At 47.0% G+C, this 115353-nt stretch overlaps 4 protein-coding genes, 1 long non-coding RNA gene and 1 pseudogene across 23 annotated transcripts; 3 read left to right on the forward strand and 3 right to left on the reverse strand.

The window, feature by feature from the left end:
• The first annotated feature begins 7752 nt into the window (after positions 1-7752).
• Positions 7753-8818, forward strand: LOC100615463 (developmental pluripotency-associated protein 2-like; annotated as a pseudogene).
• Positions 8819-49622: 40804 nt separating this feature from the next.
• Positions 49623-54173, reverse strand: HMGN2 (high mobility group nucleosomal binding domain 2). The gene is made up of 6 exons (XM_003949332.6): positions 52972-54173; positions 52067-52111; positions 51863-51892; positions 51460-51510; positions 50929-51024; positions 49623-50483 (listed from the first exon to the last, which is right to left on the reverse strand). Exons 1-6 carry the CDS (start codon positions 52984-52986, stop codon positions 50448-50450), a joined length of 273 nt encoding a protein of 90 aa, XP_003949381.1. The 5' UTR covers positions 52987-54173; the 3' UTR covers positions 49623-50447.
• Positions 54174-54294: 121 nt separating this feature from the next.
• DHDDS (dehydrodolichyl diphosphate synthase subunit) lies at positions 54295-93407 on the reverse strand. 19 transcript variants are annotated; one of them, XM_063784196.1, is made up of 10 exons: positions 93252-93339; positions 92623-92740; positions 87329-87445; positions 82735-82877; positions 79177-79293; positions 77944-78045; positions 67720-67834; positions 65482-65589; positions 64089-64211; positions 61480-62061 (listed from the first exon to the last, which is right to left on the reverse strand). In XM_063784196.1, exons 2-9 carry the CDS (start codon positions 92683-92685, stop codon positions 64101-64103), a joined length of 876 nt encoding a protein of 291 aa, XP_063640266.1. In that variant the 5' UTR covers positions 92686-92740; positions 93252-93339; the 3' UTR covers positions 61480-62061; positions 64089-64100. The 19 variants fall into 19 exon arrangements, with proteins under 19 accessions (XP_016812397.1, XP_009449609.1, XP_063640218.1 ...); XM_016956908.4 differs by lacking the exons at positions 61480-62061; positions 64089-64211 and adding an exon at positions 54295-56719 and having other exon boundaries at positions 93252-93407; XM_009451334.5 differs by lacking the exons at positions 61480-62061; positions 64089-64211 and adding an exon at positions 54295-56716 and having other exon boundaries at positions 93252-93344.
• LOC104006847 (uncharacterized) lies at positions 58440-64771 on the forward strand. The gene is made up of 3 exons (XR_001719027.4): positions 58440-58565; positions 62180-62237; positions 64426-64771. It is a non-coding gene; the product is annotated as an uncharacterized LOC104006847 (long non-coding RNA).
• Positions 70338-73377, forward strand: LOC134806937 (large ribosomal subunit protein uL22-like). Its single transcript, XM_063784202.1, has one exon. It carries the CDS (start codon positions 70442-70444, stop codon positions 70964-70966), a length of 525 nt encoding a protein of 174 aa, XP_063640272.1. The 5' UTR covers positions 70338-70441; the 3' UTR covers positions 70967-73377.
• Positions 93408-95917: 2510 nt separating the features above from the next.
• On the reverse strand, positions 95918-114976 carry LIN28A (lin-28 homolog A). Its single transcript, XM_016956893.4, has 4 exons — positions 114692-114976; positions 114032-114228; positions 100167-100351; positions 95918-99409 (listed from the first exon to the last, which is right to left on the reverse strand). Exons 1-4 carry the CDS (start codon positions 114720-114722, stop codon positions 99193-99195), a joined length of 630 nt encoding a protein of 209 aa, XP_016812382.1. The 5' UTR covers positions 114723-114976; the 3' UTR covers positions 95918-99192.
• Positions 114977-115353: the final 377 nt, after the last annotated feature.

Here is a 115353-nt window from a genome sequence, read left to right on the forward strand (position 1 = left end):
AGACTAGGGCTTAAAAAAATCAAAGTGTCACACCTGTAATCCCAGCACTTTGGGAGGCCGAGCCGGGCGGATCACGAGGTCAGGAGATCGAAACCATCCTGGCTAACATGATGAAACCCTGTCTCTACTAAAAATACAAAAAATTAGTAGGGCGTGGTGGCAGGCGCCTGTAGTCCCAGCTACTCGGGAAGCTTAGGCAGGAGAATGGTGTGAACCCGGGAGGCGGAGCTTGCAGTAAGCCGAGATAGCCCCCACTGCACTCCAGCCTGGGCGACAGAGCGAGACTCCATTTCAAAAAAAAAAAAAAAAAAAAAAAAAAAAAAAAAAAAATCAAAGTGGATAAGGATTTCTCCAGAATCCACGTGCTCCCCCTTTTCCATGGCTTTCCAGGGTAGGACCTCAGCTGTTGAACTGAATTTTGAGTGAAAGGACTTTGGAACCCAACAATTCTGGGTTTGAATTCCAGCTCTGCTACCTTCTTAACACAGGGAAACTCATTTTATGCCTCTAAACCTCAATTTCTCCATCTGTAAAATGGGAATTATAATCTCAATCTTTCAGGTATATAGGACAAGATTCATTTTAATTCAATAAATTTACAGCTATATATTTTTTATTTGTTTTTTAGAGACGGAGTCTTGCTCTGTTGCCTAGGCTGCAGTGCAGTGGTAAAATCATAGTTCACTGCAGCCTTGAACTTCTGGGCTCAGGCGATCCTCCCACCTCCCACAAGTAGCTGGCACTTCAGGTGTGTGCCACCATGCCCAGCTAATTTTTTTTCTTTTCTTTTGAGACAGAGTCTTGCTCTGTCAACAGGCTGGAGTGCAGTGGCTCAATCTCAGCTCGCTGCAACCTCCACCTCCCAGGTTCAAGCAATTCTCCTGCCTCAGCCTCCCGAGTAGCTGGGACTACAGGTGCGTGCCACCACGCTTGGCTAACGTTTTGTATTTTCAGTAGAGACGGGGTTTCACTGTATTAGCCGGGATGGTCTCAATCTCCTGACCTCATGGTCTGCCCATCTTGGCCTCCCAAAGTGCTGGGATTATAGGCGTGAGCCACTGTGCCAGGTCCCCAGCTAATTTTTTATATGTTTTGTTTTTGTAGAGATGGGGTCTCACTATCTTGCCCAGGCTGGTCTTAAACTCCTGGCCTCAAGCAATCCTCCAGCCTCCCAAAATGCTGGAATTACAGCCACCACACCTGGCTTATTTATGGCTATATATTACACACTAGACCCTCTTTCTGAGCATGTATTGTAAGCCAAGCCTTCTTTTTATTATTATTATTATTTTGAGATGGAGTCTCACTGTGTCGCCCAGGCTGGAGTGCAGTTCAGTAGCCTGATCTCGGCTCACTGCAACCTCCGCCTCCCAGGTTCAAACGATTCTCCTGCCTCAGCCTCCCAAGTAGCTGTGACTATAGGCATGTGCCACCACACCTGGCTAATTTTTGTATAAGCGTGTGCCACCACACCTGGCTAATTTTATATTTATATTTTTTAGTAGAGACGAGGTTTCACCATGTTGGCCAGTATGCTCTCAATCTCCTAACCACATGATCTGCTCGTCTTGGCCTCCTAAAGTGCTGGGATTACAGGCATAAGCCACTGCGCCTGGCCTATTATTATTATTTGTAAAGATGGGGTCTCGCTATGTTGCCCAGGCTGGAGTGCAGTGGCTATTCATAGACGCAACCATAGCACACTACAGCCTTGAACTCGTGGCCTCAAGCAATCCTCTTGCCTCAGCACACCAGGGGATGTGGCTCAGGCTTTCTACTAGATGCTGAGAATATAGCAATGAATAAATTAAAGTCCTTAGCTGGGTACCTGTAATCCTAGCTACTCAGGAGGCTGAGGTAGAATGATCCACTGAGCTCAGGAATTCGAGACTCTAGTGAGCTATGATCACACTATTGCATTCCAGTTTGGGCGACAGAGTGAGACCCCATTGCTAAAAAATAAATAATAAAATACATAATAAATAAAGTATTTGCCTTTACGGAGTTTACATTCATTGTGGTGTAACTAAATAAATAATGACAGCTAACACTAACATAGCACTTACTATGGACCAGGCACTGTTCTATGCATTTTTTACCTGCATAAACTAAGGTAGTCCTTGTAATCTTATATGTTATGTGCTGTTATTCTCTCCAGTGTACAGATGAGGAAACTGAGGGCAGAGAAAGTAAGCATCCCATTACTTGGGTCCCTCCAAGGCCACAGGACTGCAGCCAGGCGCGGTGGCTCACGCCTGTAATCCCAGCACTTTGGGAGGCCAAGGCGGGTGGATCAACTGAGGTCAGGAGTTCGAGACCAGCCTGGCCAACATGGTGAAATCCCGTCTCCCCAAAAATACAAAAAAAAAAAAAAAAAAAAAAGAGAGAAAAAAAGTAGCTGGGCGTGGTGGCAGGTGCCTGTAATCTCAGCAACTCGGGAGGCTGATGCAGGAGAATCACTTGAACCTGGGAGGTGGAGGTTTTAGTGAGCTGAGACTGTGCCATTGCACTCCAGCCTGGGCAACAAGAGGGAAACTCCAACTCAAAAAAAAAAAAAAAAAGCCACAGGACGGAAAAATGGCAGAGCTGAGAGACAACCTGACAGTCTGGCTCCAGAGTGTGTTATTTATTTATTTTTTAGACAGAGTTTCACTCTTGTTGCCCAGGCTGGAGTGCAATGGTACCATCTCAGCCCACTGGAACCTCTACCTCCCGGGTTCAAGCCATTCTCCTTCTGCCTCAGCCTCTCGAGTAGCTGAGATTACAGGTGCCCACCACCATGTCCAGCTAATTTTTTGTATTTTCAGTAGAGACGGGGTTTCACCATGTTGACCAGGCTGGTCTTGAACTTCTGACCTCAGGTGATCTGCCACCATCGACCTCCCAAAGTGCTAGGATTACAGGCGTGAGCCACTGTGCCCAGCGCAGAGTGTGTTCTTTTGTTCACATAGTCTCCACCTCCCTGATGAGAAAAGGTGAGGACAAAACAGACAGCAGCCTGGACCAGAGTTGGCAGCCATTATCCACATCAGTGTGGGGATCGTCCAGTTCAGTTACCTGGAAGCAGGTTGTGATGCCCCAGCTCTTGCTGCTCCCAGTTTGAGCTGTTAAACTTGAACATATTTTGACTAAAAGTGTATGTGTTGTTTATCTGAAATTCAAATTGGGTATCATGTATTTTGGTTTGCTAGATCTAGTAATTGTACTCAGGAATTGGAACAGATCGCACATAGCTGCCAGATACCTGGCTTGCAGTCAGCCACATTTAAGTTAGGAAGAGAGACAGTGAGACCCACAGGATGAGGGTCAGGGGCTGGGCCAGAGAGGTGGGGTGGATGGCAGGAGTAGAGGAGGTGAGGGAAAGCAGGAGTGGTTCTACCTTCAGCTTTCTCCCTTCCTGGGTCCCTGACCCTCTTTCTTCTCCCTCTCAAAGTAATCTCCCTATCAAGAGCATCCTCTCACTTAAGGACTGATTGATTGGTTGTGCTTTCAACCTTTTATGAATAAGCTTCACTTCCTGTGTCCCCTCTCCCATGAGTGGGTCATGCTGGTAAGAGGGGAGCCCAGAGGACATCTGGGCTCTACCTGGAGAGCTTCTCTAGGGGTCAGCTTGCCCATCTCTGGAGTAGGCATAGCAGTCACTCATCAGAGAGCTGTGCAGAACAAACTGTAGCCCACAGGTGCAGATGCTGCTGCAGTTTCAGTGCACAAAAGTGTGCTCCACCTCTCTCGTGGCTCCAGCCACACTGGCTTTCCTTCAGTTCTGCCACAGGGCTTTTGCACATGCCACTCCTTGTACTTGAAACAGTCTTCTTTGTTCTTCAAGCCAGCTCAGCTCTACATCACTTCCTCCAGGACATTTTCCCTCACCTCCGTAGTACTCATACCCATAGCAATCAATACTTGACAGTGCTTCTCAAAGTTGTACTTTTTTACATTTGTTTATGTGACTGTTTAATTAACATCTGGCTTTTTTTTTTTTTTTTTGAGACAGAGTTTCACCCTCGTTGCCCAGACTGGAGTGCAATGGCACAATCTTGGCTCCCTGCAACCTCTGCCTCCTGGGTTCAAGCGATTCTCCTGCCTCAGCCTCCCGAGTAGCTGGGATTACAGGCACCCGCCACACACCAGCTAATTTTTCGTATTTTTAGTAGAGACTGGGTCTCTCCATGTTGGTCAGGCTGGTCTCGAACTCCTGACCTCAGGTGATTTGCCCACCGCAGCCTCCCAAAGTGCTGGGATTACAGACGTGAGCCACTGCCCCCGGCCTACATCTGGCTTTTAAATTAGACTGTAAACTGTGAGAGGGCAGCTGTTGGGTCTTGTTGGCTCTTCATTGTCTTCCTGACACCTGACACACTGCCTGGCACACAGGTACTCAAAAAGACTAAATGAATGATATGTCCAACATCACCCAGCTATGCAATGGTAAATTTGCAACTCAGACCCAGGCAATCTAATCTCATGCTCTGAAATGCTACACTCTGAGTGATGGATAAATTCTAGCTTTTTTTTTTTTGAGACAGGATCTTGTTTTGTTGCCCAAGCTAGAGTCCAATGGTGCAATCATGGCTCACTGCAGCCTCAACATCCTGGGCTCCAGCAATTCTCCCACCTCAGCCTCCCAAGTAGCTGGGACTATAGGCATGCACCACTACTCAGCTATTTTTTTTTATTTTTTATTTTTAGAAGATTTTTGTAGAGACGGGGTTTCGCCTGGCCTTGAGATGTTTGTTAAATGAGTGACTTGTGAGTGTGAAAGGGCTTTGCTAGACACAAGTGAGGTTACCACTCTGCGCCCTGTCAAAGAGGCAGTTCTGGCAAGGAGCAGGGGGCTGAACTGACAGGGGCTGAGGGCCGGGTTTTGGGTCCCTCTGCTGAAGCCTGGGAGGTTTTTCTTTTTCTTTTTTTTTTCTTTGTTTGAGACGGAGTCTCTCCCTGTCACCAGGCTGGAGGGCAGTGGCGCGATCTTGGCTCACTGCAACCTCCGCCTCCCAGGTTCAAGCTATTCTCCTGCCTCAGCCTCCCAAGTAGCTGGGAATACAGGCACCTGCCACCACACCCAGCTAATTTTTTGTATTTTTAGTAGAGACAGGGTTTCACCATGTTAGCCAGGATGGTCTCGATCTCCTGACCTCATGATCTGCCCGCTTCAGCCTCCCAAAGTGCTGGGATTACAGGTGTGAGCCACCGCGCCCGGCCGAGGTTTTTCTATGATGTTCAAGAGCAGAGGTTCTGGAAAGGACCTGCCCTGGGGAGAGGGTCTGTCATCATTATTCTTTCTTGGCCTCTCAGTAAAGGGGATTCCTGGCTAATGTGTCTTTAACAGGTGGAACAGGATGAGGAGAATAATCACAATGATAGTTACCTTTAATGAGCGATTACAAAGTGCCAGAACAGAGCTGAAACTTTAAATAATAATAATCACAAGTGGGGTGCGGTGGCTCATGCCTGTAATCTCAGCACTTTGGGAGGCTGAGCCAAGAGGATTGCCTGAGCCCAGGAGTTTGAGGCCAGCCTGGGCAGCATAGCAAGATACCATTTCTACTAAAAATAAAAACATTAGCCAGGCATGGTGGCGCGCACTCATAGTCCTAGCTACTTGGAGGCTGAGGCCAGAGCATAGCTTGAGCCCAGGAGTTTGAGGTTGCAGTGAGCTATGATTGAGCCATTGCCCTCCAGCCTGGGCAAAAGAGCAAGCTCCTGTCTCAAAAAAATTTAAAAAATAATAGTAACAAACTATGAGTGCTTATTGAGACAGCCCTATGTAGCCTGCCTGGAGCTGAGTGTTTTACAAGTAAGAGCTCATCAAATCACCCCAATGATACAATGCCATGAGACAAAAATTATTGTCCCATTTTCCAGATGAGAAAACTGAGGCTTAGAGAGGGACAGGATTGCCCATGGTCAGACAGCCAGTAAGTATTGCAGCTGGGCTGGGAACCCACTTCTCTCAGACCTGAAAGCCAGTGCTCTTGATCACTTCACTATGCTAAGTTCAGAAAGGGGTCCAGGAGAGCTCAGTGTGCACACAGTGGGTGGCAGTGATGGAGCAGTGATGGAGTGATGGAGGGGGCAGAGTCTCTTGTCTGTCTCATCCCTCATCTGAGGGATGGGAATGGTATCATCCTTCTGCTTGAAATCCTCCTGCGCCTCCCCCATCACACTTCAAACAAATCCGAAGTCTTGGCCAAGTCTGTGAACCCCCCAGGCCCTGGCCCACTCCGTCGGGCACTCTCTCCTATCACTCTGCCCCTCGTTCGCCGCTCTCCTGCCACCGGGTATCTTTGCGGATCACTGGACATGCCTGGTATGCTCCTGTCAGGCTCTGCTCCTGCTATGCCCTCCACCTGGAACATTCTTTCTCCATTTCTCAGGGTTCACTCTCTTACTTCATTCACACCTCTGCTCAAATGTCACCTCCCAGAGAGGACTTTCCTTTTCTTATCTTACCTAAAATAGTTCCCCTTGGCCGGGCGCGGTGGCTCACACCTATAATCCCAGCACTTTGGGAGGCTGAGGCGGGCGGATCACTTGAGATCAGGAGTTTGAGACCAGCCTGGCCAACATGGTGAATCCCTGTCTCTACTAAAACTACAAAAATCAGCCAGGCATGGTGGCGCGCACGCCTGTTATCCCAGCTTCCTGGGAGGCAGAGGCAGGAGAATCACTTGAACCCAGGAGGCGGAGGTTGCAATGAGCCAAGATTGCACTATTGCACTCCAGCCTGGGTGACAGAGCGAGACTGTCTGAAGAAAAAGAAAAAAAAAGCTCTCCATCAGCTATATAACCTACGTTATCTTTTTATTTTTCATGGCATGCTCTTTACTAGCAATCCTGTTGTTTATTTACCTGTTTGTTTCTCCCACTAGAACAAAGCTCCATGAGGCAGGACTTGTCTGTTTACTGCTGTTTCTCTGGATACATTTGATATATTGTAGGCCCTCAAAATGTACTTGTGAATGGAGCCACACCAACCTGGGCTCTAATCCCGGTCTGGCTACCTCCTAGCTGTGTGACTTTGAGTATTTCAGTTAACCCCTCTGAGCCTCAGTTTGTGCCTTAGAAAACTAGAGGTGGCTATGAGTATTAAGTGAGATCAGGCAATAAAATACCTGTGTGGCACCTGGCACACGATAGCTGCTCCATAGAAATGGTAGGTGACAGCCGGGCGTGGTGGCTCACGCCTGTAATCCCAGCACTTTGGGAGGCCAAGGCAGACAGATCACGAGGTCAGGAGATCGAGACCATCCTGGCTAACATGGTGAAACCCTGTCTCTACTAAAAATACAAAAAATTAGCTGGGCGTGGTGGCAGGCTCCTATAGTCCCAGCTACTTGGGAGGCTGAGGCAGGAGAATGGTGTGAACCCAGGAGGTGGAGCTTGCAGTGAGCCGAGATTGCACCACTGCACTCCAGCCTGGGCAACAGAGTGAGACTCTGTCTCAAAAAAAAAAAAAAGAAGAAGAAAAGAAATGGTAGGTGACAATCACAGACTTCCTTCCTTCCCTCCAAATTCTTCCCCCTGCAAAGAAGGGAGAGAGCCAGAGATTGGGGCCTGGGGTTCACTGAGTGGGTTCTGCACTTGTGTGCAGCGAAGACATGAGGCCTCAGCCTGGAGGGACTCCCCTGACTGTGGTCAGGGGCTGGTAGAGAATGAAGCCAAAGAGGGAGTGGTCAAGCCTGGTGAAACCCATCTCTACTAAAAATACAAAATTAGCCAGGTGTGGTGGTGCACGCCTGTAGTCCCAGAGACTGGGGTCTCACCATGTTTCCCAGGCTGATCTTGAACTCCTGGACTCAAGTGATCTGCCTGCCTGGGCCTCCCAGAGCGCTGGGATTACAGGCATGAGCCATCGTGCCAGGCCTAATTTAAAAAAAAAACGTATCACCGAATGGACAAGACAGGGGTGTTGCTGAAAATGTCAGACTCAAATTTGGATAGCAGCAAGAAGAATTTCTTTGAGGGGGAAGTAGTTGATGAGGAAAGTGTGATTTTGACATTGCTGCCAGTTAAAGATGACCCAAATATGGAACAAATGGAACCAAGTGTTTCTTCAACTTCTGATGTCAAACTGGAGAAACCTATGAAATACAATCAAGGTCATCTACTTCAAACAAATTAACAATTTACAGCTCCACAAAAAGCTAGATGCAAAATACCAGCTCTTCCCTTGCCGACCATTTTGCCTCCCATTAATAAGGAGTGTTGGGACACTTTGCGGGACTGGTGCCAACAACTCAGTTTGAGTACTAATGGCAAGAAAATCGAAGTTTATCTGAGGGTCCATAGGCATGCTTACCCTGAACAACAGCAAGATATGCCTGAAATGTCACAAGAGACCAGATTACAGCGGTGTTCAAGGAAACACAAGGCAGTGACCAAGAGAGCAAGGCTTCAGAAAACTTATGAGATGAATGAGAGAGCAGAAGAGACTAATACAGTCGAAGTGATAACTTCAGCGCAGGGAGCCATGTTGGCATCAAGGGCAAGAATTGCTGCAAGAGCTGTTGAGCCTGAGGCTGTGAATTCAAGTTCCATTCCTGTTTCTCTTGAGGCCTTTTTGATGCAAGGCTCTGGTGTCAGGTGGTGTGTGGTCCATGGCAGACTTCTCTCGGCAGACACAAAGGGTTGAGTATGCCTGCAGTTTCATGCAGGTCAGGTCTGAGTGCCTACCACTCACAGGAGGATGATTTCTCTCTTCTTGTTACCTGCCTGCATTTTCCCATCCCCAGGCACAGAAGATAATATGTTATGCCCCAACTGTGCTAAGAGGAATAAGAAGATGATGAAAAGATTAATGACAATAGAGAAGTAGCAGCCATCTGTTTGAATGAAATGTACTAGAGAAGGAGGGATGTACTTTCGGACCATGTAAACCTATTATGAAGGAATAGAAGAGGAGACAATTTGAATGAATCTTTGTGATATACAAAACAAAAATCATAGTGACTAGGACTCCACAGTGAAGATGGTTGATAGTGACACAGCCCCATCTAAAAAGCCCCTTTCTGTAAGTCTGAAAACCCTTTAAAATAAAGTCACTGCAATCGGCAAAAAAAAAAAAAAGAGAGGGAGTGGTCAGAGAGGAAGAGGAGGAACAGAAGCATGCAGGTGGGATGGTCCAGGACTGCAGAGGGTCAAGGAGAGCAAGGCAGAGAATTAGGCAGTGAGCTCCTCCACAGAGTGGTACCACTGACCTGGAGCCTGGGGGTGAGGCCAACTTTGGTTGCTGACATTAGAGAGGACAGCAGAGGTGACACAGTAGCAGGAAGAGTTGGGAAGGGAATTGGAGTTAAAAGGGGCAGAAGAGGGAGCCGCTGATCACCAACAAATAGTTACTGAGCACCAGCTACATGCCAGGCACTGTTCTAGGCACTAGGAATACAGCAGAGGAGAAGACAGTCTCTGCCCTCTAGGATAGAGGCACACAAACTGGCCCACATGATAAATCTGGCCTACTATGTTTGTATGCTTGCAAGCTAAGAATGGGTTTTAGATTTTTAAATCATTTTAAAAGTCAAAAGAAGAATATTTCATGACATGTGAAAGTTATATGAAATTCATATTGTAGTATCCATAAATAAAGTTTTATTGGAACACAGCCATGCTCCGTTTACGTATCGTCTATGGCTGCTTTCTCACTACAACAGCAGAGTTGAGTAGTTGCAACAGAGACCATATGGCCTGAAAAGCCTAAAATATTTACTAGCTGGCTCTTTCGAAAAAAAGTTTGTTCAGGGGGTGAGGGGTTAGGAGAGGGACAGCATTAGGAGAAATACCTAATGTAGATGACGGGTTGATGGGCGCAGCAAACCACCATGGCATGTGTATACCTATGTAACAAACCTGCATGTTCTGCACATGTAGCGCAGAATTTAAAGTATAATTTTAAAAAAATTAAAAAAAAAAAAAAAGAGGCACCAGAGCGGTGGCTCATGCCTGTAATCCTAGCACTTTGGGAGGCTAAGGCAGGCGGATCACCTGGGCAAAAAGAGGGAAACTCTGTCTTAAAAAAAAAAAAAAAAAAAAAAAAGAGGCACCAGAGAGCTGCCTTGCCTTTCTGCCATGTGAGGACACATAGAAAGTGCTCTGTATGAGGAACTGGCCATCACTAGACACCAAATCTCCCGGAGCTCTGATCCTGGACTTCCTAGCCTCCAGAACTCGGAGAGATTTCTGTCTTTGATAAATTGCCCACTGTAAAGTATTTTGCTGTAGTAGCCTAGATGGACTAAGACAGTGCCCTAATAAGAAGAGACACCAGATAGCTTACTCCCTCTCTCTCAAGCTCACAAAGAAGAGGTCATGTGGTCATGTGAGCACACAGCAAGATGGTGGCTGATGACAAGTCAAGGGAAGAGTCCTCAGAATGAAACCAACCTTGGCAGCACCTTGATTTTGGATTTCCCAACCTCCAGAACTGTCAGAAATAAATTTCTGCTGTTTGAGCCCCTCCTCCCACAAAAAGTTTGTTGACTCCTGCTCTAGAAAGTTACATTATCTGGCTAGACACAGTGGCTAATGCCTGTAATTCCAGCAATTTGGGAGATTGAAGCAGGCTTGCTTGAGCCCAGGAGTTTGAGACCAGCCTGGGCAACATAGTGAGACCCCATCTCTACAAACAATACAAAAATGCCTGGTGCCTTGTGCCTGTAGTACCGGCTAATCAGGAGGCTGAGGCAGGAGGATAGCTTGAATCTGAGATGTTAAGGATGCACTGAGCAATGATTATGGCACTGTACTGCAGCCTGGGAGACAGAATGAGGCCCTGTCTCAAAAAAAAAAAAAGAAAAAGAAAAAGAAAAAAAAAGAAAAAGAAAAGAAAAGAAAGAAAAAAAGTTACATTTTCTTTGGGGAAGACAGTTAAATAAGTAGGTGAGCTCTTTTCCGGGTGCTTCCCAGGACAAGAACCAGCGGGTTTCAGTGTTTCTTTGTACCCTGCTCCTTGGCCGCCTTCCCCTGGAAGAGAAGTTCTCTATCCAGCCAGGCTCTGATACAGCAGCAGAGCAGCCTAGGTCATGGTGATCAGTTCCCTGCCTCTTGGCCAAGAGGATCTAGCCTTTTCCTGGAAGGAAAAAAATCTCTCAGTGATTGCAGTCTAGCACCCACCAGATCCCCTTCCCCTCTCCCAGATCCTGGATCCAGGAACAGCTTGTGAGCTCAGAAGAACATAATCACCTTTGTTGTCAAGGCCTGCCATCTGTGTACACCTGCCACCTGGGTGGTGCCCCCCTCTTTCTAAACACTCTTCTCCCCCACTGCTTCATGGAACCCTCACAGGGGTAAGGCATGGGTAGGGATTGTTACTTCCATTTCCAGATGAGAAAACAGACTTAAAGAGATGAACTGACTTACCCAGGTTCATTGGCTGGAAATAGCTTGTGGAGCCAAAATTAGAAAGAGTGGATTTAGAGGCAGTCTTTGTCTCTTTTTAAAAAAAGAAAGAATTAATAAAAGAAAGTTGGCCAGGCGCAGTGGCTCATGCCTGTAATCCCAGCACTTTGGAAGACCGAGGCAGATGGATCACTTGAGGTCAGGAGTTTGAGACCAGCCTGGCCAACATGGTGAAACCCTGTCTCCACTAAAACTCCCACCAAAAATTAGCTGGGCATCATGGTGCATGCCTATAATCCCAGCTACTCAGGAGGCTGAGGCAGGAGAATCGCTTGAAACCGGGAGACAAAAATTCATGCCACTGCACTCCAGCCTGAGTGACAGAGCAACACTCCATCTCAAAAAAAAAAAAAAAAAAAAAAAAAAAGAAGAAGAAGGGCTGGGCGCAGTGGCTCACGCCTGTAATCCCAGCACTTTGGGAGGCGGAGGTGGGCGGATCACAAGGTCAGGAGTTCGAGACCAGCCTGGCCAACATGGTGAAACCCTGTCTCTACTAAAGATACAAAAAATTTGCGGGGCATGGTGGCATGCGCCTGCAATCCCAGCTACTCGGGAGGCTGGGGCAGGAAAATGGCTTGAACCCAGGAGGCAGAGGTTGCAGTGAGCTGAGATTGCGCCATTGCACTCCAGCCTAGGTGACAGGGCGAGACTCCATCTCAAAAAAAAAAAAAGTAGTGGAATGTTGTCAGCTTTGGAAGGGGCCTTTGTCTTGGCCAAAGATGGGAAACTGGTAGCCTGAGGCAGAGGTGAATCAGGTAAGGGTGGTAGTGAGTCTGCCATGTGCAAGAAATAAGGCATGCTTTGTCTGTAGAGAATTTAAAAACATTAGTGAGGCCAGTTGCCATGGCTCACGCCTGTACTCCCAGCACTTTGGGAGGCTGAGATAGGTGGATTGCTTGAGCCCAGGAGTTCAAGACCAGCCTGGGCAACATGGTGAAACCTCACCTCTACAAAAAAAGTAAAAAAAATGATAAAATAAAAACATCAATGAAACTGGGTAGGTCTGCTTTTTACTATCACCATGGCTTGGCAATTCTAAATAATGTCAGTGATAAAATCATCCTTCCCAAAGAGATCCCTCTGTTGGTCAAAGTACTAATTGTTGTGATTGCTGTGAGGTTTTTGTTTTTTGTTCTTTTTGTTTTTTTTTTTAAGAGACAGAGTTTCCCTCTGTCAGCCAGGCCGAAGGGCAATGGCACAATCACAGCTCACTGCAGCCTCGAATTCCTGGGCTCAAGGGATCCTCCCACCTCGGCCTCCCAAAGCACTGGGACTGCTATAAGTTTTAGGAATATATGTAAGCTGCAGATTCATATGTTTTTATTACCTAACCTTTAATAAATAATATATTCTACATGGAAGCTAATTTGGATAACTCTTGAGTTATACGCTTGGCCCCCAGCACACAGGGAGTCAGCTACACACCTTTAGTTTGAGAGTTCCCAGTGGGTCGAAATCATGGGAGCTCACTTTGGGAGTAGTTCATGTCTCCACATCCTTGCATTTAAACAACAAATTTGAAATAAACAGTGATAGCACAGTAACTATAAAAACAAGGGAAAAGCTGGGCACGGTGGCTCACGCCTGTAATCCTAGCACTTTGGGAGGCTGAGGCAGGTGGATCACGAGGCCAGGAGATCGAGACCATCCTGGCTAACATGGTGAAACCCCGTCTCTACTAAAAATTTAAAAAAAAATTGCCAGGCGTGGTGGCACGCACATGTAGTCCCAGCTACTTGGGAGGCTGAGATAGGAGAACTGCTTGAACCCGGGAGGTGGAGGTTGCGGTGAGCTGAGATCGGGCCACTGCACTCCAGCCTGGGCGACAGAGCGAAACTCTGTCTCAAAAAAAGAAAAAGAAAAGTAAGGCACAGAGAGGCCAAGTGATTTGGCCAAGGACATACACTTTGTTTTTTGTTTTGTTTTGAGACAGGGTTTCATCATATTGGTCAGGCTGGTCTCGAACTCCTGACCTCAGGTAATCCACCTGCCTCGGCCTTTCAAAGTGCTGGGATTACAGGTGTGAGCCGCTGCACCCAGCCTTAAAATGTATCTCTTTCTTTTTTTTTTTTTTTTTGAGACGGAGTTTCACTCTTCTTGCCCAGGCTGGAGTGCAATGGCATGATCTCGGCTCACTGCAACCTCCACCTCCCAGGTTCAAGCGATTCTCCTGCCTCAGCCTCCCGAGTAGCTGGGATTACAGGCACGTGCCACCACGCCCAGCTAATTTTGTACTTTTAATAGAGATGGGGTTTCTCCATGTTGGTCAGACTGGTCTTGAACTCCCAACCTCAGGTGATCCACCCGCCTCAGCCTCCCAAAGTGCTTGGATTACAGGTGTGAGCCACTGCACCCAGCCTAAAATGTATTTCTTAAAATAATAAGACTTGAAAGTCAAAATTACTCCCTGATCCATGGGCTGCAGAATGGATGTTGTGTTAGTAGGCATGAAAATCATATTAATCTTGTACATCTCCATCAGAGCTCTTGGGTGATCATGTGCATTGTCAATGAGCAGTAATATTTTAAAAGAAATCTTTTTCCTAAGAAGTAGGTCTCAACAGTGGGCCTAAAGTATTCCATAAACCATGCTGTAAACAGATGTGTTGTCATCCAGGCTGTGTTGTCCCATTTATAGAGGACAGCAAGAGTGGATTCGGCATAAGTTTTAAAGTCCTTGAGATTTTCCCCAGAATGGTCAATGCACTGGCTTCAAATTCAAGTTGCCAACTGCATTAGCCCCTAACAAGAAAGTCAGCCTGTCCTTTGAAGCACTGAAGCCAGGCATTGACTTCTCTCTAGCTATGAAAGTTCTAGATGGCATCTTCTTCCTATAGAAGGCTCTTTTGTGTGTGTGTGTGTGTGTGTGTGTGTGTGTGTGTGTTTGTGTGTGTGTGCGTATGAGAGAGAGAGAGAGACAGACAGAGTTTCGTTCTTGTTACCCAGGCTGGAGTGCAATGGTGCAATCTCAGCTCCCTCCAAGGCTCAGCTCCAACCTCTGCCTCCTGGGTTCAAGTGATTCTCCGGCCTCACCCTCCCGAGTAGCTGGGATTACAGGTGCCTGCCATCATGCTCAGCCAATTTTTGTATTTTTAGTAGAGATGGGGTTTCACTATATTGGCCAGGCTGGTCTTGAACTCCTGACCTCAAGTGATCCACCCGCCTCAGCCTCCCAAAGTGCTGGGATTACAGGCATGAACCACTGTGCTCGGACTGAAGTCTGTTTCATCTACACTGAAAATATGTTGGGTGGGCATGGTGGCTCACTCCTGTAATCCCAGCACTTTGAGAGGCTGAAGCAGGTAGATCACTTGAGGGCAGGAGTTTGAGACCAACCTGGCCAACATGGTGAAACCTCATCTCTATTAAAAATACAAAAATTAGGCTGGGCGTGGTGGCTCATGCCTGTAATCCCAGCACTTTGGGAGGCCGATGAGGGTGGATCACCTGAGGTCAGGAGTTCAAAACCAGCCTGGTCAACATGGTGAAACCCCGTCTCTACTAAAAATACAAAACTAGCCTGGTGTGGTGGCACGTGCCTGTAATCCCAGCTACTTGGGAGGCTGAGGCAGGAGAATCACTTGAACCCGGGAGGCGGAGGTTGCAGTGAGCCAAGATCAAGCCATTGCACTCCAACCTGGGTAACAAGAGCGAAACTCCGTCTCAAAAAAAAAAAAAAATTAGCCAGGCGTTGTGGTGGGTGCCTGTATTCCTGGCAACATGGGAGGCTGAGGCAGAGAATCACTTGAACTCGGGAGGCGGAGGTTGCAGTGCAAGATCCTGCCACTACACTGCAGCCTGGGTGACAGAAGGAGATTCTGTCTTCAAAAAAAAAATTTTTTTTCTGGATTATTTGCTAAAGCTTCTCCATTAGCACTTGCTGCTTCACCTTGCACTTTTTTTTTTAGATGAATTTTTGGTCTGCCGCCCAGGCTGGAGTGCAATGGCATGATCTCTGCTCACTGCAACCTCCACATTGTGAGTTCAAGCAATTCTCCTGCCTCAGCCTCCCAAGTAGCTGGGATTACAAGCATGCACCACCACACTCAGCTAATTTTTTTTGTATTTTAGTAGATACAGGGTTTCACCATGTCACTCAGGCTGGTCTCAAATTCCTGACCTCAAGTGATCTGCCTGCCTCGGCTTCCCAAAGTTCTGGGATTACAGGTGTGAGCCACTGCACCCAGCCCTGGCTAACTTTTTATTTTTGTAGAGACAGGGTCTCACTATGTTGCCCAAGCTGACTTCCAATTCCTGGACTCAAGTGATCCGCCTGCCTTGGCCTCCCAGAGAGCTGGGATTACAGGCATGAGCCACAGTGCCCAGCCTGTTCCACATTCTTGTCATTCATGTGTTCACTGGAGTAGCACTTTTAATTTCCTTTAAGAACTTTTCTTTTGCATTCACAACTTGGCTGACACAAGAGACCTAGCTTTTGGCCTTCCTCACTAAGTTTAATTAATTCTAGCTTTTGATTAAAAATGAGAGACATTCGAGTCTTCCTTTCACTTGAACACTTAGAGGCCACTGTAGGATTTTATTATTATTATTTTTTATTATACTTTAAGTTCTGGGGCACTGTAGGGTTTTTATTGGCCTAATTTCAATATTGTTTTATCTCAGGGAATAGGGAGGCCAGAGGGGAGGGAGAGAGATGAGGGAAGGGCACCGGTGGGTGGAACAGTCAGAAAACACACACCACTGAGATGGAGTCTCGCTCTGTCACCCAGGCTGGAGTGCAGTGGTGCGATCTCAGCTCACTGCAACCTCTGCCTCCTGGGTTCAAGCGATTCTTCTGCCTCAACCTCCCAAGTAGCTGGGACTACAGGTGCGAGCCACCACGCTTGGCTAATTTTTGTATTTTTAGTACAGACAGGGTGTCACCATATTGGACAGGCTGGTCTCAAACTCCTAGACCTTGTGATCCACCCGCCTTGGCCTCCCAAAGTGCTGGGGTTACAGGCATGAGCCACTGCGCCCAGCTTAAGTTTGCCATCTTATATGGGCACAGTTTGTGGTGCCCCAAAACAATCACAATAGTAACATCAAAACTCACTGATCACAGATCACCATCACAGATACCATAACAATGAAACAATCTGAAATATTGTGAGAATTACCAAAATATGACACAGGCACGAAATGAACACATGCTGTAGGAAAAATGGTGCCTGTAGTTGCTCCACACGGGGTTGCCACAAACCTTCAATTTGTTAAAAACAAAATATCGATTGGGTGTGGTGGTTCACGCCCAGAATCCCAGCACTTTGGGAGGCCAAGATGGGAGGACTGCTTGAGTGCAGGAGTTCAAGATCAGCCTGGGCAACATACGGAGACCTCATCTCTACATAAAAAATAAAAAATAGGCCGGGTGCAGTGGCTCATGCCTGTAATCCTAACACTTTGGGAGGCCCAAGTGGGCGGATCACCTGAGGTCAGGAGTTCGAGACCAGCCTGACAAAATGGAGAAACCCCATCTCTACTAAAAATACAAAATTAGCTGGGCATGGTGGTGCATGCCTGTAATCCCAGCTACTCCGGAGCCTGAGGCACGAGAATCGCTTGAACCCAGGAAGCGGATGTTGCGGTGAGCCGAGGTCGTGCCATTGCACTCCAGCCTGGGCAATAACAGCAAACCTCCATCTCAAATAATAATAATAATAATAAATTAATTAAATAAAATAAAAAATAAAATCAGCTGGGCCTGGTGCCTCGCACCTGTGATCGTAGTTACCGAGGAGCCTGAGGTTAGAGGATCACTTGAGCCTGGGCAATTGGGGCTGCAGTGAGCGGTGATCATGCCACTGCACTTGCCTGGGTGACAGAGCAAGATCCCATCTAAAAAAAAAATTTGATGAAGCACAAGTAAAGTGCAATAAAATGAGGTATGCCTACACTCGTTTGCTGTGCACAGGTTGTTAAATATCTCAAATTACTTGCCATCATTCCAATTTAAAATTAAATTAACAACAAAATAAATAAATAAGATTTTAAAAATACAACTTTCTAGCTTCTTTAAAAATACCGGCATCCGGACCCACATTCCTGCTTTATAACCATCAGCAGGAATGGAGTAGCCACCTCTTTTAGATGAGGCTAGTTTGTCAAACTGCCATAGTCCCCATTGTCTGAACTCCTCACTCATTTAACTTCCTTATGTTACCCACCTGCTCCTATGGGCATTTGAATTTGGACCTCTAATTTCACCGTTTCACAAATGGAGGGATCCATGCCCCAGAGCAGGAGAGGCTTCCCAATTCACACAGCAGTTTTGTGAGAAGCTGGGTTCCAAACCTCACCTCACACAGTCCTCATAGACTTTTTTTTTCTTTTTTGAGACGAAGTCTCGCTCTGTCACCCAGGCTGGAGTGCAGTGGCGTGATCTCGGCTCACTGCAAGCTCCGCCTCCCGAGTTCACGCCGTTTTCCTGCCTCAGCCTCCTGAGTAGCTGGGACTACAGGCGCCCTCCACCAAGCCTGGCTAATTTTTTATATTTTTAGTACAGACGGGGTTTCACTGTGTTAGCCAGGATGGTCTCGATCTCCTGACCTTGTGATCCGCCCGCCTTGGCCTCCCAAAGTGCTGGGATTACAGGCGTGAGCCACTGCACCCAGCCGACTTTTTTTTTTTTGAGATGAAGTCTGTCGCCCAGGCTGGAGTGCAGTGGAGCTCGCTGCAACCTCCGCCTCCCGGATTCGAGATTCTCCTGCCTCAGCCTCCCAAGTAGCTGGGATTACAGGCACATGCCACCACACCTGGCTAATTTTTTTTTTTTTTTTTTGAAACGGAGTCTCGCTCTGTCGCCCAGGCTGGAGTGCAGTGGCGCGATCTCGGCTCACTGCAAGCTCCGCCTCCTAGGTTCACGCCATTCTCCTGCCTCAGCCTCTCGAGTAGCTGGGACTACAGGCGCCCGCCACCATGCCCAGCTAATTTTTTGTGTTTTTTTTTAGTAGAGACAGGGTTTCACCATGTTAGCCAGGATGGTCTCGATCTCCTGACCTCGTGATCCACCCGCCTCAGCCTCCCAAAGTGCTGGGATTACAGGCGTGAGCCACCGTGCCCGGCCTAATTTTTGTATTTTTAGTAGAGATGGGGTTTCGCCATGTTGGCCAGGCTGGTCTCAAACTCCTGACCTCAGGTGATCTGCCCATTTCAGCCTCTCAAAGTGCTGGGATTATAGGCGTGAGCCACCATGCCCGGCCCCTCATAGACTATTATGAGTGAACTTGAATGTGGTGGGAGCTCAGAAAGGGAGGTCCCCAACTCAGAACCGAGCTAACCCCTATTTTCTGAGCACCTCCCAATAGCCAGCACTGTGGTGGGCACATGCACATTCACACCCCATGTGGTCCTCCAACAACCCCGACAGATCAGCATGGACAACCTCTATCTCTCAGGTGAGTAACTCTGGTTCAGGGAGTTATGGGACTTTCCCAGGATCTCACAGCAAGTTTGTGGCAGGTCTAAGTTCAAATCACTAGCTCTTAACATAAGACTAGAGGAATCCACTGCCTGCTCCCTTCCTGGGACACCCCCTCTCACTCCTGCTTGGATTTTCTTGGGATGGGGCTGGAGTCATCCCAAGAAATTCCTGGCTAAATTTCCTCTCTTCCAGGTGGATGCTGAGGTAGGGCAGCATGAAAGCCAACAGAGGATTGTAAAAAATATTTCCTATATGCTAGGCATGTGCTAGACTTTTTTCACAAGACTTATATCATCTTCTTTGTTCTATCTGCCTTCTCTAAATTTTCCACAATTAACGCTTTTTACATCTTGCACAAGGAATTGTTTGTTCTAGGCCTGGATATGATTCTATGGAAGGTAGGGAGATGCTGGGGTCAGTAACTCCATTTTGCAGTTAAGGAAACAGGCTCACAAGGATTGCCCAAGGTCAGACAGCTAGTAAGTATGACTCCAAGGCCTGTACTCTCTCAATTCCACTACTAGGCCTGCCTTTTTGTTTTTAACACACTGTTCCACAAAGGAGTTCAGGCAAGTCATAAAAATACGTAAGAAAAATTAAGCATTTATATTGTCTGTCTTGTATAAACTATATTTCAAAAGAATCAAATAATGAATGAGAAAATGTTCTTTACATTGAGCTAATGAATGCAAAAAGAATGAGAGAATTAGAAAATTATTTTGCAATAGCTAATAAAATTGAATCATTAGTGGATAATAAAACCAGTAGGTGAAAGGTTGATGGGAAATTTTATACTGAAGAGGGCATTAAACCCACTGATCAATCAGTAAAAATGTCAACTAGACATATGTGTCTCCAGATGTGATGTAATAATAAGTACACAGCACTGTTACCAATAAGGTATTCTTTAAACACTCAGGGGGCCAGGTGTAGTGGCTCACACCTGTAATATCAGTACTTTGGGAGGCCAAGGTGGGAGGATCACTCAAGCTCAGGAGTTCAAGACCAGCCTGGGCCACAGTGAGACCTCATTTCTACAAAAATATTAAAAAGTAGCCAGGTGTGGCTGGGTGCGGTGGCTCACGCCTGTAATCCCAGCACTTTGGGAGGCCAAGGTGGGTGGATCACAAAGTCAGGCCTTCGAGACCAGCCTGGCCAATATGGTGAAACCCCATCTCTACTACAAATACAAAAATTAGCCAGGCTTGGTGGCGGGCGCCTGTAGTCCCAGCTACTCGGGAGGCTAAGGCAGAAGAATTGCTTGAACCTGGGAGGCGGAGTTTGCAATGAGCCAAGATCACGCCACTGCACTCCAACCTCGGCGACAGAGTAAGACTCCATCTCAAAAAAAAAGTAGCCAGGTGTGATGGCGTGCCTGTAGTCACAGCTACTTGGGAGGCTGAGGCAGGAGGTCAAGGCTGTAGTGAGCCATGATTGTGCCACTGCACTCCAGCCTGGGCGACAGAGTGAGACCTTGTCTCAAAAAAAAAAAAAAAAAGAAAGAAATAAAAAGAAACATTCAGGCATTCTTAAATGTAATTAAGCCTCTGGATCTAACTTTCAGTTTGCTGGAAACACAAGGGGCAGAAAAACAAGGTAAAATACACTACTGAGTCTGGGTGCGGTGGCTCACGCCTGTAATCCCAGTACTTTGGGAGGCCAAGGCAGGTACATCACTTGAGGTCAGGAGTTTGAGACTAGCCTGGCCAACATGGTGAAACCACATCTCTACTAAAATTACCCAGGCGTAGTGGCAGGTGGCTGTAATCCCAGTCACTCGGAAGGCTGAGGCAAGAGAATTGCTTGAACCTGGAGGCGGAGGTTGCAGTGAGCCAAGATCGTGTCACTGCACTCCAGCCTGGGCAACAGAGCAAGACTCTGTCTCAAAAAAAAAATTCTCAAAAAGTTCTTTATACTGAGCTAATGAATGCAAAAAGAATGAGAGAATTAGAAAGTTAGAGACAAATACACTACTGGGGCCAGGCACAGTGGCTCACGCCTGTAATCCCAGCACTTTGGGAGGCTGAGGCAGGTGGATCATGAGGTCAGGAGTTCGAGACCAGCCTGGCCAAGATGGTGAAATCCCGTCTCTACTAAAAAAAATAGAAAAATTAGCCGGGCATGGTGGCGGGTGCCTGTAATCCCAACTACTCATGAGGCTGAGGCAGGAGAATTGCTTGAAGCCGGGAGGCAGAGGTTGCAGTGAGCCGAGATTGCACCACTGCACTCTAGCCTGGGTGACAGAGCAAGACTCTGTCTCAAAAAAGAAAAAAATACACTACTGGAAAGCAATCAGCCAAATCTGGAATGTAGGAACTTTTACAGGACAAATATTCTGGTTTCTTCTACAACTCAATAGCATTAAAAAAAATGGAAAGAAAAGTGGAACTGATCAAAAGTTACCTAAGAGACACATCAACCAAGTGAAGTGTGTGGATCTTGTTGAATCCTGATTGGAACAAACCAACTATTGAAGAAATTTGAGGCCGGGTGCGGTGGCTCATGCCTGTAATCCCAGCACTTTGGGAGGCCTAGATGGGCGGATCACGAGGTCAGGAGTTCGAGACCAGCCTGGCCAACACAGTGAAACCCCGTCTCTACTAAAAATACAAAAAATTAGTCTGGTGTGGTGGCAGGTACCTGTAATCTCAGCTACTAGGGAGGCTGAGGTAGGAGAATCGCTTGAACCCAGGAGGCGGAGGTTGCAGTGAGCTGAGATCGTACCACTGCACTCCAGCCTGGGTGACAGAGTGAGACTCTGTCTCAAAAAAAAAGAAAAAAGAAATTTGAACATGGACTAGGTATTAAATAATTTTAAGGAATTTGCATAAATTTTGTCAATTAGGTGTGACAGTAGCATTGGAGTTGTTTGAAAAAATCTTTTTTTTTTCTTTTTTTTTTTTGAGACAGTCTCGCTCTGTTGCCCAGGCTGGAGTGTAGTGGCAAGATCTTGGCTCATTGCAACCTCTGCCTCCCAGGTTCACGCCATTCTCCTGCCTCAGCCTCCCATGAAAAAATCTTATTTGAGATTGATAATGAAATAATTCAGGTGAATTGATATGATGTCTGGAATTTGCTTTATAATACTTTAGAGAGAGGAAAAAGTGGGGAGGTTGATGAAACAAGATTGGAAAAAGGTTGATAATTACTGAAGGTGTGTGGTAGGTACATAATAATTTATTATTATTATTTTTTGAGACGAAGTCTCACTCTGTTACCCAAGCTGGAGTGCAGTGGCGAGATCTCGGCTCACTGCAACCTCCACCTCCTGGGTTCAAGCGATTCTCCTGCCTCAGCCTCTCAAGTAGCTGGGACTACAGGCACGTGCCACCATGCCCGGCTAATTCTTGTATTTTTAGTAGAGACAGGGTTTCACTATTTTGGCCAGGCTGGTCTTGAACTCCTGACCTCATGATCTGCCCACCTTGGCCTCCCAAAGTCCTGGAATTACAGGCATGAGCCACCGTGCCCAGCCTGGTAATTTATTATATTCTCTCTACTTTTATGTATGCTTGAAAATTTCCAAAATAAAAAGTTTTTTTTTTAATTTTTATTTTTTGAGACACAGTGTCTTGCTATGTTTCCTAGGATATAATCGGACTCCTGGCATGCACCACTGCATTGAGCTTATTCTTTACTTTTAGCCTTAAAAAATATTTTTATTATACCAAGCCAGGTGTGTATCTATAGTCTCAGCTACTTGGGAGCTTGAGTTGGGAGTACTGCTTGAGCCCAGGAGTCTGAGTCTAGCCTGGGCAACATAGCAAGACCTCCTCTGTTTAAACAAAAAAAAAAGTAAATAAGAGAATTGGGGCCAGGCATGGTGGCTCACGCCTGTAATCCCAACACTTTGGGAGGCCAAGGCAGGTGGATCACTTGAGGTCAGGAGTTCGAGACCAGCCTGGCCAAAATGGTGAAACCCTGTTTCTACTAAAAATATAAAATTTAGCCAGACATGGCAGCATGCACCTGTAACCCCAGCTACTCAGAAGGCTAAGGCCAGAGAATTGCTTGAACCTGGGAGGTGGAGGTTGCAGTGAGCCCAGATTGCACCACTGCACTCCAGCCTGAGTGACAGAGCAAGACTCCATCTCAAAAAAAAAAGAAAGAAAGAAAATTGGGACAAAAAATAATAAAGATATAGAAAAGTTCTGAGCTTCTTACCAACCAAAACAAAGAGGGAAACAAGAATCATGCTAACCAAGAGGTTTATAAAACCAACAAACCAGCAGTTTCTTGTAATCATAAGGATTCTGAGGCCTGGTGCGGTGGCTCACGCCTGTAATCCCAGCACTTTGGGAGGCCAAGGTGGGTGCATCACCTGAGGTCGGGAGTTGGAGACCAGCCTGGCCAACATGGTGAAACCCTGTCTCTACTACAAATGCAAAAATTAGCCGGGTGTGGTGGTGCATGCCTGTAGTTCCAGCTACTCGGGAGGCTGAGGCAGAAGAATCGCTTGAACCCAGGAGGCGGAGATTGGGGTGAGCCAAGATTGCGCCTGGGCACTCCAGCCTGGGCAACAAGAGCGAGACTCCGTCTCAAAAAAAAAAAAAAATTATTCTGGTGGTAGCAAAATTCCCATTCATTATGGCCTACCAGTTCACTAGTAGAAAGGCCAGTCACCTGTTCTTATATGACTATAATGAGGGACTGGAAAAGAGCTGGTGGCAACAGGAGAATGAGATGGAGAAAGGTAACCCTTACAGGATAGGGAGGAGGAAACGCAGTGCATTCGGGGTAGAGGGCACAGAATGAGCAAGGCTAGGGAGGCTATTCTATTCTCATAAAAGGAAAAATAAACAAAATGTATAAAACCAATCCCTTTCTCCCTACTTGCACACGCGCGCGCACACACACACACACACCCAATCCAACTCCAAAAAGCACTGCAAAAAAGCAAAAGCCTTTACCAAAGTTCTCGGGAGGACATTGCAAAGGGGTTACACAGCACATCTCACAGCAAGATGTTCATTCATTCATTTCTTAGAGACAGGGTCTCTGTCACCCAGGATAGAGTGGCTGCTCACTGCAGCCTCGACCTCCTGGGCTCAAGTGATCCTCCCACCCCAGCCTCCGGAGTAGCTGGGACTACAGGCGGATGACAGCACCTGGCAAATTTTGTTTATATTTTGTAGAGACAGGGTCTCTCAGTGTTGCCCAGACTGGACTCAAACTCCTGGCCTCAAGCAATCCCTCTGCCTCAGGCTTCCAAAATGTTGCTATTGCAGGCATGAGCCACACACAGAGCCCGGCAGAGATGTCTTTTCTTTCTTTCTTTTTTTTTCCTTTTCTGTTTTCTCTGTCGCCCAGGCTGGAGTGCAGTGGCACGATCTTGATCTTGGTGGCTCACTGTAACCTCTGCCTCCCAGGTTCAAGCGAGTCTCCTGCCTCAGCCTCCCCAGCAGTTAGGATTACAGGCGCGCGTTTCCACGCCTGGCTAATTTGTTGTATTTTTGGCAGAGATGGGGTCTTGCTATGTTGCCCAGGCTGGTCTCGAACCCCTGGCCTCAAGCAATCCGCCCACCTCGGCCTCCCAAAGTGCTGGGATTACAGTTGTGCCTGGCCACTTTTACATAAAAAAACTTTTCTGAGGGAAAAACAGGCAGGAAGAATTTCCAGGTATTTCCAGGCCGAATGGCAAAACAAGATATGACAGAAAAAAAAAGGGCCCCAAGGACTCTGCACCTCGGTCCTATCCCTGTGCAGTTTCAGCTCTTCAGCCCTCAAAGTGCCCTTCTGGCCACCACCTGGTCCTCTTTTGCAAAGACTGCACGAGAAAGGAGCCAGCCGAGGTGCCCTCAGGTCCAAGCCCTTGTGACCTGGAGCTCTTTCTCCATGTTGCTTGAGGTCCCAAGGTTTCCCCAATGCCAAATCCTTTTGAAACTGAATATGAAGGAGGGGCTCTGAGGGACCCCCATCGCTTTGCCAGGTTTTCAGAGTGCGGCCCACCCTGCAGTTGTGGAGAGAGGGAGTCGTCGCGGAGTTCCCAAACCCCTGAAGGGCAGACCTGGACCGTTCCTGGAATGTGGGAAATGAGTGCGACGGCATACTGGGGCTGCATCAGCCCGTCTCTAGAAAAACCATCGCCTCCAGATCTGGCCCCCAGATTGAGTCCCAGGATTTCCGGGCTGGTTCCAAGAACCTGATCCGGAAAATGGGCGCGGTTCCTGTCTCCTCCCCCTTCCCCTCGGGCCGGTTGGGCACAGTACTTAGGACCCAAATCTGGACCTAATGCCAAGGCCGCCCATCCAGCGCCCAGACTCAGCTGGCCTTGCGCTCCCTGAAGCCACTCGCGGGTACTGGGGACGCCCCTCCCCGTCCCGCGGCCCCTACCCCCATTTCCGCGTAGTCCCGGCTCCCGTCACCCCGCGCGCGCCCCGCGGGAACCCGAGCCCGCCGACCCCGCCCTTCCAGGCCCCGCCCCCGGTGACGCCCCGCCCCGGCACGTGCGCGCGCGTGGTCTGCCAGCTTCTCTGGCCCTGCAAGGCGACCCCTAAGCGCAATCTCCGGGACCCGCGGTCGGAGGGCCGGAGTGAGGGTGGCAGCGCTCAGGGAAGGAGGCGGAGGCAGAGGCCTCTTTCTTCCCCCGAGGTGGAGAGGGCCCCGGGTCGGAGGAGCGAGGGCCGCACCGCTGGAGCCCACTCCCGCCTCCTTCCCCACGGGCCGGCGCACTTGGGAGCTGGACAGGACGCTCTTCCTGGGCTCGGAGCAGGCGCGGGCCCGGGTTGAGCCGAGCCTGAGCAGGGGCAGGCTCTAGCTGGCGGCTGGCCAGATGCCCTCCAGGTGCGCAGCGCGTGACCTGCGGCAGGGCGGGGCGGCCCCACGAGAGTTCTTCGAGGGTGGCGGGCGAGTCACGTGAGCAGGGGTTGGGGTCCGCCGGATAATGGGGGATGCGGGAGCCCGCTGGAGGAGTGGAGGGGCGCCTTGGGGAACGGCGGTTAAGCCCCAGCGACGCTCCTGGCCTGGATGTCGGGCCGTATCCTTGTCGAGGCTGGGGAGCTGGGCCGAGGAGCCCCATCCCGCGGGCGCCGCCTCCCAGGTGGGCGCGGAGCTCGGCTCTGCGCCGCCACCGTGTGGCCGAAGGGGGCAGCGCCTGCTTGGTGCCAGGAGGCTCCTCGGGGCTGACGGCGGGGACTCGCACGAGGCACCGAGGAGCCTCTGGCGATCGGCTTTCGATACCCTGCCCCCTTCCGAGCTAGGGTCCAGGAGTGGGGTTGAGGTTGCCATGGCGACGGGTGCGCGGGCTGGTATCTTCCTCTGGCTGCTGTGGGGCCGGGGCGTGGACACCCAGCATCTGCCCTCACCCTGCTCACTGAATCACCTGGTGTGGACGAGGATTATCCTTCCCAAAAGCAGCCAGGCCTCCCAACAACCAACCAGCTTTTTTTGTTTTGCTATTTTTTAAAAAAAAATAGAGATAGGGTCTCGCTCTGTTGGCCAGGCTGTCCTCCCAAAGTGCTGGGGTTACAGGCATAAGCCCCCGCGCGCAGCCCCAGCTTTCTTTTCTTTTTGCTGGAGTTAAGCAGTATGATCTCGGCTCACTGCAACCTCCGCCTCCAAGGTTCAAGCCGTTCTCCTGCCTCAGCCTCCCAAGTAGCTGGGACTACAGGCACGAGACACCACGCCTGGCTAATTTTTGTATTTTTAGTAGAGACCGGGTTTTGCCAAGGCGAGGCCAAGGCAGGTGGATCACGAGGTCAGGAGTTCAAGACCAGCCTGGCCAACATGGTGAAACCCCATCTCTACTAAAAATACAACAATTAGCCAGGCGTGGTGGTGCGCACCTGTAGTCTCAGTTACTTGGGAGGCTGAGGCAGGAGAATTGCTTGAACCCGGGAGGCAGAGGTTGCAGTGAGTCTATATCATGCCACTGCACTCCAGTCTGGGCGACAGAGCAAGACTGTCTCAAAAAAAAAAAAAAAAAAAAAAATACCTAGGGCCCCCAGCTGTAGTCATGTCCCATTCTGGAAAACACTACCATAGGGAATTACTGGAAGTACCCTGGGGAGGTAGGATGAAGCCACTGTTGGTTGAGCAAGGTTGTCTGGGGTAGGATGAAGCCACTGTTGGTTGAGCAAGGTTGTCTGTGTATCAAGTAAGGAGGCTTGCTCCTTTTCATAATTCTTTCTGAGCCCCAGATCTATCAGCATATCTGATCTTAACCTTCCCTGCTGGCAACACTTCGGTGACTCCCAGTTCTCTTCCAGACAAAGAGCAAATGTCTTAACATGGCCCGCAAGGCCCTTTGGGATCTTGAGATAGGTCCACCATGGCTCCACTGGGCTGGTGAATGAGGGAATGAGATAGGAGAACCAAGAAACAGGGAGGACTTCCTGGAGGAAGTGACATTTGAGCTGAAATCTCACCAATTTATGTGCGAGAACCAGGTGATGGTGGTGAAGCGCTTTCTAGGGAGAAGAAACAGCGTGTAAACAGTTCCTGAGACAGGAGGAAACCTTGTGCATGTGACCACCTGAAAGAGGCCTGAAGAAGAAACCGGAGGAGTCTGCAGAGGCCAGATCCTGAGTGCCTGGCGCATCACAGACTGTGATTTTTTTTTTTTTTTTTTTTTTGAGACAGTCTCGCTCTGTCACCCAGGCTGGAGTGCAGTTGTGCCATCCATGGCTTACTGCAGCATCGACCTCCTAGGCTCAAGCAATCCTTCCACCTCAGCCTCCCTAGCAGCTGGGACTACAGGTGTGTGCCACTATGCCTGGCTAATTTTTGTATTTTTTGTAGAGCCAGGGTTTCCCTGTGTTGCCCAGGCTTAGACTGTGATCTTAATACTGTGCTGTCAGAAGCCATTCAGAGTTCCAAGCTGGGGGATGACTTTTATTCAATGACGTGAACAACAATACTTCTTGAGCACCTACTACATGTAGAATGTTGGGGATTTTATAGTAACCAGACTCTTGCAATCTCTGTCATTGGGAAGCTTATACTCTTTTCTTTTCCTAATCAAAGTTATATATGCACAAAGTTTAAACAGATAAGTTTTTATAAAAACAGCAGGCTGGGCATGATTATCACACCTATAATCCCAGCACTTTGGGAGGCCAAGGTGGGAGGATTGCTTGAGCCCAGGAGTTCAAGACCAGCCTGGGCAACATAGTGAGACCTCCATCTCTACTAAGAAAACAAAAAGACATCCCCCATTCCACTGAACCAGAGGCACCCATTTTCAACTCCTTTAACTGACTATATTTTATATTTATCTCCATATCTCGAAATAAATGTGCTTGTTTTGCTCTTTCTTGATATTTCAGTTATAGGCACTATCTCTTGTTTTTCTACCATGGAAAATAGTTTTATTTTTTGGGTTTTTGTGAAACAGGGTCTCACTCTGTCACCCAGGCTGGAGTGCAGTGGTGCCATCCATGGCTCACTGCAGCCTCGACCTTCCTGGTTCAAGTGATCCTCAGCTCAGCCTCTTGAGTAGCTGGGACAATAGGTGCGCACCACCATGCCAGGCTAATATTTTTTTCTGTTTTTTGTAGAGATGGGGTCTCACTTTTGTTGCCCAGGCTGGAGGACGATAGTTTTAACACTTCCCATCACCAGCCATACGCATAATCCCCATCTCTTTAAACTGCCATCATAATTTTGTTTTGTTCAATTCTCATTGTCTACATTATTCGACGGCGCTATGATTCCTTTCCTCTACAACTTTTTGTTTTCCTGCAGCTCTTAATTGTCCTGTTTTACCACTTGCTTAGTGTATTCCACTCCCTACCAGGTATCTAAATCTCCTCTCAAGATGTTCAGACAGGCCGGGCGTGGTGGCTCACGCCTGTAATCCCAGCACTCTGGGAGGCCGAGGCAGGCGGATCAGAGGGTCAGGAGATTGAGACCATTCTGGTTAACACGGTGAAACCCCGTCTCTACTAAAAAATATAAAAAATTAGCTGGGCGTGGTGGTGGGCGCCTGTAGTCCCAGCTACTAGGGAGGCTGAGGCAGGAGAATGGCGTGAACCCTGGAGACGGAGCTTGCACTGAGCCGAGATTGCGCCACTGCACTCCAGCCTGGGAGACAGAGCAAGACTCTGTCTCAAAAAAAAAAAAAAAAGATATTCAGACAAATCAGATACCTCAGGTTGGTCTCTCTGGAAGGTACACAGAAGAAGAGGTTTGTTAGGGATCGACACCTATGAAAGGAAGTGGGAGGAAGCAGGATTGGGCAGAAGTCAAACTACAGTGCAGGCCTGGCAAAGCCTAGGCCAACCTGGCAAGGAGCTCTGGAGTGAGTTTTGCCCATCAGAGTGTGCCAAGCCTAGCTGGAATGGCCAGGCCTTTATACCGCTGCCTGGCTCAGTCACCTGATGGGGGCCGCCCTGGGGAAGGATGGGGAAGGATGTGGAAGGATGTGATCTTGGGCGAGGCGGCTGTCTGCATCTGAGGCCAGCCCTGGAGCTGACAGCTGGAGGCTGTCTGCTGTCCAAACTCCCTGCAGCTGGGCAGCAGGCCCTTCCTTGAACAGCGGGCGGGGTGGGGGGTGTTGGGAGGCTCATCTCCATGACTACCACATCAATCTTCTATCACTTTCATGTTCTTGAAGAAGTTTTCTTGGAGTCCTCTGTTCTGCTCCAGTCTGGAGTGTTTGCCCTTTATACCTGGTGAGCAGGTATCACTCTGGGCAGGGAAAGATCCAGATTGTTTAGGGTCTAAAACTTATGCAGGCGTGGTGTGGTGGCTCAGAACTTTGGGAGGCCAAAGTGAGAGAATCTAGGCCAGGAGTTCAAGACCAGCCTGGGCAACGTAACAAGCCCCAGTTTCTACCATCAGTCATTCAGTCCAAAATTATCTGGGTGTGGTGGAAGTTGAGGCAGGAGGATTGCTTGAGCCCAGGAGGTCAAGGCTGCATTGAGGCGTGTTTGCACCACTGTATTCCAGCCTGGGCAAAAGAGTGAGGCCTTGTCTCAAAAAAAAAAAAAAAAAAAAAAAAAAAAAAGCTTATACATTCTGAGTCCTTTTATTTATTTAGAGACAGTCTGGCTCTGTCATCCAGGCTGGAGTGCAGTGGCGCCATCTTGGCTCACTGCAACCTCCACCTCCAGGGTTCAAACGATTCTTGTGCCTCAGCCTCCCGAGTAGCTGGGATTACAGGCGTGTGCCACCACACCTGGCTAATTCTTTTATATTTTTAGTAGAGACAGGGTTTCACCATGTTGGCCAGGCTGGTCTCTAACTCCAGGCCTCAGGTGATCCACCTGCCTCAGCCTCCCAAAGTGCTGGGATTACAGGCATGAGCCACTGCTGGCCTTTTCTTTGTTTTTGTTTTTGTTTTTTTGAGACGGAGTCTCAGTCTGTCACCCAGGCTGGAGTACAGTGGCACGATCTCTGCTCACTGCAGCCTCCGCCTCCAGGGTTCAAGCGATTCTTCTGCCTCGGCCTCCTGAGTCTCAGTGGTGTGATCTCTGCTCACTGCAGCCTCAAACTCCTGAGCTCAAGCAATCCTCCCACCTCAGCCTCCTTAGTAGTAGCTGGGACCACAGGTGCTTACTACCATGCCCAGCTAGTATTTTGCATTTTTAGTAAAGATGGGGTTTCACCATGTTGGCCAGGCTGGTCTTGAACTCTCTACTTCAGGTGATCCGCCCACCTCGACCTCCCGAAGTGCTGGGATTACAGGTGTGAGCCACCGTGCCCGGCCTATTATTTTTTATTGAGACAGGGTCTTGCTCTGTCGCCCAGGCTGGAGTGCAGTGGCACCATCTCTGCTCACTGAAACCTGGACCTCCTGGGCTCAATTGATGTGCTCTCCTCAGCCTTCTGAGTAGCTGAGATAAAGGTGCATACCATAGTGCTGGGCTAATTTTTGTGTTTTTTCTTTTTCTTTTTTTTTTGAGACGGAGTTTCACTCTGTCACCCAGGCTGGAGTGTGGTGGTGTGATCTCGGCTCACTGCAACCTCTGCCTCTTGGGTTCAAACGATTCTCCTGCCTCAGCCTCCCGAGTAGCTGGGACTACAGACAGGCGCGCGCCACCACACCCGGCTAATTTTTTGTATTTTTAGTAGAGACGGGGTTTCACCGTGTTAGCCAGGATGGTCTCAATTTCCTGACCTTGTGATCCGCCCGCCTCAGCTTCCCAAAGTGCTGGGATTACAGGCGTGAGCCACTGTGCCCAGCAATTTTTGTATTTTTTGTAGAGACAAGGTTTCACCATGTTGCTCAGGCTGGTTTCGAACTCCTGAGCTCAAGCAATCCATCTGCCCGCCTTGGCCTCCCAAAGTGCTGGGATTACAGTCATGAGCCACTGCGCCTGGCCTTTCAGTTTTTAATTGATTCCTCCCCTCTGTTGTCTCTTTCTTTCTTTCTCAGGCTAGAGTGCCATGGCTCTATCTCCTTGTTGCAGCCTCTGCCTCCAGGAGGATCAAGCCATCCTCCCACCTCAGCCTCCTGAGTAGCTGGGACTACAGGCTCGAGCCACCACTCCCGGCTAATTTTTGTATTTTTTTCTAGAGATGGGGTTTCACCATGTTGTCCAAGCTGCTCTTGGACTCCTGGGTTCAAGCCATCCGCCAGCCTCAGCCTCCCAAAGTGCTGGGATTACAGGTGTGAGCCACTATGCCCAGCCCTAGTCCCCTCTCTTTTCTATGCTTTCTCTTTCTGTAATTTCTTTAATTCAAATGTTGGGTGTCCTGGACCAGGCCCCTAATTATCTTTTTCCTTCCCCCTTTTTATCCCTTTTTCTCTTTGTTCTACTATCTGGAAGATTTCTCCAAATTTATCTTCCAGCCCTTTCATTGAATTTTTAGATCCCAAGGACTTTTTGTTGTTGGTGGTGGTTGACTGTTTCTTTTGTTTGCTTGTTTGTTTGTTTGTTTGTTTGTTTTTGAGACAGAGTCTTGCTCTGTCACCCAGGCTGGAGTGCAGTGGCGCGATTTTGGCTCACTGCAAACTTTGCCTCCCCAGTTCAAGTGATTCTCCTGTCTCAGTCTCCCGAGTAGCTGGGATTACAGGTGTGCACCACCATGCCCGGCTAATTTTTTTATTTTTAGTAGAGACGGGGTTTCACCATCTTGGCCAGGCTGGTCTTGAACTTCTGACCTTGTGATCTGCCTGCCTCAGCCTCCCAAAGTACGGGGATTACAGGCGTGAGTCACCGTGCCCGGCCTTGACTGTTTCTTTTTAAAATAACATCCTCTTCAGCCGGGCACGGTGTATTTTTGTATTAAAAAATACAAAAATTAGCCGGGCATTGTGGTGTGCACCTGTAATCCCAGCTACTTGGGAGGCTGGGACAGAACAATTGCTTGAACCCAGGAGGCGGATGTTGCAGTGAGCCAAGATCACACCAGTATACTCCAGCCTGGGTGACAGAGCAAGATTCTGTCTCCCAAAAAAGTAAATAAATAAAATAACATCCTCTTCTTGCATCATAGATGTAATCTCTTCTCTTCTCTCTCTGAAGATGTTAACAGTAGGTCTTTCTTCTTGGCTTGGTCAGATTTCCTTTAGACAACACTTTTCCTGCTCTCTTGCCTAGGGAGCAAAGCCATGGCAGCCAGCTTTCTGGGAGCCAATTTGGGAAATAGGGTTGGTGTGGGGTCTCAGCATTCACAGTGTGTGTGTTCACTTCGTCTCCTGATTTGGGGAGGATACCCCCGCCCTCAACCATGCCTGTGATCTCTCATTCCAGTGATCCTGTTTTCTCCTCTCAGAGAGTAAACCTCCAGTGTTCCGCCAGGATTAGGGAAGCCACCCAGGGACCTAATAATTTTCATCCTTAAACAGCAGGGTCCAACTCCTCCTTATTTTATTCCTCCTCACCCCCATAAACAGGTGCCTGAGCCTTTGGGGGAGTCTGTGATCTGGACTGGGTGGGTTCTCCTCTTTCCCCACATCCAGTTTAGGGTACAGTTTTCATGGGTTTGCTGTGTAGTGACCACCTGACCATCTGCTTCCCAGCCTCCAAATGCTGTGCATTTGTCTCCTCCCTCATTCTCCCCATCTTAGTGGGTTTATGCCTTAAAAAGAATCTCTTTACTGTAGTTTCAGTGAAGTTTTGGGAGGAAGTGAAATTGGATGTGTATGTTCAATTTGCAGAGCCTCTATTCTCGCCTAAACCAATACACAGATTAATAATTACAGACTGTGAGAGCTACAAAGGAAACAAATAGGGGGCCAAGATGAGAACAGGCAGGAATACTTAGGCTTGAAAAATGCAGATTTGTGTCTTTAAATATGTGTCTTACTGCACTCCCGTCTGGGCGACAGAGCCAGACCCTGTCTCAAAAAAATAAAAATAAAAATAAAATATGCGTCTTGCTGCTGTGCAGAGAAGGGATTGTCCAGGAACAAGCAGGGAGTGTGGGAGACAGTGAGGAAGCCACTGAGATCAAGGTGAGGGATGGGGTTGATTGGAAAGGTCATGGCTATAAAGCTAGAAGGAGCCATTTAGGATTCAGAGAGACTGTGACCTCCAGGAGGACAGGCACCATGTCCATTTTATTCCCTGATGTTTACATACCCAGAGCCTAACATGGTCCCTGGCCATCACAGACATTGTATAAAATACTTATGGAATGGACATGGTAGATGAGGAAGAGAGAGGAGTCCAGGATGACCTTCAGGTCCTCTGAGGGCTATGAGTGTGTAGCCAAAGGGAGCCACAGGTGGTGTGGGAGCAGGGTAATGACCAGGTGAGAGTCTTACCTGCGTCATTGGGCCCCTCCACTTCCTGGCCTGTCTCCCACCACACCCCCCACTCTGGCCTCCTCACTCAAGCACTTCCCTCTGCCTAACATTCCCTTTCCCTAGCCCCACTCTTTCAACCTGGCCACTCCACTGTCCGTCCTGACCTCAGGAGGCCTCAGTCAAATTCTGATACCCGTTCTTTTTCTGCAGAACTCTTTTTTTTTTGAGACAGAGTTTCGTTCTTGTTGCCCAGGCTGGAGTGCAATGGCACTATCTCAGCTCACAGCAACCTCAGCCTCCCAGGTTCAAGCGATTCTTCTGCCTCAGCCTCCCCAGTAGCTGGGATTGCAGGCATGCGCCACCACGCCCAGCTAATTTTGTATTTTTAGTAAAGATGGGGTTTCTCCATGTTGATCAGTCTGGTCTGGAACTCCTGACCTAAGGTGATCTGCCCGCCTCAGCCTCCCAAAATGCTGGGGTTACAGGTGTGAGCCGCCACGCCTGGTCTTCTGCAGAACTCTTACCTCAGTCTGCAGTTGTTGGGGTTCTGTGCTGAATGTCAGACTCCCTCATAGAATGTAGGCTTCATGAGCGAAGGAACCTGCCTGTTTTGCTTGTCATTGTGTCCCCAGCACCTAGGACTGGACCTGGCACACAAAAGAGGGCGCAATAAATAGTTGTTCAATGAACTAAAGTGTCATCTTGCAAAAGTGGTGGGACAGGAAAGAGGCTGAGGGGACCACAGAGGAGGCATGGTCGCACCTGGGAGGGAGAGGCACAGTCCGGGCACAAGAGGAGCAGAAGCTCTGAGAGAGGGTCATTGTGGGGATTAAATGAGCATGTGGAGACCACTATATGAGTGCTATTTCTTCCCGTCCTGAAGCCTCTCTGCTCAGTCCGGGTCCACTGTTTCTCTGACTGTGGTCAAGCCTCTCTGCTCAGTCCGGGTCCACTGTTTCTCTGACTGTGGTCAGTGGTGGGCACAAAGGAGTAGAGGGTCTTCTTTGGTCTGGCCTGGGACTGAAGACAAGAGGAAATATAATTTCCTATGATATTCATTCAATAGATGAAGCCAGGCCTCAGAGAGGAGAGGTGACTTGCCCAAGGTCACACAGTCAGGGACAGAGCCAGGATTAGAACCTAAGCCTACTCAGACCCTGAGCCTAGGGTCTTCCCACTGTGCCTCCCAGCATGCTGTCGACCCCTTTGTGGACAGGTTGAGAAAATTTCCTTCACCAGGAGATCCACAATGCTCTTCTTCCAGATCTAAGACATGCACACAACTCCCTTAGAAACTCCAGAATGAGGCTGGGCATCCAGCTCATGCCTGTAATCCCAGAACTTTGGGAGGCCGAGGTGGGCAGATCATTTGAGATCAGGAGTTTGAGACCAGCCTGGCCAACATGGTGAAACCCCATCTCTACTAAAAATACAAAAATTAGCCAGTCATGGTGGCGCATGCCTCTAATCCCAGCTACTGGAGAGGCTGAAGCAGGAGAATCGCTTGAACCAGGGAGATGGAGGTTGCAGTGGGCCAAGATCACAACACTGCACTCCGGTCTGGGTGACAGAAAGAGACCCCGTCTCAAAACGAACAAGCAGATGGGCGCAGTGGCTCACGCCTGTAATCTCAACATTTTGGGAGGCCAAAGCGGCTGGATCACCTGAGGTCAGGAGTTTGAGACCAGCCTGGCTAACCTGGCTAACGTGGTAAAACCCTGTCTCTACTAAAAGTATAAAAATTAACTGGGTGTGGTGGCGGGTGCTTGTAATCCCAGCTACTTGGGAGACTGAGGCAAGAGAATTGCTTGAACCTGGGAGGCAGAGGTTGCAGTGAGCTGAGATCACGCCACTGCACTCCAGCCTGGGCAACAGAATGAGACTGTGTCTCAAAACAGACAAACAACCAGAAATCCAGGAATGAGGGTCACCCCCTCTCCTCCCATCTCCTGTGCTGGGCCAGAGCCCACCTGCAACTGCGGCTTAGGAGCTAGTTATAGACCCCAACCTCCACCCCAGTCTCCAGTGTACTCGGGATGGTCAGAGAGGGGAAGTTGGGGCACAAAGGCAGGCTCGGGGTGGTAAGGGTCCTGGAATCAGGTGGCTTCAGGTTTGCATTCAGCTCTCCACTACCTTACTAATTTACCTTGGCTAAGTCACTTCACCTCCCTGAGCCCCATGTTATTCAGCTGTAAAATGGTTGGGGAAAAACCCTCTTCTTAGAGCTCTTCTGAGGTTGTTGACTTGAGATTGGTGGCCCATAGACACCCAGTCCATATTTATTGAGTGACTGGCTGGCTGATCAAATGCATGTTAGAGGTTTGTTAGCACAAGGCCTGGCTCGCGGGGGTTCTTGCTGTGCTTCTCCTTGGTGCCTGGCCCTACCATGTGCTGCACCTTTAATGCAGTCTCCTCTCCAAGCCTCAGTCCTATCCCACATAGGTCCTTCAGCCTGTTGGGCTACCACGACCAGGCGCTGCTGCTGTGACAAACCAGCCCTCCCCTTCCCCCTACTTAGGGTCTCTTCAATGCTTTCCAGCCAAGCCCCACCCCCAGCTTATGTCCCTCATTGTCCCACCTGTGGCCCTGCTTATGACCTCAGACTTGAAGCTTGTCTCTTTTCAGCCTCTTGTATTTGCCCTCAATCACAGGTGACTTGGTCTCATAACATTGTTTGGTTCCTGTATAGCATCCAATAGTCAAGGCCTGGTTTGACAAATTATAATACTGCATATTATGGGTATCCATGGCACACAGCAGTTAATAACTTAATTGATGAACTCAAGATGCCCGAATTCAAGTCCCAGCTCGACCACTAGTTGGCTCTGTGACTTTGGGGAAATTATTTAACTTTTCTGCATTTCGGTTTCCTCATTTATAAAAGGGAATAACAAACAGCCTGGGCAACATAGCAAGACCCAGTCTCTATAAGAAATAATAAAACTAGCCAGGCATAGTGGTGCATGCCTGTGGTCCTAGCTACTCGGGAGGCTGAGGTGGAGGATCACTTGAGTCCAGGAGTTGGAGGCTGCAGTGAGCTATGATCCAGTCTGGGTGACAGAGCAAGGCTCTGTCTCTTTAAACATTTTTTTTAAATTAAAAAAAGTTTTTTTTTATTTATTTTTTTTATTTTTTTAGAGATGGGGTCTCATCATCTTGGCCAGGCTGGTCTTGAACTCCTGGGCTCAAGTGATCCTCCTGCCTCAGTCCTCCCTAAGTGCTGGGATTACAGGCGTGAACCACCATGCCCAGCCAAGACTCTGTCTCAAGAAAATAATTAAAATATAAAAATAAAATAAAATGGGTTTGGGCATGGTGGCTCACACCTGTAATCCTAGCACTTTTTGAGACTGAAGTTGGAGGACTGCTTGAGCCCAGGAGTTGGAGACTAGCCTGAGCAACATAGGAAGACCCCGTCTCTACAAAAAAAATTTTTTTTAATTAGCTGGATGTGATGGTGCTCATCTGTAGTCAGGAGGCAGAGGTGGGGGGATTGCTTGAGCCCAGGTCAACTTGCAGTGAGCTATGATCCCACCATTGCACTCCAGCCTGGGTGGCAGACTGAGGCCCTGTCTCAAAAAAAATTAATTAAATTAAATTAAATGGGATAACAATAGTTTTTACCTGGTAAGGTTGTTGCTAAAAAATTAAATTACTTAGAATGGAAGCTCTATAAGGGCAAGGATTTTGTTCACTGGTGCATCCCCCATGCCTAGCCTAGTGCCTGGCACAGATAAGCTATTCAATAAATGTTACAAGTGTGTGAAGTAGCAATGCACATAAAGCAGCACTGTCAAATAGAAATATAATGCAAGCACACATGCAGTCTTCAGATTTCTAGTAGCCAAGTGAAACTAAAAAGAAATGGGAAATTGGCCAGGCACGGTGGCTCACGCCTGTAATCCCAGCACTTTGGGAGGCCGAGGTGGGGGGATCACCTGAGGTCGGGAGTTCAAGACCAGCCTGACCAACATGGAGAAACTCTGTCTCTACTAAAAATACAAAATTAGCCAGGCGTGGTGACACATGCCTGTAATCCCAGCTACTCGGGAGGCTGAGGCAGGAGAATTGCTTGAACCCGGGAGGTGAAGGTTGTGGTGAGCCTAGATCGTGCCACTGCACTCCAGCCTGGGCAACAAAAGCGAAACTCCCTCTCAAAAAAAAAAAGAATCATTCTTACTGTAATCTTAGCAACCCTCAGTGTATATATATATATAAAATATGTATTATATATATTATATATTATATATGTATTATATATATGTATTATCTATAATATATTATAGATAATATATATTATATATGTATTATCTATAATATATTATATATATAATATATATTATAATATATATTTTATATATAGATATATATTTTTTTCTTTTTAGACCGAGTCTCACTCTGTCACCCAGGCTGGAGTGTAATGGCACAATCTCAGCTCACTGCAACCTCTGCCTCCCGGATTCAAGCCATTCTCCTGCCTCAGCCTCCCAAGTAGCTGAGATTACAAGCACGCATCTGCTAATTTTTGTATTCTTTTTAGTAGATACAGGGTTTCACCATGTTGGCCAGACTGGTCTTGATCTCCCAACCTCGTGATCTACCCTCCTCGGTCTCCCAAAGTGCTGGAATTACAGGCTTGAGCCACCGTGCCGGGCCTGATTTTTTTTTTTTCTTCCTGAAGTAGAGAACTTTCCGCCTTTTCACTTAAAGAAAGCACTTTGCGGCGGCTTCTCTTTGGCATATCCACATTATGAGTATCACTCCTCCTGTGCTTTGAGGCCATTTTTTTCTTTTTTCTTTTTTTTTTTTTTTAAGATGGAGTCTTGCTCTGTCCCCCACACTGGAGTGCAGTGGCACAATCTCGGCTCACTGCAAGCTCCGCCTCCAGGGTTCACGCCATTCTCCTGCCTCAGCCTCCTGAGTAGCTGGGACTACAGGCACCTGCCACCACACCCAGCTAATTTTTTGTATTTTTAGTAGAGACGGGGTTTCACCGTGTTAGCCAGGATGGTCTCGATCTCCTGACCTCGTGATCCGCCCGCCTCGGCCTCCCAGAGTGCTGGGATTCCAGGCGTGAGCCCCCGTGACCAGCCTGAGGCCATTATTAAAATAAGGGCTACCTGAACACAAGCACCGCAGTACCTCAACCAGCGATCTGATAACCGAGATGGCTCTGAAGTGACCAACGGGCAGGAAGCACAGACAGTATGGACATGCTGGACAAAGGAATGATTAATGTCTTAGGCAAGAGGGACAGAGATGGTGCAAGATTTCATCATGCTACTCAGAATGGCACATAATTTAAAATTATTATTTCTGGAACTTTCCAATTAAAATTTTCAGACCTTGGGCAACTGAAACCACGGAAAGGCAAACAGCAGATTAGGGGGGACTACTGTACCTGACAAAAAGAAAGGCATTTGACTTCACTGAGTATCTGGAGGATGGGAGCTCTGAAGTTGGCTTGACAGCTCCGTGCTGTCTCAGGCTTTCCTCTGCTCTGCCATCCTCAGTGTGTTGGCATTTGGCCTCAGGGTCACAAGGTGGTTGTTGCAGCTCCAAGCTTCAGATCCTCATAAATATCTCAAGGAGGAAGCAAGCAGGGAGGCAGCAATAAATCCTTTTCCTCTAGAAACTTTTTCCCCCCAAGAAAATCTTTCTCATACTTCAGCGGGCACAACAATCACCTAAACAGTTTTTTTTTTTTTTTTTTTTGAGATAGGGTCTCACTCTGTTGCCTAGGCTGGAGTGCAGTGGTGTGATCATGGCTCACTGCAGCCTCCACCTCCTGGGCTCAATCAATCCACTCACCTAAGTCTCCCAAGTAGCTGGGATTACAGGTGCATGCCACCACGGGCAGCTAATTTTTAAAAATTTTGTAGAGACAAGGTCCCATTATGTTGCCCAGGCTGGTCTCAAACTCCTGAGCTCAAGTGATCCTCCTGCCTTGGCCTCCCAAAGAGCTGGGATTACAGGCATGAGCCACCATGACCAGCCACCTAAACAGTTTTTGTTTGTTTTTTGTTTTTCTGAGATAGAGTCTCACTCTGTCGCCCAGGCTGGAGTGCAGTAGTGCAATCTTGGCTCACTGCAACATCTGCTCCTGGGTTCAAGCAATTCTCCTGCCTCAGCCTCCCAAGTAGCTGGGATTACAGGCGTGTGCCACCATGCCCAGCTAGTTTTTGTATTTTTAGTAGAGATGGGGTTTCACAATGTTGGCCAGGCTGGTCTCGAACTGGCTGGGCTCAAACTCCTGACCTTGTGATCCACCTGCCTCAGCCTCCAAAGTGCTAGGATTACAGGCGTGAGCCACCGTGCCCGGCCCTAAACATTTTTTAAAGCCATGGTCCTAGGCCCCATCTCCAGGGATTCTGACTCTGTGAGTCTGAAGCAGGGCCCAAGAACTCCATTGCTAAGTTCACAGGTATGCTGATGCACTGGTCCCCAAGAGATAATGGTGGCATGGACTAGGTTGTGTCTCATCCTGGTGTTACCCTTAGCCCTTCAGAAAGAGGTGGCTGAGGAAAGGATTAAAATGCTGATACTAGACTTGGAAAGGTGGGCGGGTGGTGAGGGATGAGAAATTACCTGATGGAGGGTGGGCGTAGCGGCTCACGCCTCTAATCCCAGCACTTTGAGAGGCTGAGGTGCGCGGATCACCTGATGTCGGGAGTTTGAGACCAGCCTGAGCAACATGGAGAAACCCCGTCTCTACTAAAATTACAAAATTAGCCAGGTGTGGTGGTGCATGCCTGTAATCCCAGCTACTCGGGAGGCTGAGGCAGGAGAATCGCTTGAACCTGGGAGGCAGAGGTTGCAGTGAGCCGAGATTGTGCCTGGGCACTCTAGCCTGGGCAACAGGAGTGAAACTCCGTCTCAGAAAGAAAAAAAAAAAAGAGAGAGAAATTACCTGATGAATACAGTGCACACGTGCACACTCTTCAGGTGATGGTTGCACTAAAAGCCCAGACTTCAACACTACCCAAAGTATCCATGTAATGCAACTTCATGTATGCCCCCTAAAAATATGTTTTAAAAATTTAGGCCGGGCCCAGTGGCTCATGCCTGTAATCCCAGCACTTTGGGAGGTCAAGGTGGGCGGATCACGAGGTCAGGAGATCGAGACTATCCTGACGAACACGGTGAAACCCCGTCTCTACTAAAAATACAAAAATATTAGCCAGGCGTGGTGGCGGGCACCTGTAGTCCCAGCTACTTGGGAGGCTGAGGCAGGAGAATGGCATGAACCCGGGAGGCGGAGCTTGCAGTGAGCCGAGATCGCGCCACTGCACTCCAGCCTGGGCGACAGAGTGAAACTCTGTCTCAAAAAAAAAAAAAAAAAAAAAAAAAAAAAAAAATTTAAAGCTGACACTTTATTTGGGAGATGCAAGAATGATCCAATAGAAGAAATGGATAAGGCAAGCAAGGAGGTACCTGTGTGGGCTTAGCCTCAGAGGAGCAGAGGGATAGGTCCCGATCACAAGTTGAAAGTTTGGCTTTAGAGATTACCCCCATAATAGTAGGGGACCCAAGCGGCCTGTACACTGTGCTGCAGGTAGGTAGTAGAGGAGGTGGTGGGAAGACGAGGTAGCTCTTTTCTCACCACATCTTCTATCACCATGAAGTATGAAGGGAAATTGCTGATGTGGGTGAAGAAAGCAGGAGGTTAGCGATGGGAGATAAGGTGAAGGTGTCAAATAGTTTATCCAAGACACGAAAGGTGCCTATATTAGGGAAAGTAATTGGAGAGTTTGGCAGTGTTGAGGGCCCATTTGAAATCTGCCGTTGTAACTATAAGGGGCGTCTAGTTAGCACGATGGTGTAGTACTCTTATGCAACGTCCAGCTGTTTGGGTACAGGTGCCAGCTGAGTGCTGGGTTAAGTGTGATAGAGAAGGGAGTTCAGTGTCTAACTCTCTTGGTGCTGGACCATAGAATCTAGGCTGACAAAGAAGGTATGTGAAGACAGGAGGGGACTGGTGGAGAAAAGGTGAGTTAGGTTAATGGGCTGGGTGTGGTGGCTCACGCCTGTAATCCTTGGACTTCAGGAGGCCAAGGCAAGAGGATGATGGAGTCTTGCTCAGTTGCCCAGGGTGGAGTGCAGTGGCGTGATCTTGGCTCACTGCAAGCTCCAACTCCTGGGTTCATGCCATTCTTCTGCCCCAGCCTCCTGAGTAGCTGGGACTACAGGCGCCCACCACCACGCCCGGCTAATTTTTTTTTGTATTTTTAGTAGAGACGGGGTTTCACCATGTTAGCCAGGATGGTCTCGATCTCCTGACCTCGTGATCCACCCGCCTCGGCCTCCCAAAGTGGTAGGATTATAGGCGTGAGCCACTGCGCCCGGCAAACGAGTGCATTTTTAAAAGAAGATACTTGGACAGTTAGAAATTTTAAAATTTGGGTATTTCATAATATTAAGAAATTAATGTGGACAGTGGTATAAACAAGAACTGTGACAAGTTACTAAGTGTTGAAGTTGTGTGGTGGGAGTATGGGACTCATTGTATTATCCTACTTTTGCACATATTTGAAATTTTCCATGACCAAAAATAGACATTTTTTTCAAAGTCAAGTCACCATGACTTAACACACTCACTGAAAATATGCGATGATGGGGAGTGAGAGATGAATCTGGGATAACTTTCAGGTTTCTAGCTTGAGGGGTGGAATGGGTGGTGGTGCTTTTGTTACGGGCATGTGAACCAGAGCAACTCCATCTTAAATAGGAACTAGAGAAAATGAGGCTGAGACCTGCTGGACTTCATTCCCAGATGGTTAAGGCATTCTAAGTCACAGGATGAGATAGGAGGACAGCATAAGATACAGGTCATGAAGACCTTGCTGATAAAACAGGTTGCAGTAAAGAAGCTGGCTAAATCCCACCCAAACCAAGATGGCAACGGGAGTGACCTCTGGTCATCCTCACCACCAGTGTCACGACAGTTTACAAATGCCATGGCAATGTCAGGAAGTTACCCTATGAGGTCTCAAAAGGGGAGGCATGAATAACCCACCCCTTGTTTAGCATATCATCAAAAAAATAACCAAAAAAATGGGCAACCAGCAGACCTTAGGGCTGCTTTGTCTATGGAGTAGCCATTCTTTTATTCCTTTCCTTTATTTTTAATGTTTATTTTTTCGAGACAGTCTCGCTCTGTTGCCCGGGCTGGAGTGCAGTGGAGCGATCTCGGCTCACTGCAACCTCTGCCACCTGGGTTCAAGCAATTCTCCTGTCTCAGCCCCACAGTAGCTGGGACTACAGGCACCCGCCACCACGCCTAGCTAATTTTAGTATTTTTTAGTAGAAATGGGGTTTCACCATACTGGTCAGGCCAATCTTGAACTCCTGATCTCAGGTGATCCACCCACCTTGACCTCCCAAAGTGTTGGGATTACAGGTGTGAGTCACTGCACCCAGCCTCCTTTACTTTCTTAATAAACTTGCTTTTGCTTTGCACTGTGGATTCGCCTTGAATTCTTTCTTGCTCGAGATCCAAGAACCCTCTCTTGGGGTCTGGATCAAGACCTCTTTCCTGTAATACTTGTAAAAGATTGAGGGGAACTAGAGGAGGTGGTTTGTGAAGAGCAAGGAGAGTTGAATTTTGGTCATGTTGAGTTTGGGGTGCCTGTGGTACATCTGGATGGGACTACACAGGAGGTTGATGGAAATACTGACCTCAAGAGAGATTGGGAGGGATGCAAATGTGAGTCGCTCGATGACATCATGAGGAAAAACTGAAGAGGAGGGGATTGCAAAGGGGCTGGAGGAATGCTGTCTCAGAAACTAGAAGTTCTAGCCCAGGAAGAGGGCTAGAAAAGTTTTTAAAAGGAAATGCTTGGACTCCTACCTCACACACTATACAAAAATTAACTCAAAATAGATCAAAGACCTAAAGTGAAGAGCTAAAACTATTTAAAACTCTTGGAGAACATGGGTGTAAATCTTCATGACTGTGGACTAGGCAATGGTTTCTTAGATATAACACTAAAAGCACAAGTAACCAAAAATAAGTAAACAGGATTGCATCACAATTAAAAACTTGGTTTGTCAAAGGACAGTATTAAGAAAGTGAAGAAGGGCCGGGCGCAGTGGCTACTCCTGTAATCCCAGCGCTTAAGGAGGCTGAGGCAGGAGGATTGTTTGAGTTCAAGACCAGCCTAGGCGACATGGTTAAGACTCCGTCTCTACAAAAAATCTAAAAATTAGCTGGGCATCATGACACATGTCTGTAATCCCAGCTATTCAGGAGGCTGAAGTGGGAGTATCACCTGAGCTCAGAGACTGAAGCTGCAGTGAGCAGTGTTCATGCCACTGAACTCCAGGCTGGGTGACAGAGCAGGACTCTTATCTCAAAAACAAAACAAAACAAAACACACACACACAGAATGAAGGGATTACGGATATTATAAGTATCTAATATGGAAACTATATAATGAACTCAGGCTTGGTGTGGTGGCTCATGCCACTAATCCCCAGCACTTTGGGAGGCTAAGGAGGGCAGATCACTTGAGGCCAGGAGTTTGAGATCAGCCTGGCCAACATGGTGAAACCCCGTCTCTACTAAAAATACAAAAATTAGGCCAGGGTTGGTGGCTCATGCCTGTAATCCCAGCACTTTGGGAGGCCGAGGTGGGCGGATCACCTGAAGTCAGGGGTTCAAGACCAGCCTGGTCAACATGGTGAAACCCCATCTCTACTAAAAAATACAAAAATTAGCTGGGTGTGGTGGCAGACACCTGTAATCCCAGCTACTCGGGAGGCTGAGGCAGGATAATTGCTTGAACCCAGGAGGCGGAGGTTACAGTGAGCTGAGATCGCACCACTGCACTCCAGCCTGGGTGACACGGGGGAGACTCCATCTCCAAAAAAAAAAAAGGCTCGGTAGCTCAAGGCTGTAATCCCAGCACTTTGGGAGGTGGGCAGATTACCTAAGGTCAGGAGTTCAAGACCAGCCTGGCCAACATGGTGAAACCCCGGTCTCTACTAAAAATACAAAAATTAGCCGGGCATGGTGGCAGGCGCCTGTAATCCCAGCTACTTGGAAGGCTGAAACAGGAGAATCACTTGAACCTGGGAGGCGGAGGTTGCAGTAAGCTGAGATCCCGCTACTACACTCCAGCCTGGTGACAGAGCAAGACTCGGTCTCAAAAAAAATTATCTGGGCACGGTGGTGTACACCTGTAATCCCAACTGCTCGAAAGACTGAGGCATAAGAATCTCTTGAACCCGGGAGGCGGAGTTTGCAATGAATGAAGATTGCACCACTGCACTCCAGCCTGGGGGACGGAGTTGAGATTCTGCCTCAAAAACCCCGCCCAAACAAAAAACTAGCTGGACATGGTGCTGTGTGTGCCTGTAGTCCTGGCTACAAGGGGGGATTGTTTGAGCCCAGATCAACACTGCAGTGAGCTGTGTTTGCACAACTACACTCCAGCCTGGGAGACACAGTTAGATCCTGTCTCAAAAATCAAAAACCAAAAACTACACACACACACACACACACACACATATATATACATAAAGAACTCTGAGGCCAGGGGCAGGGGCTCACGCCTGTAATCCCAGTACTTTGGGAGGCTGAGGTGGGCGGATCATCTGAGGTCAGAAGTTCAAGATCAGCCTGGCCAACATTGCAAAACCCTGTCTCTACTAAAAATACAAAAATTAGCCAGGCGTGGTTGTGCATTGCCTGTAATCTCAGCTACTTGGGAGGCTGAGGCGTAAGAATCTCTTGAGCCTGAGAGGCAGAGGTTGCAGTGAGCCGAGATTGCACCATTGCACTCTAGCTTGGGGGACACAGCGAGACCGTCTGAAAATAAAATAAAAGAAAGAATAGAAAAGGTGGCTCATGCCTGTAATCCCAGCATTTTGGAAGGCCAAGGCAGGCGGATCACCTGAGGTCAGGAGTTCGAGACCAGCCTGGCCAATATGGTGAATCCCCGTCTCTACTAAAAATAGAAAAAAATTAGCCGGGCACAGTTGTGGTCATCTGTAATCCCGGCTACTCTGGAGGCTGAGGCAGGGAGAATTGCTTGAACCCAGGAGGCAGAGGTTGCAGTGAGCTGAGATCATGCCACTGCACTCCAGCCTGGGTGACAGAGCAAGACTCCCTCTAAAAAAAAAGAAAAAAGAAAAAAAAAGAAAAGTAAGAGAAAAGAACTCTTACACTTCAACAATAAAAACAACCCACAAAGAATACTTTCCTGAGAAGCATGTTAAACACACACACACTCCCTAATTATAACTTGGCAAAGCATGTGAATAGACACTTCTTTAAAAAAAGATGCACAGGCTGGGCACAGTGGCTCACACCTGTAATCCCAGCACTTTGGGAGACTGAGGTGGGCAGATCACCTGAGGTCAGGAATTTGAGGCCAGTCTGGCCAACATGATGAAACCCTGTCTCTACTAAAAATACAAACAATTAGCCGGGTGTGGTGGTAGGCACACGTAATCCCAGCTACTCGGGAGGCTGAGGCAGCAGAATCGCCCAGGAGGGAGAGGCTGCAGTGAGCTGAGATCACGCCACTGCACTCCAGCCTGGGTGACAAAAGCAATACTGTCTTAAAAAGAAAGAAAAGGCCGGGCAAGGTGGCTCACACCTGTAACCCCAGTACTTTGGGAGGCCAAGGCAGGTGGATCACCTGAGGTCGGGAGTTCAAGACCAGCCTGACCAACATGGAGAAACCCTGTCTCTACTAAAAATACAAAAAATGAGCCATGCGTGGTGGCACATGCCTGTAATCCCAGCTACTTGGGAGGCTGAGGCAGAATAATTGCTTGAACCTGGGAGGAGGAGGTTGCAGTGAGCCGAGATCATGCGACTGCACTCCAGCCTGGGCAACGAGAGCGAAGTTCCGTCTCAAAAAAAGAAAGAAAGAAAAAAGTACGAGTTACCATATGACCCAGCAATTTCATTCCTAGGTATGTGCCCAAATGAGCTAGAAACATATGCCTACAAAAATTTCTATATGATATTTGTAGCAGCATTATTCACAATAGTCCCAAAGTGGAAATCACCCAAATGTACATCAACTGATGAGTAAATAAAACGTGACTTATCCAATGTGATATATCCATACAATGGAATGTTATTTGGCAGTACAAGTTATCAAATACATATGATATGGATGAACCTTGAAAACATGCTAAGTGAAAGCCAGTCGAGAAAAAACACAGATTGATTCCATTTAGATGAAATATCCAGGAAAGGTCTAGAGAGACAGAAAGTAATTAGTGATTGTCTAGGGATGGGGGAGGAAGAAATGGGGAGTTAGCTGCTAATGGGCATGGAGCTTTTTGGGGGTGATGAAAATATTCAGAGGCTGGACAGGGTAGTTCATGCCTATAATCCCAGAACTTTGGGAGGCCAAGGTGGGCAGATCACTTGAGGTCAGGAGTTCAAGACTCTAGCCTGGGCAACATGGCAAAACCCTGTCTCTACCAAAAACACAAAAAATTAGCCAGGCATGGTGTGTGCCTGTAGTCCTAGCTATTTGGGAGGCTGAGGTGGGAGCTTGAGCCTGGGAGGTAGATGCTGCAGTGAGCAATAAGCTGAGATCATACCACTGCAATCCAGCCTGGGTGACACAGTGAGACACCCCCATCTCAAAAAAAAAAATATATATATATATATATATATTTATATACACACACACACACACACACGTATATATTCCAGAATTAGATAGTGGCAATAGTTGCACAATGTTGTGAATGTACTAAAACCACTGTAGTATATGCTTTAAAATTGTGAATTTTGGCTGGGTGTGGTGGCCAGCACTTTGGTAGGCCAGGGTGGGAGGACTGCTTTGTGCCCAGGAGTTGAATACCAGCCTGGGCAACACAAGACTCCATCTCTTAAAATAATGATATAGTGGTGACTTTTTTTTTTCCCCAAGAGCGTTAAGTATATTTATTTTTTAAATTTTATTATTATTATACTTTTAGGGTACATGTGCACAACGTGCAGGTTACATACGTATACACGTGCCATGTTGGTGTGCTGCACCCATTAACTCGTCATTTAGCATTACGTATATCTCCTAATGCTATCCCTCCCCCCAAAGTGGTGACTTTTAATGGTATATGATTATTTCTCAATTTAAAGAAGGGGAGGGGTAATTCTCAGTAGTGTTAACTGCTGCAATGAATCAGACCAGGCCTAAAGAGACCGTGCAGCAGGCTGTCCACACAACAGCCATTTTCCTCCATCATCATCCCTCCTCTATTGAATTCCAACAATTCTGACTGGTCTAGGTAGATTCTGTGGTTTCATTCCTCTTGCTATGATTGGTTTAGGAGTGGAGAGGCAATCCAGATCTGCCCAGTGAAACACAGGCTGCTGGGGTGCTTGTAGGAAATATTTCATTCTTCTTAAATGCAGGGAAAAAAGGAGCAGTCCTCCAGCCTCTTGCCATTGGTATGGCAAATTACGATGTCTGGAGCAACTGCCTTGAAGGTGAGGTGGCTGGAGAACATGTTGAGGGCGGCAGAGCAGAAAGACAGGAAGCCCACCTGGGTCCTCACAACTGCCCGACCTTGGGACTTGTATCAGATGAATCCTCTAGTTTGTGCCATTTATGTTACTTTTTTTTTTTTTTACTTAGAGCCCAAGCATCTGGTGACTTTTCCCGAGATCTTAAGAATGGGCCTGGAGACAGGGCTGGCACTGAGCATGCTACCATGGCTGTCTTAGTGAATGGTCCTTACCACGTTTTGATGTCTGGTTTGGTTTTAGGCCCAGCTACTTTCATGGTCCAGAGCCAGTCAAATCAGTATTTTCCAGGAAGGAAAAAAAGAAAAAAACTCGAAAAAGTTCAAGCTTACCCTACTCATCCTAATTATATGGCAACAAGAAGAGGGTCAGAAAATAAGTAAAAACAGACTATCAAGTTTAACCTCAGCCAGTCGCTTCACATCTGAGCCTCACTCTCGACTACAAAATGGGGCTACACCTGTATCTCATAGGACTGACTCAAAGATTAAAGAGCATGAGGCAGAGCTGTTCGCATAGCCCAGGGCTTAGCAGACTTGCCACTCACAAAGAACCTCAGCTATAACTTTCTCAAATCCTGCAACCTCTGCTCAAATACCAGCCCACTACCCCTGACCATTCTAAGATGTCTCTAAGTTTCCTCTGGAAGAGGACACCGCTTTTAGAATAAAAATTACCCGTCTACAACCTAGAACGAATGACTTCAGCAATAATGAAAGTAAATGGCTGGTAACTGGCTAAATGGACAAATGGTATTTTATCCTGAATAAGTCTGTCAGAGATGACTTTTGTCCAGTTGAGGGTCTGAATCCTGACTCTGCTGCTCATTAAATGTACACATAACCTTCAACAAGTTTCATCTGTGCCTGATTCCTCATCCATGAGTGTGATACGTATATTACACAAACATCTCAACACTTGAGAGATAATACACAAAAAACCTCAAGAACTTAACAGCGATACTTTTTTGACTAAGGGAATGGACAAAGCAATTAGTCTCCAATTTACTTTATTCCTGTCCAACAATACAGCCAGGTCTGTGAAAGCAAATTCAAGGTGCAAACATGAATTTGTTACCAGTTCCATATTCTAACAAATAACTTCTTGCCATTTCACTTAGAGAAACGTGGGGTTCTCTGCATCTCCAAACTAAAGGAATCAGGAAAGACCCCATTCTGTCTTTGTTTGCAGGTCTACTTAGTAGCAAAGTGTCATCTACCTTACAAATGGACAACTGTGTACACATTCACAGGGACACTCTCTGACATGAGTCTATTAATTTGCTAATTTTATAGAAGTTGCAAATGCAGATGGAAGTAGAGAGGCTCCTGTCAGCTACCCAGCCAAAACCGCAGATCTACCAAAAATCTGCATTTAATACACTTCATGTATTCGGAGTCATGCAAAAAACAAACACTGCAGGGAATGCTGCATAACCAAGTACAGAAATCACTCCATACTCCCAGCCTTTCACCATCAGCTAAGTCTACTCCTGGAATCCTTCCTAACTGCACCTAGCACTGTGTGTTTTGGAAACTGACTATAAATCAGTGAAAGATCATCATTAGACTGTACATGGAGTACCTCAAAGCAGAACGTACCCTGTTCCAAGAGACTTGGATAAACCAGGTTACCCCACTTGTGGGAAAAGATCAGAGGCAGCATTCCAAGCCAAACTGTATCCAGCTTTATTAAAGATACTTTCCATAAACAATCATGGTATTTCAGGCAGGACATGGGCAGACAATCGTTAACAGTATACAACAACTTTCAAACTCCCTTCTTCAATGGACTACCAAAAATCAGAAAGCCACTATAAAACCCAACGAAGTCTTCATCTGATGCTCTGAACAGGGAAAGTTTAGAGTGAGGGTTGACATTTCACATTTAGCATGTTGTTTAACAACTTTTCACAAGCCGACCCTGACTTTCAGGAAGTGAAATGAAAATGGCAGAATTTATCTGAAGATCCACAATCTAGAAATGGAACCACTGCTCTTTTGACAGGTGCCATCTCAGTGGCATCACTGGAAAGTCCAGATTGCCTGACACACTGGTAACCAATGACTAGGGGTCAGGTCCCAACAGATGTCTGGGCTTAAGGGAGTTAAGTGTATGCTGAAAGATGGAAAGGGAGAAGAGGACATAAAAACAAATTTGTTTTTCTATACCACAAGGCTTTTGTGCCAAGGTGGCCATGTGTGTCAAAGTCAGGGAATCACTCCTCCTGGGAGCCAAGAGGAAGTCTCTCAAAACTAGAAGGGAAAGGTGTTTTCTCCACATCAATCCAGCTTTGGAGACATTCTATTAGTGACATATGCCCCTTCCCCCAAAAACAACAATGAAGTGTTCTGTGTGCTAACAACATAGCTTTAAAAAAAAAAAAAAAAAGTAAAACAAAATTCTGCATTTTTATAAAACTTGATAAAAAATAGTATTTCAAACTGTACAGTCACCAGAAGTACACAGTTATCAAAAATGCACACACTTCACTTGGCATCTCCAGCACCTTCAGCTTTCTGTGCCTAAAAGAAAACAGACAAATTAATGCAATGCGTAGATTTCAAAACTATCTGTGTTCACATTCCACCTACAGCATCACTTTGCTCCCAGGCCAAAGTTCAGGTTTCAGGTACTGAGACTCAGTATTTCTTCTGAGAATGACTTGCTAGGTAACTTTGCTAAGTCACCTCTCCTCTGGGCCTCACTGTAAAATTGAGGTAGGAAGAACACCAGAATAAGAGACCTGAGGTTACTCCTAGCTTGAAAACTTCATGTAGTATAAAACACAATGCCCTTCAGCTGACAGTAGAGATTTCAAGAATCCAGGATTTAAGTTAACAGGAAAGCCACAAGCACACTGGACCAAATGGTACATTTGGAGTGATACAAGAAAAGGGCAATTAAATTTTTGATATCAGCAACTAACTGAATGAACAAATCTAACAAAGGGTGAAACAGCAGTTATACCTGGTCTGTTTTGGCATCTCCATTTTCTGCAGGGTTATTCCCCTCCTTGCCAGCATCAGCTTTTCCCTTTTTCCCTTTGGGTACCTTCTCTCCCTTCTGAAAAAGGGGAAAAAATAGAACTGTTTCTCCCCATTTCATATTACCAAGGTATGGTCTGCAAAGTTCTGCACAAGGTAGGATTGTTTACTCAAGATAAAACACAAACCCTCACCCATTTGACAAGAACAACTGATCAAAACTAGGCTAAATTATCTGTAATTTGCTATAATCTTTAGTACTTAAAATTTCCTAAGTAACAGAAGAATAAATCAGTTTAAACCCTGGGGTATTTAATATTTAAATGCAGATTTTCCTATAAACTAACGACAGATTCTTGATCAGGAAACCAACGTTATGAATGACACGGACGAGGTAAGCTATCCACACAGTTTATAACCTCCATTAATGGAGGCACCATTATGCTAATTAAGTTAAGGCACTAAGGACAGTCCTCATTCTGTGAAAATGATCAGTTCCAATGTTAGCACTTACCTTTGCAGGGGCCTTTTTAGGCTTGGGCTCTGGCTTTGGAGGAGCAGGTTTCTTTTTTTGGCAGGAAGAGAGGAAAAAGTGAACATCAGTACAATGGACTGAAGAAAACCACCCACAACCAACCAAAAGTACCAAGGGTAGAGAAGTTTCTCCTCCTCCTCAAAAGTTTTTGTGGTTGGCTTTCTTCTAGAATGTTGGATTTCCAGAAGCCCACTCAAATGTCCCACTTTGGCTACAGGCATCAGAATTTCAGAACCAGCAAAACCCAAAGGGGCAAGAGTCCCAAGTAGAGGCAATGATTCAAAACCAGGCACTAACCATAATTCATGGAAGCAAAGGGAATTGTTTTTTGATGTTTTTTAGTTTCAGAGACAAGCACGAAAATTCAAAAGCATACACTTACAGCAGACAACCTCGCGGATCTTCTCTGTGGCTATAAAGACAACGAGAAAGTTAGAAATAAGACAGGTAAGTCGCTTTGAAAGTTTGGTATCAATTTGCTCTAGATTATAGGAGTGTAAATTCAGGACACAGGTTACGGTTAATCACCGAGTCCAGTGGCCTCTGCTAGTCCAAGGCTTTGACCCTTGAAGAGAGAATGACTTACTTCGTCCTTCACCTTTGCTTTATCTCCCTTAGCATCCCCTTCAGCCTATAAGAAACAAGAACAAAAAACTGCAGATTTTGAGGTGGTTCTTAATTAATTACTTCCCAAACTTTAGAGTGCTAACAATGAAAATTAAAGCAGTCGTCCACACAACTTTTCTAGGACATAAATGAGTGAGCCCGACGTTAGTATAAGAACGAAGCGCGCGCAGGAGCCCCGGCTCGCCGACCCCGAGAAGCGAGGGCTGAACCGGAGCGCAGCCGGGGAGGGCAGCGGAGCCCGCACCACCGCGCCAGGCAGGAGCAACAGCTGCAGATGGCGCAAACAAACCCCCTCCGGAGGCGGAGCCCAGCGCCGTTGCTATGGCAGCCGTCGAGGGCGGGAGAGGGAGGCGCGCGCAGCCCGGGGAACTCGTGGGCGGCGGCAGCGCGCGTCTCGTGCGCGGGGAACGTGGGCGAGGGGGCGGGGCCATACCGCACAAGCCCCGCCCCCTCACGGCGGCGGTTTTTTGGCGGCAGCGCTTTCCCCCGCCCGCCAACCCCGAGCGCCGCCTTCCCGCCCTTTCGGGTTTGAATTGCCCGCCCGCAGAGAGGGGAGGGAAGGGGCCCTCGCGATGGGGGAGGGGGCACGGGGCGGGGGCGGCGAGCCCGAGGAGAGCGGGATAAACAGCCGCCAACATGGCTCCTCCCGCCGCGGCCGCCGCTCCTCCAATATGGCCTCTGGCGCCCGCGGGCAGCCGAGCCGCTCAGGGTTAGCCCCGAGCTGCCCGACACCGTCTCCAGCCCCCGCGCGGGGAGGCTGCGCTGGCTCCTGCTCGGCGCCGATTCTCGCTCCCTGCACCAGGGAGGCGGCGGCGGCGGTGGCGGCAGTGGTGGCCCGGCGCCTGGGGCCCTCGCGCCACGTACCTTTCTCTTGGGCATGGTGGCGGCGGCGACGGCAGCGGGACGTAGGTGCTGGACGCGGGATGCAGCGGCGCGCGGGCTTTGGTCGGTCCGGGGGTCGTTCTCGCCTCTTCTTCACACTGCTCGGGCTCCGGGGGGTTTATAAAGTTTTTATAGCGCTGGGAGCCCCGGACCGGTTAGAACCGGATTTCACCTCCCGCCGCCGTTCATTGGCCCAGCTGGGGTCACGTGGGCGGGGTTTAAACTCACCTCCTCTGGAGGGAGTGAGGAGGGGGGTGTGTGGGGGGGGGTAGTGCGCGGAGACGGCGGCGCGCCGAGGGGGTGGGGGCGCAGTCGGGGAGGCGCGCGTCGAAGGCAGTAAATGAGGAGGGGTGCGCGAGTCGGCGGGCTCCGGGTTCCGGCTCCCGCCAAGAGCTGTCTTTTGCAAACTAGCAAGTTCCTTCCACCTTATGCAACCCAGCAACCCACTTCTCCAAGCCGTGCGACACTCACGGCGCATCTCAGCGGCTTTCCTTCCTGCTCCCGCTGGGGGCCCCAGAAGAGGGGTTTGCGAGGCCTGGCTGCACTGCCCTGCTCCTCTGGAAGCAGGAGGAAGCGCGCGGCTGGAGGCACAGGCTGCAGTTCCCAGGGCCCAGGCTGACGCCGAAGTGGGAAAAAGGCGGGGAAACCAGCTTGGCGCAGCCGGACGTGCATCCTTCCGAGCTGCCACTTCGGAAAAGCCTTTCGTGCACCTCACCTGAAAGACGGTCCCACTCGAGGTGGGCTAGGGGTTTCAGGGGGAGACTTTCCATGCAGAGGTGCCTTTTGGGTGCCGTGGGTCAGGTAGGAGCTGTCCTTTCAGCACCCGTTGCGCAGCCGCCTCCCCAAATGCTATCGAAGCCCCCACCCCCAACTCCTCTCGGGTGGCTCCCTTAAGGTCCCTGTATTCCCAAACCTCCAGACCCCGCCACAGTATGGTGGAGAGCGGCCGTCGAGGTCTACCAGCACTCACTTCCCCCTACACTCTACCCCTCTCGGAGACATTTTGCCCAGCTGCCCCAACCCGACGCGGCCACCAAGCCTGGGCACTGCAGCCGCAGCTGGCGAAATCCCTCCTTCCACACTGTCAAGCTGGCTGCTTTTCACTTGCGCGAGGAAAGGAGGGTGGAGGAAAGCGCCCGGGGATTAGGAAACAAGTAGAGGAACAGGTGGTGTGATGGCAAAAGGGCTCTTCCGGTGCCCCCTAGTCCAAAGCCAGGGTCTTGGAGCTAGCCAAGTGCACCTGAGGGAGGGTAGGCAATTGCAGCAGCAAAAGAAGGTGTTCTTCCGTTGCAGTTAGCAAACAAGTTTTACATCTAAGAATCTTTAAAAATTCTATTTGAGACCCAGAACACAAGAATACGATAGATGTCCTCAAATGGGGGCTTGGCTCACAGGTGGAAGGACACTAAATTGGTCCCATCTGATTTCTTGAGGCAAGGGTTGAACCTGGCTTGCACAAATCATACCTGTCCAAAGCAACCACGAGTTCTACTATTTTGCAGCCCTTGCTGCTGGGCGACGACGACGACCTCTCTGCCTCTTCTTTCCACCACTACATCGCCTCCTGGGGCAGCTTCTCCCTACTCCACCCTGTGTACCTTTCCCAGAATACAGAACCTCAGGCCAAAGAGAGATGCCAGCCCCATTAATCACCTCTACTGTACCCCAATCATATTACGGAAAGTCAGACCCAGGAGACAGGACTCAACAGCCACGCTCATAGGGCAGATTCCGTTTGCTGCCTCCAGCCCCTCATTCCCGCCTTAATTGTAGGGCTCTGCATTATAGCCGCATAATTCATGCCTCCCTAATTATGGCTGTCAACAGCCCCATTGTAAAGCTGTAAAATGTACAGCACCTGCTCTCCAGGAACCCTGTGCCAGGGATTGGTAGAGGGGAGTGCCAGGTGTGGATGGGGGCTTTGCCAAAGGGTTCATTGATTGGCTTCTCAATCGCCGTGTCTGGCATTTATGCTTGATTCTAGGAGCATGGACAATAGCCAAGAAGTCTCTTGCCGCCAGGTATCCCGGGACAGAAAGGGGAAGAGGAGGGTGGGGTATAGGAAAGTTAGGGGTTTCCTGTGTGCTCTTGCTACAGCTTGCAAGATTTCACCTCTCCCCTAGAGGGAGCTGCTAGGGAAACAGCTTGCAGAAAGTAAAATAGGAAGTCTGGCATGGTGGCTCATGCCTGTAATCCCAGCACTTTGGGAGGGTGAGGCCGGCGGATCACCTGAGGTCAGGAGTTCGAGACCAGCCAGAACAGGGTGAGATGCTGTCTCCAAAAAAAAAAAAAAAAAAAGAAAGAAAAAGGAAAATGGACTTTACTAAAGAGAGTAGCATTTGGTTGGTGTTGCTGGCTGGTACTTGCCGGTGTGGGGCACCTGAAATAGAGTTGCTCAGGCAGACAGCTCTTCAAAGGCACTAATCCTCTCAGCAGCTCTGCAGCAAGTCCTGTCAGAGGGAGGTAAGGGAAAGGACACAGCTTTGACCCTCACAAGCAGAGGACCTAGAACAAGCTTTGCCATGCCAAGAATAAATCATCTAGGGGCCTACTTAGGGAGCCAGGTCAAAAAGCTGAGAGAAACCTCGAAGAGTGGAGTGGGAATCAGAGTTTGAGATGGTGAGGGCAGGGAGCAGAGTCAGTTGGAAGAAGTGTTTGGTTCTGCTCAGTCTTGTTGTGTTACAGGGGAGGCGGCCTGTGCTGGATTCAATTCACCAGGGCCTACAGGCCCTTCTGTTACCCTGAACCATGGAGGGGGCCAGTCTCACTTGGGAGTGGAGCCTGGCCCCATGCCCTGCAAGAGGAGGAGAAAAGCTTGTGTGGGCTGAGTCGACAATAGGTAATTGGATTGTAATCGCCCGCCTGGCTTCCGCGCACCATTGGCGCTGAGTCTTTCAGTGAGCAATCAGTACTGCGTGGTGGGAGAGGGTAGAGATTCAATAGCAAATCCCAGGTGGAGAGCCAAGGGGGCGGAGCAGCAGATGGGCAAATTTTCTGTCTCTCCCACCCCTTTTTTCCTTACCCAAATAACTGCCTGCCTATTAGTTATTTACTAGCAGATCCAAGGTAGAGCCAAATCTTTTGTGGAAGCTGGGTGGAAGGCTAAAATGGAAGGGTAAAGAGCTAGGGTTTTGGGGAGAACTCTTCCCTGAAATTCTGTGTGTTGAAGGATGTGCTGGTGGAAAAAGAAAGTGCATCTAAGAGACAGGCAGCTGATGAGTTGTGGCCCTTTGCTCTCCAAACCCTATTGGTGACCAGACCTAGGTTTAGTGTACTCGTGGGAGACTTTCACCCTCAATCCTCCTCAGGAGCCTGTCCCAGGCAGCCCAAAGGTATCTATGGCCAGCAAACCGGGCCTGGGGGGCTCCCCAGCCAAGCAAAGGGAACACAATTCATTATCAGGAAAGGAGGTGCCTTTCACCAAGAAAAGGAAGGGGAGTGGAGCCCTGGAGGCAGAGGGCAGGGCAAAGTGGCAGGTGGCCAGCCTCACTCAGGCTGATGCAGTGCCCAGACGGGCCAGCCAGTCAGCTCGCTTGAGTTCCAAGGCCTGCAGGAAGCCTTGGACTCGCTCTTCCCGTCTGGCCGAGAGTTTGTGCAAGCGTGTCCTTCGGAGATGGGCGTCCCCACTGGCTTGGAGCCCCTCTCGCAGCAGCTGCTCTGTCACTGTAGCCTGGTCCCTCTCCAGCTGCTGCCTCTTCCGCTCCTCTGCATACATGTCTCGGGCCTTCTGCTAGAGAAAAGTGGGGATTGGGGTGGGGAGATCATTTTTAGGAGTGGGTGAAACTGGGATGGAGGAGGTAGGGGGTGGGGCACAAGGTGGGCCAAGTGAAGTGGAACAGTGGAAAGTAGGTACCAGATTTGAAAAGGCTTGGGAGTAGGTATGCAGTGGGTGGTGCTCATGTTGTACAGGCAGGGCAGTGGCAGTTCTGGGTCCATCTTGGTTTGTTTTGTGTGGAAGCGTCTGTACTTCTTAAAGTTTTTCTCATGCTCTTGGAAGGGAACCAAACAAATGTGGGTCTGACTTCTGATTCCCCCATCAACTGGCTTTGTGGCTTTGGGCAAATCCTGTCCTAACCTCATTTCTTCATCTGTAAAGTGGGGGTTGTGCCTACCTTGAAGAGTGGTTTTAAGGATTAGAGATAACATATGCAAAATCCTCTCTAAGATATTAGCAGGCTCTTAGAAACAGCAATTTTACAAGTTGTTATTGTCTATTCTCCGCTGCAAGAAAGGTCCTATTCTTGTCGGGGACATGTCCCTTGGGTCACTTCCTTTGATCTCCCCAGGTTTTCCTCTGAGGGTACCATCCTCCCCACTCCCTAGGCTATTTTTCAGAGCTCCAGACTTGCCTCCTGTATGAAGACCAGCCTGATCCTTCCAGCAAATGACCCTCCTATGAACATTCTGAGAAGCAGGTTCAACTCTCTTAAGCCACTTATTGCATTCTGCATAGTAGAATAAGTGTTAGTGTTCACAGTCCACTCTTTCTGTTAGAAAATAAGCCCTTGGAAGTTTGAGAGCCTTCAAGCCTCTTGGAACCAGCTCTGACACCAGGTGGTGATCATACTCCCTGGCAGCAGTTATCATCCCAAGTACTAGAGGGCAGAGACTGGGCTTCTTCCTCTCCAGCACTTGGGGTGCCCTATACATGTGAAACACTCAACTGACTGACCACGTGATCCCAGGAGAGCAGTGAGGATGCTCCTGATACAGAAGAGCGGAAAATCCCTTTGGAGCAGAACCAAGGCTTTCCTGTGCCTCACTGATCCTCTCTGTTCCTGCCAGTCTAACTGACCTGCAAAGCCTTTGCACTAGAGCTCCTCCTGCCAAACCTATTCCATGTGTGAGAAACTCTGTTTTCCTATGGTATCCTATACCCTGATGACCCTTCCCACATTCTACCTTGTATTACGGTAAACTTGTGTACATGTTTTTGTCCTAATCAGCCTGTAAGCACCTTGACTGCTCTGTCTTCATGGTTTAAAGAATATCTTACATGTGCACAACCACTTCATCTGTTGCCTCACTTGACCCTCACAATGGAGCTGTGAGGGAGGTACTTTCTGCTGGAGACAGACATGGAGCAGGGAACTGATTTGCTGTCTCTCAGCAATAAAGGTTTACTGCATGAATAAGGATGACAAATGAGAATTCTGGACCGTCCCCCCCGGCTCCTGAATAATCCCAGGCATTCAAGAATACTTCTCTTCTGCTATTACAATGAATTACATGTGGAGCTATGAAGACTTCGGGCTTGAACAGTTGCCGCTAGAGCTCTCCGTCTTGCTGGAAGGGCTTCTTCCAGGCCTTGGTCAGGAGGCTCCCTGGGTGCTACATACAGGATTTTTTTTGAGGATATGGAGATGCGCAGGACACGATCCCAGCAATCCAGGTGCTTACAGGCTGATTATACAGCCATGCACACAGAGTGCCACGATGCAAAATAGGATGTGGTAAGGGTCATGCAGTTCAGAGGAGAAAGCAAGTGTGGCTGATGAACATCACGGAGCAGTGACCTTCATGGACAGACAGAATTTGAGCTGGCCCTTTAACCAATGAGGAGGATTCAAACAGAGGTGAGGTGTGTGGGGGGCAGGGAGAATATTCTGGCAGTGGGAGTAATGAGCAAAGATGCATGGAACCGAAGAGCCTGTTAAGGCCAGAGTAAGTCCACCTGGAGCACTGGGGTTTGAGAAGTTCCTAAGGCCTCCCTCACCTCTCTAAGGCTCTCTCTTACTCTGCAAAACCGGGATAAGAGTACCCACCTCACTGGGTTGTTTGAGGAAAAATGAGATAATGAATTTTCAGCCTACTGCTTGGCTATTAACTGTTAGCTGTTCTATCACCGCCACTTGTGGACTGGGCTAAGTAGTCTAAGTTTCTGGCAGAACAGAAAGGATGGGGGACGCTCAGCAACAGAGGGAGGAAATATGGAGCTAGCTAAAGCCACTTCATGAGGCGCAAGCTTCTTCCAGATGGCATCAGAGTGCATGCCAGCAATGGGGGCTGTAGCCCAGGCAGAGCCTGGCCCCTGTCTGCCAGGAATTAGCAGTTCATTGTTCAGATAGCAGAGTTGGGAGGGTGTCTGCTCGTCATTTTACAGAAAATGACAGCGAGGCTGAGATGGCTGAAGTTCCCTTGGCTTCTCCACTGAGGTAACTTCTTGAGAGGACAATGTGAAGTGTATCTCGTGCCTGTGTATAAGCTCTACTTTCTTGGGGTGGAAAAGCTGGTGGCCTGTATCTGGATACCTGTCTATCCAGCTTCCACATGGTCTGAATCTACCCTTTCAATCTCAGAGGTGTTTCCAGTTCTTCTCAAGTACTTACCCTTGGGAAATCCAAGCTAACAGAAGTCCTAGAGGTCAACTTTTCTCTCCCTGACCATTTGTCTACTATCCTTGTATAATGACCAATCAGGGTAAGTGAGGGCGTTAATTCTTTCCTTAGAGACTTTTTGTACAGACCTTATCCAATCTTGGTGCAAGGGCTCCAAGAAGCTCACTTTGAGAAATGTGGTTCTAACCTATGAATCTAAATTCCTCCTGGGCATTATCCCTCTCTGCTCTTATTCTCTCCTTGGTAGAATCAGAGAACAAGATGTAATAGTCCCTCCAGTACTTAAATCTAAAAGTCCTCTACCACTCTGTTGGCACCTGGAGAGAGGCTGCAGGTCCTTGGCTTCAAAACATTGGCCAATGAAAAGTCCTTCCCCAAGCTGCAACCAGCCAGCCCAGGTCAGCAGCATGAGGAATGCATTTCTGAGGGCTGCTTTCAGGCAGAGAAGGACACCTCCTACCAGAAACATGATGTTCTGAAGCACCCTCAGAGTCTCCTTGCCTGGGGAGTTGTACTGGGGACAGGATGTGCAGGGTGCTTTTCCAGAGACAGGAGTCTGAGGAGAGGCCAAGAGACACACATGTGGGGAACAATATTGGCCACCATTCTTGGAAAATGAACTCTGTTCCAGCCACTGCACTCAGCACTTGACATGTGTTAGCTTACTGAATCCCTATCACAAACCTGCAAGGTAGGTATTACTGTAAACGCTACTTCTCTCATTTTACAGGTGAGGAAAATGATACTCTGAGGGGTTAAGTAACTGTACAGTCATATAGCTATGTAGGCAGTGCCAATATTCAAAGTCATGAATGTCTGAGACATTAACTCAAGCTTTTAGGCTAAGGTGGGAGGCTCGCTTGAGCCCAGCTGCTCAAGACCAGCCTGGGCAACATGGCGAGACCCCATTTCCACATGCATACATATATGCATACATACATAACTCAAGCTTTTATCCTGAGGAGAAGATAGTGACAACCTGAAGAGCAGAAGAAATATAATGTTCAATCCAGCCTGTTTAAATTGTGACAAATGTACTACAGGAAGCTTCGTGGGAACATGTGTCTTTTCCCTCTCTAATATCATCCTTGGAGATGAGGTGAATACTTTTTACTCATCTCCATCAGTGACCTCTCAAGGACCTACCATCCATGCAACTTGTGATTGAGGATCAGCTGCTCTGCACTGCCGCACACCCCCTCCCTGGCCTGATTCTCTATTTGTCCCTGCCTCTTTGCTGACAAGTCCTACTGCATCATAGTCAAGATCTCCCTTTGCCAGCCTTTAAGACTGGCTAGGTGACCACCTGGAGACTGTCATGGTCCATTCAGATACCAAGGTCTGGCTCCCCACAACTTGTAGCCAAGTCCCTGCTTCCCTTATGATCCACCCGCTGCCTTCCTCTCAGTAAGCTACTCTAGGTCCAGAGCCTAGCCCCTTGCCCTGGCGTCCTGCAGAGAATAGGGACACATTGGGCAGGGCCTAGAGACAGAGCAGCTCAGATTTTAAAATGGGAATTTGGGTGATGGGGCAAGAGCACAGACATACAGGTAGGAAACTGGAGGGCATGGAACAGGTAACTGGGAAGAGTCCAGTTTGGCCATGATACAGGGTCTGTAAAAGGGAGACAGGAGAAAAGCCTGGAAAGACCTCTCTGGTCTGAGAACAAACTGGTGAGGATGCTGTTAGTCTGGATTCTCCCCTTAGTGCATCTGCCAAGGTGATATGATTTCTAGAAACAGAGCTTTGAAGCTTCTGGGGTAGAGAAAGCCTGGCCAGGACCTCCAAGGGCTCCTGCTAGAGAAGGCTTCAAGATAATCAGTATCTCTATTATAACTTTGGATTCCTTGCTCTAAAAACAGAGGCAATAATAATAGTATCTGCCTTAAAGCGGTTCATAGAATTTACTGAAAGGATGCCTGACATGTGGTAAGAACTCAATACTGAAAGGATGCCTGACATGTGGTAAGAACTCAATAAAAGTTTGCAAATATAGGCCGGGCGCAGCGGCTCATGCCTGTAATCCTAGCACTTTAGGAGGCCAAGGCGGGTGGATCACCTGAGGTCAGGATTTTGAGACCAGCCTGGCCAACATGGTGAAACCCTGTCTCTACTAAAAATACAAAAATTAGTTGAGCGTGGTGGCACGTGCCTGTAGTCCCAGCTACATGGGAGGCTGAGGCAGGAGAATTGCTTGAATCCGGGAGGCAGAGGTTGCAGTGAGCCGAGATCATGCCACTGTTCTCCAGCGACAGAGTGAGATTCCGTCTCAAAAAAAAAAAAAAAAAAAAAAGTTTGCAAATATGATCCATAGGTAAAAATGGAACACTTAATAGTTGACCTCAAACACCTTCCACCCCATCCCAGGAAACAGCAGAACTATACAACCAATTGCTATGGCCACAACCTAAGTGTCTTGGTTCCTAATAACATTATTATTTGTACTTATTTGTTTTAGCCTACAAGAAACAAGAGTTTCAGGCCGGGCGCGGTGGTTCACGCCTGTAATCCCAGCACTTTGGGAGGCCGAGGCGGGCAGATCACCTGAGGTCGGGGGTTTGAGACCAGCCTGACCAACATGGAGAAACCCCATCTCTACTAAAAATATAAAATTAGCCGGATGTGGTGGCACATGCCTGTAATCCCAGCCACTTGGGAGGCTGAGGCAGGAGAATCGCTTGAACCTGGGAGGCGGAGGTTGCAGTGAGCCGAGATCACGCCATTGCACTCCAGCCTGGGCAACAAGAGCGAAACTCCATTTCAAAAAAAAAGAAACAAGAGTTTCATAATTACATTACCAACATTGCCACTAACAATAAACCTCTTAAGTAATGTTTAATTTTGTGTTGCAGTTTGTATTATCCTGAAAAGAAATTCCACTAAAGATGAATAGCAGAGAACTGTGTTCAGGTAAGCTGAATTAATTCCTTTCTCTGGGGAGTTATATTATCACCTTGATATAGTTAGTTTCACTTGTTTCTATTTCAACATTTGTTTTTATCCCGTCTTCACTCCTCCCCTTCCCTACTGCCACCACCCTACCTCGAGGCGCATCCTCTCTCACCTGGACTACTGCAGGAGTTCTGTCTCTTGGCTTTAACTCCAGCCCGTTGAAAATTCTGAATGATTTTTACAAAATGCAACTCAGATCCCGTCATCCCCTGATTAAAGTCTGTCACCTTTGTTACCATGACCTACAAGGCTCTATATGAGCCAAGGTCTGACTCTAGCCTCATTTCATGCCCTTCTCCCTTGGCACATTGACCTCTTTTTTGTTCTTCCAAGACCCAAACTTTAACCTCAGTCTCTTTGCATTCTCTTCATTACTTTCTAGCACATCACTCTGTATTCTTCACTGCCTTATTACAGTCGGAACTTATATATTTGTTTACTTGTTTATTTCTATCTCCTCAAGAATACAAGTTCCACAAAGGTAGAGATCTTGTCCCTCTGGCTACCTATTGACTCTCCTGTGCCTAATACAGTGCCTGATTCATACTACTCAATAAATACTTATGGAATGAATGAAACTTGAGTTAACTCCTCTGACAACCATATGCAAAGTATCTGAGAAACGTGAAATTACTATAAAAGACTTCTGAGCAGCCCAATTAGAGATAAAAACACAAAAACTCATGCACCAAGCTCCTTTGGGCTTCATGCAGAGCCAGTTCACTCTCATTTTATATACATAATTCCAACAAGCTTGACTAACTGGTTTCCTTGTCTATAGCTGATTTAAAACAGTAAATACTATGGAAGAGGAGAGATACTGTCAAAATTAACTGTTGACAGCAGTAGGAAATGAAAGAGGGAGGACACAGAAAAATATACATGAAACCTCAAACCCAGGTATTCTGGGACCATCTAACTTAGAGCAAACAGCCCTACCCCTCAAGGATATTGTTGTACAATGAAGTGTTTAAAGATGATAATTACTATTATCATAATCATTAGAATATGACGGCCAGGCATGGTGGCTCATGTCTATAATCCTAGCACTTGGGGAGGCCGAAGCAGGAGGATCACTTGAGCTTAAGAGTTCAAGACCAGCCTGGGCAACATAGTGAGGACTTATCTCTACAAAAAATAACAAAAATCAGCCAGGCATGGTGGTGTGTGCCCATAGTCCTAGCTACTCGGGAGGCTGAAGTAAGCCAAAGTTGCACAACTGCACTCCAGCCTGGGCAACAGAGTGAGACCCTGTTTCTAAAAAAAAAAAAAAAAAAAAAAATAGCATGTGATTATCCTAATCATCATCATTATTAGCAAGTGCCTGGTATATAGATTTCAATGAATTATGTACAAGATACATTTTAGAAATTTTTCCATCAAAAAAGGGTAAAGTTTTAGTTTTTAGAGGGAGCTTTGGTCATATGGAAAAATCTGATATTCATTCCCCACTGACAGTGGATAATTGTGCCTTTGCTGTTTTTCTTTTCACTAATTCTAAACTTCTTTCAATTTCCTCATATTCTGAGACTAAGTAATTAAATACATGATCAAGTCTTTGTGATTTGATTTACTTATAGCAGGAGTTATGGACTTGGGATTCAGGGGCAGATTTCAGCAGTTATGTGAACCCCCTTAAAGTATTCTATGTGTGGCCGGGCTTGGTGGCTCATGCCTGTAATCCCATCACTTTGGGAAGCCAAGGCGGGCGGATCACCTGAGGTAAAGAGTTCAAGACCAGCCTGACCAACATGGAGAAACCTCATCTCTATTAAAAATACAAAATTAGTTGGGATTGGTGGTGCATGCCTGTAATCCCAGCTACTCGGGAGGGTGAGGCAGGAGAATCACTTGAACCCGGGAGGCGGAGGTTTCGGTGAGCTGAGATTGCGCCATTGCACTCCAGCCTGGGCCGCAAGAGCGAAACTCCGTCTCAAAAAAAAAAAAAAAAAAAAAAAAAAAAGTATTCTATTTGTTTCCATGATAAGTTTACAATTCTATGCAAAATTCCACATTTGAGTGATCTGCGATTTTTCTAGGGAGATGGTCTGTGGCTTTCATTAGATTATTCAAAGGGACCCCAATACCAAGGAGATTAAGAATCCCTGACTCACATCATTATTTCCTCCTGGCATTATCTCTCCAGACTGAAGAAGCAGCACCAGCTTTGATTTTAAAATTCAGGCTCCTCATGCCTGTAATCCCAGCACTTTGGGAGGCCAAGGTGGGCGGATCACCTGAGGTCAGGAGTTCAAGACCAGCCTGGCCAACATGGTGAAACACAGTCTCTACTGAAAATACAAAAATTAGCCAGGCATGGTGGCGTGTGCCTGTAATCCCAGCTAGTTGGGAGGCTGAGACAGGAGAATCATTCAAACCCAGGAGGGGGAGGTTGCAGTGAGCCCAGATCGCACCACTGCACTCCGGCCTGGGCAACAAGAGCAAAACCCCATCTCAAAATAAATAAATAAATAAAGATAAAATTCAAGTTCCTTGGGACAGTTACTTAAGTCTCTCTGCCCCTCTGGTTCCATATATGAAAAATGAGGACACCAAAACTGCTGGGTTGTTAGGTTAAATAAGAAAACTTACATGAAATCACCTAAGTGCCCTCGTAGATCCTCATATGTTAGCTACCACTACCATTATTATAAAGAGACCTAATCATATAGAGGTGACTGCTAATAAAACCTGTTTCAAGATTTGGTGATGAAAACTGAAAGTCAAACTTCAAGTCTTGACACAACATAGTTTTACACAATGGAAAGACAATGCTATTTAGTTCTTAATCCCTACTGCTACGATCTTTTATTAGGGTAATACTTTAAAGGAATAATGGCCAGTTTCTCTGAGAAGCCTTTTCCTCCTGAGTCTTTAAAAGATAAAAGACCTGTAGCTCAAATCCTATTCCTACCTCTTACTGATTATGTGTCCTTAACTAAATCATTTCTGTTTGCTTACTTACATAAGGGAGGGGCTAATAAGACTTCCCTCATTGGGTTCTTGGGAACATTAAATGAGTCGCAGCATGTAAAATGTTCGCAGTGCCTGACAAGTAGTAGATACTCAGTAGGTGGTAGCTACTATCATCATTATCATCATCTTATTAGGAAGTGCCTGGTATATAGTAAGGTGGTTGTCAATCAATGCTAATCTTTTCTTCCATCCCATCCCATCCGGCCAGCCCTGAACTCTTTCTTACCTGAAGCACGCTATGGTTCATTTGGAACTGCAGGATGGCCTCAAAGAGGTTCCAAAATGTATACTCTGGCCACAGAACGGGTTGGAACACCAGGCAGGAGTGAGAGGTCTGGGAAAGGTAGGGAGGAGAGTATGATTTAGTAACATGTTGCTGGGCCGCATCCCTGGTCAGTCCTCCAAGGAAAAAGCAGGCTAAGCAGGACCCAGAAGCCCAGAGATGACAATGTTACAGGCATCCTGAGCTGTAGCTGCAGCTGCTGCTGGCCCTGATTCATTCACTAGTAGGGGGAGGCGTCACTTGAGGCAGCCAGATCACCTGCCTGTGGTAAAGCAGAACTAAAACGAGACTAGATCAACATTTCCACCAGGATTTTTCTAAGAGCCAATTTTAGGACTATGAAATAACATCTGGATTATGTTATTGGCTCTTGGCCCTTAGAGGGCATCTGGAAGACATACTGTCTGATAAAGGTCAGCAATGAACAAATGGTAGCTGCCATTGTTATTTTTAAGTACGAGCAGCAGGGCACAGTGGTTGAGAGCATGAGCTCTGGAGCCAGACTGCCTGGCTTTGAATTTTGGCTCCAACCATTTACCATTTATTTGAGCAGGGGTAATTTCACCTGGGCCTGAGATTCCTCAAATGTAAAACTGGATAATAGGAATACCTAATTTTCAGGGTACTGTTTAGATTAAATGAGATAACATATGTATAGCAAAGAGCCAGGTGTACTTTAATAATAATCACTGATGAAGAATCCCCTTTGGAACACTCTTGACAGCCACTGCCTGATATCTCTAGTGGTGAGGAATTCAGTACCTCATGGGGGATAACTAGTTGTCAGATAGCCTGTTTGGCTTTTTATGCTAAACCAATGTCACCTTCCCTACAACTTCTACCAAGGTCCCAGGTATTTTTTCTGGAACAAGTTTGTTTCTTCTTCAAAGTGACATTCTTTCAAGTATTTCAAGGCTAGATTAGAGCTGCCTTTTATCAGTTCCCAAAGTTGTAATGACTTGTTCAGAGTTTGTCTTTGCTAGCAAACTATAAGTTTCAAGACAGTAGGGATCATTTCTGACTCACTCACTGCCATATTTCCAGCATAAAGAAGGAACTCAACACTTTTTTCCAAGGGAATACATTGTCACTTATTTCCCTTTTGCAGACCACTATCCTTTCCTCATTTTTTGTAAGACATGAGATTCCTTGCTTTCCAGTTTGGCCTCTTCCAGTAAGTCCTCAAGTTTGTCAATGTAACTAATTCTGTACACTGAGTAACTGACTCTGTAGTCTCTTAAAATTCAGCCCATCAGTAAACTTCCCAAACGTGATCTGAGCAGCACGGTGGGCCACAGAACCAATAGGTGCACATTGTACTTCTTTTTTTTTTTTTTTTTTTTTTTTTTGAGACAGAGTCTCACTCTGTTGCCCAGGCTGGAGTGCAGTGGCGCGATCTTGCCTCACTGCAACCTCTGCCTCCTAGGTTCAAGTGATTCTCCCACCTCATTCACCTAAGTAGCTGGGACTACAGGCACCTGCCACCATGCCAGGCTAATTTCTGTATTTTTAGTAGAGACAGGGGTTCACCATGTTGGCTGGACTGGTCTCAAACTCCTGACCTCAAGTGATCTGCCTGCCTCAGCCTCCCAAAGTGCTAGGATTACAGGCGTGAGCCACCACGCCCTGCGTTAGCTCACTTTTAAGATTGTGGTCCATTAAAATTTCTGGAGCTTTATCATGTGAGCTGCTTCCAAATGGAGTCTCTCCCAGAACAAGGACTTCCCCTAGTTATGTGCTCTCCAGGGACCAAGTTAACAGGGGATAGAGACTTGAGTGTTTGCATATTGCTTACCATGCTTGCATAGGTATGGCCCTTTATCCTGAAGGGGAGGGACTAGTAACTGCAAGGCAAGCTTCCAACCCAGAGGGGCTAGGGTCCCTGGCAGGTTACCAAGGCAAGAGCTTATGCTCAGGGATGCAAGACAGAAGTCCCATTCCTTGAAAAGGGGCACAATGAAGTTTTCACTATAGTTGGATTCGCAAAGCCAGCGACAGATGAGGAATGGACATCAAATATTATGAGACACAGCCTAGAGATGCTTCTCCAGATTTTAGCTTTCCCCAGAAGTACTCTGGCCCCAGCCTGTTTGGGAGTGGGGATGGACCACTCTGATCCATTCTGTGGATACAGTTGGTTTCCCCATGACACAAACATAATAGTACTTGGAAATGACCTACCTGCCATAGCAAGAAGTCACTCAGCCGCACTTCTCCAGAAGTCCGTATCAAGATGTCAGGATGAGGAGAGCGGTTGGTATAGAGGCACTTATCAAGCAGAGACTCAGAGATATCACTAAGATGAGCAAGAAGAGACAAAGAGAGGCACACATCCTGTAGTATTCTCTTTCTGTAGTGTTCTCATGGTGAACTTCCATATATAGGCTTCTCAGTTTATACAATACCATCAAATACACTAGCCAATACTACACAGAAGGCCCTCAAAAAATGTTTGCTAAATTAATGAATGAATTTAAATCTTCACAACTACATAAGGTATTTCTTTTTTTTTTTTTTTAGAGAATACAATGTAAAATTCTTTCTTTTCTCTTTTTTATTTTTTGCCTTTTTTGACATGTTCTGATACATAAGGTATTTATTTATTTATTTATTTATTTATTTATTTGAGATAGAGTCTCACACTGTTCCCCAGGCTGGAGTGCAGTGGCACGATCTCGGCTCACTGCAAACTCTGCCTCCCAGGTTCATGCCATTCTGCCTCAGCCTCCCGAGTAGCTGGGACTACAGGTGCCCGCCACCACACCCTGCTAATTTGTTTTTTTTTTTTGTATTTTTAGTAGAGACAGGGTTTTACCATGTTAGCCAGGATGGGCTTGATCTCCTGACCTCGTGATCCGCCCCCCGTCGGCCTCTGAAAGTGCTGGGATTACAGGCATGAGCCACCATGCTCAGCAGATACATAAGGTATTTCTATCCTCATTTTATAGATAAGGAAACTGAGGCTCAAAGATGAATAATTTGCTGAAAGTCATTTAGCCTCAGGCCTAAAACCAGATGCACCCACAAAAATATCTGTTGTCTTTTGCCAAAAACATCTTGTTTTTTAAAATACATACATACATCCTATGGCCCAGTATTTGATGAAATACTATGCAACTGCATTCTAAAAATAAAGATAAATCTAAATGCACTGATTTGGAAAGATGTCCAAAATCTAATGTTAAATGTAAAAGGCAGTTTCAGAGAATATATAGTATAAAACATACACACACATTCAAACATTCACACGTGCATATAAGTATACATAAAGAACAAAGTCTAAAAAGATACATCATACTATTAACAGTGGATTGGATAAGAAGTAAGGAAGAAAAGACTATGTCTTTTTACTTTATGTACTTCTGTTATTGTTTGCATTTATGTAAATAACTTTTTTTGGCCAGGCGTGGTGACTCATGCCTGTAATCCCAGTACTTTGGGAGGCTGAGGCAGGCAGATCACCTGCGATCAGGAGTTTGAGACCAGCCTGGCCAACAAGGTGAAACCCCATCTCTACCAAAAGTACAAAAATTAGCTGGGTGTGGTGCCGCATGCCTGTAGTCCCAGCTACTTGGGAGGCTGAAGCAGGAGAATCGCTTGAACCCAGGAGGTGGAGGTTACAGTAAGCCCAGATTATGCCACTGAACTCCAGCCTGAGTGACAGAGCGAGGCTCTATCTCAAAACAAAAAAAAACAGAAAACATATTTTATTTTTTTTCCAGACAGGGTCTCCCTCTGTTGCCCAGACTGGAGTGCAGTGGTGTGATCTCAGCTCACTGCAACTTCCACCTTCCATGCTCAAGCAATCCTCCTACCTCAGCTTCCCAAGTAGCTAGGACCACAGGTGTGCAACACCATGCTCAGCTAATTTATTTTTAAAACCTTATTTAAGTCATATGGACCCTGAAACATTGCAAAAATTCCACATTACACCGGATTTTAAATAAACAGCAATATGATCAGTTCTCCTGTGTTTGATAAGAGCTACTTTCCCAAGCACAGAGATGGTCAGAAAGGAGATAGAATTGAAGAAAACTGGTGAGTGGAAGCATTTATCTTAAGTAAAACTATCCTGTCCACAGAAAGAGGGTATTTGCATGGCTGGTGTCTGTTGGCTCCAAGAATGCTGTTTACCTGTCCTACCAACTACCCAGAAGCAGAATTCAGAATGTCCAGGTAGTTAGAGTTACATCTTGGAAAGAGTCCAGAAGACAAAAATTTCTTGGTGGGAACATGTTTCTGGACGCATGGTCAGGAAAGCAGAAAGATCTGGGCTGAGTGTTCAAAACCAGACTCTACACTTACTAGTTGTGTGTCTTTAGGCAAGTTATTCATCTTTTTTTTGGAGATGGAGTCTTGCTCTGTCACCCAGGCTGGAGTGCAGTGGCGCAATCTTGGTTCCCGCAACCTCCACCTCTCGGGTTCAAGTGATTCTCTTGCCTCAGCCTCCCAAGTAGCTGGGACTACAGGCAGCCACCACCACACCCGGCTAATTTTTGTACTTTGAGTAAAGACGGGGTTTCACCATGTTGGCCAGGCTGGTCTTGAATTCCTGAGCTCAAGTGATCTGCCTGCCTCGGCCTCCCAAAGTGCTGGGATTACAGGTGTGAGCCACTGCACCCAGCCAAGTTGCTCATCTCTCTCAGTCCTCTAAGGCAAACCACAGAGAGAGCTTTCTTTTCCGTATCATCATCACAGAGGAAACAGTATTCACTTATAATTGAGCAATAAGAAGGGCTCTGGTTCAGATTTCTCTGGTAATCTGACAATCTTGTCTTGGCAGCATGGTCTTAATTCTCCAAGTTATGTGAGACTCTGTACAATCCATATAATTTCTCATTCTCTTATCTTTAAAATGGGCCCATTTGCTCTTTCCCTAAGCGGCCTGAGGTAATCTGTGAAAATGGTTCACTATTCACTTAACCCGGAGAACCTCATGATATCATGCAAATCAAGAGGTTCCAATCTTCGTGTTTACTTTAAGAACATTCGTGAAACTGCCCAGGCCATCAAGGGTATGCATATACGAAAAGCCATGAAGTACCTGAAAGATGTCACTTTACAGAAACAGTGCGTACCATTCCGACGTTACAATGGTGGAGCTGGCAGGTGTGCCCAGGCCAAGCAGTGGGGCTGGACACAAGGTCAGTGGCCCAAAAAGAGTGCTGAATTTTTGCTGCACATGCTTAAAAATGCAGAGAGTAATGCTGAACTTAAGGGTTTAAATGTAGATTCTCTGGTCATTGAGCATATCCAAGTGAACAAAACACCTAAGATGTGCCGCCGGACCTACAGAGCTCATGGTTGGATTAACCCATCCATGAGCTCTCCCTGCCACATTGAGATGATCCTTACTGAAAAGGAACAGATTGTTCCTAAACCAGAAGAGGAGGTTGCCCAGAAGAAAATGATATCCCAAAGAAACTGAAGAAACAAAAACTTATGGCACAGGAGTAAATTCAGCATTAAAATAAATGTAATTAAAAGGGAAAAAAAAAAACAGGGCCCATTTGTCCTATCCACCTTATAGGTTATCATGAGGGTCAAATCAAATGAAATAATAGATTTGAGTGCACTTTGGGAACTATAAAGTGCTATATAAAGAATAATAATAAAAAATTATTTTCAGTCCCACCAACTTGCAGTGTGACTTCAGAGACTCAGTCTCTCTGAGTTTACAATTTATCTGCAAAGAGTTTCTTCTACCTACTTTAGGCAGTAGGTATGCAGTAAGAATTCTGCAGTGGGCAGAATTCTTAATGGAAAAAGCTGATATTGTGCCAGTGCATTCCAGCCTGAGTGATACAGCAGACTGTGTCTCAAAAAAACAAAGGGGTTGGCCAGGCGCGGTGGCTCACGCCTGTAATCCCAGCACTTTGGGAGGCCGAGGCGGGCAGATCATGAGGTCAGGAAGTCGAGACCATCCTGGCTAACACGATGAAACCCTGTCTCTACTAAAAATACAAAAAATTAGCCGGGCGTGGTGGCGGGCGCCTGTAGTCCCAGCTACTCGGGAGGCTGAGGCAGGAGAATGGCGTGAACCCGGGAGGCGGAGCTTGTAGTGAGCCAAGATTGCACCACTGCACTCCAGCCTGGGTGACAGAGCAAGACTCCATCTCAAAAACAAAAAAAAAGGGGTTAACTCTAGGGTGGAAAGATGAAACTGACAAAATCAGAATGGAACATCTGTAGACTTTGGCCAACAAAAATCCATCACTAAATGGAATGGTGAGTTAAAGCTGTCTACGTGAAGACTTTTCGGAAATGATTTACATTAAATAATGGTAAAATATCAGTTTCTACCTATGAGAATAGGTTTATTTTTTTGTTTTATTTTTTGAGACAGGATCTGGCTGTTACCCAGACTGGAGTGCAGTGATGTGATCTTGGCTCACTGCAGCCTCAGCCTCCTGGGCTCAAGCCATCCTTCCACCTCAGCCTCCCAAGTAGCTGTGACTATAGGTGCATGCCACCACACTCAGCTAATTTTTGTACTTTTAGAGACGAGGTTTTACCATTTTGCCCAGGCTGGTCTCGAACTTATGAGCTCAAGCAATCCAACCTGCCTCAGCCACCTAAAGTGCTGGATTACAGGTATGAGCCACTGCACCTGGTCAGAACAGTTCACATTTTAAAAATCTTGGCAAGAATAAGGTGAAATGAGCACTTTCAAACTCAGATCCTGAGGAAACAATAAAAAATGCAGGCAAGTTCAGTCAAAGATTTAATTGTGGCATTATTTGTAATAATGAAATATTAAACTGCCTATATACCCAACAAATAGAAGACTGGTTAAAGAAATTAACACAAGATATATTTTACAGCCATTATAAATAATGATATGAAGAATTATTAAAAACATGGGTCATGAAAAGTACTTGTAACATTGAATGATAAAAGCATGATTCAGAGTGTAAACTATTCATTATGTGATTTCATGTGTTATAAATATTTATGTCAAAAGTGAGTGTGTGTGTGTGTGTGTGTGTGTTTCAGACAGGGTTTCACTCTGTTGTTCAGGCTAGAGAGCAATGGCGCAACCATAGCTCATTGCAGCCTCGACCTGCTAGGCTCAAGTAATCCTCCTCACTCAGCCTCCCAAGTAGCTACAGGTGTGTGCCAGCACACCCAGCTAACTGTTTTATTTTTGTAGAGACAGGGTCCTGCCGTGTTGCCAGGGCTGGTCTCAAACTCCAGGGCTCAAGCGATTTTCCTGCCTCAGCCTCCCAAAGTCCTGGGATTACAGGCATAAGTCACCATGTCCATCTAATTTTTTTCTTTTTTACTGCCTTATTGTTCATTTCAACTTTGCTATGAGGAAGTCAATATGCCACAGTGAATGAGAACACAGGCTCTGAAGCCAGGTTGAAATCTTGGCCCCTAGGTTTGCCAACTATGTGAACTTGCACAAGTTACTTTTCCTCTCCATGTCTCAGTATTCTCATCTTTAAAATGGGCATAAAAACAGTATCTACCTTATAGGGTCTAAGGATAAATGTATGTGGAATACTTAATGCTTGGAACAGAGTAAATGCTCAGTAAATGTTAGCAATTACTATTAACACTATTGTTTTATAAGAAAGACAGAGGCCTACAGGGAATCAAGTAGCCCGTTCAAGGTAACACGGTGGAATAGAATTTATTAACTATCCTTTGGTCTCAATCTACTTCCTTCTTCTATAATTTCCAGACTCACAAAACAATCTATTAATTTAACTGCTAAAAAAATACATATATACCTCGGTCAGGTGCCGTGGTTCAAACCTGTAATCCCAGCACTTTGGGAGGCCAAGGCAGGAGGATCACTTGAGCCCAGGAGTTTGAGACCAGCCTGGACAACATGGCAAGACCCTGTCTCTACAAAGTCAAAAAATTAGCCAGATGTGGTAGCAGTATCTGTGGTCCCAGATACTCAGGAAGCTGAGGTGGAAGGATCTCTTGAGCCCAGGAGGTCTAGGCTGCAGTGAGCCATGTTCATACCACTGCACTTCAGCCTCAGCAACAGAGTGAAACCCTGTCTCAAAAACAAAACAAAACAGGCCAGGTGCTATGGCTCACACCTATAATCCCAGGACTTTGGGAGGCCAAGGTGGGCAGATCACTTGAGGTCAGGAGTTCGAGATCAGCCTGGTCAACATGGTGAAATCCCATCTCTACTAAATATACAAAAAATAGCCGGGTGTGATCCCAGCACTTTGGGAGGCCGAGGCAGGCAGATCACGAGGTCAGGAGATCAAGACCATCCTGGCTAACATGGTGAAACCCGTCTCTACTAAAAATAAAAAAAAATTAGCCAGGCGTGGTGGCAGGCGCCTGTAGTCCCAGCTACTCAGGAGGCTGAGGCAGGAGAATGGCGTGAACCCGGGAGGCAGAGGTTGTAGTGAGCTGAGATTGTGCCACTGCACTCCAGCCTGGGCGACAGAGCAAGACTCTGTCTCAAAAAAAACAAAAAAGAAAAAAAATAGCCGGGTGTGGTGGCGCGCACCTATAATCCTGGCTACTCAGGAGGCTGAGGCACAAAAACTGCTTGAACCTATAAGGTGGAGGTTGCAGTGAGCTGAGAGCATGCCACTGCACTTCACCCTGGGCAACAGAGCAAGACTCCATCTCAGAAAAACAAAAAAACAAAAATACACACACACACACACACACACACATCTACATACATACCCTGGAAGAAAGAAAAATGAGGAGTTGGATGGTGATAGTGAGAAATCAGGAAAATTCCAGCTATTAGAAGCATAGAACCTAATTGTAATTAACGCACTGACTTTGTTATAAATGTAGGTTTGTCTAAATTCGAATAATATGAAGTGTAACGCCTCAGGCCCTGATTAGCCCAGTCTGAGCACACCAAGCTTCAGGAGTTGGTGGGTTGAGACATTGGCCTCCTGACCCTGGTGATACTGCCCAACCCACACCCTGCCTGCATAACTAACCCCACAGAGGCAAGTTACTAAACCATGCAGGACAGAGAAGGATATGGAAAAACTTGCTGGACAAGAAGCAGGAGATAAGGTAGTGGTTACTGTAATGTGGTATGAGGGTAAAGCATGCTGGACTAGGAGTCAAGATCAGAGTCCTAGGCATAATGCATATTAGATCTGCTTGTCAAATGGCTTTCTTTCATTCTAGTGTCAACACTTGTGCCTTAATATTTATTTCATATATACAAGAACATTTGAAACATATTCATTATAAAGCACAAAAATATAATGAACTACGAAAGTACCTCCAAACTAAGAATTTTATTGAAAACATGCTTCTATTTCTATACCCCTTTTCTGTCTCATCTTCCTGCCTGCTCTCTACCTCTGCCAACTCCACCAGTCTCTTAATTGTTTTAACAACAGCTGATTTTCACTCTACATCTTAATTGACCTCTCTACAGCATTTGACACCATTGTTTCCATGGGTGCCCTACCCCTTCCCAACTTGCACCAACAAACTCCCTCTTTTCTTGGCTTATGTAATGCTGGCTGCCCTGGTTTTCTTCCTGCTTTTCTGTGTTTTTGCTTATAAAGCTTATTCTCCTCTACCCAGCCAGTAAAGGGTAGAGTTCCTCAAAAATGCCATCTTAGGCTCTTTCTTCTTCTCACTCTACACTCCTTAACAGGCAGGGCTGAGTGGCTCACACCTGTAATCTCAGCATTTTGGGAGGCCAGGGCAAGAAGACCACTTGAGGCCAGGAGTTCAAGACCATCCTGGGCAACAAAGTCAGACCCTGTTTTTACAAAAAATAAATATAAAAAGTTAGCTGGGTAGGTGGTGCACGCCTGTAGTACTGGGTACTTGAGAGGCTCCTTTGAGACCAGGAGTTCCAAGCGTCAGTGAGCTTTGATTGCCCCACTGCACTCCAGCCCAGGAGACAGTGTGAGACCATCTCTAAATAGATAAATACACAGATAGACAGACAGACTCTCCTTAGCTTTCTCATCCCCTCTTTGCTCAAGTTAACCTATACACAGATGGCTTCCATACTGGCGACAGAGATAAATCCTGTCTGAACTGTTGACCTGACATCTCTGTCTGACTGTTGACCTGACTATACCAATCCCTCGCTGAACTGTTGACCTGACATCTCTGTTCAACATGTACAGGATATCCAAAACCAAACTGCTGACCCTTTTCAACTGGATTTTCTCTCAGGGTTACCTAGCATGGTGAAGGGCACCACTATCCACTGTAACGTAAGTCTAAAACCGCTGGGCGCGGTGGCTCACGCCTGTAATCCCAGCACTTTGGGAGGCCGAGGTGGGCGGATTACCTGAGGTCGGGAGTTTGAGACCAGCCTGGCCAACATAGTGAAACCCCGTCTCTACTAAAAATACAAAAATTAGCTGGGCATGGTGGCATGCCCCTGTAATCCCAGCTACTCAGGAGGCTGAGGCAGAAGAATCGCTTGAGCCCAGGAGGCAGAGGTTGCAGTGAGCCGAGATTGTACCATTGCATTCCAGCCTGGGCAAGAGTGAGACTCTGTCTCCAAAAAAAGAATTAGCTGAGCATGGTGGCACACACCTGTAGTCCCAGCTACTTGGAAGGCTGAAGTGGGAGGACTGCTTGGGCCCGGGAGGCACAGACTACAGTGGGCCGAGATCACACCACTGCACTCCAGCCTGGGCGATAGAGTGAGTCCCTGTCTCAAAATAAAAATAAAAATGGGCCAGGAGTGATGGCTCATGCCTGGAATCTCAGCACTTTGGGAGGCTGAGGCAGACAGATCACTTGAGGTTGGGAGTTCAAGACCAGCCTCGCCAACATGGTGAAACCCCGTCTCTACTAAAAAATACAAAAAATTAGCTGGGCACGGTGGTGGGCGCCTGTAATCCCAGCTACTTGGGAAGCTGAGGTGGAAGAATTGCTGGAACCTGGGAAGCGGAGGTTGCAGTGAGCCAAGATCTCGCCATTGCACTCCAGCCTGGAGACAGAGCGAGATTCCATCTCAAAAAAATAAATAAAATAAAAAATAAAAATAAATAAATAAAAATAAAATATTTGTTGAATGAATGAACTATGTGACAGAGAAATGTCACCCAGCTGTTAGGAAGGAGAGGCATTCATAAAATAGCCTCAAAAACTGTCTCCTCTCCTTTTTATCTAATTCTATTCTCACCAAGTAACTTTTTGATTTTTAATCTAGTTTCCTAGGTCAATCGAATCGGGAAGGGAACCAGAAAAATTCCTGGTTCCCAAGATCCCACATAATAGAGGTAAAGAATAAGAACCCTAAAATCAAACAGCTTTAGATATGAGTCCCAGCTCTGGCACTTACTAGTAGAGTGACCCTGGGCAAGTCACTTCAATGCTGAACTCAGTTTTCTCATCTACAAAATGGACAACAGCCTTGAATCTCTCACACATAAGGTTAATGACTTAATGAAATACAGAACACAACACATCTCCTGGGTTATTTTTTGCTACTATTATTTTACTATTGCTGTTAGTTTACAAATATTATTAAAAGTTACATAAATAATAACATGAGAGGGACCAAATATTTAAATGGCTTCAAAAGTCTCTCCACCTCTAATAATTAGGATTCCACTATGTTGACAATAATTAATAATTTTCTTTTTGAAAAATCCCTGAATCGGCTGGGCATGGTGACTCACGCCTGTAATCCCAGCACTTTGGGAGGCTGAGGCAGGCAGATCACGAGGTCAGGAGTTCGAGACTAGCCTGGCCAATATGGTGAAACCTGTCTCGACTGAAAATAAAAAATTAGCTGGGCATGGTGGCATGCACCTGTAGTCCCAGCTGCTTGGGAGGCTGAGGTGGAAGAATTGCTTGAACCTGGGAGGCGGAGGTTGCAACTCCAGCCTGGGCAACAGAGTGAGACTTTGTCTTACCAAAAAAAAAAAAGAAAAAAAAAAAAAAAGAAAAGAAAAACACCTGAATCTTGTGTGGAACTAGAACATGAGAGACCTAAAGAACTCTAGCCCCAACAAACTGCATTCATGAAAAGTCATTCTTGGAAAAACACTACCAAAGGGCCAGGAGGGTATAATTTGTAAAGGAATAATAACATGGCTTTGTCATCTGCTTTGCTGTTTCTCTGGGGTTTCTTGGTGTGTGGTGAACTCTAGTTCTGAAGCAGGTTGTAGTAAGCCAATCCTAATCTCTAAATTTGGGAGATCCCCTTAAATCTTTCCATATGCTCCCCTAATTAGACCTCTGGCCAAGTACATGGCACAGAGGGGCTTTACGGTTTGGTACAGGCCTGCTTTTTTGTTGTTGAAAAGAGGGAGTTTTGCCATGTTGGCCAGGCTGGTCTTGAACTCCTGGCCTGCCTCAAGTGGACTGCCCACCTCGGCCTCCTAATGTGCTAGGATTACAGGCGTGAGCTGCCATGCTGGCCCAGGCCTGTTTTCCTTAGCAATTACCATGCAAAACAACTTGGGATACCTGGGATCCAACAGGCCTTGCTCCACCCCCCAGGCCATCTCTCTCACAGCATTGCTGATCTCATGACGGGACGTGTATGCAAAACAGACATTCAGGAAACACCTGAGGAGGGAAGAAGAGAATAATTTACCAAAGGGGGACAGGGACTGATGACTGAAGTCACTGATTACAGAGAAGCCCTTCCAGCCTTTCCCTAGAAAAACAAATACACATCAAATGTTAACTGTGGATACCTCTGAAAGGTGAAATTATGAGTTTTTTGTGGTTTCCAAGTTTTCTTGGAATAAACATGTAACTAGTTTTATAATAAGACAAATACTAAATGGCTCCTTTTTTTTTGAGACAGAGTTTTGCTCTTGTCGCCCAGGCTGAAGTGCAATGGCGTGATCTCGACTCACTGCAACCTCCGCCTCCTGGGTTCAAGCGATTCTTCTGCCTCAGCCTCCCGAGTAGCTGGGATTACAGGTGCGCACCACCACACCTGGCTAATTTTTGTATTTTTAGTAGAGATGGGGTTTCACCATGTTGGCCAGGCTAGTCTTGAACTCCTGACTTCAGGTGATCCACCTGCCTAGGATGACAGGCGTGAGCCACTGTGCCCAGCCACCAAATAGCTCCTATTGCCATCCTAACCCTCTCCCCTTCTACTGTACACCGGCTTTCAGAGGAAGACTCTACTGTGATATTGGCACAAACAAAGGAAAATAGGAAGGAGATTTGATGTAAAACAAGTCCACTGCCAAAATACACGTTATATTTCAAAGCTACACATCACAGAGTTTGGATTATTGAACTCTATTCCCCTGTACATCTGTATGACCTCCCAAGGTCATCCTATCCATAGGTTAAAGGAGTGGAACAGAAAAAGAATTTCTTGAAGGATCTGTCTTCAAAGTCAGGGATAAGAACTGCTGTATTCCGATCCCATTCCCTGTCAAGTAAAAACACACCCACACACACACACACACACACACACACTTATTTGGTGGGGGCTGGGCAGAGAAAGGAGGAAAGAGAAACTATGCGTATGTGTCAGTATACACACATATAACATGTTATTGCAGAATCATGTCTGGTGTGCCCTGCAGACGGAGAAAGTCTCTAAGCTGCTCAACCTACTCTCTCATTGCCCCTTGCACCAATCCAGACCAAGGAAAGCCCAGGACGTCTCCCTAAAGCCAGCAGGGAATCAAAGATTGAAACAGCTCCCTATAGGGAAATCTGAGAACTTACTTGTTGTAGTTCTTCGTGGCCTGTACAGCTTGTGCAATCAGCTCCTGGAGATCCAAGGGCAACAAGTGCAGATCGCCCAGGACCCGGATACACACCCCATGCTTCTGCAGTTTCTCCCTGATCAGGGAAAAGAGGCAGCATTGGGATAGGGCCCCTGCTGAGCTGGAGAGAGCAAGGTGCTCAGGTAATAACTGACCACCAGTTTTTTGAGTGCTTTCCTGTGTGTCAGACCCTGTTCTACATACATTATTTCATTGCATCCCTTCAACAACTCTGAAAGAAACTTACTTCAGTGCCAAGGCTCAGACAGGACAGTCAGATAGGGACTGCCCAGGGTCATATAGCCATCAAGTGCTCTGTCAGGATTGAAACCCAGTTTGTCTGATTTGAGAACCCAAATTCTTTTTCTTGAGATGGAGGCTTGCTCTGTCACCCAGGCTCGAGTGCAGTGGTGCAATCTCAGCTCACTGCAACCTCCGCATCCCGGGTTTAAGCGATCCTCCCACCGCAGCCTCCCAAGTAGCTGGGATTACAGGTGCCCACCACCAGGCCTGGCTAATTTTTATATTTTTAGTAGAGACGAGGTTTCATCATGTTGGCCAGGCTGGTCTCGAACCCTTGACCTCAAGTGATCTGCCTGTCTCGGCCTCCCAAGTGCTGAGATTACAGGCATGAGCCACTGCGCTCAGCCCCAAACTACATTTTTTTTTCCCCTTTTTTGGAGACAGGGTCTTACTCTCACCCAGGCTAGAGTGCAGTGGTATACTCATGGTTCAGTGTTAACTTCCAAATCCTGGGCTCAAGCGATCCTCCTGCCTCAGCCTCCCAAGTAGCTGGGACTAAAGGCATGCACCACCATGCCCGGCTAATTTTTGTATTTTTTGTAAAGATGAGGTCTCACTCTGTTGCCCAAGGTGGTCTCAAACTCCTGGCCTCAAGTGATCCTCCTGCCTGAGCCTCCCAAAGTGCTAGGATTACAGGTGTGAGCCACCATGTCCAGCAAGAACCCAAACTCTTTACATTACACGACCTCATGTGTCCTTTTTGGGCAGTTGCATTTTATGTATCTGTGAAGTTTGTCCCATTTGAGAAGTGAGTAAACTCCTCAAGGGAAGGAGCTGTATTATGGGGTACTTTTGTTATGTTCTAGTGAAATATTATGATAATGGTGACAGCTAACATTCTATGTTTACTAAATGCCAGATATTGGTCTAAGTGCTTTACATGTACCAATACATTCCATCCTTACACCAACCTCTGAGTTATATACCCTTATTATTCCCCTTTTACAGATGAGGAAACTGAGGCACAGGGACGTTAGGTAATTTGTTTGGACAGCTGATGAATGGAGAACCAGGATTTGCACGTAGGGAGTCAGCCTCCAGAGCTTGTCTTCTTAATTATGACATTATATTGCTTCCATACAATAACTCCCAAACTCTGCATACAGTGAGAATGAATTCAACCAGCTTCTCTCATCTGGAAATGCTATGAAGAAACCAAATGCTTCACATTTGGAAAATGGGAGATTAATTGAAGGCAGTATACTAGAAGACCTTGATTCAGCTCCTCCTGCTAGCTTGTGGTATAGTTCTGCCACTAGTTTGATGTGTGACCATGTGTAAGCTCTTGTCTTCTGTTTTTTAAAATTTTAATTTACTTATTTTTATTTTAATTATTTTTTCTGAGACAGGGTCTCGGTCTGTTGCACAGGATGGAGCATAGTGGATCGATCACAGCTCACTGCAGCCTCAGACTCCCCAGGCTCATCACAGTGATCCCCCCACTTCAGCCTCCCACATAGCTGGGATTATAGGTATGTGCCACCATCCCCAGTTAATTTTTTTGTAGAGATGGGGTTTTGCCATGTTGCCTAGGCTGGAATCAAGCAAATTCCTGGACTCAAGCAATGCGCCCTCCTTGGCTTCCCAAAGTGCTGAGATTACAGGCATGAGCCACCTTGCTCAACCTCTTCTCTTTACTAGGGTTTAGTTTCCCAACTGATGAAACAGAATCAGGCCAGTGGTTTTCCCACCTTCTTTTAGCCAAAGAACCCTTTCTTCAAATCAAATTCTACACAGAAGCCCAACACATAAAATAGGTAAATGCAACTCAGCACCCCCTACCCCATTCCCACTAGGTTCTTTCTACACCTCCTCAGACCTTGGGGTTCTGTGGCACATTAATGGAAAAGCACCTCTGAGTTTCTTCTTGCTTTTGCCAGGACTTCATGATAAACGAAGACCATTTTCTCTACTATTAACTGATCAGTGCAATCTCATTAGCATCTCTTCTGCCATGCATTTTGATCTTGCAGGAATTGTAATATGGTCTGTCTCTCAGAGCACAGTGTAGTAGATGATAGCTCAGCTCTGGAGTCAAAAAGATCCAGGTGTGCACCTTGGCTCTGCCTGTCTGATAGCTGTGTGACCCAGGATATATGCCTTAACTTCTTTGGTTAACTACTTTCCTTCTCTCTAAAAATTGGCTAATAATATCTTTGTCATGGTATAATGTGATTACAGGATGAGTAAGAATATATTTTAGGCTCAAAGCCTGGCATATAGTAAACACTTTAAAAAGGTAAGATTAGTGGGATATGCCCCCCATGCCTCCATCCCCGGCTCCTTAGGTGTAAACTCTGAGCCACACAGGCTCTGCTGGGGACCGGGGAGCAATGTCTGTAGCCCAGAGTCTCACCATCCTAATATAGACAGAAGGAAGCCTGGCTACCCTCCCTACCACCCATTGTTCTAGGCTCATCTTCACTGGAGTTCTAGGCTCACTGTTCTCTCATCTTCCTGGTATAGGTAGGAGCTGGGCACACAACAGTTGTAACTAAGACTTTCGGGCAATTCTGGCTGGTAAGGGCTCCATACTTTGAAGAAAGCAGTCTCCACTGAAATTTGTCTTTGCCCCTCTCTGGCTTTATTCCCTAAGTTAAGCCTAAACTTACTGACAGCTAAGAATGGTACTGATGCTTCCCCATAAATGTCTCTTATGCATCATCCTATCCCTCCCAAAAGACTATGCAGGGGGAGTACAGTAACTTTTTAGGGTTCACTGTGCAGCAGAAAATGACTTCCTCAATGTTTTCTTTAACTCCACTTCCTTGGCCATAGTTTATTGGCTCTGGGGTAGAAATCTGATAGAATTTAGGGATCCTAATTAAGGGATTTTATTGATTCCGGGCTGCTCTTTTGAAGCAAGAGAAAACTGGTCTGCAGAGAGAGGTGGAAATAAATGAATACAGAGGTTCTACCTAGTGGGTTTAATTCCTGGTTTCAGTTTTGCTTGAGGCTGGCTGTACTTGTTCTTAAATCATGTGACACCCCTCAATATCCTCAAATAAATGCCCCCTTTTTTATTAAAAAAAAAAGTTAGAAATAAAGAATGAAAGACTATCTTGTATTTCTGATATTTGCCACCCAAGATATCTAACTAACATTAAAAAGAGTTGCAAGTCCCTTAAGTAAGCCTCAGATAACAGAATTTCAAGGGTTAGGATAAGGCTGGGGGTGGTGGAAGAACATGCTCTCCCCTCTGATAGCATCTTACTGTTCTTCCATCAAGCGGCTGAACTTCTGCCGGGCCAGATCCATAAGCCCGTCTACCTCACTCTTGGAGCGTTTGAAGTTCTCAATGCTGAATGCGTAGACCGTCACCTCTAGGATGCCCAGGTTCAAACACCACCGCAGAGTCTGAGAGGGGAGAAGGCAAGGAGCTAGGATACAAGGAAGAGTGGGAAGGGGAAATAAGAGATACTTTTTGGTCCTGACTCAGAGTTGGAGATAGGAGACAGACTTTTCTCCTCCCCAAAGCTGGGTGAAGCTAGGATAACATCAGTGTTTATGTCAGAATTAATGCATCAAATGAGCAGAAAACCACCATTGAAGAAACTGAAAAATGTGATCTTAGTGAATGCTGATGGCATTGTGCACTACAAGAAAGAACTCTGCACTGAGAGTGTAAAGACATAGGCTCTAGTCCCTGACTCCAGCATGCACTTATGTGACTGGAATCAAATCATTTAATTTCTCTAGGTTGAAGTCTCCTTACCTGTAATATGGGATCACAATCCATCCCTTACAAGGTGGCTAACGAACAATATAAAAACACAAGGTGTTATTACTCACAGCATAACTTCATTATTCTGGTAGGTTGAGAGGCTGATGAGTTAAAAGAAAAAAAGCAACAACTGGACAGCTGTGTAGCATTTAATAGCCTGCAAAGGGTTTTCACATAATTTCATTTGATTCTTTGAACAACCACTTTAAAATGACACTACTGTTTTCATGCCTACTTTACAAATGATAAAACAGGCTCAGAGTTGAAGAATATGTCAAAAATCCTCAACTGTCTGATTCCATTATATGGAGTTCTAGAATGGGAAAAACAAATTTATAGTTACAGAAATCAGAACGGTAGTTGCCTAGAGAGGAAAAGGAGGAGGCAGAACAGAAGTTGATTGAGAAGGGGCACCAGGGAATTTTTTGGAGAGATGGAAATGTCCTACATCTTTTTTTTTTTTTTTTTTTTAAGCTGGAGTCTTGCTCTGTCACCCAGGCTGGAGTGCAGTGGTGCAATCTTGGCTCACTACAACCTCCACCTCCTACGTTCAAGTGATTCTCCTGCCTCAGCCTCCCGAGTAGCTGGGCCTACAGGCATGTGCCACCACATCTGGCTAACTTTTTGTATTTTTAGTAGACATGGGGTTTCGCCATGCTGACCAGGCTGGTCTCGAACTCCTGACCTCAGGTGATTGCCTGCCTTGGCCTCCCGAAGTGCTGGGATTACAGGCATGAGCTACTGAGCCCGGCAGGAAATGTCCTATATCTTGACAGGGGTATGGGTTAGATAAATAAATGCAATTGTCAAAACCTAAAATCTGTGCAGTTCACCATATGAAATTATAACTCAAAAAGAAATGAAACTGGCTGGGTGTGGTGGGTCTCTCCTATAACCCTGGCACTTTGGGAGGCCAAGGTGGGCAGATTACCTGAGGTTGGGAGTTCAAGCCCAGCCTGGCCAACATGATGAAACCCCATTTCTACTAAAAATACAAAAACTTAGCTGGGTGTGGTGGCGCACACCTGTAATCCCAGCTACTTGGGAGGCTGAGGCAGGAGAATCGCTTGAACCGGTGAGTGGAGATCTCACCACTGCACTCCAGCCTAGACTACAGAGTGAGACTTCAACTCAAAAAAAAACAGGCCAGGCATGGTGGCTCACACCTATAATCCCAGCACTTTGGGAGGCCAAGGCAGGCGGATCACGAGGTCAGGAGTTCAAGACCAGCCTGACCAACGTGGTGAAACCCCGTCTCTACTAAAAATGCAAAAATTAGCCGGGTGTGGTGGCGCAGGCCTGTAATCCCAGTTACTCAGGAGGCTGAGGCAGGAGAATCGCTTGAACCTGGGAGGCGGAGGTTGCAGTGAACTGAGATCGCGCCACTGCACCCCAGCCTGGGTGACAGAGCAACACTCCGTCTCAAAAGAAAAAAAAAGAAAAAAACTTAGTCCTTTGGGGCTGCTCTAATCCTGTACCACTAAAGGTGGAGAACAATGTTGAGAGGTGGAGGACAATGTTGAGAGATGGAGAGCTGGAGGTTAAACGTAGACAACAGAAGACATTCAAACAGAACAGAAGAAACAAGCCGAAGAGCTGCCTCTCTAACCCCTTAACAAACATACAAGCAAACAAATCTACTGTCATCTTAGGAAAATTACCAGTGAGAATCTGACACTTGAATAGCCTCAGGCCCTAAAGACCTTGCAAGGCAGCCACTGTGGATGGCACATCTGGCTTGGAACCCACCACTGACATCAGTCAATACAGTTGCTAATAACAAGTTTCAATTTTTTGAGCACTTCCTTTAGGTCAGGGCCTGTGCTACATGCTTTTCATTGTGCCATCTTATTTATCTTCAAATAATCTACTGAGATAGAGATTGCTAACCCCATTTTATAGATGAAGAAACTGAGGCAAAGGGAAGCTACATAACTCGCTGCAGGTCACAAAGCCAGACAGTGACAAAGCAGGGGTGCCAATGAATTCTGAGTGACTCCAGAGCTCAAGCTCCTAAGCATTAGGCAAAACTGCCTCTCAGTTACAAAAGAGAAGCTGGAGTCAACAAACGTAAAGACTTCTACAAGGTTCTGGTGAGAACCTCACTGCCATTCACTCAAGGAAAAAAATATCACGGCCCTGGCATCAAACTGTGTCCCTGTGCTAGGACACTGGGACCTGTGAACTACAGACCATATTTCCATTCTTTTATTTATTTATTTTTTTTGAGACGGAGTCTCGCTCTGTTGCCCAGGCGGAGTGCAGTGGCACAATCTCGGCTCACTGTAAGCTCCGCCTCCTGGGTTCATGCCATTCTCCTGCCTCAGCCTCCCGAGTAGCTGGGACTACAGGTGCCCGCCACCACGCCCGGCTAATTTTTTGTATTTTTAATAGAGATGGGGTTTCACCGTGTTAGCCACGATGGTCTTGATCTCCTGACCTCATGATCCGTGCACCTCAGCCTCCCAAAGTGCTGGGATTACAGGCGTAAGCCACCGCGCCCGGCCCTCCATTCTTCTTAAAAATTTCACCAAGATTGTCATATTCCATTCTTTTGTTAAACTTAATGTCTTCCAATTTATAACATGCATTATACCATAAAATGTTCATGACCTCTGTGTAGAGTGATGTCCTGGTTTGCCGGGGACTTTCACCAGTTTTAGCACTGAAAGACCTGTGTCCTGAGAAACCCCTCAGCCTTGGCAAAGCAGAATGAGTAGTCACTCAATGTTCGTCCAGATATGTCACTTCTAAGAATTTATCCAAAAAGAGTACTTTTTTTGTTTTAGACAAGGTCTTGCTCTGTCACCAGGTTGGATTGCGGTGACGTGAACACAGCTCACTGCAGCCTCAACCTCCAGGGTTCAAGTCATCCTTCCACCTCAGTCTCGTAAGTAGCTGGGACCACAGGCATGCACCATCATGCTTGGCTAATTTTTTTTTTTTTTTTGTAGAGACAGGATCTCACCATGTTGCCCAGGCTGAAACAGTACTATTTATAATGTTTATTGTAATGTCAAGTAATAGTGGAGCAGTTAAATTATATCAGATCCTCTTGATAAAATGTTCTACAGTCATTGAAAGATACAGATAGAAAGCTTATATATACACCTTAAAAAATGCTTCCCCAAATGTTGGCCGGGTGCAGTGGCTCATGCCTGTAATCCCAGCACTTTGGGAGGCTGAAGGGGGTGGATCACCTGAGGTCAGGAGTTCGAGACCAGCCTGGCCAACATGGTGAAACCCCATCTCTACTAAAAATACAAAAAAATTAGTTGGACGTGGTGACGGGTGTTCAATCTCAACTACTCAGGAGGCTGAGGCAGAAAATCACTTGAACCCGGGAGGCGGAGGTTGCCGTGAGCAGAGATCATGCACTGTACTCTGGCCTGGGCAACAGAGTGAGACTCTGTCTCAAACAAATAAACAAAACCAAAATGTTAAGTGAAAATAAGGTTACTGAAGCTACAGATGCAATTTTATTAATGTTAAGTCACGTAGAGCATACAATAAGGATTGGATGAGGCATAAAATATAAACTATTGATTTATTAAAATAAGAAGAGGCAATTTTGTTCTTATTTCCAGTATTTTATGGTCATTCACTGGATGATTACTTCTTTGTTAATGTCATTTTTTTTTTCTTGAGATGGTGTCACTCTGTCACCCAGGCTAGAGTGCAGGGGCACAATCTCTGTTCACTGCAGCCTCAAGCTTCCTGGGTTCAGATAGTCCTCCCACCTCAGCCTCCTGAGTAGCTGGGGGCACAGGTGTGCACCATCAAGTCTGGCTAATTTTTAAATTTTTTTGTAGAGGCAGGGTCTGACTATGTTACCCGGGCTAGTCCTGAACCCCTGGGCTCAAGCAATCCTCCTGCCTTGGCCTCCCAAAGTGTGGGATTAGAGGCAAAAGCAACCACGTCTGGCCAATGTCAAGATGAGATCTATAGCTAGCAAGCAAACAATAAAACACAGAGACAGATACAAAAAACACTCTCCAACCACAGCAAACTCAGAGCCTGGTCTTCTAGCTATAATCTACCTCTCCACAGACTGTTCACTTTGGGCTCTGCCATACACACCCACCTCAGCTAGCTTGTTGAAGCCCTGTGAGTGGCCTTCCTGCCGCTCCACCTGGCACTTCTTGGCATAGCGACGGTTCCCGTCCATTATGAATGCAATGTGTTTCGGCATTGGGCCTGCCTGTGGAATAGGAAGACAAATGATGAACAGGTCTCATATTCTTCAGGGATAAAGGAAGACACTACACCCCAAGGTGATATGTTTGGGCTATGTGATGAAAACCCTGACGAAGGGAATTGGGTACTTTGTGCTTTTAACTCAGTAAAAAGACATTAAAGTTTACTTACTTAGTTACTTACTTTATTTTGAGGCAGGATCTTACTTAGTCACCCAGGTGGGAATGCAATGGTATGATCACAGCTGACTGCAGCCTTGGCCTCCTGGGCTCAAGTGATCCTCCCACCTCTGCCTCCCGCTGAGTAGCCAGGGCTACCAGCACATGCCACCACACCTACCTATCCTTTTTTCTTTTCTTTTCTTTTTTTCTTTTTTTAAGAGATGGGGTCTGCCGGGCGTGGTGGCTCACGCCTGTAATCCCAGCACTTTGGGAGGCTGAGGTGGGCGGATCACTTGAGGTCAGGCATTCGAGACCAGCCTGGCCAACATGGCGAAACCCAGTCTCTACTAAAAATACAAAAATTAGCCGGGTATGGTGGCACATGCCTGTAGTCCCAGCTACTCTACTTGGGAGGCTGAGGCAGGAGAATCACTTGAACCCAGGAGGTGGAGGTTGCAGTCAGTTGAGATCGTGCCACTGCACTCCAGCCTGGGCGACACAGCGAGACTCTGTCTCAAAAAAAAAAAAGATGGTGTGTTTCCCTATGTTAACCAGGTCTCGAACTCCTGGGCTCAAGCAATCCTCCTTCATCAGCCTCCCGAAGTGCTGGGATTAAAAAAGGCATGAGCCACCATAGCTGGCCTACTTATTTTTATTTACATGTTTACCGAGCACTTACTACATGCCAAATACTATGCTGGGCTTCTTATACTTCATCTTATCATACAAGTCTATAAAGTAAATAGTATTATCTTCATTTTACAGGTGGAAAAACAAGCTCAGAGAGTTCTAGTGACTTGCATAAGCCACACAGTTTTGTTTTTTTTTTTTTGAGAAGGAGTCTTGCTCTGTCGCCCAGGCTGGAGTGCAGTGGCACGATCTCGGCTCATTGCAACCTCTGCCTCCTGGGTTCACGCCATTCTCCTGCCTCAGCCTCCCGAGTAGCTGTGACTACAGGCACCTGCCACCATGCCCGGCTAATTTTTTATATTTTTAGTAGAGACGGGGTTTCACCGTGTTAGCCAGGATGGTGGCGATCTCCTGACCTTGTGATCCGCCTGCCTCAGCCTCCCAGAGTGCTGGGATTACAGGCGTGAGCCAGCACGCCCGGCCCAGTCACGCGGTTAAGAAGAGGCAAATAGGGATTCAAACTGATGTCCATCTGCTTCCAGAGTTAATCTTTCAACCATATGCTCTTAAATACAGGCTTGGTTTAGTTGGTCTCCAACTAGAAAGCAAAAGGAAAAAATTTTTTTTCTTTGAAACAGGGTCTTACTCAGGCCAGGCACAGTGGCTCATACCTGTAATCCCAGCACTTTGGGAGGCCGAGGCGGGTAGATCACGAGGTCAGGAGATCGAGCCCATCCTGGCTAACACGGTGAAACCCCGTCTCTACTAAAAATACAAAAAGTTAGCCGGGCGTGGTGGTGGGCGCCTGTAGTCCCAGCTATTTGGCAGGCTGAGGCAGGAGAATGGCATGAACCCGGGAGGCGGAGCTTGCAGTAAGCCGAGATGGCGCCACTGCACTCCAGCCTGGATGACAGAGTGGGACTCTGTCTCAAAACAAACAAACAAACAAACAAACAAAAAACAGGGTCTTACTCTATTACCCAAGGTGGATGGAGTGTGGTGGTGTTATCTCAGGTCATTTGCAACCTCCACCTTTCGGGAGGAGAAAGGTCCTCCCACTTCAATTCCCCAAGTAGCTGGGACTACAGGAATACACCACCACACCCAGCTAATTTTTTTATATTTTGTAGAGACGGGGGTCTCACCATGTTGGCCAGGCTGCTCTCGAACTCCTGGGATCAAGAGATCCACTCGATTTGGCCTCCCAAAGTGCTGGGATTACAGGTTTGAACCATCGTGTCTGGCCAGGAAAAATTTTGATGGGCATAGTCAAATGAAGATGGTACCTTCCACAGAAAAAAGGAACTCATAGGGCCAGGTGCGGTGGCTCACGTCTGTAATCCCAGCACTTTGGGAGGCCAAGGTGGGTGGATCACTTGAGGTCAGGAGTTCAAGACCAGCCTGGCCAACATGTTGAAACCCCATCTCTACTAAAAATGTGAAAATTAGGGCTGGGCACAGTGGCTCATGCCTGTAATCTCAGCACTTTGGGAGGCGAAGGCGGGCAGATCACGAGGTCAGGAATTCAACACCAGGCTGGCCAGTATGGTGAAACCCCGTCTCTACTAAAAATACAAAAATTAGCCAGGCGTGGTGGCAGATGCCTGTAACACCAGCTACTTGGGAGGCTGAGGCAGGAGAACTGCTTGAACCTGGGAGGCAGAGGTTTCAGTGAGCCAAGATCACGCCACCGTACTGCAGCCTGGGCGACACAGCAAGACTCCATGTCGGAAAAAAGAAAAAAACAAAAACAAAAATTAGCCAGGTGTGGTGGTGGGAGCCTGTAATCCCAGCTACTTAGGAGGCTGAAGCAGGAGAATGGCTTGAACCCGGGAGGCAGAGGTTGCAGTGAGCCGAGATAGCACCACTGCACTCCAGCCTGGGTGACAGAGTAAGACTCTGTCTCAAAAAAAAAAAAAAAAAAAAAAAAAAGGCACTAATTCCTGACCTCTAGCCAACTGCTGACACACAGGAACTGGGGCACAACATTGCTGGATCTGGTGATCTTGCAAGAAAACCAAACATCAGGATTTTTATTAAAATTTTGCTTTTCAGCCGGGCGCAGTGGCTCATGCCTGTAATCCCAGCACTTTGGGAGGCCGAGGCGGGTGGATCACGAGGTCAGGAGTTTAAAACCAGCCTGGCCAAGATGGTGAAACCCTGTCTCTACTAAAAATAAAGAAAAATTAGCCGGGCGTGGTGGCGAGCACCTGTAATCCCAGCTACTCGGGAGGCTGAGGCAGGAGAATTGTTTGAACCGGGGAGGCAGAGGGTACAGTGAGCCGAGATTGTGCCACTGCACTCCAGCCTGGGCGACAGAGTGAGACTCTGTCTGAAAAAAAAAAAAAAATTGTTTTTCAAAGCAAACAAAAAAGACTTTTTTTGAGCCAAACAAAACTTACTTGGGGCCGGACGTGGTGGCTCAAGCCTGTAATCCCAGTACTTTAGGAGGCTGAGGTGGGCAGATCACTTGAGGCCAGGAGTTCGAGACCAGCCTGGCCAACACGGTGAAACCCCAACTCTACTAAAAAAAAAAAAAAAAAAAATTAGCCAGGCATGGTGGCCGGCGCCTATAATCCCAGCTACTTGGGGAGGCTGAGGTGGGAGAATCGCTTGAACCCAGGAGACAGAGGTTGCAGTAAGCCAAGACTGCACCACTGCACTCTAGCCTGGGCAACAGAGTAAGACTGCATCTCAAAAAAGAAACCACAAAAAACAAAACCCTTATTTGGCTTGGAGCAGCTTTGAGTTGTCTCCCATAACACAAATGGACTCCTTAGCCTATTTTTCCTCACCTGGGAGGGCTCTTCCCTGACTGCTTCCTCATCAACACTTCTCCTTTTTCTACTTCTGTCTCACATACAGCCTTTCCAGCCCCCAAAATCCATTCAAGTTATGCAGCTTGTTCTTCCAAACATACCACTGCAGTGGTTCCCCAAGGAGATACTTCCCATTTCCTGGACTGCTTGAGATCACTTGGCATTTGTTTGTGAGCATGTGTGGGGCTTGTATAAAGGTTACTGACTCATAAATTCATTACTACCTGCTGCTTGACAGCCTGTGGTTGAAAAACAAAACCAAGCTGACTGGCCCCAATCTCAAACCTGTCTTAGGCAGATATAATATTGCTGTGATTCCTAGAGAAAAAGCTGAGGGAAGATTTGGGGAAGATAGGAGATAATAGTCTTCAAATGTCTGAAAGACAATCCTAATAATAATTAAGAACTGCTAGACATTATGCTAACTGCTTTATATTAATGTCTCATAAATTCTCATGATAATTCTACAGTTGTTAAAGTCACATGATTACTAAATGATAGAACTGGACTTTCAGGCCAGGTGCAGTGGCTCAGTCCTATAATCCCAGCACTTTGGGAGGCTGAGATAGGTGGATCACCTGAGGTCAGGAGTTCGAGACCAGCCTGGCCAATATGAGAATCCCATCTCTACTAAAAATATAAAAATTAGCCATGTGTGGTAGCATATGCCTGTAACCCCAGCTACTTGGGAGGCTAAGGCAAGAGAATTGCTTGAACTTGGCAGATGAAGGTTGCAGTAAGGCAAGATTGCGCCATTGCACTCCAGCCTGGGTGACAGAGCGAGACTCCATCTCAAAATAAAAAAAAGAACAGGAATTTCACCCATGTTTGTCTGCCTCTAGAGCCCAAACTCTTTTTTTTTTTTTTTTTTTTTTTTTTTTTTGAGACAGAGTCTTGTTCTGAACTCTTTTTTTTGAGACAGTCCCGTTCTGTCACCCAGGCTGGAGTGTGGTGGCACAATCGTGACTCACTGCAGCTTTGACCTGGGCTCAAGAAATTCTCCCACTTCAGCCTTCCGAGTAGCTGGGACTACAGGTGCACACCACCAAGCCCTGCTATTTTTTAAATTTTTTGGAGAATCGGGGTTTTGCCATGTTGCCCAGGCTGGTCTCAACTCCTGAGCTCAAACAATCTGCCCACCTCAGCCTCCCAAATCGCTGGGATTACAGGCGTGAGTGACCGGGCCCAGCCCCCAAACTCTTAACCGTTGCTCTACTGACAGATCAAAGAATATATCAAAGATTAACCTATTTAAATCAAGAAGACAGTACATGGAACAATGGATCAACGTTCCAGGGAAACAAATTTCAGTTCTCTATAAAGAATACTTAGCAGTCTAGGCTGCCCAGTGACATTAAGAGGCCTGGGCTTCCTGAAAATATCAGAGTTAGGACAAAAGTCTACCAGAAATGTAGACCTGGAAGTTACCATTCTAAGACTCTTTGGTTTCCTTGCTAAATTCCACTTAACATCATGAATTGCACTTAACATCATCAACTTTAATAACAGGTTTTGATATAAGATTATCCAACTGACCAGAAGGCCAACCGGTGCTCTGGGCCATTGCTCACCTTTATGATGTTGGCACAGAACCGCTCCCAAAGTGACAGCTCTCCTTCCTTGATCCATGACATAGTTCTTTTCCAGTCAGAAGATCACTCCAGAACAAGCAAACACCAGCCAGGTAATCTTGGATAAACAAGAAAGAAAATAAGAAGTCACCAAGGTTTGCGAAGAGCTATAACTGACTTCTGGGGAATCAGATGGACTATGGAGAGCAGCCAGCATTAGAATCCAAAGACACTGGTCTAAGCCTATAATCTTTTACCACCCAGAGTTTGATAACGCAATGAGACCTCTGGAGGCAAAAGCCTTTCCTCGGTTCTCCTGGCTTTGCAGACTTGTTCCCATTCCCATTTCCTCCGTATCTGCACTGACTTCTTCTGAACATCTAAGTCGGTTTCCTGCCACATCATGGTGCCCACATCTTGATCATTCCCCGTTTCTTCCTTCTCCATCTTCCCCTAAGCTGTTTCTAACTCTGTGCTCCCAGTTACTAACCCCTTCAGTTATCGCACCCCTAGTACTTCACGCCTCAGTGGTCTGATTATTCCCTCAGTCGTCCCTTTGCTTCTCCCGCAGCTGCTCCCCGCCCAGTCACCCTCTTCTCCTCTAGTTCACCCCTTCAGTTCAGTGGCACCTGATTAGCTCCGCTGGGCGCGTCCCCACGGCTTCAGTGGGCCGGCACTTCCTCACGACGTGGCGCTGGAAGAACACGTCATCTTTGGGCGCTGCGACACGCCCCTTCCGTCACCCAAATTGAGGGGGCCCTGCCCTGCGCCTGCGCCTGCGAGCTAGTGGGAGGGCGGTTCTCAGTCCCGCGGGGTGTGGAAGCCGGCGCGGGTGAGAGCCAGGCTCACGTGACCGAGCGGGGCGGGAGGCTGGGCTCCAGGCCACGTGCTGGGGGACCAGCTGGGGAAGACAGGGTTGAGCCCAGCGTTGGGAGCGGAGGGGTCGGTAGACTCACAGATTGGGAGGCCTCTGGAAAACGCGCCAGGGAAATGAGCCAGGGGCAAGAATCGAGGCGCTTCTCGGCCGTCGAAGGCAGCTTAGGACTGCTGAGAGACTGGGTAAGGCAGCGTCCTTACCTTGGAATGCCGCAGAACCGGGCTTCATTAGAGCACTGGTGCATACTCTTAAAAATTATCTCGTTACCGTTTCGTGTTTTATTTAGTGGATTTAATCGTCTGGGAAGGAGTTTCTAGCCGCAGCCAATCTTACAGACGCACAGAATATTAATCTATTTTGTGCCGACTTAAGGCACGCATATTTTAGGATTTGTGGATTCCCAAGACCTATCCCAACGAACTCAAGAGAAGGGGTAAGGCCAGAAAGATCTCTGCCATAAGAATGACTTCTAGGCCAGGCGCGGTGGCTCACGCCTGTAATCCCAGCACTTTGGGGGGCCGAGGCGAACGGATCACCTGAGGTCAGGAGTTTGAGACCAGCCTGACCAACATCGTGAAACCCCGTCTGTACTAAAAATACAAAAAATGAGCCGGGCGTGTTGGCGGGCGCCTGTTATCCCAGTTACTCGGGAGGGTGAGGCAAGAGAATCGCTTGAACCCGGGAGGCGGAGGTTGCGGTGAGCCAAGATCAGGCCACTGCACTCCAGCCTGGGCAACAGGAGCGAAACTCTGTCTCAAAAAAGAAAAAAAAAAAAAAGCATGACTTCTAAAATAACAGAAAGGTGCTCGCTTTGGCAGTACATAAATGAAAATAACAGAAATTATCCCTGGTAGAAAAGTTAAGGGCATTAGCTCTACTGAACCTTTACGAAAAAAAGGGTTGCAAGAATTCTAGGCTCACAAAACAAATTTGTAGTTCAATTTTCTCAAAATTGAAAGAGGAGGAAAAAATTCTTTACAGATTCTTATACAACCAGTATTTTATTTATTTATTTATTTATTTATTTTGAGACGGAGTCTGGCTATGTCGCCCAGGCTGGAGTGCAGTGGCGCGATCTCGGCTCACTGCAACCTCCGCCTCCCGGGTTCAAGCGTTTCTCCTGCTTCATCCTCCTGAGTAGCTGGGACTACAGGCGCGTGCCACCAAGCCTGGCTAATTTTTGTATTTTTAGTAGAGACAGGGTTTCACCATTTTGGCCAGGATGGTTTCGATCTCTTGACCTCGTTATCTGCCTGCCTAGACCTTCCAAAGTGCTGGAATTGCAGGCGTGAGCCACCGCGCCCGGCCACAACCAGTATTTCTTGCAAAGCATAATACAACTTTATGTAGTATTATGTTTTGAGTGGAATAAAAATTCACAATTGTCGAAGAACCTTTTTGTCGCATTTCATTTTACAATATTATTAAAGAAATGAGGCAAGGAAGAGATGTTTTGTTGGCACTTTCTAATTGATTATGTCTTCCACTCTTTCTAATGAAAGGGGTTATTTTAACACAGCAACATGATGAAAGAAAGCCCTAGAGATGAGTAGAAATGAATAGTGTTGAGCTTTTCCATCCTTCCTGCTTTGCAGCCTGGGGAGTAAATTTCAGTCCAAGTTACTTCATTTTGCAGCAAGACAATTTAATGAAGTCCACGAGTAGTTTGCTGCTTCATGAGGTTCTACTGTCAGCTTTGACTTTTGGTACAATTAAGGAGCCACAAAGTCCCTGGAGTAGATGTATGAAACTTCTTACCCTTGCTCTTATAATGTCAGGCTTGAGGATTTAAACCAGTTTCCCTGTTTCATTGCACTGTGTTAATATACTTGGTTTGCCTCCAATCAAGTTTTTTTTTTCCTTTTTAAAATCCTCCTTCCCTTAGTGGGAATAGATGTTTAAAATTCAGTGTTCTTGCTTGATGACTTGTGATATATATAAAAAAATTCGATGTTCATTAAAAAGCTAGCAAACTTTGGCTCAAAGAAAATGTTGCATTTATAGCTAGTCAGTGAATCTCCTCTGGCCTCAATTTCCCCAGTTCCACAACACATTTCTCTCCTTGGGGTGCTGCAAGCGGTTAATTAATTAAGATTTGTAAAAGGCTTTGAGGAGTAGGGGACAAAGTATTATTAGGGTCTCATGCCCCAAGCCGTGGCCCCATCCTTTCATCCCAGCCAGTGGCACAGGCAACCCCATTCTTATGCATGCCAAGCCCCTAATCCCCTCTTGAATGTGGAAGCTTCCAAGGAAAGGACAAGAGGCCTTAACTAGAAACAAAAATCCACTGTAATGAGGTGCTAAGAGGACTGAACTTTCAAGATTCATTCCTAACAAACTGGCTGAACAGAAAAACTTCTGAGTCCCAATCCAAGAAAGTGGGAGTTATCGGAAGGGCAAAAACATCTGACAAGGGGATGACAGTTTGAGTACCAATAAGTCTTTATTTATTCATTGTATTTTCCCAGGGAAAGGAGAAGGGAAGGGAAGAGTCAGCTTGTGTTAAAAAATGATTAGAAAATGGGAAAGGAAGTACCCAGTACAGCAAAATCAACCATCAAATAAACACACCCCAGTGATGGGGTCACCAAAGCCCAAAGGGGCTCAGTCTCCTGCAGTTCAGGAATGAGGGAAAAGGATCAGGAAAAAAACAGACAGGTACAGGCTTTCCTACCCTCCCGCCCCATAAATTCAAGATTTTACACAAAGCTTTGGTTTCTAGCAGTAAACATGGAGTTACATTCGTTCGTCTCCTATTAAACAATCTTGTGGCCACTTTGACATAAAGTTTCTAGCACCTGCATAAAAGTTCCTGAGTGACTTGGATATACATTCATATTCCCTTTCTTGGCCTCCTGACCCCACTTTCTACATGGAAGGCCCCCAATTGCATCTCTTTACTTTAGGATTAGAAATTAAAATTAAGGAGGTTTGATCCATCCAAAATACAGTACTGTGTTTTTGTTTTGTTTTGTTTTGTTTTGTTTTTTTTGAGACAGAGTCTTGCTCTGTAACCAGGCTGGAGTGCAGTGGTGCGATCTCAGCTCACTGCAACCTCTGCCTCCCGGGTTCAAGCGATTCCCCTGCCTCAGCCTCCTGAATAGCTAGGACTAAAGGTATGCACCACCACACTCGGCTAATTTTTTTGTATTTTAGTAGAGATGGGGTTTCACTGTGTTGGCCAGGATGGTTTTGAACTCGTGACCTTGTGATCCGCCCACCTCAGCCTTCCAAAGTGCTGGGATTACAGGTGTGAGCCACCGCGCCTGGGCTACAGCAGTGTCTTAAGTGTTTGGCATGAATACATCAAGAAATGGTCGGCCCAGCGTGGTGGCTCATGCCTGTAATCCCAGCACTTTGGGAAGCCAAGGTGGGCAGATCACCTGAGGTCAGGAGTTCCAGACCAGCCTGGACAACATGGTGAAACCCCGTCTCTACTAAAAATACAAAAATTAGCTGGGTGTGGCGGGTGCCTGAAATCCCAGCTACTCAGGAGGCTGAGGCAGGAGAATCGCTTGAACCCAAGAGGCAGAGGCTGCAGTGAGCCGATCATGCCACTGCACTCCAGCCTGGGCGACACAGCGAGACTCCATCTTAAAAAAAAAAAAAAAGAAAGAAAGAAATGGTAATGGTCTTGACTTAGGAGGTTGGGAACAAGGGATGGAGGGTTTTCCTAGCTTCAGTATTTTTGCATACATCATTTAAGAGTTGTGGAGACACTCCAAGCATGAAATGTGTATGTGTGTGGGTGTGTAAGTTTTCTTTTGGGGGTGAACAGAAAAGAGGGCAGGGTAGAAGACAAGTTTTTAGGACAGAAGATCTGGTCTAATAGGTAATAGGGGAAGGGGAATACAAAAGAAAGGATGGTTCAAGATCCCCACTTTAAGAAGAGGGCCCCCCAAACTAATGTTTCAGATCTTTTTGCCTGGTGCAGAACCTTCTGTCAAAGATGCTTTGGCTATTTTTCTCTCAATACAAAAAGAAGTTTGTAAACAAAACCCCCAAAGAACACGGAGAAAGACCAATACATTATATTTACACAAACTAGGCCACCTAGCAATCAACTTAGTGAAGTCCTACAAAGCCCAGACAAATACAGTAACTTGGGGGGCAGCATTTAGGGGAGACAAGAACCCAGGATCAGACACACACCACCCAATGCGTTCTATTGCATTTGTCCCGTTTCAACACAGTGAGGTAGGTTTGCGGTGATCTCACAGCATGTAAACGAAACCCCCTTTTTCTCCTTTAGCTACCATGACACTATTAATCACTACTGTAGCAGGGCAGGACACAGGCTCCAGGCACCACAAAGCCCTTGCTTGTGTGTCTCCCTGGAACCCGAAAATTTTGAAAGGTTAAGGATCTCACCTTACTTCATATATCCATCCCTCGACAGCACAGGATTAAGTACAGGGGTATTGATCTTTAAACTTATCCTTAGCAACTCTAGTTTTACAAACACACACACACCCTGTGGCACGTGGTAGGCCTAACCTAATCTGGTGAAGAACAGATCTGGAGATGTAAAGCACGTCCTGTGCCATAGGATTAGACAACCCTCACCTAATCTTGGCTTGCTCTCTGGCCTTTTCACCGGGCCCAGCCTCTCCTAGCCTCTGTGTACCACCATTTCCTGTTTAGACTAATTCCCAATCTTCCAGTAGAAGGCAATCAAGTCATGGGGCCACCCAGTTAAAACCTAGTCTCCCATAAAACATTTTCAAGGCAGAGGGGGTTTCAAGAGGACACTATGGCAGAAAAGCCAGCTCTTATTGGCAAAAATGAGGTAGTTCAATAGGCTGTGCACTCCAAATAGTTGCTCTCCACGGTGGCAAAAACAACAAAAAGTAATTCCTGCTGCGCAGACCTGGAGCTGCTGCCGGCTATCCCTGAGATTGCTCATGTACCTGAGAACACAGTGCAGGAAATGAGGGCCTTAGATTAAAATATACAAAAATACAAAACCAGAATATTTATATTAAGGAAAAAAAGTTAAAATGCACAAGATACGTCATTCGCACACAGCTAGTGCAGTTGGCATCCTGGAGAAAGTGGGACCCAAGGTGCAGTATCCAAGGGAGCAAATAAATAAAATCACATTGGCCCAGAATGGGGCGGGGGTGAGCATAGAGCAGCAGGTCTGCAGCTGTTCCCCCAAACACCCTTTTTGCCATCATCATTACCCATTGCTTGGGACAGCTGCCAGCACCCTATCCCAAAAGTGGGTATGAGGATACAAGATGTGAAAAAAAACAATGCTTAATCCTGAGAGATCTCCTTCCACAGAATGTAGTGGCTTGGCTCCATGAATCTGGTCTTATACTTAATCATTTCACTCTGGCATGGGAATTATATATCCTTCTTTAAAAGGAAAACAACTTCCCTATCCAGGCCACTTTCAAAAGCTGGAAATTCTGGGGATGGAGACTCAAAGTATGCAGGTTGTAGGGTGATTCCCCCCTCCTGGTTGCCCCCAGAACCCTCACTTGCATTTGGACAGAGCATGGTTGGAGTTCCTTTGACTCACCCTTTCCCCCCACCTAGAGGGAAGAAAGGGTGATGGTGTGAACCCAAGCCTGAGATACATGGCAGTGCCAACTAGCCCCAATGCACCCTATTCCCACTTTCTCCACTCTGCCTGCTCCTCGAAACTTCCTGATAGCAAAAGAATAGCCCCCACCCATTGTGGCTCAATTCTGTGCCTCCGGGAGCAGGGTAGGGCTATGGATTTCTTCTTCTTCCTCTCGAAAGTAGGTTGGCTTTCCCTGTGCACTAGGGCCCTGCTGGGCCTTCAGCGGACATGAGGCTACCATATGGCTGATGCTCTGGCAGAAGTGGCACTTCTTGGGCTGGGGTGGCAGCTTGCATTCCTTGGCATGATGATCTAGACCTCCACAGTTGTAGCACCTAGTACAAAGCAAGATCGTAAAAGTAAGAGAAAGGAGCAAGAAGAGGCCAGATGCCTCCCACGAATGAGGACACCTGGGCTCTGGTACAGGTTTGTCACTTACTTCCCTTCCCAGAGACCAAACTTCCCACTTGCAAAAGGAGGACTATTACTAAATGATCTCTAAGTCCTTTCCACATCTAATTGTCTAGGTGATCTCTTCAGATTCATGTCAACTTGAAAATACCAAGATACCAGAAATATAAGTTACTGACCCCAACTAGGAACTGCAACTTGGGGGATAGGAGAGATTCTTCCATACCCTTAATATAGGAGAAATTAAAGAAGCCAAATTATAGTAGCTGTTCAGAGCTAAGGGGCTTTAAGCCCAAGCAAGATTAAGGAAACCAGCCATTTGCAGACGAGGTAAAGCAGCAACAGATATAGATAATACTGTCTTGTCCCACCATTTGCAAATCTATGATCTCCTTTAATTCTAAAACCATCCTAGGATGTTAGTATCACTGCCTCACTTAACAATTGAGGCTTAGAGACCACAGAGCAAACTTACTTGTCCCAAGTAGAAGCACTAAGTCACCCCCAGTGGCCTCCTCACCTACTGCCCTTGCCCACACCTATTGCAGGCGCTCAGCCTTCCAGATGCTGCCAGGGACCACAGGCTTCCCTTTGTCTTTTGTAGTGTGACCCAAAAAGTGACAGGATTGGGAGACTGGGGATGACCTTAGCAACCTATATAAGCTGCCTTCCAATCCATACCTGTCTCCTTTTGATCTGCGCTTCTGCATGTTCTTTCCTTTTGGCCGCCTCTCACTCCCAATACAGAATACTCCACCAGGTCCGGTGACACGGATGGATTCCAGACCCTTGGCTGACTTCTTAAAGGTGAACTCCACTGCCTCACCCTCCTTCAAGCTGCGGAACCCTTCCATGTGCAGCTTACTCTGGTGAAGGGAAATGCAGTAAATTTTAACATTAATTTCCATTATTATACCAAAAGACAAGGAACTCTTATTCCTGTAGGGTAGGAATCAAATGTGATGGTACTCCTATTTTACTGGCAAGGAAACTGACTCAAAGAGTCACTACGATTAAGAACAACAAAGTCTACCAATACATTAACAAAAATCATAATTATATAAGCAGATGCCATGACATTTTTATAGCTATTCAGGTTTAAAGTTCTTAATAAAATAGAACAGAGGGCCGGGTACGGTGGCTCACACCTATAATCCTAGCACTTTGAGAGGCTGAGGCGGGAGGATCACCTGAAGTCAGGAGTTCGAGACCAGCTTGGCCAACATGGTGAAACTCTGTCTCTACTAAAAATAAAAAAAATTAGCTGGGCGTGGTGGCAGGCGCCTGTAATCCCAGCTACTTGGGAGACTGAGGCAGGAGAATTGCTTGAACCCAGGAAGCAAAGGTTGCAGTGAGCTGAGATCACACTATTGCACTCTAGCCTGGGCGACAGAGTGAGACTTTGTCTCAAAAACAAACAAACAAACAACAACAAACAGAAAAATTTGTAAATATAAGCATTTGGAAGAAATCAACAAATATAAAATTACGAAATTTAAAGTGTCACACTATAGAGGTTGCAGTGAGCCAAGATGGCGCCTTTGCACTCCAGCCTGGGCAACACAGCAAGACTTCGTCTCAAAAATAAATAAATAAATAAAATAAAAGTAAAAATAGCTGGGCATGGTGGCTCAGCCACACACGGTGGCTTACGCCTGTAACCCCAGCACTTTGGGAGGCTGAAGCAGGTGGATCACGAGGTCCGGAGTTCAAGACCAGCCTGGCCAACATGGTGAAACCCTGTCTCTACTAAAAATACAAAAATTAGCCGGGTGTGGTGGTGGGCGCCTGTAATCCCAGCTACTTGGGCAGTTGGGGCAGGAGAGTTGCTTGAACCCCGGAGGCAGAGGTTTCAGTGAGCCATCATGCCACTGTACTCTAGCCTGGTTGACAGAGCAAGACTCCATCTCAAAGAAATAAATAAAATAAAAATAAAATGTCACGCTATAAAGCACTGAAATATTCATTTTTCACGTAATGCCTCACTTAGTATTTATACCATCATCAAAAGACCAAATAAGTAGAATACTGGAAAAAATACAAAATCAAGTGGTATTTTTATAATCAAAGCAATATTATATGCCTTATTTAAAAAAGAAAAAAAAAAGGCCGGGTGCGCTGCCTCACGCCTGTAATCCCAGCACTTTGGGAGGCCAAGGCAGGGGATCACGAGGTCAGGAGAGTGAGACCACCCTGGCTAACACGGTGAAACCCCGTCTCTACTAAAAATACAAAAAATTAGCCAGGCGTGGTGGCGGGTGCCTGTAGTCCCAGCTACTCCGGAGGCTGAGGCAGGAGAATGGCATGAACCTGGGAGGCAGAGCTTGCAGTGAGCTGAGATCGCGCCACTGTATTCCAGCCTGGGTGACAGAGCAAGACTCCATCGCAAAACAAACAAACCAACAAACAAAAAAACAAACTCAAGATGCTCAATGATTTAAGAAATAATACTAATGGGCCGTGCGCAATGGCTCATGCCTGTAATCCCAGCACTTTGGGAAGCCGAGGCGGGCATATCACCTGAGGTCAGGAGTTTGAGACCAGCCTGACCAACATGGAGAAACCCTGTCTCTACTACTAAAAATACAAAATTAGCCAGGCGTGGTGGTGGGCATCTATAATCCCAGCTACTTGGGAGGCTGAGGTAGGAGAATCACTTGAACCCGGGAGGCGGAGGTTGCGGTGAGCCAAGATCGCGCCATTCTACTCTAGCCTGGGCAACAAGAACAAAAAAAAAAAAAAAAAAGAAAAGAAAAAGAAAAAAAAGGAAATCATAATAATGGCTGCAAAACATGTTAAAAAACCAAACAAACAGAATAGGCCAGGCACAGTGGCTCATGCCTGTCTGTAATCCCAGCACTTTGGGGAGGCTGAGGTGGGCAGATCACATGAATCCAGGAGTTCAACACCAGCCTGGCCTACGTGACGAAATGCCATTTCTACAAAAAACACAAAAATTAGCTGGGTGTGGTGCGCAGACCTGTAATCTCAGCTACTCGAGAGGCTGAGGCAATTGTTTGAACCCAGGAGGCAGAGGTTGCAGAGATGGCACCACTGTACTCCAGCCTGGGTGATGGAGCGAGACTCTGTCTGGCTCACCCCTGTAATCCCAGCAGAGGTGGGAGCATCGCTTGAGCCCATGAGGCGGAGGTTGTAGTGAGCCAAGATTATGCCACTGCATTCCAGCCTGGGCGACAGAGTAAGACCCTCTCTCAGAAACAAACAAAAACACCAAAACCCTCAGAATACATTTAACAAGGTAAAAAGCCTATATGAAGAAAAAACTCAAATATATTAAAGGAAAAAATGCAAAAACATACCACGATCTTGGATTGGAAGATTGAGTGATTCTAAAGGCTATGGGAAAATATAAATTGCCAAGAATACCAGATATTACAATTTAAATTGGATATAATCAGCAGTGTGGCAACTACAAAGGGAAAAACAGCAAGTTTACAGTGGAGAAAACTGGCAAATAATACCCTAGTCAAGTTCTTTGAGTTTAGATTTGCCTACAATGGGACACACATATCTTCTAATATGATGCACTAAGGACTTATGACTTTAAAAATGCACATCCTGAATCTAACCTTGAGGGAACATCAGACAAACCCAAACTGAGGGACATTCCTATAAAACAGGACTTCAAAAATGTCAAGGTCATAAAAAGACAAAGCCTGAAGAACTGAACAGTTCAATGCAATCCAAGATTCCAGACTGGATCTTGAAACAGGAAAAAAAAAAAAAAATAGGACAATTGACAAAATTTGCATATGGTATATAGATAAATGTACCAGTGTTTAATTTCCTGATTATGATTAGTGTACTGAAACGATGTAAGATTGATATTCCCAGCCAGGCACAGTGGCTGATGCCTGTAATCCCCAGCACTTTGGGAGGCCAAGATGGGCGGATTGCTTGAGCCCAGGAATTCGAGACCAGCTTGGGCAATATGGCAAAAACTCATCTCTACAAAATAATACAAAAATGAGCCAGGCACAGTGGTACACGCCTGTAGTCCCAGCTACTGGGGAGGCTGAGGTGGGAGGATCCCTTGAGCCCAGGAGGCAGAGGTTGCAGTGAGCAGAGATCACACAACTGTGCTCCAGGCTGGGTGACAGAGTGAGACCCTGTCTCAGAAAAAAAAAAAAAAGATAAATATTCCCATTCTTGGGAAATACGCACTGAAATATTTAGAGATAAAAGTGCTTACTGTCTCCAACTTATGGTTTAAAAAAAAAAAACTATCTGTAGCAAGATAGAGAATGATAAAGCAAATGGGGCAAAATGTTAAGAGTCAATGAATCTGGGTAGAGGTTATGTGGGAGTGTTGGGTATTGTTCTTGCAGCCTTTTTAAAGTTTGAAATTATATCAAAATAATGTTACCGAAAGACAGTATAACCCAAACAGATGGATCAGAGGATTAAAATGGAAAATCACAGAGATCTGAGAATATATGGAGAAATCAATAGGTAAGAAAAATAATTCAATAAATGCTGCTATAAAAATTAATAATCCATTTGGAAAGGAAGTCATATTCCTACAGACTTTGTATGATACATATGCAAAATACATTTCAGAGGATTTAAACACCTCATTGTTAAGAAAAATACTGAAAAGTTAAGACAGATAATCAGACTGGTAAAACTACAAAAATATACCATAAATCACTAAGAAAAAAGAATTACACAACATAATATAAGTAGATTATCAGTAGGAAGTCTTAGCACGACACATATACTCAGTATCTCATTGTTGCTTTAAAAAAATTGGGAATAACCTACTGGTTTATTTGAAGGGGAATGGTTGAATAAATATGGTACATCTATAATAATGAATACCACGCAGCCATTAAGAACAACGTAAAGTCTTTGGTTTGTTCACAGCCACATTTTGGTACCTGAAATAATGCCTAGCACATTTTTGAATGAATTAATGAAACAGGAGGCAGATTTTTAATCATTCAGCTGAGAAAGATTACCAAATAATATTGTTAAAAGAAAAAACAAAAAGCAAGATTTAGAACAATATGTATGGAATAATCCTATTAGAACACTGCACGTTTGTACCAAAATTTAAGGACACTGATATTTATAAAGCAGTTAGCAAACAGCCAGCAGCCATCAAGAAAAAAAAAAAAAAGTAGTTGTTCATACAGCTAGTTCTGTAGCAAAGCCAGGGTCAGATGAACCCAGAGTTCCTGATTTAAAGCTCAGAGCTCATTCTATCATGCCACTTACTGCACCACCAACTTGACATTAGCGGAGGTGACAGCATCTCAGACCCTACCCAGAATAGACTTCATTACAGCTTCATCTATTATAGTAAAACAACAGTGTCAAATATGTCAACAAGGAGTAGTCGTCATAGAAAATGGAGAAGCAAAAGGGATCACTGTGCACTTACCTAGTCCTGGCTCAAGGGAACATGAGTAAGTAGCATTAGTATTTTATGCTGGTGGCTGGGGGGTAATATTCCAAACTGGAACTTAAATGAAACATGCTCTTCATCAAGATGAAGGAACCACAGATTCCTTATCACTTAATTTTTTTTTTTTTTTTGAGAAAGTCTTGCTCTGTCGCCCAGGCTGAAGTGCAGTGACACGATCTCAGCTCACTGCAACCTCCGCCTCCTGGGTTTAAGCGATTCTTCTGGGTTTAAGCTAGGACTACAGGCGCACACCACCACACCCAGCTAATTTTTGTATTTCTAGTAGAGACAGGGTTTCACCTTATTGGCCAGGCTGGTCTCAAACTCCTGACCTCATGCCTCCTAAAGTGCTGGGATTACACACCATGCTCGGCCAAATTTTTGTTTTAAGATGATATTGCAGGCCGGGTGCAATACCTCTCTCGCTGTTTCACAGTAACCACCCTGAGTTTAAAGTTAGATTTGTAAGGTCGGGCATGGTGGCTCACAACTGTAATCCCAGCAATTTGGGTGGCTGAGGCAGGTGGATCCTGAGCTTGAGGCTCAGGAGTTGGAGACCAGCCTGGGCAACAGGGCGAAACCCTGTTCTCTACAAAATAATACAAAAATTAGCTCAGCATGGTGGCATGTGCCTGTGGTACCAGCTACTTGGGAGGCTGAGGTAGAAGGATCGCTTGAATCTGGGAGGCAGAGCTTGCAGTGAGCTGAGGTCGCGCCACTGCACTCCTGCCTGGGTGAGAGAGCAAGAACCCACCTCAAAAAATAAAGATTATGTTAGATTTGACTTATTTTTTATTGAGCGGGGTGGGACAAGAGATGCAATTAGTGGGTGAGTTGGGAGGTCCTAGAGGAGCCAGACCAAGAGCCTTCTGGACCCAAGCAATTCCAGCTTCATTTGCTTGCCCAGCTTGTCTTAGGCTGGGACACTCCTAGTTCTAGCTGTGATTCAGCAGGTAAATAGTTAAGAACAAGGGTTGATTGAGTCTGATGGCCTGTTCCCTCCTTTCTTTAATCATCTATAAAATGGAGTAAATACTAATTTTATGGTAGTGCTGTGAGGTTTTACACATGAAAAGTAGTTAGCACTTCGCCTGCTACACATAAATCCTCAGGGAGTGGCAATTATCAACCTCTTCACACTGGATGGCGCGGGTTAACAGAGAGAACTAAGTGCCAAGCATCTGGTTTTATCCTAACTAGCTATAGAAACTTAGAAGAATATCCCCTCTCTAAGCCCCAGTTTACTGGAGAGTAACACCTTCCTCTATGGACACCTCATAGGTTTATTTTAAGAGGATCATATAAATGGGGACATGCAACAAGAAATTGACTAGTCCTCTCAGGTCACTCACTGCATCACTGGAGGATCTGAGGTCTAAGACTTTTACAGAGTAAACCCTCACCCCTGCAGGCACCTCAGTGTAATCAAGAGATTTAAACTGGTGGTCTCCAGGGGTGGCTCCCTGCCCTCCTCCCCCGCCCCTTTCTAAAACACATAGTTTGAATTCCTCTCTTATCAGATAGGTAATCAGCGTGCAGCCCCACAGAGCCAGCCTCCCAGGGCCTGCATCTGAAAAGCGCCTGAAATTCTTGTACCACCCCCATTCCACCCCCAACCACACACAAAGCAGGGCCCCGCCCCCTTCCCCATCCCCTCCAAAAAGAAAAGACCTTAGGGGGAGGGGCATGGCCTGAGCTCCCCCAGTAGAGCCCAGCCCCAGGAAACAAAGAGTTGACACTGGCTGGTTCTGGTGGTCAGATTCCTGGAGTTCCAAGGAGCAGATCTCTCTTGCATCCCCCTCTCCCTCCTCCCCACATTCAACACTTTCTTCCTTCCTCTCTATGTTGGGGTTATGGTCACGGTGAGAGAACTAGATATAGAAAATTCTTCCTTCCCCAGGCAGTCTTGCTCACTTCATGGATAGAACCAAACAGGACCCCCTCCCCTTGGGTCTCTTCAGTCCAATCCTGAATTATTGATTCAGATAAATTATTTTAAAGGGGAGGGGGAGAGAAGCCATGACCCATATCATCCTTTCCCAATTTCTTCAAGTTAGGACTGTGGGGAGCCTACATGGGCCTACTGTGTTGGGGAATGTGGCATCAGACAACAGACAGCATTTCTTTTTCTTTTTTTTTTTTTAAAAGTCTGGCTCTGTTGCCCAGGCCGGAGTGCAGTGGCAGGAGTGCAGTGGCACAATCTCGGCTCACTGCACGCTCCGCCTCCCGGGTTCACGCCATTCTCCTGCCTCAGCCTGCCGAGTAGCTGGGACTACAGGCTCCTGCCATTCCTGGCTAATTTTTTGTACTTTTAGTAGAGACAGGGTTTCACCACGTTAGCCAGGATGGTCTCGATCTCCTGACCTCATGATCTACCCGCCTCGGCCTCCCAAAGTGCTGGGATTAAAGGCGTGAGCCACCGCGCCCACCCCAAGCATTTCTTTTTCTTTTTTTGATAACAGGGAAGGAATCTCTCCAGTTAAAGTACTTAGGCCTTCTGATCCCTTCTTAATACCTCAGTAATTGCCTGCCTTACCCTATCCAACCCACACCAAGTACCTCATCCCAGCTTCAATTTATGCCTTTACAAGCTTAGAGATAGAATGAGCCTTAGGGGTCACTTAGGAAATGTGGAGTTAAAAATAAAACAAAACATTATAAAAGAAAAAAGTATGAAGAGAAAAAAAAAAAACAACACAAAGGAACCTAAGTGTCCTTTCTACAGAAGTGGCAACAGAATTTCAGGGTACTTGCTACAGTTGTGCAGATTAAAGCTGGGGTTCTTGGCTCTTCTGCAAGAGGCTATTCCAGCTCTTCTTCCAGGGCCATTCCAGCCGGAAGATTCCGTAGTGCAGGTCTCTACCTCAATTCTAGGTTCCTAGCTTGCACAAGCATTTGTTGAATGTCTAAGTACTATGCAAAATAACTGTTACTAATTGATTCTTACTGTAGGCTAAGTGGCATTCTAACCACTTTACGTGTTGTAACTCATTTAACCCTTATATCAAACTGGTGCAGTGGGGTGATATGAAGACCCTCATTTTACAGCTTGAGGACATGGAGGCAGAGGGGTTAATAAGCACCTTGGTTAAAGTCGCAGTAAGAGGCAAGAGCTGAGCTGAGTGCAGCTGGCCTAACTCTCCCCAGTGCAATTCATTATGATGCAAGTCACATATATAATTGAAAACTTTCTAGTAGCTACGTTTAAAAAAGCAGATGATGAAAGTAATTTTAATGATTCAGTCCTGTGGTGTCACATCCCTATCTTAGCTTCATTCCTGGAGGTAAGATTTGGTAAGGGAGAACCAACCGGTTCTCCCAGAAGCAGTTATTCGATGGTGTGTGTGTCAAGGAGGGTGTGTGTCAAGGAGGTTGGTGAAAGGGGTGTCTGGAACAGAAGGCTGCAGGCAGCCAATCCTTCTGATCCCCTCTGCTCAGCCACAGCCAGGCCCTGTAGCTCCTGCCTGGAGTTCTCCACCAGATGGCGCTGCTCAGCCTGTCTGCCCAAAGGTAAGCCCGAGGGCGCCTATACCAGGAGGTACTGAGTGGCCCGCTACCTGGTCTGAGCTGTGAACTCAAGTGTTCGGGTAGATTTATCTCCACAGCTCCTTAGGGCAGTCATCTTGTCCTCCCCGTCCCACCCTGCCCCCACCCAACCACCGGCTCGATCAGGGATAAGAATGAAAGCTTCCTAGACTTTTAGGCCAGAAACTCAGTTCTTATATTCTACTGCTTAGAAAAGCCAAGTCCTGTCTAAATTAAATAACCCCACGCTGGGCCAGTCATGGTGGCTCACGCCTGTAAACCCAGCACTTTGGGAGGCGGAAGTAGGCGGATCACCACGAGGTCAGGAGTTCGAGACCAGCCTGGCTAACGTGGTGAAACCCCGTCTCTACTAAAAATACAAAAAATTAGCCGGGCATGGTGGCAGGTGCCTGTAATCCCAGCTACTCGGGTGGCTGAGGCAGGAGAATCGCTCGAACCTGGGAGGTGGAGGTTGCAGTGAGCTAAGACGGCACCACTGCACTCCAGCCTGGGAAACAGAGAGAGATTCCGTCTCAAAAAAAATAAAAAACCTCGATGCTGAGATCATGTTAAATAAGTTTGTATCAACTGTGTATTCTCCCCCAACTCCTTTGACCTCCCACTCTGACTATGTGGCCAGTGGTTGCTATTCATGCCTGCAGGAAGACAGGAGGCATAGTTTTACCTAGGGCAGTTACTCCAAAAAACAAGAATTCCAATAGAGTATGATTAGCAATGTTCAAAAACTAAATGGCCCTGGTGAATGTTACTGAAAACCACTTGTAAGGCAGGCAGCAGTGTCAACAACCAGAGGGTAGAAACGTCCCATATTTGAAGTTTTGTTCAGGATGGTATCACAGCCTTTACTTTACACTGTCGCCGGGCATGGTGGCTCATGCCTGTAATCCCAGCACTTTGGGAGTCCCAGGCAGGTGGATCACTTGAGGTCAGGAGTTTGAGACCAGCCTGGACAACATGGCGAAACCCCTTCTCTACTAAAAATACTAAAATTAGCTGGGTGTGGTGGTGTACATCTGTAATCCCAGCTACTTGGGAGGCTGAGGCAGGAGAATTGCTTGAACCCAAAAGTCGGAAGTTGCAGTGAGCCGAGTTCGTGCCACTGCACTCCAGCCTGGGCGACAGAGCAAGACTCTATCTCAAAAAATAAAAATAAAAATAACAAAAAAGACATTGTCTAGAAGCATGTCTCAGAAAGAAGAGGACCCCAGAAGATTCCACAATGTCTTCATGAACCTTCCTACCTCTCTACCAACTTTCTGAAAAATCGAGTCAATTTATTTTTAAGCTGCCTTTTCTTATTAAGACAGAAATAACTCATGGATGGCCACTAAATCTGTGGCTTCCACTCTATCAACAAAAACGAGAGGAACCTCTCTGGGCTCCGAGTGGTGATCTACCCATATTCACTCCACAAACTTTCATAGTGCTATGTTGTGCCCAGGCCATGTTCTATGTTGTGCCCAGCCCAGAAAGCGAGCAGCTACAGTTGACACCCCTCAGTATCTCTAGTCTTTTTCTCTGAACAAAGATCTCTGCCAACATGGACCCCAGACTGCTGAGTGTACTTCTGATTCACCAAGGTCTTCAAGATGCCCCTTTTCTTATTCATTCCTCAGCCCACCAAGTGCATACTAGAAAATTAACCAGGCAGCTAAGTTCCTCCCTTCAAAGAGCTTATGGGTTACATAGAGAAGGGTATAAGACCAGTACCTCAATAACTAGACATGAGGTGAGTAATCAGAGGTGCAGTGTTACAAACCAGGAGGAAAGATTCCGTATATTTCCCCACCCGCCCCCGCAACCCTGCCACCAAACCCAGCAGTCCTAACCTAGACCCTGAATAAGGTTGCTCTTACCACCTCCTCACTCATGGCTTTCAGAAAAAGAAGGCCACCTGGCTTCAGGGCAATTTCAGCAGTTGTCTAGGTATTGAAAACCTTTCTCCTAACCCAACTTGGTCCCTTGGTCAAATCTGGGCTTTTGACTCCAAGTCTTCTAATATAGCATTTTAGCCAGAAGGCCAATTTAAACACATTTGAGATTGAAACATATCTGGGTCCTGAGGAGCTATGGGAAAGCAGGGAACTTTTCTTATTTCCAAATTTCTATAAATCTTGAGAGTTTGCAAATTGGGCCACAGGAAACATGAGTTAAGCCAAAACTCTAAAAATGGCGCAAAATGAGGATTTTTGAATTCTTGATGAATCTCAGGAAAATAGTTGATAGTTTAGCTTTCTTGTTCCAGCTTTCCTATATAACTGTGTTTCTCAAGCAGGGATGAGATTTTGACTCCAAGGGGACATTTGACAATGTATGGAGATGTTTTTTGTTGTCATACCTAAGATGCAACTGGCTTCTAGTGGGTAGAGACCAGGAATACTGCTGTACATCCTATAATACATAGGACAGACTCCCCAGAACAAATTATCCTGCTCAAAACATGTCAATAGTGCTGAAGTCGAGAAACTCTAATTTAAGGGCTTGCTATCTATTTCCCTAACTCTAGAGACAGGCAGATTTCTAGATCTAAAGATGTGTACCTAAGGAAAAGAGTTGTTATAGAAATCTCTTTGCTTTGTGTTTTGTTGTTGTTTTGCTTAGTTTTTGGCTGGGGGTGGGCTTTTCCCCCCACTCATCTACTCTTGAAGAGGATATTACAGCATTTGGGAGAGAGCATAAGAACATTAGTTAACAGGGCATTGGGATCCTAATAACCCCAACTTTGGAAAGGAAAAGAAAATGTTTTTAAATTGCCTTTCCCCCTTCCTCTTTATTTGCAAAGGGGCTCCCTGACCCCCTCCCTCTGGTAGATGCTATCTTAGGACAATTACCTTCTCACCAGCCCACCCCAACCCCAGGGTGCCCAACCCCAGCAGCCAAATAATGGGAAGTTTTGTTAAAGATTTCTTACTCTCTGCTTCAGGAACACTTTCCTCCTCCCCCAGTAAACAATTTATCCTGTGTTTACTAAATTCCTTTACCATAAGATTTCCAGAGAGTCATTTCTAATTTCACAAATGCAGAAGGGTGGTGGCTCACGCCTGTAATCCCAGCACTTTGGGAGGCCAAGGCGGGCGGATCATCTGAGGTCAGGAGTTTGAGACCAGCCTGACCAACATGCAGAAACCCCGTTTTTACTAAAAATACAAAAAATTAGCTGAGCGTGGTGGCACATGCCTGTAATCCCAGCTACTCAGGAGGCTGAGGCAGGAGAATCACTTGAACCTGGGAGGTGGAGGTTGCGGTGAGTGGAGATCATGCCATTGCACTCTGGCCTGGCCAACAAGAGCCAAACACCATCTCAAAAAAAAAAAAAAAAAAAAAAAAAGCAACAAAAAACAAACAAACAAACAAACAAAAAACAAGTGCAAAGACTGGAATCACTAATCTAACTTACGGTTAAGGTGGGGTTGGAGGACCCCTGACCCAAGCCTTCCTGGCATGCTACCATTATCAGAGCTACCAGGTAAAGGCTCAGGGAATTTCCACCCATCATTGTGCTTTGTGAGTAGAATGGGAAGAGCTGGGGATTAGAGAGACAAATTCTTAATTCTCTTCCAGCTCAGCTCCCTCTTGACAACTTACTCAACCATGGGTTCCTGGATGTTCCAAGAGCCTAAAATCCAGAGTATTTCCAAGCCAGCACATCTGACCCAGCACGGTGTAGACTCAACGCCTGCTCTATGCCATCCAATAGTTTCCCAATTGCTCTAGATCCTAAGATGAAGCCTGCTGAGGCCCAAGTCCCCATTTGCTCAAACAAACAAACAAAACAAAAAAACACCTTCCTTGGGCTATGTATATCACCAAGGAACCCAGAAGATGAGGGGATACATTCCCCTCAGCCCCTCCCTATCTGGCAGCCTTTGGATGGGAGATGAGAAAACGTTGCGTCTGACTCTTTTATTCCAGCCTCCCAAAGTTGGGGGAGCTGTCCAGTCCCCAGACCAGGAAAGATTTTAATCTCTTTGTGATCAGATAAATGGGAGAGTGGGGGAGGCTTGCTACCCTGCTGAGGAGGGCCATTCAAAGCTGGTTCCTGTAATAAAGTGATTTAATAGAACTAAAGAGGCCAATTCCCTTCTTTCTCCCACAATTACTTCCTGTGGGTTATCATTCACATATGTAAATGAGACAGAGGAGGGAGAAAAGCCACCAGTGGGAAACTAGCTGTCTAATGGGGGGTTGGGGAAATAAGGGTGCTGCAAGGGGGCAGCTCAGTATCCTGCTGCAGGTCCTCTTGGCAGATGTTCAAGTAGCCCACTGACCCCATGGCCCCAACAGTAAGTGGTGGCTCCCCATCTCCCTGCGTCTATTTCCCTTGTTTGTTCCTCACTGAAGGCTGTGCTCAAAGACGTCCCTGCTGCCTCCAACTAGTCTACCCAGCATCTCCCTTCCCTACCCCTCCCCCAAAGAATGCCATCCCTTCAGGCTCCAACCCTTAATCCCCACATCCTCCTTTCCCCTCCCCCACACCTCCTAAAGCCAACCTCCCTTAAGTAACCCCTCCCTGCCCGGCCTGGGTGTCAACCTACACGATCTGGGATTAGCAATTTCTTCTTTCCAGATCCAGCTCCAAACCTCCAAAGATGGAAGGGCCATAGGCAGCAAGCAACTTCCTTTCCATGGTCTTTATGGGTAGCTGGTGGCCCAGGACCACCGGAATGCCTCTAGGATATTCAGGAAGGGGAAGCCTGGGAGGAGGGAGACCTGAAGTCTCTGGCTCCTTGTTTGAGGCCAGGAATGTTAAGACAGCAATCAATGGCTGTCTGGGGCCATAAATGCCAAGCGGAGAATAGGACCAGAGGCCAGCCTCCCTTCACCCCCTGCCCTGCGACACTGAATTTCACCCCCTACTGTGCTGCCCTGCTTTAACTGAGAACTTGGGGTTGTGACCTACCAACTTCCCTCCCAGCCTGGCCCAGGAATGTAAGGAAGGCCTGGGCTCTTTGGGTTTTCCTTCCTCACGGGAACTGGACAGCAAAGACCCCAGTCCTGAGCTTTCAAGCCCCCACAGGGATCCTTCAGGGATCTGCCAAACCCAGTTTTTAGTGACCAGCCAGGTGAGGTCTGCATTAAAAAGGGGATGAGGCTGACTTCTCGGCTTTATGCCCCTTGGGTCCAGTAGCCAGTTGCCCTCACTCTCTCCCGCCTTCTGAGCTCCATTCAGACGTTGGAGGAGCTGGGCTCCCGGCTCAGGCCCGGCATGTGCTTCCCTGGCCGGCCTGCTCGCCCTCCCCCCACCGGCAAGCACAATACAACCTTAGTTTCTGCCACATGGGGTCACCTCCCTGCCCCCTGCCCCTTCCCAGGGGAAAGAGGTAATAGACACGTGGTAAGCCGGAGGGGTTCCCGGAAGGGGGCGGGGGTGCTGATAATTGGTGCTGCCTCCCACTACTCCCCCACGAGATAGTTAACAGGGACTCAGAATTGGGGTGCCGAAGCAAAGACAGGGACGTATAATGAGGGCTCCCGATGGCCCTCAATTCAACTGCGAGCCCGGAGCCCACCCGTGGATATGGGCGCCTAGACGCCCTTCCCTGGGCAAAGTTACCGGAATCAGTCTCACCTGGTGCACAAAGACATCCACTGGGGGGTCGAGCGCGACCCCGGCGCGGGCGGTCATGGACAGGAAGCCGAACCCCATGCGCACGTTGAACCACTTACAGATGCCCGCACCGTGCAGCAGCTGAGGCTCGTCCGCCGCCCGGGCCGCGTCCTCCGGCGCCTCCTCGGGCGCCTCTTCTGCCGCCTTGGCGCAGCCACCTGGAGAGAGGGAGGGCCGGGCACTTAGCTGGGGGGCACGGGATCAGAGGGCCGTCTCGGGCCCCAGGCAGGGAGACCCGAGTGTCCAGCCCCACAAGTGGACAGCCAGGAGGGGTCAGCTACCAAGCAACAGAAGAGAAGAAACCTATCCCGGTCGCCTCCCGCGTTCCCCTAGCGTACACCGGGACAGCAGTGCCCCGAAAGTTTTGCTCCTCTTCCCACAACGCGTTTCCCAGAGACTCACGGCGGGACAAGCCTCTCCCCTCCATCCACCCACGTAGTCTGGCGCGCACGCCACTGGGACACCAAGGTTCCTTGCCCCAGAGACGGCCCTATGAAGCAGAAGGCCGCACCGTCTTGGGGTCCTTTGGGCAGCATAGGACTCAGTTCCCCACCTCCCTTCTACGTGGCTCCTGGCCGCCCCTGAATCCTAAAGTGTCCCCGCTAAGTCCCGAGCTCGAACCTGCAAACTGCTGGTTGGACACGGAGCCCATGGTCGTCGGCTGAGCCCGTGGCCCCGGGCCCCTGGTCGGGTGGCTGCTGGCCCCGGAGAAGTCCGAAGGCAAAGGGTTGGTCCGGAGCAGAAGCTGCTACATCTTCCCCCGCACAATAGCGGTGGGAGGGCCCACGGCTTTTCAAAGGCTCCCAAATTCTAAAAGACAATGACCCAACCCCCCGCGGGCAGCCCCCTCCCCTCCCCTCCCTCTCCTTTCCCCTCCCTTTCCCTCCGGCTCCAGCTCCGGCCCTCCCCCACCACTCCGGTCTCTGACACCTCTGGGGTGTCCCTTCTCAGAACCTTGAGGTTTGACACCCCCTCCCCACACGCACATCTGGAGATGGGTCTGTCTGCCCTAGAAGACTTGAGTACCCCAGAATTTGGGATCCTGCACTTTGGACTCAGTAGGGATCCCCAAAGCAGATACAGGTGGGGGACCTGGTGGGGGGGGTAGTTTTAAAACCACGTGACTGCACACACATACACCACCCCCACCCCCCGCGCAGATAATTATACATTCCAGAGAGTTGGGGGAGGGAGGTGTGAGCCTGGCGGCGCTGGCCAATCAGAAACACAAACCACCTGTCAAGGGAGAAATGAATGGGCCCTCCCCCTCCCCCAGCCCTTGA

Source organism: Pan troglodytes, chromosome 1 (assembly GCF_028858775.2).
Source record: "Pan troglodytes isolate AG18354 chromosome 1, NHGRI_mPanTro3-v2.0_pri, whole genome shotgun sequence".
NCBI classification, from domain to species: Eukaryota; Metazoa; Chordata; class Mammalia; order Primates; family Hominidae; genus Pan; species Pan troglodytes.

Bases quoted from the DNA above. Each gene is read 5' to 3' on its own strand.
- HMGN2 (XM_003949332.6), bottom strand. The intron at 51,511-51,862 runs GTAAGTGTATGC...TGCCAAAAAAAG, and splicing joins GATCCGCGAGGTTGTCTGCT to AAACCTGCTCCTCCAAAGCC. The intron at 51,025-51,459 runs GTAAGTGCTAAC...CCCCTTTTTCAG, and splicing joins CTAAAAAGGCCCCTGCAAAG to AAGGGAGAGAAGGTACCCAA.
- LOC134806937 (XM_063784202.1), top strand. From the start codon at position 70,442: ATGGTTCACTATTCACTTAACCCGGAGAACCTCATGATATCATGCAAA.
- DHDDS (XM_016956908.4), bottom strand. From the start codon at position 92,685: ATGTCATGGATCAAGGAAGGAGAGCTGTCACTTTGGGAGCGGTTCTGT. The intron at 82,878-87,328 runs GTGGGTGTGTAT...CTCCCCTCTCAG, and splicing joins GCTTCAACAAGCTAGCTGAG to ACTCTGCGGTGGTGTTTGAA. The intron at 79,294-82,734 runs GTAAGATGCTAT...TTCCCTGATCAG, and splicing joins AGCCGCTTGATGGAAGAACA to GGAGAAACTGCAGAAGCATG.
- LIN28A (XM_016956893.4), bottom strand. From the start codon at position 114,722: ATGGGCTCCGTGTCCAACCAGCAGTTTGCAG. The intron at 114,229-114,691 runs GTTCGAGCTCGG...CCCTCTCTCCAG, and splicing joins GTCCAACCAGCAGTTTGCAG to GTGGCTGCGCCAAGGCGGCA. The intron at 100,352-114,031 runs GTGAGACTGATT...TCCCTTCACCAG, and splicing joins TGGATGTCTTTGTGCACCAG to AGTAAGCTGCACATGGAAGG.